The 143,303-nt window shown below is 43.2% G+C and overlaps 5 protein-coding genes across 8 annotated transcripts; all 5 read left to right on the forward strand.

Annotated features, from left to right (window-relative positions):
* The first annotated feature begins 11,701 nt into the window (after nucleotides 1-11,701).
* On the forward strand, nucleotides 11,702-31,103 carry LOC129327669 (kyphoscoliosis peptidase-like). The gene is made up of 13 exons (XM_054976422.1): nucleotides 11,702-11,768; nucleotides 12,477-12,533; nucleotides 14,150-14,212; nucleotides 15,762-15,836; nucleotides 16,655-16,696; nucleotides 18,200-18,256; nucleotides 19,775-19,843; nucleotides 22,270-22,352; nucleotides 22,836-22,944; nucleotides 23,669-23,786; nucleotides 24,511-24,699; nucleotides 27,362-27,552; nucleotides 30,124-31,103. The coding sequence occupies exons 1-13, from the start codon at nucleotides 11,702-11,704 to the stop codon at nucleotides 31,026-31,028; spliced, it is 2,025 nt and encodes a 674-aa protein (XP_054832397.1). The 3' UTR covers nucleotides 31,029-31,103.
* Nucleotides 31,104-34,569: 3,466 nt separating this feature from the next.
* Nucleotides 34,570-53,514, forward strand: LOC129328081 (kyphoscoliosis peptidase-like). 3 transcript variants are annotated; one of them, XM_054976829.1, is made up of 12 exons: nucleotides 34,570-34,652; nucleotides 35,538-35,647; nucleotides 36,148-36,192; nucleotides 36,668-36,724; nucleotides 39,178-39,219; nucleotides 39,701-39,757; nucleotides 40,963-41,045; nucleotides 42,706-42,814; nucleotides 43,915-44,032; nucleotides 44,549-44,737; nucleotides 45,952-46,142; nucleotides 52,175-53,514. In XM_054976829.1, the coding sequence occupies exons 2-12, from the start codon at nucleotides 35,557-35,559 to the stop codon at nucleotides 53,077-53,079; spliced, it is 1,887 nt and encodes a 628-aa protein (XP_054832804.1). In that variant the 5' UTR covers nucleotides 34,570-34,652; nucleotides 35,538-35,556; the 3' UTR covers nucleotides 53,080-53,514. The 3 variants fall into 3 exon arrangements, with proteins under 3 accessions (XP_054832804.1, XP_054832803.1, XP_054832805.1); XM_054976828.1 differs by having other exon boundaries at nucleotides 34,577-34,652; nucleotides 35,541-35,647; XM_054976830.1 differs by having other exon boundaries at nucleotides 34,577-34,652; nucleotides 35,541-35,647; nucleotides 36,671-36,724.
* Nucleotides 53,515-55,633: 2,119 nt separating this feature from the next.
* Nucleotides 55,634-71,489, forward strand: LOC129328082 (zinc finger protein 436-like). 2 transcript variants are annotated; one of them, XM_054976832.1, is made up of 9 exons: nucleotides 55,634-55,868; nucleotides 58,994-59,077; nucleotides 61,630-61,863; nucleotides 62,697-62,719; nucleotides 62,843-62,958; nucleotides 63,881-63,913; nucleotides 66,916-67,022; nucleotides 67,451-67,553; nucleotides 69,201-71,489. In XM_054976832.1, exons 1-9 carry the CDS (start codon nucleotides 55,833-55,835, stop codon nucleotides 70,286-70,288), a joined length of 1,824 nt encoding a protein of 607 aa, XP_054832807.1. In that variant the 5' UTR covers nucleotides 55,634-55,832; the 3' UTR covers nucleotides 70,289-71,489. The 2 variants fall into 2 exon arrangements, with proteins under 2 accessions (XP_054832807.1, XP_054832806.1); XM_054976831.1 differs by lacking the exon at nucleotides 55,634-55,868 and having other exon boundaries at nucleotides 58,277-59,077.
* Nucleotides 71,490-87,153: 15,664 nt separating this feature from the next.
* LOC129329173 (zinc finger protein 85-like) lies at nucleotides 87,154-99,112 on the forward strand. Its single transcript, XM_054978617.1, has 4 exons — nucleotides 87,154-87,248; nucleotides 87,376-87,502; nucleotides 93,982-94,203; nucleotides 95,660-99,112. Exons 1-4 carry the CDS (start codon nucleotides 87,225-87,227, stop codon nucleotides 98,479-98,481), a joined length of 3,195 nt encoding a protein of 1,064 aa, XP_054834592.1. The 5' UTR covers nucleotides 87,154-87,224; the 3' UTR covers nucleotides 98,482-99,112.
* A 29,576-nt stretch (nucleotides 99,113-128,688) lies between these two features.
* LOC129327670 (zinc finger protein 84-like) lies at nucleotides 128,689-137,240 on the forward strand. Its single transcript, XM_054976424.1, has 4 exons — nucleotides 128,689-128,694; nucleotides 131,342-131,462; nucleotides 132,684-132,887; nucleotides 133,699-137,240. Exons 1-4 carry the CDS (start codon nucleotides 128,689-128,691, stop codon nucleotides 137,238-137,240), a joined length of 3,873 nt encoding a protein of 1,290 aa, XP_054832399.1.
* The last annotated feature ends 6,063 nt before the right edge of the window (nucleotides 137,241-143,303 follow it).

The following is a 143,303-nucleotide window of genomic DNA, read 5'->3' on the forward strand; positions in this document are numbered from 1 at the left end:
AATTTGTTTGCACAATGTATATTTTCTTTAGAAATTTCAGAGAGCAAAGCCCCCCCCCAAGGTTCTCTTTTCTCCTTCTAATTCTCTGCCCAATATGGAGAAGAGGCATACCAACAGATCTTGCTGCAGGCCACTTTAAGGGAGATGGTACTAGGGCTGCCAACAGGCCTGGCGAAATATGTCCTGTCTTTTTAATTAAGACTTAATGGGATGCTATTTATTAGGCAATGTTATTTATTAGGTGATGATATTTACTTCTTGCCTGAAAAGTTTCACATTCCCATTTCTACCCATTAAGCCTCTATTAAAAGGACAGGACATTTTCCTCCAGCCCAGCTGGCAACTGATCCTGCACATCTCATTTGCATCTCAGCATAACCTTCCAGGAAAACTACTTGCGGAATCAGTAATGGACCCTAGAGAGATAAAGTGTTTACCTGACTTGGGAGGTGGACAGAATCCTTCAGTATGCCTTAGTAATGTTTAATGGCATATACTCACAGTGCATATTATTTGTATAGCAGCCTGTGAGAACTTTTACAGTCATCTCTGGTATCTGCACTTCCTGATAGAGATAATTTTTGCTGAACAGAGCCCCCCCCCAAAAAGCCTTTGAATCCAGACAGGAAGTTCATGGCTCTTGAATTGCCAGCTGCCTGGAAAGAAAAATGTTCTGTCCCTTTAATAGAAACGGGATGTTATTTGCCAGGGAATATTATGTAATTTAAGCCCTAACCTGGACATCATAGGCAAACTTAATCTCATCAGAACTTGGAAGTTAGGAAGGGTTGGCCTTGGTTAGTAATTGGATGAGAGACCTCCAAGGAAGACCCGGGTAGTGAGTCTCTGGTCTTGAAAACTCCAGAGGGGGTCATCATAAGTCAGCTATGACTGGATGGCACTCTACATCACATTATATTGTTTACCTCCATGCCAGCAAAGCTTCACTTGCACATTTTCACCCACAAAACCTCTTTTAAAGGGACAGGACATTTTTTCCAGGCCTATTGGCAATTCACTACGGCTCCACCATTTCGCCTGTATGGCTTCTCTGCTGGTGGAACTGGCATTGGCTGTCCACAGAAGTTTCTAGTTTAGTCTGTCATTAGGGCTTAAAATCTGCAACATTGCTTGGTTTCCTATTTGTTTGTGGGCCCAGTTCAACATGCTGATTTTGACCTTTAAAGCACTATAGAGCTTAGGACCAGGGGATCTGAAGGACCATTTGCTCCCGTATACTCCGCCCAAAACATTACATTCAGCATCACAGGCCTTGCTTCATGTTATCCCACCTTTTGTTTTTTGTTTTCTACCAGGCAATGTATCAGGCATACATCCAACAAGTGAAATGTTCCTCATTATGGCATCTCCATGATGGGAGAAGTTGTCTCTTGTTGATAAAAGCACAGGCCCTTTGATAAGGATAATGAAGGAAATCCTTTAGACCACGCTGCTCCTTCTGTTGGCATTGTTGGTCAAGCATTTCACTGCAGAAACTGGTTTAATTGTCATTCTCTCTCCCTCCAGAAAGCCTGGGAAACTATAGTTCTGTGAGGCGGGCTATGAATGTCCAACAGAAAATTCTCAGCATTCTCACCAAGCTACAGTTCATCATGTGTGTTTTTTTAAAAGAAACTGGTTAAAAAACTTTTGGATGTATAACTTTTGGATGTATACAGGTCTTTAAGGAGACATATCATAACATGTGACATCAAACCCCATAATATCTGTTTTGTTAGTGACTTGTTTTCTCTAAAATCTGGTGGTCGCTTCAGTACCTTTGAGATCAGAAAACAACTGCCCTCTTAATACAGGCTTAATGGAATGTTGCACAGTGGTTAAGTGATTCGACTGTGAATCCGCATTCCACTGGTTCGAATCCCACTACTGCCATGAGCTCAGTAGGTGGCCTTGGGTAAGCCACTCCACTCAGCCCCAGCTCCCCAGCTGTATTGTGGGGATAATAATAACATTACCTTGTTCACCGCTCTGGGTGGGGCACTAATCTGTCTAGAAGAGCAGCATATAAATGGTTATCATCATCATCATCATCATCATCATCATCATCATTTACCTGCATGCCATGAAAAGCTTCTGCTGCCCATTTTCACATATCAAACCTCTGTTAAAAGTTTTTCTCCAGGTTGTTGGCAACTCAATGTGGGGCCTGATGCTCCACTGATAAGAGAACGTTTTGGTTTAATTGCAATTCGAAGAGGGCAGTTTTGATTGAGGAAACAGTGTCAAGATGGAAGGATCGGTCCTCCGCTCACCCCTGCAGCCCTGATCTGTGTCGGGGTCCTGCCGGGCTGCAGATTAATTTTTTTAAAAAATGGGACAATCACATATCTCCCAAATTCTTGTTTAGTTAACCTTCTCAGCCATCTGTTTTCTCTAAGTTCTTTTTTTAAAAAATAAACTTTTAATTAACTTTAAAAACAACATACAATGCGTAAACAGGAAAACAAATTACACAATATTAAAGTCAACTATAATACAAGAAAAAACAGATAGCTTATAATACACTACCAGTTTTCAAATATAATATTAACAAAGGAAAAAGAAAATTTGCTTAGAGAATTGCAATATACCTAAGCAGAGAAGGAGGTTCTTTACAGTTTGTATGAAACCTAACATATTGCTCAGAAACACCATGAGACAAACAATAAATGCTTTGGAGGGTGTATATCATTGGTTAATAAGTAGTCAAAGAAAGGGAGCCATTTTGTCATAGAATCAGTTTCTTTTGGAAAATGCTGAGATATATAAATAGAATCATAAACCTTCTCCTGGATATAATAATCCCAGACTCTGGAAAACCAACTGTCGATAGATGGGATCTTGGGGGACTTCCAGTTAGCTGCCAAAAGGGATTTTCCGGCCATTAGGAGGTCATTAATTAATTCTTTCCTAATGCTTGGGATATCCATGTTGTCCCATTGATTTAGAAAAATTAGCTTAATATCAAAGGGTATTTCATAACCTGTTATTTCTTTTATATTCTTTAAAATCTCTATCCAATAGTTTTTAACTAGGGGACAATTCCACCAGCAATGATCGAAAGAACCTAACAAATTACATCTTTTCCAACAATAAGGTGACTGAGTTTGTGAAAATAATGAGAGTCTCTTTGGTGTTAAATAACATCTGTGGATAATTTTTTAAGCTTGTTTTCTCTAAGTTCAGATGGTAAAAGAGATTGCAAGCCATCTCCAGGAACTGAGAAACGCTAGTATTCTTTTGTTGGGTCCCTGACCAAAGTGAAAAAATATGACATATTTCCAGGCAGCTACACCTCGCTAATGTGCCTGAAGGTATAAAATCTTTTCTTTCTTCCGCCTCCATATATAATATAATTGCCGACATGTGCAGTATTATAGAGACAAAGGTCACTCTACACACATGTAAATATTAAAACTTCCTCGACAAGGAAACGATATACTTACCTGTTCTACAGAGCCTAAAGAAAGGATTATTTCCTGCACCCCTTTCTTTCCTGTAAAGAAAACAGTCAACCTCTGCTCAGAGCTGTGCAAAAGGTAACTAGACTTATTTCAAAAGCAGCATTTGCTAAATGAAAGAAATGTTTGGGATTCATGAAATGTCAACTTTGTAGGAAGGAAGTCCAGGAGAATTAGCAAGCAGAAACTTGTCCAGGGTATATTCTTGGGGAGTGGGGGACAGACGGAGGATAATTCATCATTAGTCTTTACCAAACAATGAAAGCGGAGTCGGCATATCCAGTTTGTTTCTTTATAAGTGAATGGTTTGGAGTGAGATGCATCACAAATAGCGTGAAAATTCGTTGTGAATCCTTGTCCATTAAATAGGACTGAAATGCAAGAGAGGGCACCGGGTTGCTTTTAAACATAAAGAGAGAGACCTGTAGGGTGGCACTATGGTGAGTTGTGTTTCTATTTAAATTATAGTAATGAAGTGTATATTTGCATCTAAGAATGTAAATTACCATATGCAAATTGTGTGCAAATTTGGTTCTCTTTTTTGTGGCCTCTTTCTTGGTCCTTCATTGATGGTCACCCTATGGGAGATGTGTAAATATCCATGGTGTGTGAACATCAGGATGAGTTTGGCATACTTGAGTTGGAGGAAGGCTCCTTAGGCTAGAAGAAGGCTTCAAACTATGCTCAGTGGAGTGGGAGGATAGGGAGTAGAGTTAGAGGATCCGCTTCCTTTGGGATAACTTGGGATAACTTCCCAACTCTATATTCTGAATTACTCATTCAGATGACAGTCCCCACAAAACTTATCATATAAGCAGGTGTGCGTGTGTATAGTGGTAGGACTGCCAGGTGAACTCTTTGCACCAGCGGGAGCAAAAATAGGGGCTGGAACGATGGTGTAAAATGTTGTGATGTCACTTCCTGAAGTGACAGCACAATGCTCTAGGGATTCCCCAATTTCTATGATAAAAATCATAGAGATCTAAGGAATTCTAGAGCATTGTGATGTCACTTCCAGATACAACATGAGGTGATGTCACTATGTTGTGCAATATGGCTTCCTGCCCATTTTGCTCCCACTGGAGTGAAGAGCAGTGGGGGGCTGAGTGGGAGCTGGGTTGGGAGCTTGCCCACTATGGCAAACAACATAATAAGCTGTATGGACTGGGGGACTTGATCCCATGACCTTTATTAGGCACAGTTGTGAATTAAAACACTAGATATTCGACACTGACTGTAGCCCCTTTCACACATTACAACCGTGTCTAGCAATGGAAGCATATGTTACCCATGGTGCTCCTGATAGAAGTGATTGCCAGTTTGTGTGATTAGTGCAACATAAGGATTTTGCATTTACCAAAGCTTTACACGCATGGAAAATCAGCATGTTGTCTTATTCCAATGAAATAGCAGTCACACATATTGGGAGCATCACATGTACCATGTTCTTCTGTTGGTGAACTCCTCATTTTTGTGACTGTAATGTCTGAAAAGGACACCAGCTGAGGACAGCACAGCTTCCCATATTATAACCATCACCCCATGTAAAAGTCCACTCCCTTCTCTCCCTCCTTTTGCCTTAAACTTACGTTTTGGTTTTCTGCTCAGACCACTTTGACCTTCTGCTCTTTGGGTTTCCTTTGGCATAGGTCCAACTTTTCACAAGAACTCAGCTGACAAAACTTGTCACCAGCCATTGCTTATACCGTACTCTCATACCATGCACCTATGCTGCCTCCTCCTTCCCCCTTAGCTGCAAATTCCTCGTCCTTGCCTTTAAAAGTCTTAATGGGTTTTCCTCACACTCTCTCTCTCTCCTTATTTTTAACATACAGCCCATAACTTTCATTTCTCCACTTCCCTCATCACTTCCCCATCTACACATCTCTTCTTTTCTTCCTTTGCCTTGAACCCACTCCTAAAGTTCCGATAGCTCTCTTTTCTTTCATATTCCTTCCTGAAAAATTTTCTTCACCACAACTGAACAAAACCAAAGTGAGTATAGCTGTCTCCATCCGCCCGTCCCTCTTCACCTCCTCCCCTTCTGGCCTTTGCCACTGTTCAAATGTTGGTTATATGCTCCTTTGGTCAGAGACTACTCCCTTTTTCTTTTTTAAGTATGCTACTGTGCAAAGTTTCTTTTACATTATTAGCACTATATGAAAATACTCTTGTGGAATGCAAAGTTGTGGAAAGCTTCTCTAGCCCAAAACACAGAGAAAGGAGAAACCTGTGCCGATGCGGAGAAATTCTATCAGGAGTACAGCAGAAACAGAATAGTTAGGATGGGCAAAGAAGGAAGGCCATTATTCCAAAGGCTACTATGGAAAGAGCAGAGAAGGAATGGATAAGGCATGACCAGGAACCTGGATGATCACTCCCCTCTGGGCTTGGAATTTGCTCACCCTCAATCTCAATCTCCTTGATGATTTCAGGTGTATGTGTGTGTGGGGGAATAGTGTTGATGGTGATGCTCTAGGAATTTCCTTAATTCTATGGTAAATACTATAGAGATTGTTTGAATTCCTAGAGAGTCATGCAGAAGTGATGTCAGAGTCTCCAATCCTCCATCTGGAAATTACATCACATTCTCTGTGATTCTAGGAATTTCTCCTTTCTCTATGGTCTTTACCATAGATACTGGAGCCTCCCTACTGGTCCTTTACTTGGGGGGGTGGTACAGCTATTTGGCCGCTCATGCAAACTGCAGTGGGTGCAGAAGGATGGCTCTTTTTCCATTCCCTGTGCACTGTTAGCAGTGTTGGCCTGCACTAAATGCTGTTGGAACTATATTTTATGGAAATTGATGTTGCTGCTGTTTTATTGTTTTATTGTAATCTTAAAGTCTATTAAAACTGTTTGTAACCCGCCCTAAGCCTGCGTGTTGGGAGGGTGGGCTAGAAGTTTCCTAACAGAAAGAACTCTAGCTACCAGTTGCCCTGGGATGGCTGATGGGAAGAGAAGGACACTGTAATGTGTTAATGTGTTGTATGCCACCTTAGAGATAATTTGATCCAAAGATTGGATATACATGGTTGAGTCCTATAACTAAGGACACAAGTGGGATATAAATGTTTTAAATAAAAAAAAACAAAAAGCCAGTGTTGCCTTTGTGGATCATCAGCAATTAAACATCACTGAACGTGCGATGAAAGACAGTTGTGGTACAGAATGGGGAGCAACATCTGTGTGGCCATCCACACCAACTGTGCCTTGTTAGGGCTTTTTATAATACCAAGCTTGCACCTGCAGTTATTTCTGTGTGCTGGACATGTGATGATTCATTTCTAAACCTATAAGTATATAAGAGAAGAGACCTGACGCATCAGACCAGCGGTCCATCTAGTCCAGCATCCTATTTACTGAGGGCAACTCTCTAACACTGGTAGAGAGTTGCTGCCTCTGAATATGGAGGGTTCCTTCAGTCATCTTGGCTAGTAGCCACAGACTCCATATGACTCTGTCTGATTCCCTTTTAAAGCCATCTATGCTCATGGCCATCACTACAGCCACTGCTGAGCCATTGAATTGCTCATTGAGTAAAGAAGTATTTCCTTTTGTTGGTCCTGAACCTATTTCCTATTGTTTTCTTCTACATACAATCCTCTACATTACAGCACTTGTTACATGTCCACAATTCCATAATGCAAACAGTCAATTGGTTTATTTCTGTCCCTTCTAGCAGAACATCCAGGGGCAGAATGGCCTTTCACGATGGTTTGACCTCCATTCAGCAAATACTGCTGGCAATTGTGTGCTTCCCACTGCTGCCCTTCTATCTCTGCTACCTATGTGAGTAACAGTGCGTTTGATTACAGATAGATATATACCTGCATGCTTCTGAGCAAGTTCCTGAGGCCATATAAAAGATGGTTAGAGCATCTCTCTGTGCTGCAGACAACCCAGTGACAAGTCTGCATAAAGAAGGCTTATCTCTATCACAAATTTAAATTTGGTTTCACAGTCTTCCTCCCTAGGGAGCCCTGGGAATTGTAGTTCTATGACAAAAGATAGGAATGTCTACCAGAATTCTAACCACCTCACCAAACTACAATTCCTAGGATTCTTTGTGGGAAGCTATGACTGTGACACTGGCATAAAACTTATATAGTTGTAGCATAGATATGTCCAGTGTGTGTGTATGGTTGCTTACCTCCAGGTGAGATCTGGAGCTGAGTGGAGGGTGAAATGAATCAATATTTATATGACCAGTTCCAGCATTTCATCTGGGCTCAGGTTCTACAGAGATCATTAGGCAGAGAGCTGCCAACCCATCTCCCCGCCCCCCTCCCTCCCTCAAACGCATGCACAGAAGCAAAAACCATTACTTCTTTCTTCTGCAGTACTACAGTGAAAGTAAAAAAAGAGAGAAGGAAATGCAATTCAGATGGGTCTTGTTAAGGGAGCGGAAGGAGAGAATGAAACAGCTCTGTGTATGGGGTTGTAATAGTTTTATATCTCTTTACCCAAATAGTCTGGTAATGCTATAGAGTTTCTGAACTGGTTGCTGGCTGTTCTGGTTAAATGGCTAAGTGTGAACAAGCTGAAACTAAATCCTGAAAAGAGGGATGTAATGTTGATTGGGAAATGCTTACATCCTGAAGGACATAGTAATTCTCTAGAGATACCAACCTCCAGGTGGAATCTGGTGTTCTCTTGGAATATCAGGTGATCTCCAAACAACAGAGATCAGTTGCCCTGGAGGAAATGGCAACTTCGGAGGCCAGACTCTATGGTATACCACAGAGTCACGGGAGAAATAGAAGTCCCTCAGCAGTCCCTGCTGAGCTCCCTCCCCAAACTCCACCCTTCCAAGGCTCCTCCCCCCAAACTCCCAGAAGTTCCCAAGCCAGAGATGGTAACCCTGTGCTTCCTTCTTTTGATTTGGCTGATCTAGCTAGGTGGATCCATGCAATGGTTACCTCAGTGCTATAACATGTTCTAGTTGACTCTGCCATTAAAGACAGCTTGGAAACTCCAGTTGGTACAAAACACTGCACTCTGGCTACTAGTGGGGGTTAACCAGAATCTGCATCACTTCCACTCTGTAGACACTCCACTGGTTACCCAGTTAGTGGGTTAAATTCAAGGTCCTGGAACGTGCTTAAAGGCCTTAGGCCCACATACCTGCGCGACTGCCTCTCCTGCCACGCGCTGCTATGACAGCTTTACTCGTCTAAGCAAAGCCTTCTAAAGATGCTACCCTGCAAATGGGTAGAATCAGTAACTGCTGTCTTATTGAATTTATTTTCATATTTTGTTATCTTCCTTGGGTCTCAATGAGAAAGGCAGGCAACAACAACAACAACAACAATTTTATCTTTATAGGCTTGGCAAAGAGTGAGGAAAACAAAGCGAAGTCTGATGCTCCTGGTAAGTGAAAACTAAATTTATATTTATTAACATTACATGTTAATGTATCTGAAGAAGGGTGCTCGACTCTTGAAAGTTTATGCCCTGAAAATCTTATTGGTCTCTAAGGTGCCACTGGACTCAAATCCTGAAACTTTCCGTGTTGAGCTCCTTCTCTTTCCACATCTCTCCTCCATTTTATCCTCTCAACAGCCCCATGAGGTAGATTAGGCAGGCTGAGGGCCAAGCTACAAGTGACAAATGACACTTGAATGGCAAGTGTATTTCTCCCTGTTCACTTGCCCTCCACTCGATCCACTTGCCGTTCAAGTGTCATTCATCACTTGTAGCTTGGCCCTGAGAGAGTGTAACTGGACCAAGTCACATGGGAAGCTTCATGGCCTGGATATTCCTGGCTTTTGTCTTGTGCTCTAGCCATTATGCCGTGTTGGCTCCCATACCTTGCCTTTCCCTCTTCCCGTGCTAATGATTCAGAAAGTGTAAATGTAAAAGAGGCATTGCTTTTTCCGACTTGATTTCTCTTTGCTGCTTCTGGTTGTTGAGCAAGGCCTGACATTTGGTGGAATGTTCATGTTGGGTGGCAGTTGGAGTAACAGTTAAGCATTTTGTCTTGAGGGCACAGTGTGTCCATGAAGCGGGTTTTTGAGGCACTTTTTCTTTGAGCATCTTTTAAAATTGAGGCAATCTCTTCAACCTGTCAGCTATAAGTGCTCTTTTAAGTGAATCACCAGACAATGCCATTTCAATGCATCCAGTAATTCTTCATATTCATTGTAGATATATTGGATATCTCTGGACTACTTTTTATGCTTCTGCTTTAGGAACTTGCTGAAGAGGGTGTGTATGTTACATGATTTAGCCTTGTAAGACTGTCACAATCTGTGTTTTAACTCCTTTTATTGGTTGAAGTGTGTGAAGAAAACACAAAGGTCATGCTACATTCGAATCTCCATTTTGAAGCTGGCCCATTTAGCTGAATCCCACAGGAGCTAGTAAGTGAGGGTTTGTAAATAGGGTTGTTAACTGCTGGTATTTTACTAACCTGACCAATAGAACCATTTTCAGTTACGCACCTGTTGTTGGGTATGTAGAGATTTCTTATTCCTCCAGACTCTGCCCATCACCCACTATGTTCCTCTGTGTCTCCACTTCTGATCTTCCAGATCCTTCAGGCAGGCAGACAGACAGCAGGGCTTGCCCCGGCTCAGCTCATTGGCCTTAAACAGATATCTGTACATTTGAAATCAAATGCTGACAGTTTAAAAAATTATTTGAAAGTATTCATAACTTTTTGGTAAAACTGCTTAACATAGTCCAGGTTCAGGCATAGAAAAGTGGATTCAAATAATCATTTTGGCTCTTTCAGAAGGTAAACTAAATGAAAAAAGAAAACAAAGTACTGGAATGTTTGCATGAAAAGGCTAAAGAGAACAGGCTGAAGGGCTGAAGCATTGCACGGGGGAAGTGGAGGAAAGTATGGAAATCTCACCCCCTCAGAAAAAAAATCTCCCACTTGAGGATTCTCATTTCTTGTCTTCCCCCCTTTCTCCTTTCCTCTTTAGCTGATGATCTCAACATTCAATCCCTTCTGGCACATTTTCAGTGCTCATTTGAATTGGGTTAAGGTTCTTTTTCTTTTGCTGTATTTACATTTTTGAAGTTTTATTTTTCTGTACTCTTGGGGTCCCCTGAGTACATAGGGGCCCATACATTCTCTGATGGGTTGCTCTGCTGTGTAGCGTTTGTTATTCTCACATGGCTGGTCAGTTTACTATTCAGTACAGTGATCTGAATGTATCATTATCATTGTCATTATTCGTGTTGTTGTTATTAGCAAGAAAAGTATACATATTGCCTAATTTAAGAAAAGATCCTGAGGTAAAGCTTATGCTTGAAATATTTATAAATACATTTGGATGATATAGCGAAACCACCAAAAGATAAGTTTTGTCAAGATCTCAGAAACAGAGACGAAAAAGGAAATGGTAAAGGAGTTATTTTTTCATTAACTATTTCACCAGCAAAACTGCACACAGCAATCTTCTGCACAGTAGATGCAACGGCAATGAACATGAAATTATTTCAGGAAAGTATTTCACTAGCAATCTAGTGAAAGTATAAACTTTCTGCACAGGGCTTTTTTTCTGGGAAAAGAGGTGGTGGAACTCAGTGGTGAAACTCAGCACAATGATGTCACTTTGGGTCAGGTGGAACAAGGGGGGGAGTTTTTTAAAGTTTAAATCGCCCTCAGCGAAAATGGTCACATGGCCGGTGGCCCCGCCTCCTGATGTCCGGATAGAGGGGAGTTTAGATTACCCTTCGCGCCGCTCCAGCAGTGCAGAGGGCAATCTAAACTCCCCTCTGTCTGGAGATCAGGGGGCGGAGCCACTGACCATGTGACCATTTGCAAGAGGTGCCGGAACTCCGTTCCATCGCATTCCAGCTGAAAAAAAGCCCTGTTTCTGCATATAAAATCTTATACTTTAAGAACTCAGAAAATATGACATCACAATAAACATTCTACCTCAAGGGATGTTCCTTGGGCTACGATCACCAGACAGGAAACAAAGAATTGTACAGGAAGACCTTATGAGGAAAATGACAGGCATCTAAACCACATATGGCTGATCCAAACACTGATGGACTAGGACCTTCACATGCATGGGTAGGGATCATAAAAGCTCATGTGCTCGTCACACGCCTCCAATGTTATTTGTACAGTGAATGTGCAGATAATTCAGGCAATCCGAGAAAGAGTTTGGCTCTGGGGCTCCTGAGATGTTCTCAGATAACTTATATGGAATTATTAGAACTCATTAAGTGGACTTAGCTCCATGCGTCAAATAGGAACTCAGTAATGGTGGCTCATGTTTCCAACAGCTCAAGCTGAAGAAGGAAATGTACAAGCAACAGTCAGACAACCCCGGTCCACAGGTGAGCAATTTGTTTTCTCATTTGTAGAATGTTCAAATTCAATGCAGGCTACCTGCATTAATGTATATATGGAAATATATGGAATTACTGTATATGGAATTATTATATATGTAATTATACGGAATTATTATAACTCATTAAGTGGACTCAGCTCCATGCTTCAGATAGGAACTCAGTAATGGTGGCTCTTGTTTCCAGTAGCTCAAGCTGAAGAAGGAAATGTACAAGCAACAGTCAGACAACCCCGGTCTACAGGTGAGCAATTTGTTTTCTCATTTGTAGAATGTTCAGATTCAATGCAGGCTACCTGCATTAATGTATATATGGAATTATATGGAATTACTGTATATGGAATTATTATATATGGAATTATACGGAATTATTATAACTCATTAAGTGGACTCAGCTCCATGCTTCAGATAGGAACTCAGTAATGGTGGCTCTTGTTTCCAGTAGCTCAAGCTGAAGAAGGAAATGTACAAGCAACAGTCAGACAACCCTGGTCCACAGGTGAGCAATTTGTGTCCTGAACTGTAGAATGTTCAGATGCAGTGCAGGCTACCTGCATTAATGTATATATGGAATTATATGGAATTACTGTATATGGAATTATTATATATGGAATTATACGGAATTATTATAACTCATTAAGTGGACTCAGCTCCATGCTTCAGATAGGAACTCAGTAATGGTGGCTCTTGTTTCCAGTAGCTCAAGCTGAAGAAGGAAATGTACAAGCAACAGTCAGACAACCCCGGTCCACAGGTGAGCAATTTGTGTCCTGAACTGTAGAATGTTCAGATGCAGTGCAGGCTACCTCAGTGCAGTAGTCTGTGCTGTTTTCTCCACTTATTCCCTATGATGTAACACTTCTGTATTATGGTTATGTGTATATAATGGCCCAGATTCTTTATATCTTAGCAGAGAGTAGTGCCTCGCCCTCTCTGCAATACCATCTGCTTAAAGATCCTTTGTTACAGGTGGTAGAAGCAATTGGCAAAGTGGGAAAAGCCTCTTTTAAAAAAATGCTTCATACCCCGAGCTGAGTCCCTTAGTGAACAACTATTTTGTTTGTTTGAAAATCAGCTATTCCTTACCACTGAATTTGCAGTGTATTTCCCAGTCATTATGATCCTTCCCCTCAAAACAGCCTTGGAAGTGGAGTTTCAGATGGGTTATAGTGGCATAGAAATCATCCAAGGCCACACAATAAGGCCATGTGGGAGGTGGTGAGGTTTCACCCCAAGTTTTCCAAAGCCAGGTCCTCTGGTGTTCAAAGGACAAAGGTGTTTGAGGGTTGAGAGACATGTTTAAAATCCCACAAGTTGGACACACAGCCACTTCAAGGACATTGGGTCAGATACGTCCCTGGAGTTCTGTGCTGGGAACTCAATTCTACTCAGGACCATGGCATGTGTGGTGATGAGGCGTCAGCCTTTCACCCGTTCTGTTTTCTGGTCTGAAACATTCCTGGGGTCCTGCAATTTGCCCCACTGCGGAAATTTACATGGAACAATCACTACAATGGGTTTCCTCAATAGTATCACTGCTTCTCATGCACTTTGGATCTGCCAAGCAGATATTAGGCATTACTTCCTGATCTGTTAATGTATTTGCAACAATAAATAGCCCTGAAAATATAATACCCAGCTGGCATGAAACCAACCTCTGCTCTAAGGCGAGCAACTGGAAGGCTTAGTTAAGAGCTCTCAGCTTTATTATGAGTAATCTCCATACCTTTAGAGTCCAACAGGCCCATACATGAACGCATGAAGCCGACTATAAACCAAGTCAGGCCCATCAAAGTTGTCTGGGCGCAGCAATCTCAGGTAGGGGTCTTTCACCTGTGACCTAAGCCTTTTAATTGGAGATGCTGGCGATTAAACTTGGAACAGATGCTCTGCTCCCCGAGCCTCAACCCCTTCCCCTGATCTCCCCTAAGAAATTTGGGATAGAACCTTACTTAGGTATTTAGGCCTGGGGCAGTTGAAACCAATTCCTTAGGTTAAGTGAAATGCAGGGTGGCCTGTTCTCATCTTGCTGCTTCTAGTTTTGTAGTCTGATTTTTCCAAGCCCCGTCTTGAGCACAACTTTCGATAACCACTGTTCTCTTCGTCAGATGCATCTGATGAAGAGAACTCTGGTTCTCAAAAGCTTATGCTACAATAAAATTGGTTAGTCTTAAAGGTGCTACTGGACTCTTTACTGTTTTGTGACTACAGATTAACACAGCTAACTCCTTTGCTAAATGAATTAGCCCTTATTCTGTCTCAGGTTGGAGTGAGGGTAGCTGTGATAGCGCATAGGTTCCTCTCAGTCTGCGTAGTTTTAATCCTCTTTGCTGTTGATTCTCTGAAATGCTCTTTTCTTTCTTGAAACAGTTGTGACAAGTGAGACACGCTATTACGGGCATCAGTCTGCCACTGCCTCTGAGCTTGAGCGAGGTATGTGGGACAAACCAGTGACTGCTGATATATAAGAGTCTCTCTATACAAGACATCTGACATCTGGGGATGCTCAAGTGACTAACTTTCTGTGTGGTCTTCTATTCAAGTGTACTCTGTCTCCCTAGCGGTGCACATGTATCCACAATGGGAGAACAAGTGTAAGATCTTTCACTTGATCCTTTCACCCAGTTTGGGATAAAGCAAGGGTCTTCATTCCAGTCTGTCCCTCCCCTCATTCTGTATGGTTGCTGGTGGATATTTGTGCTACATGTTCTTTGGATCAGGTTCCTAAGATTATTGCTTTTGGATTTTGGACTTTATGCTCTAGCCTGACGAGGTAACATCTGTGTTAGAGGACTAGGGTTCCCAGGTGCCTGCCGGTGGTGGGCAAACTCCCAGAGGTTTTCTTCTGGAAGTGCAAGCGCTAAAGATGGACATACACAATGGACATGAGGAGTCAGGTTCCCTTCCCCCGCCCCTGCTGGGAAGGTATAGGAACCTGGCAACCCTACAGAGGACCAAAGTCTGTCTAGTACTTTAGGATAGTTATTTAGCTTTGTTATTTTCCTTTGCTGCTTGCATGCTTCTTAATAAATTCTATTGAGTATACTTCTGTGGCATTATATGGGGTTCGTGATTCAACCTGAGTACATGGAGTTGGTGAGTCAACCTGAGTTCAGTACTTTGCCCTATTTGCCACAGCTTCTGAAATAATTCATTTGTGGAACTCCGTCTGTAAAGTGGTCTGTTTTGCAGAACTTACTTCTGGTTGTTTAATACCCAATATGGCTTGAGATTTGTCTCTCAGGTGAAAACCATTACCCTGGGAAATGAAAATTCACTCTCCAGTTTGGAGCATTTTGCTCTTGATCTCCCACTCAGAAACACATGAGATGAATTTCATGTTAAGAGCATTTGATTGGTCCCGCAAACTTTCCTGGGAATGATAGTCTTACCCCCCCCACCTCCAAGCAACTGGAGGAAACTCAAGCAAAGTGGATTTTCTTCCAAAGAACAGCTGCTCAACTGGAGAGATTCTCTTTCAAAGATATTCTCTCAAAGACTGAAGAGATTGATACTCGTTCAAAAATCCAATCAGCTGGTTTTCCTTAAGGAGCTCAGAGGTGGGGTGGGGTGTGTGTGTAACAGGACCCTGCCGGGAGAAGAAGAATGGGAGGGACTGGGTTTCTTTCTCACTCGCAAAACACCTCTGCTTTTTTCCTGCCTCTTGTTACATCATTCCCCATCCCCACCCCAATCCCAAACTGATTTTTGAAAGAGAGTGTATGAGAAATTCCCTCCAGTTGCAATTCTCCCCAGCTGAGAATGATGTTGAGCACTGAGCAGCTGTTTTTTTAAATACAGTTTCCAGGGATCCTTGCAGGATCCAACACTTGCCCATGCGTCTTGTGTGTTTTGACTCTCAGGGCAGCTTGTGAATACAACCAAGGCAGATATTTTCTACCTTTTTGTCATGTCTATACTATTTTGATGGTTCATTTTCTCCATCTCTCAGTTCTGCTTACTTTTTTTTTGTCCTTTTCAGGAAATTGCATCACTTTAGAAATACACCCTAGACAAACCACATCCCAGATAGGAAAAGAATCATCCTTCAACAAAGGTGGGTTCCTGTTCCTTTTTTTTGTTTTTTAAATCTTTGGGCCAGGATGTTTTCCTTATATTAAGAGATGCTGAATTCCTATATTGGTATTGTATATGTTTTGGGTGTAATTCACAAGAGTAGTGTTTTTCCACCTCCATGATTTTGCATGTCTGGTCGGTGTACATGAAAACCTGGACTTCAGTAGTTCATTAACTCCCTGCTTAGAAAGTAGCTGTGCTTTCAGTGGCCAGACTCTTCCTGAAAACGATGAGAAAGAAAGAAAAAGAGGCTCTCATGGGCAAAGGACATTTTCCCTCCTTTCCTCCTCCTACTTGATTCTCTGTCCATGCTTCTAGTTATGAAGACACGTTTCCTGATATAGCCTTCGTGAGATATATCACTGGCTGAGCCACAAACTTAATTAGATGTGTAGACTTGATCCAGAGGCACATTCTAGCTATGCTGCATTGTTTTTAATACATTTATTTATTTAGATATTTATACCCTGCTTTTCTCCTCAGTGGGACTCCAAAGCAGCTTACAACATCGTTTTCCTACCCTCCATTTTATCCTTCCTACAGTGCTGACTGGCCCGAGATCACCCAGCAAGCTTCATGACAGAGTAGGGATTTGACCCTGGTGGGTGTTCCAGGTCCTAGTCTGACATTCATTTGGATACACACCCAGTTGTGTTAATCTTTAAAGTGACACTGGACTCCTATTTTGTTTTATAGCAACCCTGTATTATTTCAGTTTGTGTCTTTGAGCTTAGAGATGCATGCAGATTTTTCAGGTATCTTTTCACCAATTATTTTTCTTTTCTGGGGCTGATGCAGGAATCCGGGTATTTCACAACCTCAGAGGGCACGATAATGAAGGTAAGGCCTATAGAGTTTTACTGCACAAGTGAGCCCAGACCAAGATTAATCATGACTGAAAGTCATGGAGCAATTTTATTTTTTTGAAGCAGTGGAAAAACACAGGAGTCCAGTAGCACCTATGAAACTAACAAAATTAGTGGTGGGGTATGAGCTTTCAGGAGCCACAGCTCACTTTTTCAGATACAGCTAGAATGTGAGTCCATCTGTCCTTATATCTTGGAGAGTGGAGTGATTGCAGAAGCCGAATGATAATAGCTGGTGAATGACAAAGGCAGGCGTGATTGAATAGGGTGGGGTATGCAGAGGGGTAGTGGGTGTGGAGAAATTAGCATTGGTAATGAGACAGAAAGTCTTTGTCTCAGTTCAGTCCAGGTGGATGCATAGGCTTGAGCTTCATTATCAGTTGCAATTTAGCAGTCTCTCTGCAACCGATAACGAAGCTCAAGACAAATTGCAACTGATAATGCAGCTCAAGACTATGCGTCCACCTGGACTGAATTGAGACAAAGGCTTCCTGACTCATTACCAATGCTAATATCTAATCTTAGATATTTATTTATAATTATGTAATGACTAACTTCCTAGCAAAGTGTCTACAATCATTATATCCTGTGCAATATTTATTCCATCCATTGTTTCTTAACCATATCCAGCTTCAGCTCTTTCATGCCTCCAGCCTTTGCTTGTGGGTTTGGGAACTGTGAGGCATCAAAGGAACCAACTGGGTGATTAAAAAAATAATTAGCTCCCAACTTTGTGTTAACTTTCCAGGACCTATACATTAATTTGTGGATATATTTACTCCTTAGGCATGTTTTTGTTAAATCACAATGTACATACTTAGTTCACTTACAGTGCAATCCTAAGCAGAGTTACTCCAGTCTAAGCCCCTTGAAATCAATGTGTTTAAACTGGAGTAATTCTGCCTAGGATTGCACTGATAGTGTACTCTTAGCTCCAGTGTTTGAATAGCCTGCCCTTCTTGTTTGCCTGGATAGCCCTACACTTTAGAGTTAAAGTGATTTAATGTTCATTTCTATCTTCAGCAAGAGAGGATTGGCCTTTGGTTACCCTGAAAGTTGTCAGTTGGCTGCTGAGGAATGGGCCCTTCTAGTGCTTGGAGTGCTGCTGGGAGCATTTGCCTTGGTCCTAGGCTGCAGCAATGCTGACATCTAGTGCAGCATTACCATGGCCAAGGCTGTGAAATCATTTGGGAACCCTTTTCAGTGGGGTGAGCTGTGGTACGTGCAGAAGGTCCCAGATTCAATCTCAAGTTAAAAGGATCAGGTGGTAGGGGTTGTGAAAGACCTTCGTCTGAGACCCTGGATGGTTGCTTCCAGTCAGAGCAGACAATGCTAACTTTGGTAGACCAAAGGACTAGTTTAGTGGAAGGCAGCTTAGTCTGACTTCTGCCTATTTTATCTTGTTTTATTTTTTCTTTGAGTGCTCCCTTCTTTTCTCCTTTCTGCTGATTTCATGTTAACTATAACAATTCTGCAGGATTTCAAGATGAGGGGGACCAAGGACCATCACTACCTCCAAGCCAAGATTTGCATGGTAAATATCAATTCCCCCTTATGGTTCAAAATTCCAGAGGAGAAGCCACGATTGTCTTTTAGAGCAAAACAAAAGAGTTCTATGGAATCATAAACAGTAATGAGTTTATTTTGGCACAAGCTTCTGCAGCATGCTCTGCCTGAACCCGGAGTTGGGTTTATAAACCGATTTGTTTATAAATCAAAGTACTACTTAATGTAGTGTACTTCATAATCATTCTGGTCCTCCCTTTTACAACAACTCTGAAGAATATGATATTTTACACAGGAATGTTAGGGGCATACAGAAAGAAATTGTCAGTGGCCTGAGTAAGGCCACTGCAAGTGAATAGGAAGCAGTTAACTAAAGAGGAAAAAACAAAGAGAAAAGCAGCAAAATGTAACAGGGCAGGAGTTACATAACTTACTTAATTCAGTTCTTGTTTGGTGAGGAGGCTTTAATTACTGCTTTTCTCTTTACAGTCAGTGGTAGCCTGTTACTCATGCAGTTACTATCTTAGCAATTTAAAAAAATTAATGAGAAAGATAGTAATTAACCCATCCCTGAACAAGAACTGATTCGGGAATGCCATGAAAACTACAAGGGAAGCAATTGTGAAGAGGGAAGGAAATTGCAGGGGAAAGCAGGACCTTTGCTATGCGGGACACCTGTAGGGATGGACGTTATGGATTTTTGGAAGCACCATTTGAGTTCTGCTTGTAGCAAGAGGCAAAAAAAGAATGCTCAAAAATGTCCTAGTGCAGAACATCTCTAATGACTATTTTTATCCTTGTTTCAGTACTATGCATTTTTCTTCATTGCAATTGTAGTGTGCGTCCACGTGTGTATGTGTGTGTGTGCTATTTTCCAATTGGTTTTATTTCTTTCTGTAAAAATATATGCATTACATGTTATATGATAGTTGCAAGGTGCTTTGAGTGTTATGGTACAAACATAACATACACATTTAATAAATAATGAACTGTTTCCCTGCATGACTACTGAGAAGTGACCAGTTTTTCTCTGGATCTGGCTGACCCTGTAGGAAAGAAAGAGAAGTCTATATCAGGGGTTCCCAACCCTTTTGAACCTGTGGGCACATTTGGAATTCTGGCACAGTGTGGTAAGCACAGAAAGAATATGGCTTCCACAAAATGGCTGCTGCAGGAGGTGGAGCCAGCTACAAAATGCCTGCTACAGCTTATCTTTATTCACACAGTGAAGATCCTTGTGCTGTGGAAGCAGTTTCTGACAAAGTAATTTTTTAAAAAAAATCTGCATCCATACTCCAATGGCCAGTCAGAAGCTTTGCTTTTCAAACCCCCCACCTGCCCCCACCTAATGTCAAAAAACACTTGGTTGGCACCAGAAAAGGTGTCAGCAGGCACAAAATTATGCCCATGGGCACTATGTTGGGGACCCCTGGTCTACATCATAATTCTATCCATTGCCATATGAATTTTCCCTTTGATCCCAAAACTTTGTGTTCTCCTGTCTTTGTGTCTCTTTCCAAATATGACAATTCTGTGGGATTTCAAGATTATGGGGAAGAAAGATTGTCATTGCCAAATAAACAAGACTTGTATGGTGGACAAGAAGACTTGTCTGGTAAGTAACAAATAACAACAACAACAACCAATTTATATACCACCCTTCAGGACAACTTAATGCCCACTCAGAGTAGTTTACAAAGTATGCCATTATTATCCCCACAACAAAACACCCTGTGAGGAGGGTGGGGCTGAGAGAGCTCCAGAGAACTGTGACTAGCCCAAGGTCACCCAGCTGGCTTCAAGTGAAGGAGTGGGGAATCAAACCCAGCTCTCCAGATTAGAGTCCCGCACTCTAACCACTACACCAAACTGGCTTTCACTCATGAAACTGGTTTTCACTCACTACACCAAACCAAAGTGAGCTTTCACTCACGAAAGCTTATACCCTGGGTACTATTGAACTCAAATTTTATTCTACCATTTCCTTATACATCTGATGACCTGCCTCTGCTTCTGGTTGAGAGACTGTGTTCCCATATATACATCTTCTCGTCTGTTAAGATCTGCTGAGGATGAAACTTGTACGGTACATTTCCATTGCACTGTATCTATATCACTGTTATGCTACAGGTGGATGCCTCAAAATAAACCTCCAGTTTATGTCTCACTGAATAGAATGGATATTGTGACTTACCTGCAACACTTAGTTGTCTTTTTTTAGTGTTCCAAGAAATGAAAGCCTCTACTAGCTTCACTAAATCCCCAGTGTTTATTTTTTAAAAGTAAGTATCTAACCCTTTTCATAGCAAAGATTTAAGGGGTACATTTTATATCTCCGAAAAGGAAAGGGCTAGAGGCTTGCTTTTGAAAAAAGTGGGAGTGGATAGAGATCATTATAATGTTATCGTGCTATAACAATTTAGCAATTATCAATTGTTTAAAAAACTTGAAAAAGACATCCAGTGGCACGGTGGGCACAATAGCAGCCCACAGAGACTGAATCAAGGAAAATGGTGCCAATGCGGACAAGACCTTCAAAAATGTGCTCCTTCTCACAAACAAGTTGTGAAAAATGGTTGTTGTGGGTTTTCCGGGCTGTATTGCCGTGGTCTTGGCATTGTAGTTCCTGACGTTTCGCCGCAGCTGTGGCTGGCATCTTCAGAGGTGTAGCACCAAAAGACAGAGATCTCTCAGTGTCACAGTGTGGGAAAGATGTAGGTCATTTGTATCTACTCAGGAGGGGTGGGGTTGAACTGAGTCATCCTGTAAGAGTTTCCCAGGGTGTGGAATGCTAATGGCAGGAGGCTTCACTGTATCCTGAGGAGGTTCTTTTGCATATGGATTGGTGCTTGATGTGCTAATCTTCTCTGCAGGGCTATTGTCGGGTATAGAGTGTTTTGTTAGCCTGGTGTTTTTCAGAACTGGAAACCATGCTCTGTTCATTCTTAAGATTTCTTCTTTCCTGTTGAAGTTTTGCTTATGCTTGTGAATTTCAATGGCTTCCCTGTGCAGTCTGACAAAGTAGTTGGAAGTGTTGTCCAGTATTTTGGTGTCCTGGAATAAGATACTGTGCCCTGTTTGAGTTAGGCTATGTTCAGCCACTGCTGATTTTTTCAGGTTGTCCAAGTCTGCAGTGTCTTTCATGTTCTTTTATTCTTGTCTGGATGCTACGCTTTGTGGTCCCGATGTAAACTTGTCCACAGCTGCAGGGTATATGGTATACTCCTGCAGAGGTGAGGGGGTCTCTACTGTCTTTTGCTGATTGTAGCATCTGTTGTATTTTTCGGGTGGGTCTGAATACTGCTTGAAGGTTATGCTTTTTCATAAGCTTTCCCATCTGATCAGTAATTCCTTTGATATATGGCAAAAACACTTTTCCTGTAGGAGACTGTTTTTCCTTGGTTGTTTGAGTCATCCTGGCTAACAAAACACTCTATACACAACAATAGCCCTGCAGAGAAGATTAGCACATCAAGCACCAATCGATATGCAAAAGAACCTCCTCAGGATACAGTGAAGCCTCCCACCATTAGCATTCCACACCCTGGGAAACGCTTACAGGATGACTCAGCTCAACCCCACCCCTCCTGAGTAGATATAAATGACCTGCCAACATCTTTTCCACACTGTGACACTGAGAGATCTCTGTCTTTTGGTGCTACACCTCTGAAGAATGCCAGCCACAGCTGCTGGCGAAACGTCAGGAACTACAATGCCAAGACCACGGCAATACAGCCTGGAAAACCCACAACAACCATCGTTCTCCGGCCGTGAAAGCCTTCGACAATACAAGTTGTGAAAAGTTGCTCTGACCATGATCATTTTAAAAAAGAACATATCAAAAGGGTTTGGGAAAGATGTCAAAGCAGGGGGAAAGCCAGAAAGTGGGCAGTTAGGAAACAATGTTGCCTAGATGCTTCAAATAAAACGTATTCCAGTTTCAGTGCCAAACTGAAGCAAACCTCCCCATGGAAGCAACTGACGTGAGCAAACAGCGAGTTTAGCTTTGTTTCTAGAGTTACTTCCTGTGCTTGTTTCCAGCTTATCCATGGGATAAATCCAGTTTGAAATCCATGCCATTAGACTTGCAGCAGTTTAAAAAATTGGATGCCTATGCATCAAAGGTAAGCCTTACTTTATTACATGCTGTATGGTTGTCACAAGGATATTGAAATGTTCCATGTAGCTTTGTTTTTTGATGATGCTTTTCAAGGGTACTTTACTGACAGATGCTATCTTAATCCATCCACATTAAGATATATCAGGGAAGTATCATAAACCAAGAGCCCCTGGTTCTGATGGCTCATAACAAGAAGAGCTTTATTTATTACCGACTAATCGTTCTGGGATGACATCACTTCACTTGCTGCTCTGGATACGCATTCAGGGTCAGGAGAAGGTGCTGTTCACAGATCCCTTGCTATCAGGTTTAGTTTGACCCCAAGAAAAGGTATATTGGTAAATCTGGACTGAGGTGACCAGTCTTTGAAGAGCAAGTTCTTTAATACTGAATAAAAGAGGGTAATCTATTAGGCAGGATGGTGGTAGAAGATAGTGGTGGAAAATCTTTCTTCATATTTTCTCCATATTTGCTCCTTAAAAACCAGGTGAGTGTCACAAGAAGTGTAGAAGACCTAGTGAGAGTACTGCTGCAAGAAACTTACAGTGACCTGGAGAAAATCCGAGCCATTTGGATATGGACTTGCCATCATATAGGTAGATATGGGGATGGACCTATTCCTATTCTTCCACTCTACTGAGCAAAGTTTGAATGCTTCTTGGAAGAAGGTTGGATCCACACCATGGATTCCACCATTTTTGATGATGTCTTCATGAAGATGTCCAACAGCTGAAGCTTTCTCCTATCATATAACTTCCATGCTTGAAAGATGGTGTGCGTATGTGTGCTCCACTTTCTTCTTTTGCCTCTTATGCAGCTGTCAAAACCCATGATCCCTACTAGAAGGGAGGAAAAAACCTTATTATAGACAGAATGAAAACAAATGCCCACAACATCAGTAAAGAAACCTACTGCGATGGTGTCTGTTGCTTCACTGTAGAGCAGAAATGTCTATTTGCAAGAGAATCAGAGTTGGATGCAATGGAGGAAGTTCAAAACACCTCCCTGCCTGAATTCTACTTCTAACTAGTCAGAAGTGACTTGCTAAATTCAAGGAACTGATTGGCTTTGGCACCACAATCCTCAGTGTGAGATTTCTGGCAGAGATCTAGAGTCCTAGGCACACGTAGGGCTTCTTTGACCAACTATGGAAGATATGTTCATAGGCTTCTTCTCCTTCCATAGCCTGTCATGGGAACCCCATTTCCACACCATTGTAGATCAGTGGCTAGTGAATTGGGTTACACTCTGGGAGACCCAGATTCAAAAATCACTTCAGCCATGAAGCTCCTTTCTTTGTAATTGTTTTTATTCCTCCAGAATATGACGTAAAAGGCTATCATGACAAAGCTAACAGATCTTGTGAGCCAACTGATGTCCTTCGGTCAGGAAAGAGTGTTTGTGCTGGATATGCTGGGCTCTTTGAACAAATGTGCAGGTAATTTGCAGTATTCCGCACTGAGCAAACCTAGAAATACCTAGTCAAAACTTCTATTATTATTGTGCTAACTTTGGGTCATTCATATTACTGGGACACATACAGATGTTCTTGTGATTTACTAGTAGACAGTATGGAGTGCTGGGAATCTGCTCTGCTTAACCAAAATGAATGATTACAAATTTCTTATACATATGAATATTTTTTGACCCCCAACTAATACATCCATCCTTGAATCATATGTTACCTCTTTGAAGTTTTTCAAATCCAACAACTGTTCCTCTATATTTCTGATTATATCTGTGAATATCTTTATTCATTATTGCATGAATTATGCATATTAAGAAGATTTGCAAATATTTTCTTATTTTGCAACATTTATTTTGATTCTTGGAGTCAAAGAGACAAGCAGAGAAGAAGGCCCTTCACCGATGCCTGCTTCCAACCAATGGAAAGACTGCTTTTCCCATTGACCTGGTAGTTCTTCTTTCACCAGGCATTGCTTGTACATGTTTCAATCCATTCTTTGCTGCATAAGAACTGGAAATATGACTTTTTTCAAAATGTAAGTGATGATTTTCAGGCTGGCTAATGCTCCTCCCCATACCAATTTCTGCTGTCACATGGTGTAATCTTGACATCCATCCATCCATCCATCCATGTCTAGAGGCAAGGAAGTCCTCATGGCTAGGGTGGTATTTCTGAATACTGTTTTCCTCCTCAGTATTGCAGGGATCCAGTGCAAGAAATTGTCAGGCTACTCCAAAGGTTATGCATATAAACCAGGACACGTCTTTGAGGGGGAGCCTGATCATGCCTGGAATGCTGTTTTCCTCCATGGAAGGTGGCACCTTTTGGACAGCACGTGGGGAAGCGGCATTGTGGATGACTCTTGTACCAAGTTCACTTTCAGGTAAGGCCCAGTGCATCGTGATGCAGCTGAAAGATCTGTCACAGTGTGGGCTGCAATGAGCTACAGTTACCTCCAGCGTTTGCCTCCTTGTTTCTTTATTGAGACCAGAGTTGGTAACTCCGTAAGCAGCAGAGTTGATCTTTGCAAGCAGAAGCAGCAGAAATTCAGCTTCTATTTATCCCCTTTATTTATCTGTAGATGGCTTTTTCATAGCACACAAAGTGGCTTTAAAAACACGATTAAAACCAACACCATCCATAAGAATAAACAGTACCAGAATTCAACCATAAGTTCTCTGCTTTCCACCTTTTTCTAGAAAATGGCATAGATGTCACAGGAGACAGAATTATCTATCTATATGGGGACCCTGGAGACTGGGACATTGCAGGAGAAGGTGGCCTGTGCCTCACACAAGCACATCCTGCTTTGAGCTACTGTGGCTGTTTTCAAGATTGTGCTGTTTGTGGGGGATATTTAGTGCAAGGTTAAATATGGTGGAATGTCACTGACCAGTTTCAGTACAAAGGTCAAGGGGGCTGTAAATTTGTCCTACAGAGATACTTCTATTTTAACAAAAGTAAGACACAGTATCCTAAAAGTTTTTGTGGATTCCCTATTGAAATTAATGGGAGCTGTAGCAGAATACTGGCAAGTGCTTTGTTTCAATGGTGCTTCCACAGGAAAACTTGCCTGTGTGTTATGCCTTTAAAAATATGCTTTCAATGTAATTTGGATTAAAATATATACTGCTACAAAAAGAATTCAGAGAAAAATTTCCATCTGCATCAGAGAATCACTCAAAGAACATTTGTTGTGCCTCTGTCATTTCAACAGTACACTTTTGCCAGTGTTTAGTGGTTAGCAGACTGCTGAACTAGGATTGGTGAGCCCTGGGTTCAAATCCCCACTCAGCCAGGTCAGCACTGGGTGATTTTCGGTCAGGGAGACTCTGCATCAAATTACAAGTTATGATTTTTTAAAATGTGTAGTGCCTGTGTTGCCCTGATCTGACTTTGACTCAGACAGGCATGCAGCAGCCGCAAGAAAACTTGTTCCCCAAGCTTATGGGGCCCCAAATCAGATTTGGACTGCAGGGCAGGGGGAGAACAGGCTTCAGCTTTCTCTCCCATGGCAGAGGGAAGACCCTTCTGTCCTGGTGCCACTGTCCTAATCGGAATCTGGGACTAGTACACCTGGGAAACAAGCTCCCTTGCAGCTCACAGAGGACTGAGTCAGCGTCAAGGCAATCCAGACACAACATGTTAAAAATCGTAACATGTAGTTTGGCCCTCAGCCTAACCATCTTCACAGGGTTTGTCATAAAATGTTAAAAAATGTTATCAAATGGAAAGGGGGAGAACAATGTTGTCCTGAGCTCCTTGGAGGGAGGGTGGGATAAAATGTAATTAATCTCCAAAATTCAATAAACTGTAGCCACATCATAAAACTTAATCGATCGATGGACTGATTGACTGATTGATTGATTTATAGTCCACCTTTCTCATTGAGACTCAAGGTGGATTACATAGTGTAAATCAATACGGTCAATGGGGACATTCAACAAACAATAAATAAACAATATAGTAAGAATTTGAAATAAACAGAAATCTGATACCGAACGGAAGCAAAACGTAAGTAAATTGACATGACCCATTGACACAGAGGAACTATCTAAAAAGATCATAATTACAGCAAAAGACAGTACACGATCGTATAGTCAATGGTCCCTGTCCTTTTACCCAGGCATTTCTGTGAACCATTTATTCACAGCACAGCTCTATTAACCTATGTAAAAAGCCATCCTGAATCATTTTAGTAAGATTCGGGTCCAGTAGCACCTTGGAGACCAACTAGATTTCCAGGGTGTGAGTTTTTGAGAGTCAAAGCTCCCTTTGTCAGAAAAGGGGAGTTTTGACTCTTGAAAACTCACACCCTGGAAATCTAGTTGGTCTCCAAGGTGCTACTGGACCTGAATTTTGCCTTTTCTACTGCAGACCAACATCTGAAACTGAATAATAAGGTTGTGCGCAGTTTGAGGAAAGCCAAGAGAGCAGAAGCTTTCTCGAACTCTTCTAGCAAATTATAAGTTGGGAGCCACCTGGGAGAATGCACCTCATATCTCTCAGATTTATAGTTTCATTCAATTTAGATGATTTCACTATTTGCCACAATTTATTGATCCAGTCTTTTATTTTTGAGTTGTATACTCCTAGGATTGACAACTGTGAATGAAACATGGACCGCTTGCTGATTACAAATTTATGAACAGCCCCAAACTGAAGAATTCCAAAGAATTGGCATGAGGATATTCCTTTACACAATAAGAATTTCATGCTCATCTGCAGATAGTTTTGCCTGCTTATCCCCAGGGCTCATTTCCTAGATGTTGTCATATGATGTAATGTTTCAGGGAAGCATAGCAGGCTGAGTGCTGGACTAAGGCCTGGGAGATCAATTTCAAATCCCCATTCAGCCATGAAGCTCTTTGGGTGGCCTTGGGGGCAGTCGCTGTCCCTTAGTGTAGCCCATCTCACAGCACTGCTGTGGGGGCAAAATAGAGGAGGGGGCACCTGTGAACACTACCTTGAGCTCCTTGGAGGATGAGGGAATAAAAATGAGAGAGATTTTTGCTCTGGTTGAGCTTGCTTTCTCCTTGTTCCAGATATGATGAGTTTTACTTCCTTACCCATCCTGCTCTCTTTATTGCCGATCACTTCCCAGAAGACCATGAGTGGCAGCTTTTGAAACCCAGGCTGACTCTGCAGCAGTTTGAATGCAGTATACGGTGTAGGCCTGCATTTTATTCAGAAGGGCTGATTGCAGCAACCCCAGCCACAACCGTCATTCACACAGGTAAAGACAACCAGAAAAGTTTTGTCACCCGCTCTTTCTTTGTATTAATGCACACATCCACATTGTTGGAGTGTTAGCAGTCATACCCCCTCCCCACACTGAAAAGGCAGTTTATAGATATGAAATATCATATACCCCTTGCCATAAGTTCTAGGCACTGCCTGGCCCAAAGCAGAGAGGATGCCAGCTGGCCTGGAGACTGGAAAGTTACCAAACCATGAGTCATGGGGGGAATGACTCACTGATGGCCCTCCATGCCCCAGAGAGCAGTAGAGATAACAAGGCTTCCTGAGAGAAACTCTCTACCTAATATCATCGATGCCTTCCTCCACCTTTTCTCTCCCACCTACCTAATCAAGGCTATTCAGCACATCTGATAATTCCTGCCCAGTACTTATCAGATCATCAAGCAATATTTTTACCTATAGTCCAGCCCCGACAGTCATATGAGACCTTTGCCAAGTTATTGTCCTATCTCTCGACAAACCATTAAGCCATTGTTTTGGGGCGAAGACATGAGTTTTGCTCCAAGATACATTTTGCTCTATAACTGGGCTGTCCACCCATGTGCTCAGTGTGTGTGTGTTCTGGAACCCATCCATGCATCCTCAAGTTCACTTGAGCCTTCTCCCCATGAAATGTTGGTCATTTTGCTGCTGCTCCCACGAACCCCTCCTTCTTCAGAACTGGTAATTATCACCCTATCCCAAATTACTTTCTCCCATTTCCCCCCCTTATTTTCTTACTTAGCCTTGTATGCGTGCCATCTGAATTTGTGTTATTGGCTTTTTAAAATTTCTCTTTTAATAAGAAACCTTTCCTGTTGAACATCTGCCTGATTTATTTGAGAGTTCTCTAAGGGAACAATCCCTGTATATATAGGTAGAGATTCCTAGTTATCCCTTCTCCCTTGCCTCCTTTAATGCTAATTCTCCCAACTAATTAATGAGACCTCCTATTTGGGTAACACAATGGGCAGTGTCAGGGGATGCTGGTGTCACCCTCCGCCCCAACCAATGGCTGCTCTGGGAGCAGGAAAGAGGTGACATCAATGTCAGAGTCCCACAGATGGTGTGCAGCCTGGCACTCAGTGTGGGAAGAAGAATGGGAGGTGGTAGCTCAGCTCTTAAATCTCTGCCCAATGCTCAGATAGATGGTGGGAGGTGGAGCCTATAGCTAAGCAACATCACAACAAAGTGGCCCTTTAAATCCCTTCCTGGCACCCAGCTGAGCAGCAGCAGGCAAGGTTGGAACTGTCAAGAGGCTGAGAAAGAATAGCCCTTTATACCACAGCACTCAGCTGGATAAATGCCAAGGGAGACACATTGTCAGGGTGGACACCAACTGCCCGTACCCCTGGCTAGACCATGTCCCAGGGCAGAAAAGAGGCATCTGATGAGAACATGGCAAACTTCATTTCCTGCTATTGGAAGGGGTAAAGGTGAAGGGAGAAGAGGAGGAATAGGGTGCCTGACAGCTAGGTTTGGCAGGTGCCTGCTGAGGATGGGGGAACTCCTGCCCTACCCTCTGCTGCCCATGCTTGCTTCTGTGAGTAGCAGGAACAAAATGGTGAGGGAACAATGTTGCTGTCACTTTAATGTCACGTCCAGGTTAAGACTCAGAACATGCCCTGATTGACTATTGTGAAAAACAAGATCCTGGCCTATATGGATTCTTGGTCTGATCCAGCAGGCCTCTTCTTATGGTCTTACCCTTGAACAAAGTGTATATAAAACAATGCAATCAGGTAGCATAAAACAACCAGTGAACAATTCAGTTGGACCTGGATTATAGAATTAGAAACAAATGTGAACAGCAAACTGCCGAAGGCAAGATATACTATAAACAATGCAGAAAGTCAAATTACAAGGGTATACGACAATGAAATGAAATGAAGCTCACTGGGTGATCATGGGCGAGTCACTCTCTCTTGGTCTAACCTACCTCACAAGTTATCATGAGGGCAAAATGGAAAACATGTACAAAGCACGGAGCAACGTGGATGAAGATGGACTACAAACTGTAATTAGATCTGAGTCCAGTAGCATCTTAAAGACAAACTAGATTTACACAGTATGAGAGTCAGAGCTCCCTTTTTCATATAAAATTTAATTTACAATAGTAAAGTCAGTAGATGATGATGATGATGATGATAAATGTTCTGGAGAACAAATAAAAGGTACATCCCTGCTTTTGATAAAGTATATATGAACAGTGAAGGATCTCAACAGAAGTCCCTGCTTCCTCTGTTCATGTAAGCTTTATTCCCCTCTCTCCCATGAATTTGGAGGCTCTGCTTTGTATCTTCAGCCACTCTTAAAGTAGTGCTAAATTGGGCAGCCTGCGGAAAATACTTCTCTCTTCATGATAATTAAGAAGGATTTTCAATATGTGAGGATGTTCAGAGACTACTCAGCTAACACCATTATCTGAAATGATGTATCTGCTCATAAGTGTAAGGGACTGTCCAGCTCCACTTTGAGAGTCCCCACACATTTTATAATTTGCCTTATGCCATCAAGGAAGTCCATTTATGGAATAAGTTTTACAACTATTCTTCTTGTTCCACAGAAAATGGCAAAGCAACCATTTTTGTTGAGACTCACTCTCCAGCACTGTTCCTGTTTAAACTAAATGAGGCAAAAGAGAATTGTTTATTGACACTGCAGAGGAATGGGATGAAGCTGGAAGTGTATCCCCACCAGACAGGAACCCATTGTTTGCAGATCTATGCAAAACACTTCCATGACAAGAAAGAAAACTACAGTCTCGTGTTAGAATACTCACTGAAGTGCAGCGCTGTGGACAAGAGCATCTCTTTGCCCCGGGACCTCATCCAACCAGTGGGACCCAGTTGGCTCACGGAGCAGGCAGGGATCCTGAAGGCCTTGCCTCCTGCTCCAGTTATCCACACAGAAGATGGGCGCTGTGTTGTCACTTTCATTCGGACTAAAGATCTGGATTTCTTTGCCACACTCAAGTCCGATAACAGCAGGTTGCCAGAGAACACAATGAGGCGTCACATCTGGAAAACCTGTCGAGGGAACCAGGCCGAGTTAAAGATTCACCTTCCCCATGCGGGGCACTTTGCTCTTCTCATCTGGGCCAAGAAGGCATCTGATCCAGGTCACCACCAGTGTGCCCTCAGCTACCTCATCTCCTGCCCAAACAAGAGTGTGATGTGGCCGGTTTTCCCACAGAGCTATACAAACTGGGAGGACGATTATGAGTTATTGGCACCTCTTGCGGGTAACCTGCCAGCCAACTGCCAGGTGCAGTTTAAACTCAAGCTGCCAGGCGTATTCAAAGCAAGCGTTGAATGTGGTGGAAAGACTCTCTCCCTGACTCTGAGTGAAACTGGTTTCTGGGAGGGAGCCTGTAACACCTCAGGTGGGACAACGGTGACTGTCAGGATCTCCAAGGATGCCAACAATTCTTTCTGGTCTTTGCTAGAGTATGAAGTAGAGACTCATTAGATCATTAGTGGGACAGGCTCTTCAATCAGGAATTTTCAACATGTGGTTAATGGATTGCCCTAATGTAAAGTGCAATTTCGGATGCTGTGTAAATTCAATAAAGGAATGATCTCAGTCTTTGCTCAGCCGCATTAGTCTAGTGTATGAAGAGGTGGGTGCACCACTGAAAGTTGCTCTGTGCTTGCATGGAGTGTCTACAGACCAGGACCAGGCACTCATGTCTGGCACTGATGCTGATATACTCCACAGGACTGAAAACAGCAACGCAGAGCAAGAATGGAATGGAGAATGTCCACCCTGATCAAATAAAAGAAGTTAACTCACCCTTCTGCCACTGTGCTAAGATTCTTTGAATACCACCTGATGGGAGGCAACAGTGAGAGAGAGGGGAAGGCTCTTGTGTTTGTGCCTGGTGGTGATTGGCTATTGTGGGAGACAAGATGCTGGTCTAGATGGACTCTTGGCCTGATCCATCAGGGCTCTTCTTATGTGCTTACACTTGTACACGTGAAGCTGCCTCACACTGAATCAGACCGTTGGTCTATCTAGATCAGTGTTGTCTACTCTGGCAGGGGTTCTTCAGGGTCGTCAGAGATCTTTCACTTCACCTGCTACCATGAAAAGATGATGTCTTACCACCACCACTGTAATTCTAGATTCTGTAAATTCTCCAAATAGTACAAATAGTACAATTTTATATGCTAATTTGTAAATTACGCATTTTATGCTGTTAAATCAACTACTAGAGTTGCCAGGTCCCCTTACCCTCCTGGCGGGAGGGGGATGACCTGGCACTCACCTTTAGGGAGCTTCCAGTGCCTATGCAATGATGTCACTTCCGGGAGTGAAGTCGTTGCGCAGGCCATGGGAGTGTGCGCCTCCCTTTTCGTGCCAGCCAGTATCTTAAAGAATCGGCCCATTTGGGGGCTGAATTGGCCTAGTGCGCTATCATTTCCCTGTTCCTATATCATTCAGAGCTGCCCTGGCTCTCCCACAGTGTTCTGAGTACTCACATCCTGAATTTCTGCTTTGTATCCTGAGCTCCCTTGTTCTGCTTAGCCTGTCCTGCCCGCTTAGGTATCTCTTCCATAGCTCTTGCCCAAGGATTGTAGATGTCTTAGGCTACGGCGTCCAAGCCACCCCCTCCTGGCATGGTAGTGAGGTGGAAAGATGGCAGCTACCCTCTTTGTCCCCCTTCCCACTGTAGGCCATGGTAAGAATTCACTGCCCTCTCTCCTCACCTGTCAGTGGTGGGGTGAGGCCCAACAGTGAGGAGCTGCAGAGTCCTTCCTCCTCACACTGCCCTGCTCAGCAGAAAGCCACTGCCTGCCTTCTTCCATGGTAATTCCATGGTCAGGTGAGGTAAGGAGAAGCAATGAGAACAAGGAAGGGGGCCGGGCCAGCTCCACCCCCACCCCAATGGAGGGAGGGACCAGACACCCCAGCTACCCACTGAGGCCAGGCTGTCTCCTGGGGCAAACCTCAAAGCTTTGAGCAGTGGGCTACCAGGCTAGTTGATGCCCTCCTCCTCTGGTTCTTTAAGTGATTCCCTAGGGCCACCAAATGGATGGGCCACCCCTGCTTCTACATTCTTTTCCTCTGGAGTCTTGTCTGGATCTTTTCCTTGGATTTTTTCTCCCGTTCAAGTCCCACAAAGGCTATCGGTTGCACAAAAGTTTGGCCTTTCCCTCAAATAAACCTCCATTCAAAACAGGTAATAGAATACTCTGCTTTCCCCCCTATCCTTCCCCTCTCCCCCTCCCAAACTTTACTGTTTACTGTTTACCTGCTCTCACATTTGCGGAAAGCCAGTACAGTTTTTAATGTTACCATAGCATTGATCCAGGTGGCCTGGTTGGCCGTGTCAAGGTAAGACATCTTGCAGGCTAGAAACCACTTTTTGTGGCTGCCTTAGTTTGTTTTTCTAGTAGCAGTGCTGGATCCAGTATAACCCCTAGGCTGTTGTTAACCAAGTCTGCAAGGGTCAGACAAACACCATCAAAAGTAGATTGTGCAAGATTCTAGGTAGAATAGTGCCAATCAGAACTGTGAACAAGGTCAGTATTATCATTATCCCCCTCCAATACTGCAGTGGAATTGAAGCTGAGAGGAGTGGCTTACCCAGACCCACCTACTGATCTCATGGCAATTATGGGATTTGAATAGGGTTGCCATCTCCAAGTTGGGAAATTCCTGGAGATCTGGGGGGTAAAACCTGGAGAAACCTGGAGAAAGTGGGGTTTGGGTAGGGAAAGGACCTTGGCATGGCATAATTCCATAGAATCCACCCCCAAAAGTTGCCATGTTCTCCAGGTGAACTGATCTCTGTGGCCTGGAGACCCGATATAATTCCAGGAGATCTCCAGCCACTACCTGGAGGCTGGGAACCCTAGATTTGAACCAGCAGAGTACTGATTTGTAGCCTAGCCACTTAACCACTATGTTACAGTAGCTTTCTTTTTTGGCAGCCTTGCCTGACAGGACCAGACTCTGGACCTTATCCTTTTCACTAGCCTGTTGAAAGGCCCAAGAGGAGGCCAAGGCTAAGGAGTTTGGTATATCTAGGTTACAAATTATGCTTTCTGAGGCCTGCCTTTGCTGACATCCCCACCAACAGAAAATTTCCTGCTGAAAGGAGAAAGCGAAAGTGAAGTGAAAGTACACCTCAGAAATCCCGGCTGAAGGAAGCAGAAATAAAATGGGCTCCCTTTTATTTGGGATGGGTTGGCTCCAAGGCTTCTGCTGTTCTTCTCACCCTCCTTCTTCCTTTTGTGGCCCGTTTCCCGCTGGAGAAGTCATACTGTGGTTCAGACGGGGCTGCTGGGTAGGGTTGCTGGGTCCCTCTCCCCTCCCACCCGGAGGGTAGGGAACCTGGCACTTATCTTCTGTTGGGCACGCAGTCATTCTTCACACGCGGATGCCCCAAGGGGCTGATGCAGTGATGTCACTTCCAGAAATGATGTCACTGTGCTGGCTGTGCGAGCACTCCCGTGCTCTGCACAGGGCTGATTCAGCCTGTTTGAGGCCCAAATTGGCCCCAAACGAAGTGCAGGATTGCTCTTGTGGCTGGTACAACGATGTCACTTCCGGAAGTGATGTTGCCACAACCCCAGGGAGCGCGTGCATGGCACATATTCCCTGGATATATTCCCTAGTTGTCCCCTAGTTTAGCAAACTCCACCAAATTCTCTGCTCTGCTTTCTCCATACGACTGCAACCGGCCTTCTTTTCACACACACTCACTCTTTCAGCTGAACTGCCCATTCAGAAAACCGTGCATTCTGTTTTGTCAGATTCCCAAGCACTCACATTGATCTTGTTGGCTGACATCACAAGAAGAGAAAACAAGTTCTGTCACATGTGTCTCGGTGATACACCTGCCTGTTTAAACATCTTTTCTTTTTGCAGCCTTCAAAAGTAATACGATTACTTACACATACCTTGTTTTAGAGACAGAAAGTCTCCGTAGGTATGAATACACATCCCATAGCAACAGTAACTGCAGACCTAACAAGGTATCTTGAGAAGAGTTGTAGCTTTCTCCAGAACGGAAGTGAAGGACTTCGGCTCCAAAGAATCTCAAGCAAGCAAGATTCCTTCTCTCCCTTCAAGGGAAATAATCAGGTACCCAAAACACTGCGGCATCTTTTTTTAACAAACAAAGCAGCATTTGCTAACTGAAAAGGTTGCATTCAAGAGGCATGTGGGCATCGGCCACAGTAAGCTTTGTGGGACAGAATCTCAGGAGATTAACAGGCAGGAGCTTCTCCAAGGCATATCTCAGGGGCACTTGCTCAGGAGGTCCCGGAATAGCAATTTGTTGCTAGTCCCTGAATGGTGAGAGCGGAGTAGGTCTCTCCATTGTGTTAGTTTCAAAATGAATTCTCTGTTGAGTGACAGATGGAAAATGGCAAGAAAAGTAGAATATCTGTCTACTATAGGGTTGAACAGGAGAGGATCCAAGGTTACTTTTGCACATCAGGAAAAGCAAATGCACGTTTCAAACATTTTCTTAAATTTTATTATATATGTTATTATATATTTCATAATTTTGTTCACCTTCGTTTCCCTTGGCCTCAATGGAAAGAAAATTTTATCACCACCAAGCTCCATCAGCATCCCTGATTCTTCTGTTCCTTCCTTCTTGGGGGCAGGGTGGGCTTTGGAGGTTGCAGGGCTGTTTTTGCGAGAGGCTGCTGACATTCAGCACCCATGTGTTGCTGTGATCGCGTCCCTGGCATCTCTGCGGGCACTGGGCTGGTGTTGTGGTAGCGCACAGCTGAATGCCTGGCAATGTCGGGTGAGAACCACCAAAGAATAAAGGGTTAACAGAAGCTGGCGGCAGCATGCTGAGCAAGGGAACAGCTGGGAGGAGGAACTAGAACCTGGGCCCAAGGAAACCCATTGACAATCCATTTTCAAAAGTATGTACAGCCTGGAGTATTGCAGAACTCCCAACACATGTACACACGGAAAAACTGCCAACTGGATTACTTCTCTCCCTTCCAGCAGGACATCCGGAATCACAATGGCCTTTCGTGATGGCTTGTCTCACACTCAGCAGATACTTCTGGCAATCTGCTGCTTCCCGCTGCAGCCCTTCTATCTCTGCTACCGATGTGAGTATTAAATGTGCTTGAGCACATGCACCTGTCCTGCATCTATACCAAGTGCAACTTCACTTGGGCCCATGTAATACATGGTTGGCATCCTAGACTGTAGACGGTATAAAATTCATAAACATTTATACAGGAGGTATACCTAGCATGCTGCCTTTTGGTTGGGGAAATCCCTGTTTGGGCAGGAGAGGGACCTCAGCCAGAATGTGGTGTCATAGCTCACCGTCCAAAGCAGCAATTTTGTCTGAGCTCCATGTTGGTGTATGAAGCTTGTTTACACTGGCATGGAGTGTGTATCTGCACTTGCACTGTGCCACTGAAGAAGCCTGATGGAACTGCAGATTGGATCTGCTACATGGGATAGATAATTGAGTTATGAGTGACATGGCTGAGATCTGGGAGGGAAGGGAGATGTGCAAACCCGGAAAAGGAGTCTCATTCAGTGCCAGATCTGCTCTCTCTCTATGGATTTGTAACAGTGTGTGTTGATACCTCTGTAGGCTTTGCAAGGCACAAGGAGGACAAAGAGAAGCCTGACACGCTTGGTAGGTAAAAACAGAAATCCTGGGTTTTTCCTGCTTCCTGCTGTGCATTGGTGGCTCTTTGTAAACTCACTGATAGCAGAGGAATCACTTTCCCTCTTCCATCGCTGGGCTTTCATTGCCATTCCTGATTGCCTGATCCGGATTGTCATTCCTGATTTGACTAAGGGTTCTTGAGGGCTTTTGGAATTAATGTTTGGTATAACAAGGACAAGCAAAAGAAAATGGACTGGAGCGAGGGCTTACAAGTTTTTTTTAACCTCGTCTGACCACTAAAACCATTTTTTGTCAGGAGGTCAATATTGTGGCCTGAAAAGCCAGCAATTTTCAGGACCTTCCAGGCCCTGTCTTGCCTCTGTCTGTAAATGCAGGTGATTTGAAGAGTCCAGGGAAGATAAATATTGAGCTGGTTCTCCCACTTATCAAGTGGGTTTGGCCAAATGTTTATCAACTCAGTAATGGAGGCTCATGTTCTCAGCAGCTCATGTGGAAGAAGGGAAGGCAAAGAAAACAGACAGACAACCCAGATTCAAAGGTAAGACAATTTGTTTCCTGAACTCTAAAATTTCCAGTCTGAACAAAGAAGACAATTTTCAGCAGTTGTTCACCACAGAACAAGGCCATGTTATGATGAGGCCGTGGGGGAGATGGCGAGCTCTCAACTGAGTCTCTGTAAGGCTAAAACTCTAAGGCTAAAAGCAAGAGAGGACCCTCACAGAAATTTTGTAGAAGTGCAGCCTTCAAGATCAACAGCTAGAAGTACCCTTGCCCAGTCCTGTCAGTCGCTTCACCAGTTGTGGAGCTAATAATCCAAATGTGCATCCCAGTAATGTTGCCAACCTCCAGGTGGTGTCTGGAAATCTCCCAGAATTACAATTGACCTCCACAGAGATTAGTTTCCCTGTAGAAAATGGCTGCTTCACAGTGTGGACTCTAATTTATTTATTTATTTGATTTTTATTCTGCTTCTCTTCCATTAAGATCTTGAAGCAGTTCACAACATTACAACAGTTAAAAACCAATACAAAATATTCAACCAATTCAATATATTCAATAAAATCACAATAAAACAAAGGCCGTCATCACACGGGCTTTTATTTAGTGCTAAAATGGCGCTATTTCCTGGCACCCACCTTATTCCAACACTGTAGCTATTTTCTCTCTTCTGCTTTGTGCTTGATAGTCGCAATATTTTGTGTCTCAGTGTGAATGCCTCACATCGATGTATTTCGCCTCGCAATGTCCTATGCCCTCCCTTCAATCCCAGAATCCATTTCTTCCTGTGACTCCCCTTTTTTTATTTTATTATGTCCTTATAACGCCATAACGACATAACACAATGCAAACTTTCTGCTGAAGTAAAAATGACTCAATCGCCATGGCAGAGTCTTCAGCGATGGGGATCACGCCAGGGAGTTTTCTGCGGGCAAAGGGCTATTTATATAATTTCACAGTTGGAAAAACAAAAGGGTCGTAATGTTTTGCTCTAACAGAATGTTTATATGCTGTTATTCCATTATAGCGGAATTAAAAGCCAGAATAATTTTTAAAAGGGGGGGAGGAGCTGCTTCTGCGCGGTTAGAGAGAACAGAACAGAGTGCTTCGGTGTGGACAGCTGGTGGCGCAAAGAGCCGTTAGGTGACCCAAAGAAACGTTACTGTGTCGATAACAGGTAGGACGCTATATGCTGTAAATTTAACGGAAGAGATGCCCGTGTGACGACGGCCAAAAGCTTAATACAAATAATTAAAAACCATTCTAGTCTCAACTGCAGCCTATAATACCCTCCGAATAACATAAAATAGCTGGCATATAAAATGCACAGCAATTTGCTCTGCCTCACAGTAGAATATTATATACCAAAATCACACTGGGATAGATCTGCCTTGCAGTGTTTCCGAAACATCAACTGGTCCCGCTTAGCATGAGTCCCTTCCAACAGTGCATTCCAAAGGAAGGGCTCCACAATCGTAAAGGCCATGGTGGAAGTAAGTCGTGCTACCACAGGAACAGAAACCACCAGCAAGCCCTGCAAAGTTGAACGAAGCAGGCTGGGGCGGGGGTGGTGGTGGTGGTGGTGGTTAATAATGGGAGAGGCAGACCCGAAAGTATGAGGGTCCCAAACTGTGAAGAGCTTTAAAGGTGAGGACTGACACCTTGAATTGGATCTAGAGGCTAATTGGTAACAATGCAGCTGCTTCAAAATCAGTGTTATATGAGCTGACCACGGTGACTTGATCAGCAACTAATCAGCTGCTTTCTGTACCATGTGAAGTCTCCGGAACGTCTTCAAGGGTATCCCTACGAAGAGCAAATTGCAGTATTCTAAACGAGATGACCGTCACATGGATTAGTGTGACAAGGTCAGATTGAGATAGATATGAGGAGAGTTGTTGGGCCTGGTGAAGACGGAAAAATGCTGTTCTAGCCACCATTGACACCTATTTGTTCACGGAAAGCTTAGAATCAAGCCAAACTCTCTATGGCACTATATCCCACTCACTAACCACCCTCCCCTCTCATCTTCGTGCTGTATCCATTATGGGATTTTTCCCCCTGCTTGCTCAGTCACCTCCCAAACCAAGGGATGTCTGAACATACGTTAGGAGAAAAGGGAGAGAATTTGTATCTCAGCTGCTGGAGAGAAGTTGTATGCTGTTTGTCTCAGTTTTCCAGTCCTCTCAAAACAAGGCCTCAAAACTTTGTACAAAACATAGTAGAAAAGTGGGGGGTTCTCTAATATTCCAGGGTGCAACATTCCAAAACAGGAAATAAACTTTCAGGCATGTGATCAGCACAGGAAAATGTCCCAACTACGGAACCAAAGAAGAAAAAAGCATGGTATAATTGCAAAAGCCCAGCAGATGGAAATTAGAATCCATTGATATCCTACCAATTTTATATAATCCCTGTTTGTATTTTATGAACCTAAGAATACATGCATGTGTATGCAGTTGCACTTGACCAGTTTTCCTGGTGTTTTTCCAGATGTTCGGGTCTTTCCCAGCCTGACAGTGCAAGATAATGAAGGTCAGTAGGCCCTCCATGTGGCAGTAGATGTGGGTAAGGGAGAGCAGTTGTAGAGATTAATATGATAGGTGAGTGCTGGCAAACATTTCTGAGTTGTGCAGTGCAGTGCAGTGCCTGAAGTCCATGGGTGCTTGCTTGGGAGTGTGCATTGTTCTCTAATATTGCCTTATTTTACCTAAAGCAGTAATTGTGACTGCAGTTTGAAGTCAAAGTGCAGCTTCTTAAAGGGTCTTCCTCTGACAGGTTTTCTATGCCAAAGCCTCCTCCTCTAATTTGCTTTTTGCCCCTTGAAGAGGTACTTTTTTCTACTACAGGTAGAAAAACAGCCTGAGTGGCACTTTTAAATGAAAAAAACTGTGCAAGGAGGACTGTTTAAGAAATCCCTTATGCCCAGCACCACCCTTTAGTTTTAGATTGTAGAGATTCTTATTCTGATTTTTTTGGTTTTGCTGGTTTCATTGCATCTGTGTTGATTCTGCAGGCTTTCAAGTTGATGGGAAACAAGGACCACGGCTGCCTGAGGAACAAAATTTGTATGGTAACGTTTGCACTTGGCATCACTGCTATGCCACCAGTATTGCCCTCAAAACGATCCTCCGTTTTAAGTCCCAAGGAATCGAATGGACATTATGCTCTTTGACTGTCCAGGAAGAGAGGGATTTCATAGCACTTTAAGGAAAACATTCAGGACAGGAGGTAACGATGCCAGATCTCATGGATTTCATTGTGAAGAAATCTTCCCCAATAAAGCCACAACAGTTACTTCCACACTGAGGATAGTTTAGGTGGGTAGCCATGTTGGTCTGCAGTAGAACAGCAGGATTTGAGTCCAGTGGCAACCTAGACACCAGAAGTATAAGCTTAACTCTCCTACTGAATCCCCAGCTTTCACTTTTATGAAAATAAGTCCCTAGCCTCTTTTGTTGTGGTGCTATATGGAGAAAGGCATATCTCCAGAATGTAAAGGGATAGAGACTATTTTTTTTAAACAGAAGCTGGGGATTCAGAAGACCTAACAGAGAATAATTATAACTCTAAAACAATATATATATTACTGTTGTGTTTTTTTTTAAAAAAACATCCTCAAAAGCCCTCCAGTGGTGGTGGGATAGGAGAAATAGCTGCCATGGGGGACTGGGGCACAGAAAATGGCATCAATGTGGGTATGGCTGAGAAAGATCTGGACTTTGACATCCATGGGGCAGCCACCCTGGCTTGGCTATGATCTTTATTAAAAGATCCTTGTAAAGCAAGTGTAAGTAAGATTGCAGGAAAATGGGGGGAAAGCTAGAAGGTGCACAAACGTACCACAAGGCTGTATGAAAGTGGGGGGAAATGCTTCCCATCAAGCAGCAAAACCAGACCAAATACCCAGTGTGGAAGCTGCAAACACTGCCGTGGGAAGCTCAGTTTCAGCTATACTCCCACCCGCAAATCGTATACTTTGACTGATCCGAGCGATGGAATAGTCTATAGAAACACTTTGCTGGCTCAGAGCAGAAATTCACCTAGTCCAGCAGAACTAGCTTTTTAACCCTTTATAGTTATAGTGACACTGACAGCAGTGTAGTGAGATAGTGGTACAGTCCCCAGCTTTTCTGGTCCTTTTGATTCTCTGGTATCTCTTACTCAGATATTTTCAGTAGCAGTATGCGGCCTCCTTTTTTCTTCTTAAATACTTGTCCCCATCAGGAAAATCCTAAGTGCTGGTTTCTAAAATGACTGTTCCATATCTATTTCCAGCTTATCCATGGGATAAATCTGCTCTGAAATCAATGTCAATAGACCTGAGACAGTTTGAGAGCTTGGAGGCCTATGCAGCAAAGGCAAGTCTACAATGTGGCTATTCTGAATGGAAATATTTGCTGATACTTTTCAACGTGGCTCTACCAATAGGTGGAAAGTGGAAACTTTTGTCCACATCACCATAGAACCATTATGAGTGGAAAGACCTTGGGTTGTGTATCCAGTGACTCTCTTCTGTTAAGCTGGAGCTAATGACTCCCTTCCACTTAGGGTTGCCAACAGACCAGGAGAAAAATGCCCTGTCCTTTCTATAAAAGCTTGGGCTGCACTACTGCAGCTTACCCCTCTGCGCCACAGCTGCAGTACTGCAGCCCAAGCTCTGCTCACGACCTGAGTCTGATCCTGGTGGAAGCCGGGTTCAGGTAGCTGGCTCAGGGTTGACTCAACCTTCCATCCTTCCGAGGCCAGTAAAATGAGCACCCAGTTTTCCTGCGGGTAAAGTGTAGATGACTGGGGAAGGCAATGGCAAACCATCCCCCCATGGGTCAGTAATGACTCAGTGCTTGCACAGGGGATCACCTCTACCTTAATAGGATGTTATTTACCAGGTGATTTTATTTACCTCCATGCCATGAAAAGCATCAGCTGCCTATTTATACAAATTTAGGCTGTATTAAAGGGGCAGGACATTTTTCTCAAGGCAGTTGGTAACCCTACTCAGTCTTCCTCTGTCAAAGGAAGTCATTTTCTATTATTGGGAGACTTAGGGCCAAACTACAAGTGATGAATGACACTTGAACGGCAAGTGTATTCTTCCCTGTTCACTTACCCTCCACTTGCTTTCCACTCGATCCACTTGCTGTTCAAGTGTCATTTGTCACTTGTAGCTTGGCCCTTCGTGGAAGGGACTTTCTGGACCCAACTTAGCGAAAAAGAGTTACTGGATTCAGTCCAGCAGTTCCATTTGCACAGAACTAACATCTCAGAAAGCCTTATTCCACGCTCGTTATTCTGGAAGATCACTTCAGTTTCTCCTCTACAGCCAAAAGTTGCAGACCCCTGATTTAGGGTATCTATATCCTTGCCTTTTTACTTCTCCTTTTTGGAAGCTGCCTTGGGTACTTGACTTAGGCTGCAAGTTTAGGTATATTTGCTGGAGAGTAAATCTCATTGAACAGAAAAGGGCACAGGATTGGGATTGGACAGGAAGTGAGTAGCCCTTCCCCATATCCAGGGCTCATTTTGAGGGGGACCACGCAGAAACGCAGTTCCGGTAGTCTCCAAAAAGGTCACGTCAGGTGGCCCTGCCCACCTGATTTTTGGCCATTTTGGGCCTGTTTCGGCCTGGATCGGGGCCCAAAATGGCCAAGATCAGGCGCAAAATAGCCAGGATTGGTCCCAAAATGGCCAGGATCAGGCCTCTGATGGGTGGTGGATCACTCTCCCACTCAGCAGCGGCCCAATCTTGACCATTTTGGGCCCCTTTTCGGCCATTTTCAGCCCCCTTTTGCCATTTTGGGCCCAATTTCAGCCCTGAATGGCCAGGATTGGGTCCAAAACAGCCAGGATAGGTGATGTCAGGGGGCAGGGCATATGCAAATCAGTTATGCTAATGATCCACCTCTGGTGATGTCAAGGGTTGTGCTAATGAGTTATGCTAATGAGTTCCTGCAGCTCTTTTTCTACGAAATGACCCCTGCCCATATCACCTTCTGAATCTGTGTACTCCATGCAAACCAGGTGAATGTCCAGAACAGTGTGGAAAACCTGGTGACTGCGTTGCTCCAAGAAGCCCACAATGTCCTGGAGAAAGTCCGAGCCATTTGGATATGGATTTGCCATCATATAGGTATGTAGAGTTGCCCCCTTTTTGTGATGGGGACTCCATGCCTGTGGCAACTGCATGCTAACCAGGCATTCAACCATGAACATTGTCCAGTTATGGCTTTGCCATGCTGAGGAATTTCTCCTGTTGGCTTGCCATACAACAGCAAAGCTTGAGGAAACTTTCCAGAGAAAAAAAGCCCTTCAGACAGGCTGAAAACAAAACTTCCACAACATCAACAGGAAGGTTGGTAGTGGAGGCTGCTGCTTCTCCATAGAGAAGGAATGAAGTGCTGGACTCAAAGACAGTCTGAAAGTACTTCACCACTTGAATGATGCTATATCAGCAGTTTATTTGAACTCCTGTTAGTGTTTTTTAAAATAAAGCCAGATAATTGATTGGCTAGAGAGCCCCGTGGCACATAGTGGTAAGTTGCAGTATTGCAGCCCGAGCTCTGCTCACGACCTGAGTTCGATCCTGGTGGAAGCTGGGTTCATGTACCCAGCTCAAAGCTGACTCAGCCTTCCATCCTTCTGAGGTCGGTAAAATGAGTACCCAGTTTCCTGGGGGTAAAGTGTAGATGACTGGGGAAGGAAATGGCAAACCACCCCCATAACAAAAAGTCTGCCAAGGAAACGTCATGATGTGACGTCTCCCCATGGGTCAGTAATGACTCAGTGCTTGCACAGGGGACTACCTTTACCTTTACCCTAATTGATTGGCATCCCAATCCTCAGCACTAAATACATGGTAAGCATTGATTTAAAAAATCATCTGATGATCAGATAACAAACTGCAAAAAGCAGGAGTAATTTTATCCAGGTGAAATTTTGAGGATGTTTAATGGAATAAATAGTTTTTCTGTTAAATCATACCAATACTTTTACATGCCTTCAAAATCAGTGCTTTAATCAGGTGGCATATGAAAATGCCTTCCAATAAAATGCTCAGCATGGAACACCCTGTCTTAATTCCCCCTTTTTCCCCTTCCCACATGCTTAATGAATTGACTTATCACTGAGATTAATTCATAAATGTTTACAACCCTGCTACAGCACATCTTCTTGTTGCGGACTTCAGATTTCTGGGTGAAATGTCGTAATTGTTGTTAATTATCCCTTCAGAATATGATGTGGAAGGCTTGCATGACACAGCCAAGCGATTTTGTCAGCCAGCAGATGTTTTTCGATATAGAAAGAGTGTTTGTGCCGGATACGCTGCACTCTTTGAAGAAATGTGCAGGTAACCTGTAGTGTGGATGACTGAATAGTCTTAATAATTCTCAACTCCAGATCAAATACCAGCTATCTTCTTTGGTTAGTCTGTACTAAACATTTGGTGTGGAGGTAACCCAAATCCTGTGGCAAAGAAGCAAAACCGAATAACCTGTATTAATTAGACAAATTAAACACATGTTCAGTTATTTTATTTGGAATTATTGTCGCTCTGAAGGCAAGTAGATAACAACGTACAGCACTGAATTCTGTGGTTTTCAGGTTAATTTGTCTCCCAGCACCAGTTTCTGCACTGTGGGGTGTAATCTTGACATTTAGCCTTGTCAAGATACAAATAAATAGGATGTTCAACTCGACTACAGTCCAGGGGAAAGCTGCTTTGCACGCAGAAGATTCCAGGTTCATCCTCCAGCATCTCCAGTTCAAAAGATCAGATAGTAAATAATTTGTCTGGAAGTCTGACTCAGTAATATAAAAAAATTTCATGTGCTCATGTGTTTCTTAATACTGTTCTTCCCTTCAGTATTGCAGGGATCCAGTGCAAGACACTCTCAGGCTACAGCAAAGGGGGAAGATATAAACCAGGACACGTCTTTGAGGGGGAGTCTGATCATGCCTGGAACGCTGTTTTCCTCCATGGAAGGTGGCACCTTTTGGACTGCACGTGGGGAAGTGGGACTGTTGATCACTCTTGTAACAAGTTCACTTTCAGGTACGAATCTTGAATAATCAGTCATGCAATGAAGGCAGAGTTTCTTTCCACTATTAGTTTGCTGGCACCACAGCTGTCCCCACTCTGGTGGCCTTAGGACCACTTGCCTGGGCTTATGACCTCATAGCAACAGGAGTGACCTTGAAAGCAGAAGTAGCAGGAATTAGTGTGGGCTTAGGAGGCAGGGAGGAATAGGTAAACTCTGATCATCATTCATTTGTCTCCATAGAGTGACTGAGATTAGGAACGCTTATGCTAACAGAATGGGCTGGATCATCACTCTGTATAGGCTTCATGGGCAACACTGGTGCATAACTGGAGATCCTGGAGGTTGGGAACTGTATGAGAAGGTTGCCTGTGCATCACACAACTGCAAAGCATACTTTACATGTGTCCTGCACTGAGCCATTGCAGCTCTTTTTGAGAGTCTCTCTACATGAGACATTTGACACGTGAATAACACCTGTCAGGAGAAGCGAATGTTAGCCAGGAAAGGTAGTCTGAAAAGACAAGAGCCAGCGACACGACAAATGCCTTGCTTTACAGTGGAGCTGTGTGAAGGGGCTGTGAAATGCCAGAGGGAAACTTCAGCCCATTATAACCTCTCCAGGTCCAAGTCTGGCTCTGGAAGGCAGCTCTAGCCCATTTCCATTCCTCGCTGCCCTCTGGTTGTGATCTTACAGTTTTAGACTGAAAAGGTGAAATTGAGAGAGCCTTCTGGGAGGCAAAGATGAAATTAACAAACCCTCTGAGGAGCAATCTCCACAGGCTCTGTCTTTTTAAAGTACCCTTCCTGGCTAACACTGTTTCCCCCCACCTTTGACAAACACATGCTAAGGCATCTCATGCAGAGAGACTCTGAGAACTGAGTTGTTTGTAGAGTATATTCAGGGAAGGTATATATGGTGGAATGTCACTGGCCAACAGCTGTGCAAATGTCAAGTCTGCTTCATATAAGAAGACTCTAAATTTATCCTTCAGAAACACTGCATATTTTGAGAAAAACCCTCTGCAAAGACCCACACAAGTATCTGTTACTGTTCCTCTCCCACTCCTGTCCATTTTAGTGGAGTTGTAGCAGGAAAACTTGCTGGAGGATTTTGTCCACACTCATCTGCAGATAGCTTTGCCTGCTTATCTGGTGCTCACTTCAGAGACATTATGACACACTGCAAGATTTCAGTCTGGTTGAGCTTGCTTCCTCTGTGTTCCAGATATGATGAGTTTTACTTCCTGACCCATCCCGCTCTGTTTATTGCCGGTCACTTTCCAGAAGACCATGAGTGGCAGCTTCTGAAACCCAGGCTGACTCGGCAGCAGTTTGAGCACAATGTATATTGTAGATCTGAATTTTACTCTGAGGGGATGGTTGCGGCATCTCCCCAAACAGGAGTCATTCGAACAGGTAACATCAACAAAAAGTTCTGATATCGCTTTTAAAAAAAAAGCTTAACATTATTAATAATAAGCTCATGTTTTTAAAGAGGAAGCTGAGACTTCTTTAGGTGGCTCAGACAAATAGAAAATGGAATCTATTTTTGCACTTTTGGGGGAGCAGCATATAAGCATAGTTGCTTATATGCATCCTTCCAAATATTACACCAATAGTTCTTTATGATACTGGGATAAGAAGGGTAACTGAGGGTTAAGGTAGACATGCAGGTTTTTAAAGAGTTGGGTTAGACTCAACTTGGGTTCCCTGCAACCAAACAAAAGTTTTGTGGAATGGCTGTTAAAAAATAAAGGAAAAGCTCAAACAAGCCTCAGAATGCATCCGTGGGGGGGGGGCCTCCTCCCTCCCCCCTCATGCTGTGAGAGAGGTGTGTGCATGTGCAGCAATAAAAAGAGGGGGCTTCCCTCCTGTGCTATTTTGACATGGGGAAATGGCTTGAATGGGGAGGAGCCCCTTCTCTGCCAGTGGAGGCATTTTGAAGCTGTTTAGGCTATTTTTAACAGCCATTCCCCAAAGCTGCTGTGTATCTGCAGGGAACTCAAGTTGGGAACTCGAGTTCCCCAGACCTAACTCTTTAAAAACTTGCACATCTAAGTTGACCGTGACTGGCACTTGGTCCCCTAATAGCATGCAGTAGGAGAAGTTAGTAACCCCAGAATTGAAGATTTCTGATAGTTGTTTTGCATCTTCAGATCTGTCAGGCAAGAAAATATGGGTGCAATGGGCTTACATAAGTGGTGTTGATGGCAGAAACAATAAAGTTTGTAGTGAGCAGCCAGTTGTGAACTGCAACCCCATGTAGGCAGACTGTTGTACTGAAGAACTGGAGAACTTTAAAATATATATATAAATCTATTGTAATAATATATTAGTTCCTAGCTCTATTTTTTAAGAAGTCTTTAGCCCTTTTGGTTGCAGAGTTATAAAGCACAATGTGCTGTCAATACCTTTCCCCTTATAGCTCCACAACCAAAAGGGATGTGTGGTGTGTGTTATGTGCCGTCAAGTTGCCTCCGACCTAAGGCGACCGTATGAAGGAAAGTCCTCCAAAATGTCCTTTCATTAACAGACTTGCTCAGATCCTGCAAAATGGAGGACATGGCTTCTTTTATTAAGCCATCTCGTTTTAGGTCTTCTTCTTTTCCTACTGCCTTCCACTTTTCTTAGCATTATTGACTTTTCTGGCGAATCTTGTCTTCTCATGATGTGACCAAAGTAAGATGACAAAACTGAGGCTATCTTACTTTGGTCACATCATGAGAAGCTTCTAGGGAGAATTCAGGCTTGATTTGATCTAGAACCCACTTATTTGTCTTTTTTGGCTGTCCATGGCATCCGCAAAACTCTCCTCCAGCACCACATTTCAAATGAACCTGTTTTCTTCCTGTCAGCTTTCTTCACTGTCCAACTTTCACATCCATACATCACAATGGGGAATACCATAGTTTGGATTATCTTGATCTTGGTTCCCAGAGAGACATCTTTATCTTTAAGGTGTTGCCAAGTAGGCCCCCTCCCCTGCTTTAAAGCCTGCCATGAACTGTGCTAAAGTTTCCTGCGTTGCTGTTTCACTGCTGCACAAAGATTGCTTTGCACGTGTGTGCTCTGATACACGTGTCAGTTTCCTGCCTGCGTGTCAATTACCCTGCTGCTGTAATAGACTGTGTAGTTTACTGACTCCATGTTTGGATAACTGCACAAAGGACTCTTTCTGGGCAGCCCTGCCCTGACCTGTATCTGGACTTCCCAGTGTGCGTTTGGACTGTGTTCCCCGTGCCTGCTTTGCCATCTGCCACGGACCGTGCCTGTTCCCTGCTTTGGACTGTGTTTTAAAGTGTTGTTCCCGCTGCCTCCATGGAAGCCTGCCTCATATGGGCCCAAGCCGCTGCTAGCAGCCGGGCGCCTGCCGGGGAGACCTCCAGCGAGCCTGGCTAGGCGCTCCCTGGTCAGTTCCCGCCTGGAGCCTCCCGCAAGCCGGTCGCCGAGCTTGCCCTCGCTACCGGGCAGCCTGCTATCCAGCCCCAGCTATGCCCAGCCGGCATCCATGTTCTTAGGCAGCCAGAAGACCCTGGGAAGAAGACTGCTTTGGGAAGCCATTTCGGCGAAGCGGGCACACCACGTCCGCAGCAAGAGTACCTCGCCCCGCTCTGCATATCTTAGGAGCCGCCCCGGAGAAGAACTAAGTGCTGACCATCCCAAGCACTTAAAGAATGCATCTCAAAGAAACCTCCGCATTCCAAAGCTGATGACATCAGGACAAGCCCTGTCCGCTGGAACATCCTTTCAGCCCACTTGGATTTCCCCCTCCCTCTTTTGTCCCCTCTTCCTGAGGTGTCACTTATCACAATCTGATTACCAAAGTGGCCCATCCAAGCCATTCAGTAGCCCATTAGACCCTTTGTTTTAATCTGTGAGAACCACCAAGTACAGCACCAGCCCCAGGGTACGTTTTGGGGTATTTAAGCTGGTCTCCCAGACCACTTGGTGCTTAGGCCATTCCTATCCAGACTTCCTTGCTGTCCATCTGTGGTCCCAGTGCTGGCATTGGGCCACCTCGCTGTTGGGTCTCTGCTTCGCTTCAGGATAAGTGAGTATTCCCCCTATCATCGTTGGGAACCAGCTAATGCGAATGTCTCTATATTTCCTACTCTGTATTTCCTAGACCTTGTATGTTCTTTGTATGATTGTGCAAGCTAGGCTTACGCTACACTCAATACACGTGTTTGGACCTTACTCCTTGTCTGCCTCTTTTTCACTAGAGCGTCTGGGATCGGGACCTCCGTAAACATAGGTTATGATCCTCGCTTAATATTAATAGTTACAGACTGCTATAGCTAATTCCCCATTATAATAAAGAGCAGTTCTGGTAACAAAGGATCTTCTCTAGCTCCGTCACAGCTGCTCTACCAAGTCTCAATCTTCTGATTTCTTCATTGCGGGCTCCTTGTTGGTTGATGATTGAGCCAAGGAATGGAAAATCTTGAACAACTTCAATTTCCTTATTGTCAACTTTAAAATTGTGTAATTCCTTAGTAGTCATTACTTTTGTCTTCTTGATGTTCATGTTTTGGCGCTTTCTCCTTTAATCTTCATCAGTAGTTTTTCAAGTTTTCGCTATTTTCTGTTAGTAATGTGGGGGTCATCTGCATATCTCAAATTGTTAATGTTCCTTCCACCAATTTTCACTCCACCTTCTTCAGGATCTAATCCAGCTTTCCTTATGATATACTCTGCATAGAGGTTGAACAGGTAGGGAGATAATATGCATACTTGTTTGACACACTTGCAAAGTGGAAACAAAAGGGATAGAGACTTACTTTTTAAAAATGAAAGCTGGGAACGAGTACATTGTTGCAATAGATGGTTGTAATCTTATAGTGGAAATGGTTGCCACAGAACTGAGTTAGAAAAAATGGCATTGAAGTGGTAGGGACCATTCAGTGTTGAAAGGCACTTTATTTATATTTTTGTAGTCCACCTTTCCACTGAGGGTTAAGGTGGATTACCTAATGTAAGTCAGTACAATCAACAGGATGAGGAGACATTTATAGGACTAGGATTGCAGAAATCTGAAATGAAGCATTCATCAAGAGTCCCCAACCTTTTTGAGCCTGTGGGGCACCTTTGAAATTCTGACACAGGGTAATGGGAACAACCACAAAATGGCTGCCACAAGAGGTAGAGCCGACGACATGATGGCTGTTGCAGGAGGTGGAGCCCATCATAGAATATCAGGTAAAGAGGTTATTTTTAACTCTGATAGTAACACTTCAACATTTCAGGCACAAACTGCTTAACAGGATGCCTTTTAAAATGAACATATTGGTTGAAAGTATTTTCCTGCTTACCTTCAGTCATGCAGTGAAGATCGTTATGCTGTGGTGGCAGCTGCTGTCAAAAGCAATTTTTTGAATCTGTGTAGCCAATCAGAAGCCCTCTGGGGAAAAGCCCCGCCTGGCCCTGCCCACTTTCTTAAAACAGTTGTCCAGCACCAGAAATGTGTCAGCAGGCACCCCAGCACCATGAGAGTCCTAGCATAAATATAATGTTAAACAATGCAAGAAAAGTATTATGTAAGCAGAAATACAAAAGAAAGATAACATACAGCAACAAATAACACATAGTAGTAATATACTTCACAGATCTGTTCTCTTTATTGAAATGTCTGCTTGAATCATTCTATTATAATGCAGCCCTATTCCTTTATAAAAATGCTATATCGAACAGTTCCATTTTACATTGTTTGTGAAAAGCCGAAAGAATGGAAGTCTTCCTGACCTCTTCGGAGAGGCCATTCCATAAGGTGGGAGCTACAACACAGAGTATGAATGTGTGAGCAGCTGTTGATTTTGCCAACTGCAGGGTGATATCTGCAGGAGGCCCTGTTCAGATGAGTGAAGCTGCTGTGGAGGAACATAGGGACAGAGGCAGTCTTGCAGATACGATGGGCCTAGGCCATGAAGGGCTTTGTATGTGACAGCCAGTACCAAAACTGAACCCAGTAACTGATGGGTATCCAATGGAGTGACTGCAGAATGGGAGTAATATACATGTTCTGCCTAGATCCTGTCAGTAACCAAGCTGCAGTGTCTTGTGCTAACTGGAGTCTCACAGTTGACTTTGAGTGGCGACATATGTAAAGTGCATTACAGTAGTCTAGTCTTGATGTTACCATGACTTGGATCCAGGTGGCCAGACTGGCTGTGTCAAAGTAGGGGGCCATTTTCCTAGCTAAACTAAGTTGGAAGAAAGTGGAGGCGAGGTTTGGTTCCATTAATTTGCTTCTCCAGAAGCAATGCTGCTTCCAGTATAACCCCTCAGATCTTGACTGAGTCAAGACTGTATTAAATCTGAGGCTTTTCCACACACTCATTTTATTCCTGATTTTCTGAGCAGTTGATCCCCAAGAATTGGAATCCATTTGGGTACAGTTCTTCTGCACATCTGCCCTCCCTCTGCATTTTTACAGTTGTGGAGTTGGTTTATTTTGCTGTGCACCTGCCTTAAATAATCAGGGTTTTCAAGTGAGGATTCTGTTGCCATTGTCGGCATCATTGATGATGTCACAGCACACACACCCTTTTAAAAAATCTTATGCGTACTTATATCAATAGATCGACAGATCAATATAAGGGCTGAATTTTTTTAAAAGACTGAAAATGAACACATGGGGAAAACTTTGCATGGGAAAACCTAAAAGGGGAGCAGCTCGACTACCCATACTTAAGCTCCCCCCGACCCCGCATCCAAACCAGAATGCTTTGCCCAGGATGACCCAGGCAGAGGCTGGCACCAGTGGGCGAAACCAACCCCTGCTGGGATAGAGCCCAGAGCAGGAATAGCTATGTCATTTTCAAACCATGCTGCTTTTTCTGGTGCCGAAAGTGGCACTATGCAAATTAAGTAGGATTTTCAATATGTGAGGATGTTCAGAGACTACTCAGCTAACATCATTGTCTGAAAAGATGTATCCAGGGCCGGCGCGCCCATAGAGGCCAGGCAGGCAGTGGCCTCAGGCACAAGGGCCCTGGAGAGGCGCCGGAGGGGGTGTCGGGAGCGGAGGCACGCGCTGCGGAGCTGGTGTGGCTGGCCTGCAGCTGCTGCAGCCAGCCAGCCCCTTACCGCTGCCGCTGGCGCCTCACGCCCCCGGCTGGGTGCAGCAGCCAAGAGCCATTGCCAGGGCAGCGTGCGGAGCGCGGAGCAGCCTCCGCCCGCCACCCCAGCCATCCACCGTCGAATGCCCTGGCTTGCACTGCGCGATGACATCATCGTGCAGTATGTGGTGCATGCGTGCTGCGTGTGCGCGGGGGGGATTGCCACAGGCGCCAGAGACCCTGGCGCCGGCAGTGGATGTATCTGCTCATGAGTGTAAGAGACTGTCCAGCTCCACTTTGAGAGCCTCCACACATTTTATAATTTGCCTTATGCCATCAAGGAAGTCCATTTATGGAATAAGTTTTACAACTATTCTTCTTGTTCCACAGAAAATGGCAAAGCAACCATTTTTGTTGAGACTCACTCTCCAGCACTGTTCCTGTTTAAACTAAATGAGGCAAAAGAGAATTGTTTATTGACACTCCAGAAGAATGGGATGAAGCTAGAAGTGTATCCCCAGCAGACAGGAACCCATTGTTTGCAGATCTATGCAAAACACTTCCATGACAAGAAAGAAAACTACAGTCTCGTGTTAGAATACTCACTGAAGTGCAGCGCTGTGGACAAGAGCATCTCTTTGCCCCGGGACCTCATCCAACCAGTGGGACCCAGTTGGCTCACGGAGCAGGCAGGGATCCTGAAGGCCTTGCCTCCTGCTCCAGTTATCCACACAGAAGATGGGCGCTGTGTTGTCACTTTCATTCGGACTAAAGATCTGGATTTCTTTGCCACACTCAAGTCCGATAACAGCAGGTTGCCAGAGAACACAATGAGGCGTCACATCTGGAAAACCTGTCGAGGGAACCAGGCCGAGTTAAAGATTCACCTTCCCCATGCGGGGAAATTTGCTCTTCTCATCTGGGCCAAGAAGGCATCTGATCCAGGTAACCACCAGTGTGCCCTCAGCTACCTCCTCTCCTGCCCAAACAAGAGTGTGACGTGGCCGGTTTTCCCACAGAGCTATACAAACTGGGAGGACGACTATGAGTTATTGGCACCTCTTGCGGGTATCCTGCCAGCCAACTGCCAGGTGCAGTTTAAACTGAAGCTGCCAGGCATATTCAAAGCAAGCGTTGAATGTGGTGGAAAGACTCTCCCCCTGACTCTGAGTGGAGCTGGTTTCTGGGAGGGAGCCTGTAACACCTCAGGTGGGACAACGGTGACTGTCAGGATCTCCAAGGAAGCTGACAATTGTTTGTGGTCTTTGCTAGAGTACAAAGTGAAGACTCGTTAGGAAGGATCATAGATAAGCCATTAATGGGACAGACTCTTCAGTCAAGATTTTCAACCTGTGCATTATGGACCACCAATCCAGCCTTCAGATGCTCTGTTAGTAAAAGCATTATAGTAAAATCATTACGCACACACCCCAGTTCCCATCATTCCATCATAGTGTGACCAAAAGACACAAATCCGTGTTGCCACACAGATTGATGGTGGCTTGATTTTCAACAGCTAGGATTATTCGGAGCAGGAAACAGGCTGTACCCACACTTAACAGTCTTACTTTATCCTGTACCAGTGAGTGACTTTTCTGAGGATGCCCAAAGGGCAGTTTGGAACTCCACTGCTTAAGCCCCAAACCTGCTTTCCATTCTGACACTTATCACTCAGCCTGCACTGAAGGTTTGGGTAGGGACTGTAGTGTGTCCTTTGCAGGGTACAAACCTTTCTTCACAAATGCCACACCAGTCATAAGAATGGAGATTTGCTAATAATATTATTACAGTATTTGGAGAATGCTGTCCTGACTCTGTGGGCACAATGGATGATACAGCCGTTGGCTGAGAGCTCACAGGTACTGCATGAGCTCTGTCAGCATAATGGGGTCTCCCAATGATTAAGGGGGCATTCAAGAAAAAAACCAGGTGCAAGGTGCAAGAATTTGTTCAGGTTATTGAGATTGTCAATGCATTTTGCTTTGAGGCTTCGTTGGGGATCTGTTATGAAACACCATAAAAACATAATTTATCAATTTAAAACAACTACTTTGTAAAATTGGAAACATTAAAATATAATATATAAGTACCTATCCAAGCATGTTACAAGTTTATCTTAAAAATTCCTTCACAACATCCAAAACTACAACTGTTTGTTATTTCCAATTGGAAAAACCACAAAAATATATACATAGATGATTCAAGATAAAGTGCTAGGAGACAACATGGTAACATATTTTCTATACAGGTTTCAAATATCACCTTGAGCTATGGAATAGATAAGATAGAACTGCCTGTATCTCAATGGCAAACCTCCTCTGTTAGACTCTTGCCATGAAAACCCCACCAGTGGTCACCATAAGTCAACTCTGACTTGAGGGCTTTCTCCACGATCTGATGTGTATGATGCAATATATCTTCAGATCATAAAAGGCCAGTGATTTTAAGAAAGGAGCTTAGTCACCATGGCCAGACATTTAAAGGAGATCCAGACTCTCAATTAACTCATGGGGGACCAGAGACCTAAGTCTAAGTATCCATTCACCTTCCTTTCTCCTTAGGAAGTTGTCATTCTCGCCTGGTACTTTTTGTATAGCCCAAAAAATAATGTGTTGCTGAATGTTTGTATTTTTAAGATAATCTTGTAACATGCTTGGATAGGTCTGTAAGACCCCTTCCAACTCTATGATTCTATTATATCATTTGATGATATACCCATCACACTATTTATGAGCACACAGGAATTAATGAAGAGAACTAATAGTCAAGTGAAAAGTCTCCCACTGAACTTGCTGGGTAGCCTGGGTGGCCAGCCCCAGCTATGTCTCAGCCCAAATAACTTCCACCAAACTATTATTACCATACAGCTGTATCTTTTACAAAATACAATCTACAGAATAGTCCTTCCACAATACGCATAATCCTGAAGAATACCTCTGTCCCCATTGGCCACTGTGAACTGATTGGTCTTTAAACCCCATCCAAATTCAGAAGGAAGGATCCCTACGGCCATTCTCAACAAATAACAATCCAATCCAGGCAGGTGCATCACAATGCCATTCAGCAGACTGTGTTTCCCTCCGACCATTTAGATAAACATTGCGTGCCAGTGGCTAGCTGAGTGTACAACACGGTTCATTTGGAAATATCATTTGGAACTGTTCAGTTTAAAACAGCTGAAGTAGCAACAATGGCGTGCAGAGCAATATTTCTGCCCAGTAACCAACCTTCAAAAATCCCTCCTCTCCCATCACTACTGGAACATAAAATTCTGATGTGACCGTTGATTCCTGAAGGGGGTGGAGGCAACTTAGTCTGGTGTCTCAGCTCTGACCATTCTGCCTGGAGTGATTCCTCCAGGAGTTTAGACTCTTGACCAAGTCTGAGCTCCGGATGGCGTTGCTCTCAGCTTCACTGACACACTCAGACCCCCTCACTGCCTTAAGGTGTGTGCCCAGGAAGGGGAGCTGAGCAAGTTTGTTAAGGATAGAAAGTTTTGGAGATCTTTCATTCATAGGGTCGCCATAGGTCCGGAGGCGACTTGATGGCACATAACCCACACACACACACTAGCAAACGAAAAGCGCCCTGGCACTCCTCTAGGGAGTAACTAATGCAATTCAAGCTTTCAAATCTGGACGCACAGAGCAACTGCAGTTTCAGACTCGAGACCGCCCACCGGCTCGCTGTCTCCGATCCCTCCCCGCTTTCCTTCGCACCCGCCAGTCGTGTCCCGCTCCAGCAACCGGGCCTTGTGTCGATGGTGGCTCCTCCTTTTCGGCAGTCGCTCCAACTTCTTCCGGTTTCCATCTCTATTTCCAACCCGGAATGCAATATTGGCGCCGGGAACGGGAGTGCGTGAGACTGGAAGTTCAAGCGCTCAGACCCTCTTTGTGGCCTGCCTGTCCGGGGATCGGGGCCCTCTAGCAGCTGAGGATTTCCCCTTTGCTTAGAGCAGCGCCCGCCCGCCTGCCCGCCGGCGTGAGAAGCTGCCATGTCTCCGGGAGCTCGTTTGCTCTGAGCGCTTTTGTGCACGTCCGCAGCCACAATGGCCGGAGCCGGGATCCTGGCTGGGGAGCTCAGAGTGGGTTGATGCCTGGGGAGTTTGGGAGCGAGGGAGACGGGGCGAGGGCGAACAGCGGGGCGCAGATCTCAGCCCAGCACGCTGGGAGGGTGTGCCGGGCACTGATCGGGGATGCAGCTGAGCCTCGGGCTCTTCAGCGCCACGGCTTATTTAGAAGACCCATTCTAGCCCTTTCGTCTTTCTTTCGGAGCTCACTCTTCCTTCTGCCCGCCCCGTCTCAACCACGTGCTTTCTGAGCGAGGATGGGGGCACCGCCTGCCTAGTGGTGGGTGATTAGCCCGCTGCTGAGAACTAGGATCTCGCGCGTTAACGTTCCTCTGGAAGTGGAAAAAGAACATAACAGCGGGTACCTGGCACCCTTCTTGAAACTACACACAGGGAAACATAATGCGAGTACGGTAGCACCTTAAAGACTTAACACAATTTTCAGGGTATAAACTTTCTCGAGTTAAAGGAGTCCAAAAGGTTTTGGGGATTGGGGAATAGGTCTTCCAGATGAAAGGGTGTGTTGCTTAACTAAACTCATTTTGTCATACCCAGGGAAGCATGGTGCCACAGTGGTAGCTATCTATGTCTTCTCCAAGCAGTAGCTTGGTCTGGGTGGTACAGTGTGACAGTGTGACCCATGAGAAAGCAGCATGGATCTGCTGCAATGGGGTGTTCAACCCACCCTGTTCCCCCTCCCTTGAATCCCTCCCCCGTTTATATCCCCCGCTTTGTTATGGAATTCAAGGCGGTTTATTGAAGGTTCTCAGGAGATCTCCCATCCAGGTGCTGACCAGATCCTGCCTTGCTTAGGTACAGCAGGACTGCTGGCACTTGCGCCCTGCGTGTCATTCATGGCCTGTCTTTGCCACTTCCTTGCAAGAGGTAGCACAGGTTGCAGTGCCAGATCTCAGCCAACAGGATATAGAAAGCTTCATCTGCTTTGGGGTTTCTCCCAACCCCTTCCAGGGCCTTGTTCTTCCCAGTTTGCGAATCTTGGTCTTAATCCCACGTTCATGGGAAGCAGCTCTAGTTACTGAGGAGAAAGGCTTTCTTCACATGATCAGAGGCACCTCTATGACTACTGTACATGTTTCTTGCCATTCATGAAGAAGCTAAAGTGGGAAGGGGGGGCAGGTCTCTGGGCTGGGGGTAGTGAATTTAAACCTGGTACGGTGATGAATTTTGAAGGCAAGGAGTTTGGGTGTGTGTGTGTGCAAAAATCATGATTGTAGGATTGGGGGGTGGGAGAGTTCATGATCCATGTATTTACCATATATATAGGAGATAATTCACAGGCATCTTTAGTAATCTCTACAATAACCCTGGAAAATCCGTGTCATTTCTGTATTTCAGACTGCAGGATGTGCTGTTTGATGAAATAGTTGCTGCTTAAGGCTGAAATTATCCAGGAGATAAGATTTAATTCTCTGACTATCTGTTCCCTTTCAGGGAGTAGCTACTGCCCTGGTCTCTTGTATGTAATCGTTAATGCAGCCTTGGATCCATAGAGTTGTGTATTGGAAGCTAACAAAATCTCATGCTCTTTCCGGCCGTGAGTGTTGTAGGAGGCAGTTATGGGGGAACCTGTAAATGATGATCTAAGAAGGGTGTAGGCAGAAGGGAGGCCTAGTTTAAAGTCAGATGTTCAAAGATTGGCTCTTGATTTGTGGGGCTCACTTTGCGCAGTGGTAACGTGGATGGTTCTGTCTTAAGCAGAGATTCACAGTTCAAAGCCCACCAACTTCAAGGGACTTAGAAGGGTGTGACTCCAGTTAGGATTGCACTGTGCATGCATCAGTTTGAAGGATGATTGTCTGACTGGGGCCCTGCAGAAAGCTGAGGCTGTTTGCAGGAGCTGTCTCGGGAGAGCTGGATAGAGTCACCACATTGCTCATGATTTGGATATCCTCGAAAGTCTTCCTAAGGCTTGCCTTAAATGTAGCTGCTTTGCCTGGGTAGCAGCCCAGTTTAAACCAGATACGGGGCAAATACAAACTCCCCTGGCTTTTAGCCACAGTCAGCAGCTTGCTTAAACCGTGCCTGTGCCTCAGCTAATGCAAATACTGGAGCCCGTCTCCTGACAGGGTGGCCCCCTGGGAACATGTTCAAACTGTCTTGAAACACTAGCCTCGGCTTCCTGTTGGAAGAGACTGTCTACAGTGCATAATTCAAGGGAGCAGAGCCATGGTAAAGCTCCTAGCGGTTTAGGACCTTCATCTGTCAAAGAATGTCTCTCCTGGAATAACTTTCCCATTAAGGTCTTGAATCAAGATTCTGTTTCAGCTTCTGTCTTTGCTGTATCTGGTGAGTGCTGGAAGGGTAAAGCAAGACCTTTTAAGGCATGGCCCCACTTTAACGGCATTCTCTTCCCAAACAGAAGTCAATCACTGCAAGTTTAGAGAAAGCAGTGGAAGATCTACCCCCATAGCAGCTGTTATGCTAGAAGATCTGGGAGTGGTTCTTCATGGTGGCTGCCGGAGTCCTCCTGACCAAGGAGAGCTGGCTGGAGTGTCCTTTCCCCATGCATCACCCTCCCTACTGCTTTGCTGATTGCAAAGAAGCGACAACAGATGCATGGTTACGGCTCCATTGTAGATCACATGCTTGGCATGGAGAAGGCCCTATTTCTGTTTGCTGCTTTTCAATCCTTGGCATTTTCAGTTCAGAGTAGAAGAGCTTGGAAAGAACTTTGGTTGCCTTTCCCTGTCCAGGGAGAGCTGCTGCTAGACCCACTAGGCAATACAGAGCAAGATGGTCTGGCTCAGTCTAAGGTAGCTTCATATGTTCCTGAGAAGGAGTGGTTGCTTCTCAGTGATGCTCAGCTGATGAAGTGCAAAGCTGACCTTTTCACAGAGCTGAAACCAGAAGTGAAAATACAATAACACATTGAGCTACCTTAATCAGACCATTGAGCCATCGTAGTCAGTATAATCTACTCAGAATGATATCATCTTCCCAAGGTCTCAGGCGGGGTCTTTCACATTATCTACAGCCTAATCCTTTTAACTGGAGGTGCTGGGGATTGAACCAGGGACCTTCTGTATGACAAGCAAATGCTCTGCCATTGAGCCACAGCCCCTCCATAACTATGGATGCAGCCAACCTACACTATTGGGTCTTTCTGCTGTCTTCCTCAGGTAGAGCTGCAAGAGCGCCTGGCCTGTCTAAGGAAACAGAGAGAAGACGCGAAAGCTGATGAGAAGAAAATCAAGGAACTGTTGGTAAGAGCTGGCTCTTTGCTTGCTTTTTTATCCCCTCATTGTTAAAGAAGATTTATATAGAAAGTAACTACAAGTTTTGCACCTGGTACATGTTCCCTTCTAATTGCCTTCAAAGTGAAGGGGAAAATGACGAATTATCTCCAAAAGGGAGGTTCGTAGCCAAGGCCAAGTGTCCAAGGACGACTGATAGGAGGCCTCTGGAAATTGTACAAGATGAAGACTGCTCAACTGCCAAGTTCTTCTCTCAGTCAATTAAGATTAAAGCCTATTAAATGTCTATATTATACAGATCTGTGTATTAATACATTCTCTCTTATTTTAATTCTAGTGTGACGCAGTTCATGAGCAGTATCATTAAAGTAAAGAAGAATACTGTTCTTAGATTCCCTAAAAGTGCTAGGACCAGGTGCTAATCTAAAAACTTCATTCCTCAATGCAATAACCTGACACTGTGGTTAGACAAACAGACATTAAGAGTGAAAAGCAAGATTCTTAAAGAGAAAAGCACTTTACATTAACAGAAAGGAATGTTCAGGCTTGGTTTGCAACTGAGCACAAGATGGAGGGCTTGTGGTACACCACTAACTCCTCGATATACAGTGCTCTTCCACAAGGGGCCACTTTAAAAACCTCTCCCCCAGGTATCAGTAGCAAAGACTTCTTCCTTTCACCAGAGAGGAGGGAGGATGTGGACCGGCTTGCCAGAGAAGAGTTATGCCCAAAGAACAATTCCTTTCCTTGTTCTCTGAACTCTTCATTAGTCCTACAAAAAGGGAAATTCAGGACATGTAGACCCTTCAGGAATGGCTCAGGGCTTTGTCAGGTACAGCATTCTGTTTTCATAATGGCCAGTCAGAGGCCTCTGGGAGGCTCCTAAGCAAAACATGTGGGCTGTAGGCTATCCCTGTTCTTTAACTCCATAATCTGGTATAATCCCTCTGTGCATGTAAGTTTTGTTCAGCTACGATGGCTAATAATGACTCCATGCATATCTTCCTTAGTCTTATTTTTCTAGTTCACAGAGAACTTAGATCCAGAGGAGTTAGCCATGTTAGTCTGTAGTAGCAAAATAGTAAAGAGTCCAGTAGCACCTTTAAGACTAACCAACTTTATTGTAGCATAAGCTTTCGAGAGCCACCGCTCTCTTCGTCAGATGCATGGCATCTGACGAAGAGAGCGGTGGCTCTCGAAAGCTTATGCTACAATAAAGTTGGTAAGTCTTAGTTGCTACTGAACTCTTTACAGAGAACTTAAATACCCTTTAGAATAACCAAGTACATTTTTTCTTACTATTTTAAGTCAAATGAACCTCCTTGAAGGGGGGATTGCAAACAGTGAAGTGTCTTATTTTTTAAGCTAGTGGCTGTCCCCATATCTTATGTTAATGAATTCCCTTAGAAATATGCACATGGTATGCATTTGCCTCGTGGTTCTGCTATCTTTTGCATACCATAGGAGCACTCTACCATTTCAGCATATAGTATGACTTATGGCCAGCCCATAGAGTTTTCATGGCAAGGGATGTTCAGAGGTGGTTTGCCATTTTTTGGCTATGCATAGGGATCCTGGACTTCCTTGCTGGCCTCCCATCCAAGTACTAATCAGAGCTGACCCTGCTTAGCTTCTGAAATCTGACGAGATCAGGCCAGCTTGCATCTCAGAAAGCATATTACTCTTTAATGATGGTAATGGAGGATCCAAGGGAGGCGGGAATGTTTGTAAAATATATGCATATTGTATAACATGTTGACACTCCCCCACCCCCCGCCATCCCATGCTCTCTAGCCCTTTTTACACATTACAGTGAACACACATACAACTGGCATGTATGTGTGTACATCTGTTTGCGAGGAAAAGTCCTATGAGTGTTCACTTTATTAATGAAACCTGGGACCAGTACCTGGATAAATGTGGCATTTCAATCACATGTTTGGTTGTTGAAATGTCACATGAGAATTGCTCAATATATGTATAAAGAACAGTCAAGGGTGCACTGTACACAGATTGTATGTATGTTCACTAGAACTTGTGAACAGAACAAGGATCACCACAATCTGAGGGGATGCCTCCAAGGCACAATGAAGACTTGGACTGAGCTTGCACATACCTCTGTCAGTTGTTGGCAATGCTTTCCTTCTGTCCTCCCCGCACCCGCCTTATTTATTTAATCAGTCAATCAATCAGCAAATTAATATACGTATACCTTGATTGGATTCAAGGTGGCTCACAACACAGAGACTCTACAATGTGCCGTTAAGTCATAACTGACTTATGGTGACCCCTAGTGGGGGTTTCAAGGCAAGAGACTAACAGAGGTGGTTTGTCATTGTCTGTCTCAGCAATCCTGGTCTTCATTGGAGGTCCCCCATCCAATTACTAACCAAGGCCAACCCTGATGTGAGCTAGCTTGCCGGAGCTATCTAGGTGAGGGCATAATGTCTGTATAATGTCAAAAATGAAACCAGGCACTGTTACAATCAAAACACAGCCTCCCCCCCCACACACAAATGCATGTAATGGTATGCCTCAGGAAGAGCTTCCTTTGCTTACAGAAGCGTATAGATGCTGAGAAACAGAAGATCATCCGAGAGTGGAAGGAGCTACGAGATTATATGGAGGAGCAGGAGCAGCTCCTGCTGGACTGGCTGGCAGAGCTGGACCGGAGCCTTGTGCAGAAGAGGGAAGGAAACATCGCCAGGCTCTCCAGAGAGATTTTCCTGCTTGACGATCTCCTCAGTGGACGGGGAGGGGAGAAGGAACAGCTGTTGCCAAATGGGTCAATGCAGGTGAGATTGCTAGATTGAAAATAGACATTGTCTTGACTTCTCTGCTCTGCATGTGGAAGCACTCTGTAGCACTCTGTGGCTGTATTCAGATGTCCATCATGGCTGTTTGGTCCAAGCTCAGAAGTCCTTGGGCTTGCTCTTTCCTTCCTACCAGAACCCCAAACAACCCTCTTAAAGCAGTAGTCTTTTGCCTTGGACACCACAGCATGAAACATGAGTAAGTAATGTGGTACCTGGAGCTCAGATGTTTCCCCAAAAGTTTGGAACAAGGGAGATACAGGCTGAGAAAACGAGGAGGAAGCGGAGGGCCCATTCTGGCATGACAGCTAACAGAGAGTGAACACTGAGGGGGTCACTAGGCTGAGCCATCACTGTGTCCATTGGCCGGGTAGCTCATGCCAATCACCAAGGTACCACAGTCAGGCCATCTGTACACAAGGTAGAGGGTTTGTATCATTGGTAGGACACCCTCCACAGGCATGGAAAAGGAGAGAGAGAAAGAGAAATTCTCCAAAATGGCTGGATGAGAACTAAGGATGCTCCAAGAAACACAGCATGTCGAAAGCATTTAGAGGTCAGTTGAAATGGAGAGGACACTGGCCTGATGAAGTTTCTGAGCATATATAGAATCTGAGAGGGGGAGATGTGGACGTGTGTGGATTTCCAAATCCTTCCCTCCCATGATTCCATGTGGGTTGCCTCTTTGTGTTACCTAATGCCTACCTGGAGGTATATGAGCACCAGATATGATTCTAGACACTGTCTAGACTTCTTCAAGAGCCAGGGCTCCCATGAAATGGACTTAATCGCTACTTCTCTGTTTTCTCCATTAGGGCTTCAGAAGCACTGAGAACAGGTGAGTCTTTTGGCTCTGAGGATTCCCTTTATGTTGTGATTTTTCAATCAAGAAGTACCCTGATGAAAAATTTGTTCTTTGGGGGTTTGGGAATGAGCCTCAACTTTCTCTTTCTGTCTCCAGTAAGGAGGAGGACACATCCCTGAAATCGGAGCTCAGCTTTGAGGAGCTGGAAGAGAGGCTTGATGGTTTTTCTCAAAAAAAGGACACCCTGCAGGACCTTATTCTTGAATTTAAAGGTGAGCTAGAGCACTGGTCCTCAACACAGCATGTGTGCACGACATGCTGCTCACTGATGTGTTTCCTGGCACCCACTGGCTTCTTCCCCAAAGCCACTCCTTGCTTTCTTCTACCTCACTGGAGGTGCTTCAGAAGACCCCTGGAGGTTCTCTGATAGCGTAATTGCTTTCATTGCACATGTTAGCTTACCTTTATTAGACATATTGATGGAGGATAGGCCTAGTACTGGCTTTTGGCCATGGTAGCTCTATGGATTCGCCCAGTTCTGAGGCTTTGAATAGCAGGTGCTGGGGATAAACAACCGGGGATGGCCTTGTGAACTTCTCTTAGACATCTTGGTGCTCAAAGCACTTCACATACATTCTCAGTGATCCTCTTTAAGGTAGACCAGGGTTATTACCTTCCTGTTGAAGAGAAAGGAATGCTGCTGAGTGGTAGTGACTTGCTAAAAGTACCCAGTAAGCCCTTTGCTGAGCTGAACTGGGGACTTTCCAGCTTCCTGCTATCAACTAAGAGCAGTGAAGAGCAATAGCTAGGCTTTTGGTGAGACCCAGCTTCAAACCCCATTCAGCTATGAAGCTCACTGTGTGACCTTGGGCCAGGTCACTCTTTCCCAGTCTACCCCCCAGGGTCGAAATAAGGATAACCGTGGAAGAGGAAGCCTAAATACCCTGCTCCTGAACCCCTTGGAGGGAGGGAGGGATAAAAATGTAATAGAGCAATTAACGCCTCACTGCACCATCTATGTCACCTTGGGAAGTCTCAGTTGTCCTCTCTGTAAACTGGGGCTAATAATGGTCAGCTTCATGGGAGGCTTTAAAATATTGCGGCCTGGCCAAGTTGAGGTACGTGTGAGTGAAACACCCCAAGGAATGCTTAAATTTGAAACCCCGCTAACTTTCCTTATCTTTTCCCCTCCAGAGACTTTACGGCTTCAGCTGGAGGCTGATGCAGGTATGTCTCCGTTTGTATGAGCAGTGTGGCTTTGGTGGACTTAGAAGGTGTAGCTCTGCTTGGGAGTGCACTGAGAGGGCTTAGCAATATAAAGGAGAAGTCTTGCGGGCGTGAGGACAACAGTGGTGGACCAGTAAAGGGTTGGCCCGTTGTTTTGCCTGTCCCACACGGCAGCAAGGGAATGAAGCGTTTCTTCCAAACCCAAACAGTTATTTCTTTATTACCATGATGGTGTGCTATACAACAAAGAAAATAAAATCAAAAGCTACAACCTACAAGAAATGATGTATTGCACAAGAAAGAACCACTTTATACAATGCAAGTTGTGCTGGTCTTTGGGCAGAATGCTTTGCATCAATTATGTGCAATGAGTACAGCTGTCTCCTACAAGAGAGGGCTCTTCCTACAGGAAGGGGGGGGGACTTGTCCCCCCCCAAATCAAAAAGATGCAAAAACTCAAATATCTAGCTCCAAGTGATTAAAACAAAATACTAGGCTTTATGGAAAGTACATTAGTGGTTTTGAATGCAGGTTTTAAAACGAGTTCTTAGCACCAAACTCAGATATTTTTATTTTGGAGCATGGAGTATTATATGATTGGTGTTTCATTGAAAGAGCATCCAAGCCTTCTCTTTGAGTAAATCAGTTAGTAGGAAGAAAGGACAGATGGTTATCACCCTTGGGTTGCATCCAGCTATTGACTATTGCAAGAGTCTCAAAAAAATCTCAGCACATCAAATTTTCATGCAGATGAATAGGAAGGTTCTTTACAGACTGGTTGCAAGCCAGGATTCTACTCACTGCTTTCCATGAGCTGTAGTTGCATACTGCTACTGACCCTCCATAGGCATGGGTATCTTCAGCTGCACCAAGAAATACATCTAGCAAAATTAGTGGGGCTTGATCAGTGTAGTCATAGAGGTATATTCAGATGACCCTCCACATTTACATTCGCTGCTTATGTGCAGAGTGAGCACATTTCCCCTACTTTTGTTAAAGCAACGGCGTATTTCATTTAGCACAGTTCTTGTGCAACTCCAAAAAGGCTCCCACTCTTCTAAGTCCATGAACTCTGTTTAGGATTGCTCTCACAAGACAAGTGAATCCCCAGGCGTGTCTTGAAAGGATTTGTGGAGAAATAAGTTCTCTAACAAGGAGAACAGATACTGTTTGTAATAATTTCAGAATATGTGTCATTGCTATCTTTGTTTTGTTTTATGCATAGAGTTTCTGTAAGGGGATAGCAGGAGGTTTACAAAGTATTACAATGTATTTTAGGTTGCAGAATTTATTTATTTAAAACATTTTATTAGCCACCTTTCCACCTTGCAGGAATTTAAGGCAGCTTACAATAGAAATAAAATAATAGCCACAACATGAATAAAACAGTTTAAAAACACAGTTTAGTACTCCTGATAAACATAAAAAGTTAATTAGAAAGCAAATGTAAATGCCTTCAGATGCCTCCCTAAGATTGGCAGCAAGGGGGCCAGGCAGACTTCCCTCAGGATGCTGTTCTGTACTTGTGGGACTGCCACTGAAAGGTCCTCTCTGGTGTACCCATCAGGTGAGCTTCTTAAGCTGATGGGACAGTCAGGAGGGCCTCTCTCTGTGATCTTAATTCCCAGGAAGGAACATATGGGAGAAGATGGTCCTTCAGATACCCCGGTCCCAAGCCAAGCTGGGCTTTAAAGGCCAAAACCAACACCTTGAATTGTGCTTGGGAGCGTATTGGCAGCCAGTGTAATTGCTGTAATAGCAGGGCCATGTGCTCTCGATAGCTGACCCCATCCAACAGTCTAGCCACAGCATTCTGCATTAGCAGCAGTTTTCAAACGCTCTTCATGGGTAGACCCCAGTAAAGTGCATTGCAGTAGTCCAGTCTAGATGTAATTGTGGCTAGAACTGACTGAGCCAGAGATGGCCACAGCTGACATACCAGCTGAATCTGGCAATAGCACTCCGGACCCCAGTAGCCACCTGACTTTCTAAGGTGACTGTAGTGTCGAGCAACTCTCCCAATCATGTCTACAACAAGAGAGATCTCAAGTTTCTGGTCTGCCTTTCTACTAACCCAAAGAACCTCTGTCTTGTCACGATTCAGTTTCAGCTTGTTCACCCTCATCCAGCCCCTTACTGACTCCAAGCACCACTTCAAAGTGAGCGACTGTTGCTAAGAGGAAGTTAAAAGATCAGTAAAGCAGAGCTTTCAAGCTCAGAATAGGGGGCTCCTAAAGTCCAGAATTCCAGAACCAATCAGAACAAGGGTCAGCAGTTGATTGGATGGAACCTTCCTGAGCAAGTATATAAGGGACAGCTGAGCAAGGCTGGGAGGAGAGAGGCAGCAGGAAAGCAGCTGGAAGGTAGAAGAAGCTTCAGAAAGAAGTAGTGAAGAATCCAAGGCCTTCGAAGAACTGGATGACAAAGAGACTGAAGGCAAGGAAGATTAACCATTGAAGAGAAGTCAGGAGAAAAAGCATGGATAGCCCAGGAAGAAGCTGGATGATCTGGGGCGGCATCTGTCCGAAGAGATGGGAAGAATGCCTCAGCAGGACCAGAGGGGAGACTACGAAGCAGTCCGAGGCAGTTCTCCACCACTATCAACGGGAAGCTGCCAGGCCAATCAGGACATTTTCCATCACTAAGCCTATGAAGTTCACACTGGGACAAAAGAGTAGGGAAACTTGCCCTTTTTAAAAATAGTGAGAGTGACTATTTCAGCCTCATCTTGACAACAGTCCTTTACTGAGGACAGAACAGCATATACATTTGATTTACAATTGTCTTTTTCTTCTTACGTAAGACTTATGTCTGTTTCCAGGGACCCTAATAACAACTGTGAGAGGTTTGCAAACCTTTGGGATTTTACCAGCTTGTCACAGGGCTCATACCAGAGGGACAGCGAAGGAGGGGTGGTGGTTGAAGCAATGCACAAGTAAGCATAAACACGTGCAATGGAAAAGCCTCTGACATGTCCTCTCTTTTGTTTTCTACCTTGACAGGCTTCAGTATAACATCCTTGTCTCATTCTAGAGGGTCCTCTCTTCATGAAGAACGGCCAACAAGTGTTTTGGAAGAAGGAGCTTTTCCTGCAGCAGAGAGAACTCAGGTCTGTAGCTGTGCATCCTGAAAAACAATGCAGTAATATTCAGGAGCAGACACCAAAATGTTGTACAGGTTGCTGAAGTTCCCTACCTACCCCATGACTGCTGAGAGCTCTGCAAAGCCCCTCTCTCTTTTGGGGAGAGGCCACCCATTTCCACACTCCTGGTAGTACTGAAGGCTAGAAAGTTGCTTTAAAAAATAAAATTAGAAATGGAAAGCAAAGATTCACAGGATGCCACGTGGCCCTGGAACTGTGGTCTGAAATTTTTCCAGATGTTGATTTGTTGGCGCCAGATTTCAAGCTTTGTATGGGATACATGAGCACATGTTATGAACACAGTCAGAAGCTTCCCAGTTCTGTATGAGAAGGTTGGATCTTTGGGAAACCACGGCAGCCTGATTTTTTTTAAAAAAAACTCTTGGCTTTTACAGGCTCCAGTGGTCTTGGATCAAGCAGCTGAATGCATTGGTATGGAGCCTTGGGCTTCCAAGGTACCTGCAGAACCACAGATCAGCCTAAGGAACCAAAAGGAAGGTGAGCTGCTTAATAATTCCTACCACCCCAGATGCTAGCTGTGACCTGCCCAGTATGTAAGTATGAAGCTGCCTTACGTAGAATCAGATCACTTAACATCATTTGTACCGGTTGGCAACAGCTCTCCAAGGTTTTTAGCACTGTCACAACCTAGAGCCCCTCACTCCTGTTCCTGAATGCTGAAACACGGCCGTTTCAGGTCCCCTAGGAGTACCAGGAAGGCTCTGGTCTGTGTTTTGTGAGGCTTTTCAGCCTCGGGCCCGTTCTGTGTGCATGTACACCTTGAGCATGTAACTCTGGACACAGGCAGGTAAAATATGTTATTGGTATTTATTAAAGAAAGAATATAGGAGCATATGCAAAGCAAGAAATGCTCTTTGCAGACATTTAAGCAAGGCACAAAAATAACACTTGCTATTCTAAATACAATCTAACTAAAATACTGCAGGCTAACTATCTAGCAATTCTCTGACTTGGTTCCAAGGCTAGTTGTTCTTACCAAGACATTAGCAAAGAGTCCATCCACGCCATCCAACTGTAGGCATCCTGATAGAGTGGCATGGTGGAGCTGAGAGGCTCCTCTTCTCACATAGTGGTAGACAATAATGGCTGAAAGGTAAAGATACTGAATTTTGCCTAGCGACAATGAGACTTCTTGAGGCCTAAGGTGGTCAGCCCACCAAACCAAGGAACCTATCAGGGCTCAGCAACTTAATTGGCATTACAGCATGAGAAACTATGGGGAGTAAGGCTTGCAGAGGACTTCAGCTACCAGGCTCCAAGCTTCTCAAGGACATTTCCCAAGGGAACAAAGCAACCCACAGGTGTATCCAATTAGCAGGCCAAGAGATTTTTTTCTCCACAAGAGGCCTGCACAGACAAGGGCCTGAACCAAAGTAACAAACTTGTACCTTCAGGAGCCTGTTTAAGCATTGTCCTTATGAGCGCTCTTTCCCAGTACTGAAGATCCTTTCAAGTGGAGATGCCCAGAAATGAAACACTGGCAGGCAAAGCATAGGCATTTATCACTCTGTTAAGGCAGCTAGGTCCATCCTAAAATGGAACTCCCTCCTCAGAGAGATTCAGGAAACTTGGGCTAGGCTTTGTAGGCGGTCACAGTTAAGACTCTGTTTTATTTCATTTTAGTTTTAGAGGGTTTTTTTCTCTTCAGACATGCTTGAAGGTTGGTTGGAACTGCTGTTACTTGTAGAGGTTTTTAGTTATTACTGTAAACTGTAGTGCTTTATGGCTGCTTTTTATGGTATAGTTTTACTTGGGTTTTATCAATTATGTGCTTAACTACCTCAGGATTCTTTTGAGCTATGCAGTAATGATAGTTACAGATTTCTTAATCTTAGAACATTTCCATCATGTTAGCAAATACTCTGCTTGGAGCTAGTGGCACCTCCAACATTTATTATTCCTATTCTGATGCTGGCCTGTGAGATCTCTGTTCCTTTCTCTGCTCTGACAGAAAACTTAACTGGCTGACCTTGAGCCAGTCACACTGTCTCGTCCTGATTTATCTCACAGGATAAAACGGAGAAAGGGAGAATCAGGGATGCTGCTTAGATGAAGAATGTGATAAAACTGTGGTAGATCAAGGTACCAGTAAATGTTTTATTTTCTCCTTTTTTAAAATCCAAGTTGGAGAGGGCACAGAGCTTGAAGCTGCAATAGAAGCATCACCACAAGAAAACCCTCAGCAAGGAGAAATGCACATGACTGCACTGGACAAATGTTGTGGGGCCCTTTCACAGAATCCTGAAAAGGCGGAATCATTCAGTGTTGAGTGCAGGTCAAGAAATAATTCTGTGGAAATTCAGGGCAGTAAAAACCACCAAGAACCCAAAGTATTGTCTAATGTGCGTACAGGAAAGAAACACAACAAGTGTCCCACCTGTGGGAAAAGCTTCCGCCGGGTTTCGACCCTTATTACCCACCAGCGCATCCATACCGGAGAAAGGCCTTATGAATGCCACCAATGTGGGAAAAGATTTAACCAGAGCTCTAACCTTTTTCGGCATTTGAAAATCCACACGGGTGAGAAACCCCATGTTTGCCCTGAGTGTGGGAAACGGTTCAGTTTTGCCTCAGATGTTGCTAAACACCAGAAAAGTCACATAGCAGGAAAATCTCTGAAGTGTTCTGTATGCAACAGAGGTTTTAGAGACTGCTTAACCCTGGTCAAACACCAGCGGACTCACGGAAGTACGAAACCCTACAAGTGTCCTGACTGCGGCAAAAGCTTCAGATTCAATTGCTTCCTCATGGCACATCGGAGGAAGCACACAGGGGAGAAACCGCACAAATGTGCCGAGTGTGGTAAAAACTTCAGTTCTCACTCAGCTCTTTTTACTCATCGCAGAGTCCATTCAGATGAGAAACCCTATAAATGTCCTGACTGTGGGAAGAGCTTTGGTCAGAATTCAACCCTGAAGACGCACTGGAGAATTCATACAAATGAGAAACCCTATAAATGCCCAGACTGTGGGAAAGGCTTCACTCAGCGTTCCACTCTAATTAAACATCAGATAATCCACACAGGTGAGAAACCCTACCTGTGCACTGAATGTGGCAAGAGCTTCAATCGGAGCTCAGCCCTTCTAGCTCATAAAAGAATCCATACAGGAGAGAAGCCTTTTGAGTGCCCCGATTGTGGGAAAAGCTTTACTCAGAATGGACATCTTAATAGACACCGGAGAGTCCACACCAAAGACACAGGAAGCAGGTAAAGAACTCTGCCTAGACTAGATATGGAAACCAGTGCTTATTAATGGAACCAGAGTCTAAGATGCCTGGCCAAATGGCTAATCTACTGGCTGTTCATGCATTCATGGGGCCATTTTGAACAAATAAAATGCTCTCGTTGGAGCTGGGGACTGTTCTGTCTTGGATGTAAGGAAATTGTGCATGGGCGACTGCAATGGGAGACAGAAAAGAAAGCCCCCCCTCCCCAGTCCAACCATTCTGTGATAGGAACGCTCACCTAGCTGTCTGGGTCTCTGGTAATTTTCATGGGAACATGTTTCATCTAATTTTCCCTCCTGGTTTTTGTCAATGTGTCTGCTGTTTGTTCGGTTTTGCCACATGCTTCCAGTCTCGTATGTTCCACGCGTGCCTTTGTCATGTCTTTGTACGACAGTTTGTGGACTTACATCTAAGGCAGTAGTCCAGGTGCAATTCACTGACATATGTGAACTTTCTGACTCAGGGACAACTGACACTGAAGCGGAGTCTGTTCAGGGTCCTTTGTTCACATGTATTAAATCTCACGCGGGAGAAAATCTCTAAGTGATGTTTAGAGTCAGTCTTTGTCCTTTATATCCCTGAAAATTCTGCTACGTGAGTCATGTGTTCCCCTTCCTTGTTCTCCTTGTTTGTATAGAATATAGCAGTTTGTCTAAAAGAACTGGAGCACAATATGACATCTGCTGGCAGAAGAAAAGCATTAGAACACATCATTAAAACACTCGAAGGCAGTGATGGGGAGATTGCCATACACTGATTTCTGCCAGTGTAGCAGCTTTTTCTACTTCAGGCAATAAGACAAATGTCGAACCAACTCCAAAACACTGATAGGGAGACCAGCTCCTGAGGAGCCACATTTTATAAATCCTACCTTAGCCTTGTAGCCTATCTTTACTTTTTTACCATATTCCTTGATCATGCCAAGACAAGGCTAGCATCAGGAATTTTTTCTCATGTGTTCAGACAGGGCAAGGGGGAAAGTTTATGAGGCAAGCCACTTACTTCACTGCTTTACACCTGGTCTGATAACTCCCTGAATTCATTTTGCACTATCATGGAGAAGCAGCCAAACATTCAAGGCTTTGTCATACTGGAAAACTCATAAATGTCTGACTTGATGGAGCTCCCAGTGCAGGACTGGAAGTTCTGTGTTTCCTTTACAGCGCAATAAAGACTTGTGCCGTTGGTAGTTTGTTAACCAATTCTTTATGTATGTTTTCAACAATGCAGTCCAAAGATGGTCTATTAAGAAGCAAATCCCACTGAGTTCAATAGGTCTTACTCCTAGACAGGGCTTTTTTTCTGGGAAAAGAGGTGGTGGAACTCAGTGGGTTGCCCTCGGAGAAAATCATCACATGGCTGGTGGCCCTGCCCCTTGATCTCCAGACAGAGGGGAGTGTAGATTGCTGCTGAGCGGCGCGGAGGGCAATCTAAACTCCCCTCTGTCTGGAGATCAGGGGGCGGGGCCACCGGCCATGTGACCATTTTCAAGAGGTTCCGGAACTCCGTTCCACTGCATTCCTGCTGAAAAAAAGCCCTGCTCCTAGATAAGTGCATGGAATTGTGGCATGACATACAAACACGGATATGTTATGTTGGACCAATCATCAGTTTTTCCATCTGTAAAATGGGGACGACCTAGAACCTATGAAAAGCAAGCCAGTTTTCTCTGGTTTGTTCAACACATGATGGCAGAATATCTGGACAAGAGATCAAAACTATTGACAAAATTTTGTTCCACGGGGAGCACTTGGGAGCGTAATCTGAATTCAGTATTGAGGATCTAACGAAACTAGATGTGAAACACCATTTGTGTAGTGGATTAGTCATGTCATAAGAGAGTTCCTTATGGTTATTTATGTCCGTATCCCCCTTTCAAAGAGTTCAGAATGGGATAGTGGAGGTTGCTAAGCAGTCTCCCAGGAAGTAGCCTGGTCCAGACTGGCTTATTTCTAAATATCAAACTATATCCAGCTACTTAAACCATTATCTGGTGAACCAATTTACTGCTGCAGCAATCTCCCATTCCCAGTCTGTCATGCAAGAGAGGCAATGTCTGGAGTTGAGTGAAATTTTTTTTCCATTTTGTGTATGGATGTTGTTATATAGCAAAAATTCTTTACACATGCCTAAAGTATTTGAGCCTCTCACTTTGGCTAATGTTTTTTTCTTGGCTTGCAAAAGTTTCCACAGAACTAAGTTAAGGTTGTCCTAAGGTGATCCTAACACTAAATTCCATTGATGTGGAATAACGGGTATCTTCTTTTAATTCTGCCTTTCCTTCAGGGTGCTTAGAATGTGTACATGGTTCTTCTACTCTTTTGTCCTCACAACAGATTAGGCTGAGGAGGGTGGCTGGCCAGAAGTCACCTAGTGAAAGTGAGATTTGAATACAGGTTTCAGTCCAACATTCCAGTCACCACACCACACTGCCTCACACGTGTGACATACCCCATAACTCGATCAGATTGCCAAGAATCCTGAATAATTCAGGAATGGCATGTAATTTGAAGGCCTCAAGGTCATTGTGCATCTCTGATAACATCAATCCAATACAAGGTACCAGATCAGGCCATCCCTGCCTCTACCTAAATCATTCAGAAGGCAGGATGGACCTGGGCCGTTTCCAGACAGCTTACTGGCCCCCGGAACGTCGCGCCACGTTGCGGGGAAAATGCGAAATATCGCGTTTTCTCGCGCGAGTTTTGCGCAACGTCATGCGACGTCGCGCAAAACTCGCGCGAGAAAACGCGATATTTCGCATTTTCCCCGCAATGTGGCGCGACGTTCCGGGGGCTGGTAAGCCGTCTGGAAACAGCCCTGATCTACTCCAGGAATCACACAGGCTTCTAAGATTTAGCACCTACCTGAGAATGCTATTGGGAGCATGGTGAAGCATAGGGGCCTCTAGGAAGACCCAGCTCCTGTCTGCCTCCTTCTAGACAGATGCAAACTGTGGACCTTTGAAATGTGTCCCAAACCTCCAAATCTAGCATAGAAATACATCCCTGTGAAGTGGAGTTCACTGGCATTTGCAGTTTGGGATTACAGGAGTTCTGCTATGTAGCCAAGACAGACCACTGAATAAGAAGGAATGTTGTCCCAAAGAAATGTCCCACCTGACATTTCCCCATTGAAAACACAACCATGGTTATGACACCTCTGCTCTCATCACAAGTATTACTGATTCAGTTCTGTACTACACATTGTTGCAGACTACTCCCATGTGCTGTGTTCCACTTAAACCACAATAGCCTCCACTGTTTCTAAAGACGAAATGTTTTTATTGTAGGTTAAAGAAAAACTGAACCATAATTGACTCACAATCTGTTACTGACAATACTTGAAAATAAGTTTTGCTGGCATGTGAAACAGCAAGCTGTGTGTTACATGACTCCTTACTTTTCATGTGTGTGTGATGCTAAAGCTCATGTATGAGCAGAGGTGAAAGTAACTTAAATATCTCCCTGGTACTTTACCTTGGGAGAGAGGGCTTGAAGCTGAAAATGGGAAGTACCACTTTGCCCACTTTCTTGCTAGTACACTGTAAAAGCCTGTATCTTCTTACTTCACCCCTGTGAATTACAGACAACAAGGTGGATAATTACTTGCCCGAAGCTTCATTTCTAGAGATCTTGGGAAGACAGGTGAATCATAAAAAATGACAATTGCAGTAACTCCCACTAATTTTCTTTAAGCATAGCATTGTCAAAACGCAAATATATCAGCAATTTATAGCTTCCAGAAAATAGGACCTCTTTCTGGTAAGCAGGGATGTTTGGAGTACATGAACGCCGCTGCAGAAGAATCTGTACCAAAATATTGCCGATTAGGGATGTTACATCCTGTTGTATATCCTGCAATCTGCCTTGAGTTCTCATGAGAATGGCAGACTAGAAAAATAATAAATCTACATTTATTATTTATTTCATTTATAGTCCACCTTTCTCTCTCAGACTCAAGGGGGATTACACAGTATGAGATTAGTACAATCAGTATCAAGTACATTTCAATACAGTATCATGGACATTTCCATAAACAATGCCATAGGTAAATAGATACAAGTTTAAAAGACATAGAAAGAATCCAATATAGAGTAGAAAAAATACAGAAGCAAAACATAATCAATTCTAGGACTAACATTAGACAACATGAAGCACTGGTGGTACATGGGAGTACATATTTAAAGCAGCAGATAAGGCAAAAATAGTGATGAAGTCTATGATCCCTAACTCATTAGTGAAGCATCTGAGACCCCATCCTTACAATACAGCCCTCCTATTTGAATAAAAAAGACTTTTTGAATAGTTCGGTTTTGCATCGTTTATGAAAAGCCAGGAGGGGGGGGGGCTCTTCTGACTTCCTCAGGCAGGTCATTCCATAGGATAGGGGCCACCACAGAGCAAGTCCGTGTACGGGCTGCTGCTGACTTCACCCATGTGCAGCCTGGCACCTGCAGGAGACCCCGGTCAGATGAGCGAAGCTGCCGTGGAGGAACATAGGGAGGCAGTCCCGTAGGTATGCTGGACCAAAGCCATGAAGAACTTTGTAATATCTAATACCTTGATTTTTACTTAATGGAGTGATAAACATCTAGAAGCTACAGCTGGTCTGTAGATGTTTCCTTAGCAAGAAAAAGTAGACCAAAAGAAATTGTTTGAGCTCATTGGGGTCTTCTAGTAGCCAAACTGATCCAGAGCAAAATTCATAAAACCCATGTAATTCCTTTGATCAAAGCCAGCCAAAACAACACGACACCCATGTGCAAGCTTCCCAGAACTCTTCATCAGGCTGTGTTTTCTTTTAAAGCGGGGTGGGGGGTGGATGTTGCAGAGCATGATCTTGAGGCCTTTTGTAAGCATCCAGTGCACAAGGTTGAGCAGGCTTGCAAAGATGAAATGACACTTCGTAGGACAAGTGTCAGGTTTTCATTTTTGTCGTTTATACACATTTCTGGAAAGCAGCAGCAATAAAAAGGAAGCATCTGGTTGGAAGTATTTTTTAAAAGTAGTTGATCGTATGTCTTCCTAATACCGAAGGGCACGCAACAGTCCTTTAAAAGGCTAAAAGCAGTGGGAAAATGTGTGGTCATTATATTAACAATAGCAAATACTAAGTTTGGTGAATGCACCAGGTGAAAAATCAATGGAAACCAAACTGGCTATTATGAGCTAGTGTTCCTTCCCAGGTTCTTTTTCTCTCCTGTTGAAGAATTCTTCTCTCGTTGGCTAAATTCAGGTATTTCCAAAATGGACATAGGTTGCAAGCAGATTGAAGATTTATGTGTTATTTATAGTCCATCTTTCTCACTGGACTCAGGGTGGATTACAGAATATAAATCAATACAATGCAAATCTGATAAGCAATTATTATTGGTTAATAAAAATAATAAAATTGAATTCATTTCTGACTGCTGGAAGCCTTGTGAATAGACCACTGTCTGATTTGCATCTACAGCCAAGTTTAATTTCTGTATTTTTGAACATGAACTACCTTCTCTTTTTTGCCTATTAAAGTGTTTAATGTACTTCATAGAAAATAAACGAGAGATTTTCTGGCATGTTAAAGACTAAACATGTTTTTATTCTGCTTAAGTTTTATGGAGTACAGCCCATGAACGCTTATGCTAGAATAAAACCCCATCAGTCCTGTTTATTTTCCATGTAACTTCTTTACCAGCTTGTATCTAACGATGGGAGCTTGACTATGGAAAGCTCATACCCTGGAAATCTTGCCAGTCTTTAAGGTACGATTGGACTTGAATCTTCCTCTTCTACTGCAGACCAACACGGCTACCCATCTAAAATGGCTTTACCAGTTGGAATTGGTTGAAGGGTTGGTACTTCCGGTTTGGGATTCATGGAGGTCTAACGCAGCTCCATTTGTGGAGCTGACCGGATTGCCGTTTTAACCGGCCGGAGGGGTGAAAATAACCCGCGGCCGACTGCTCTCAGGCGGGGAGCAGGCAAAGAACGCTCAAGACCCTAGGGTGAGTTAGATCTCGGACGAGGGGGGGCTCTACACAAGGAGTCTCCCCCCCGATCCTTGAGGTCCCACCTTGCGACGGGTCGGCTATAATCTCTGCGGCAATTTTGGGGCCAATTCGGCTGGCATAAGACCTACATACCCAAGCTTCGATCGGGGAGGGAAGTCGAGAGGAGAATTTAAGATCGAAACAGCGATTACAACCCGAGAAAGCTGGAGAGAAGGTAAAGATCGCTATCTCTTGAAACGGGACAGATTGACAAAAACAGAGAGGAAAGAAAGTAGACTTTTAAACTGCAACAGACTAGCGAAAAGGAGGTGAAGACTCGGCAGGAGTTGTATTTTAAAAGAGACTAAGTTTAAAGAAGTTATTACAAAAATCGGACTATTGTTTTGAATACCTGTGGTTTTGGAGCTGTGGGAAAAAGACACCATCGCGAGACCTGTTGTGGGAAGACGGGAGACAGGAAGTGCGTAACAACAATAGAGTGGCTGGAGGGAAGCGGCCCTTGCCAAAGGACAGGAAGTGGGGAATCGCTATCTTTGAAAGTGGAAGGGTCGTGGCTTCAGCGGAAGAGGAAGTAGGCCATCTTGGACTATAATAACATAGAGAAACCATAGAGAAAAGACGCCCGACATTTTGGATATAAAAAATTAATTTTGGCAAAGATTGGGACATTTAAAAAAAAAAAGGAAAACGTTTAATTATACGCCACGGAGCTGAGGAAGAGAGCAGATTCGTGGGAGCGAGCTAAAGCAAGCCCCACGATGTCGAAAAAAGAGTGGCAATCGGCAATAGAAAACTTGGACAAAAAACTTATAGACATGATGAAAGAACTTAAGGACACGAAATTGGAGCTTATTAAAGAGGTCAAGGAAGTTACACAGACAGTAAAGTCGGAGCTGTCAGAAGTGAAAAAAGGTGTGGAAACGATTAGCAGTGAATTACAAGGAACGCAGCAGAGAGTTAAAACAGTAGAAGACGCGATGGAGAATTTAATAGACACGCAACAAACAGAGATGAGGCTGGTGAAGGGGAGGATGTCAGTTGCAGAAACTAAACACATGGAGAAGCAGCTTCGTTTTCGTGGTCTGCCAGAAGTGGAAGGGAAGTCAGCGCAAGAACAGATGACTGAGGTGTTGGCTGATTACCTGGGGAAGGAGGAGGAGGAAATTGTGGCTATCCTAGATGTGGCGTATCGTGTGAACTCGAGAATTGCAACCCAGAGGAAACTACCAAGGGATGTGATTGTGCAGTTTACAACTAGAAATATGAAAGAGAGGATTGTGACCAAACAATTTCAAGATCCATTGGAGATTGATGGCAAAACGATTATTATAATGAAGGAACTGCCCAGATCAGTGTTATTGGACAGGAAAAAATATAGAGTGCTAATTCAGACTTTGAAGGACATGAATATCAGATACAGATGGGAGTTACCGGAAGGAGTGTCCTTTGAGTTTGGAGGGGCAAAAAAACGCATCAGATCTGAGCGGGAGATGGAGAGATTTATCAAGGACAATGAAAAAGACTTACCAACAAAACCATGAATATGGAGTGTAAAGTATTATCTTGGAATGTAAATGGACTAAACTCACCGAATAAGAGAAAAAATATTTTTCATTGGCTACTAAAACAAAAATGTGATATTGTTTGTTTGCAGGAGACCCACATTAGAAAACAGGATGTAAAATATTTAAAATCTGGAAAATTGGGCAAAGAATTTGTAGCGGCTTCCAACAAGAAAAAAAGAGGAGTGGTGTTGTATATAAAAGAGGAGCTGCAGCCAAAATTTGTTATGAGAGATGTGGAAGCTAGATTTGTAGCAGTGGAATGTAATTGGAATTTAAAGAGAGTGTTGGTAGTCGGACTTTATGCACCTAACGGTGCAAAGGAAAGCTTCTTTGAGGACTTAAGGAAGCACCTAGACGATCTTGTATATGACCAGATAATTCTTGCTGGAGATTTCAATGGAGTGACAGATTTGGAATTAGACAAAAAGACTACAAAAGCACAAAAGAAAAGAGGACTATTGCCAAAGCTTTTTTTTGAGTTGATTCAACAAGAAACTCTCGAAGACGTATGGAGGAGAGAATATCCTAAAACCAAACAGTTTACTTTTTATTCTGCAAGGCATCTTACATTATCAAGAATTGATATGATCTGGGCCTCAAAGGACTTAGCGCTATGGACTAAGGAGGTAGAAATAATGCCGATGGTAGGCTCAGATCACAACCCAATTATGTGGAAATTTGGAAAAAGGAGAAAAAGGAAAGCCTGGAGAATAAATGAGGACCTGTTACAGGAAAGTGAGAATATGGAAACACTGAGAAGAGAGACTAAGTTTTTTATACAATACAACGTGAATAAAGAAGTACCAACCAGTAAAGTTTGGGACGCGTACAAGGCGGTTGTAAGGGGCATACTAATGGACTTAAATAGTAGAGCAAGGAAAAAGAAAGAGGAGAAAAGACAAGAGATTGAGGAGAAAATAAAGGCCAAAGAAGTACAGTTAAAAAAGAGACCAGGGAAAAAGAAAATACATCAGGAAATCAAAATTCTTCAAGAACAGTTAACAGCAATGAGTAACAAAGAATTGGAGTGGAACCTTAAAAGACTGAATCAAAAAGCTTTTGAGGGTGCTAATAAACCTGGGAAATATTTGGCATGGCAATTAAAGAAGAAAAGGGAAAAGAAAATAATAAATAAAATTTGTGAAGAAAACAAAACGTATTTGGAGCAGACTACCATTAGCAGAGCCTTTTATAAATTTTACGCTAAGCTGTATAATAAAAAAGAAGTAAACAAAGAATCAATAGCATCATATTTGGAGAAAACCAAACTTCCAGAGATCTCGGAAGCTTGGAGAAATAAGTTGAACAGTGAAGTAACTGATGAGGAAATAAATATGGCAATACAATCCGCAAATTTAGGAAAGGCGCCAGGGCCAGATGGACTTACGGCTAAATTTTATAAGACAATGGCCAATGAACTGGCACCATTCCTAAAAGAGGTGATGAACGGAGTTTTTAGGGATCAAAGAATTCCAGACACTTGGAGCGAAGCGAATATATCATTGATCCCAAAAGAGGGCCAAGATCTGACTAGCGTGAAAAATTATAGGCCTATATCACTACTCAATAATGACTATAAAATTTTTGCGAAGATATTGGCGGAGAGACTGAAGGGGTGGCTCTCGGAAGTCATAGAGGAGGAACAAGCAGGCTTTTTGCCAGACAGACAAATAAGAGACAACTTAAGGACAGTGATTAATGCTATTGAATACTACGACAAGCGTTGTGATAAAGAGGTTGGTTTCTTCTTTGTAGACGCTGAAAAAGCGTTTGACAATTTAAACTGGGACTTTATGTTTGCCACTATGGAAAAGCTACAACTGGGAGAAAGATTCGTCAGAGCAATCAAGGAAATCTATAGAGACCAGACTGCAGCAATTGTAGTGAATGATGAATTGACCAAAAAATTGATGATTAGTAAAGGAACAAGACAAGGTTGCCCGTTATCTCCATTGTTGTTCATTTTAGTATTGGAGATTCTGATGATACAAATTCGACAAGATGAGGAAATACGAGGAATAAAAATAAAGGACTATTTATATAAGGTCAGAGCATTTGCAGACGACATAATGTTAATTGTAGAAGACCCACTGGAGAACATGCCAAAAGTGATAGACAAGATCAAGGAGTTTGGAGATTTGGCAGGTTTCTTCATTAACAAAAAGAAGTCAAAGATATTATGCAAAAACATGACTAAGCAGAAACAACAATTGTTAATGGAAACAACGGATTGTGAAGTAACTAGTAAGGTGAAATACTTGGGAGTTGAGCTGACTGCAAAAAATATAGATTTGTTCAAGAATAATTATGAAAAATTATGGACTCAGATAGAGAGAGACTTGATCAAATGGAATAGATTGAACCTGTCATGGTTGGGCAGGATTGCAGCAGTTAAGATGAATGTGTTACCAAGAGTAATGTTTTTGTTACAGACAATACCAATCATCAGAGACTCTAAACAATTTGAAAAATGGCAGAGGAAAATATCAGATTTTGTTTGGGCAGGCAAGAAGCCTCGAGTGAAAGTAAAAGTTTTACAAGATGCAAAGGAGAGAGGCGGAATGCAACTGCCCAATCTGAGACTTTACCATGATGCAATCTGCCTAGTTTGGCTAAAAGAGTGGATGACATTAAAGAATAAGAAACTATTAGCCCTAGAGGGATATAAAAAAATTTTTGGATGGCACGCATACCTATGGCATGACAAAGTAAAGGTCAACTCGATGTTCCTGCATCATTTTGTAAGGAGAAGTCTATTTACAATCTGGAAGAAGTATAGAAATTACCTACAAGAAGGAACCCCCTTGTGGGTGGTTCCATATGAGGTGATAGATCCGAGAGCTGTGGATAATGAACAACAATGTTTAACGTACAAAGAAATAACTAAGATTGAAGTATCTAAACTTAGAATAAAGACGCAAGAGGAACTATCACCTAACTATGATTGGTTTCAGTATAGACAGATTAGAGACTTATACAACTCAGACTTTGCAAAAGGGGGCATACGAACAGAGAACTCGGAACTAGAGCAGACCCTTCTTAAAGAAGACAAGAAAAGAATATCCAAGGTATACCAAGTATTGCTGAAATGGTATACTGAGGATGAGATAGTTAAAACACAGATGGTGAAATGGGCTATAAATTTCAATAAAGAAATAACAATGGAGGCATGGGAATACTTGTGGAAAACTACAATGAAGACAACGATATGTATTAATATTAAAGAGAACATTTTCAAAATGATCTATCGTTGGTACATGACACCAAAGAAGATTGCGCTAGGGAATTTGAATACTTCTAATAAATGCTGGAAATGTAAGAAACATGAGGGCTCCCTCTATCATATGTGGTGGTCGTGTGAGGTAGCTAGGCAGTTCTGGGGGGAAATAATAAGAGAAATGAGTGAAATTTTACAGTTTCAAATAAATAAGAACCCAGAACTCCTGCTGCTAAACTTGGGAATGGAGGGAATTCCAGCCCATCATAGGACGTTGATCTTTTATATGACTGCAGCAGCTAGACTTTTGTATGCGCAGAAATGGAAAGTACAAGAAGTGCCAACTATTGAAGATTGGATTTATAAATTGCTGTATATGGCTGAAATGGACAAGATGACAAGAAAACTGAGAGATCTGGACTCAGGGCAGTTTAACACAGACTGGGAGAAGCTGAAACAATATCTGGAGAAGAAATGGGAGGTGGGAGGAAAACTGTGGCAGTTTGAGAACTACTGAAGTATAATAAAAGTATAAAAGAGAGGGGTGACTTTACCGGGGGAGGAAGAGAAATGTGAATTTATAAGCAGTTAGATTAATTGATTGAGATATATATAGATATGTATAGGTTAACGGATAGAGAATAATTAATGATAAGGTTTAAACATGAGGATTGAGTAACTAACAATATTTTCTTTCTTTGACAAGATTTATATGCACCAAACTGAATGTATAGAAGAGTTAAATTGATTGAGTATCTGAGGAGTTATATAGAATTACCATAAAAAGTTGAAATGAGTAATATATAGAGAATAAATCAAATTGTTTGATTTAAATGTGGGAAATTTTTATGGTTTATGATATATAGGTTTATATAGAATTATTCAAAACTGGAAAATGGGATAAATTGTTTATCTAAAGACGTATAGTTTGGGTGTATAATAATTAAAGGAGTTAATGATGTACTGCTTAATATAATGGAGAATGTATATCTGTTTTAGACAGAGGAATTTAATAGAAGTAAGGGAAAAGGGACAGAGGGTGGGAAAGCTGTTGGAAGTCAACAAAAGGGGGGGAAAGGGAGGGGGTTAGAAACGAAAAATTAGGGGAAAATTGATTGTAATGTAAAAATAAAAATGTTCTAACCCAATAAAAAATTTTTCAAAAAAAAAAAGGAATTGGTTGAAGGGTTAAACAACAACAAGAACAAAACATATTATCTTTTCCAGGCAGCTCCTGCTGTGAATCCTCCTTTGTTATGGATACAGGACTACTCTGTGCTCATTTCCATTTCTAGCCAGGCGGTGATGGGGATTTAGGGGCGCTCCTAGAGTCTGTGACAGTGACAGTGTCTGGCAGACAGATCAACTGGGAAAATGCTCCCTGAGGATAGGAAGTTTGAAATCTAGTGTTTGAAAAGAAAGCAAGAATGGCTTTGCCAGATCAACCCATCTGTTTCTGCTTCCATTATTTAAAAAAAAACACAAACTCCCTGGCCTTGAAAAAGTTGAACACATGAAGTTGCTTCATACCCTAGGCTCAGACCATTGATCCACTTAGCTCAGTACAGTCGAAACTGTACTGAGCTAAACTTTCTTGCAGTCTAAACTGTACTGGCTTATTTCTAAATATTACACTCTATCCAGCTCCTTAAACCATTATCTGGTGAACCAACTTACTGCAGCAACAATCTTCCATTCCCCATTTGTCATGCAAGAGATGCAATATCTCAAGGTGAGTGAAAGTCTGAAGTGAGCTGTGATTCACGAAAGTTCATACCCTACCACAAATTTTGTTAAGTCTTATATACAATCTAAACTGTGCTTCTCCAAAGTCTTTTTAAAAATACTTCCAACCAGATGCTTCCTTTTCGTTGCTGCTTCTTTCCAGAAATGTGTATAAATGACAAAAATAAAAACCTGACACACTTGTCCTACTAAGTGTCATCTTTGCAAGCCTGCTCAGCCTTGTGCACTGGATGCTTACAAAAGGCCTCAGGATCATGCTCTGCAATATCCTCCCTCCCTTTAAAAGAAAACATAGCCTGATGAAGAGTTCTGGGACGCTTGCACACTGGTGTTGTGTTGTTTTGACTGGCTTTGATAAAAGGAATTACATGGGTTTTATGAATTTTGCTCTGGATCAGTTTGGCTACTAGAAGACTCCAATGAGCTCAAACAATTTCTCTCAGTCTACTTTTTCTTGCCAACACTTGGCCTGGGCCTCTTCCCGCTGCTCCCCACAGCCTCACTTTCAGGCACAAGAACCTCAGCAGAGAAAGAAGGCAAGCAGGGAGTTGCAATGCCAATGGGATCCTCTGTGTACTCTTTCCTTTGGGCGGAGGGTTTCCTTTTCTGCAATAGTCCACCTAAATTCTGCCCAGAGGCTGAAAGCAATGGTAGCCTGGCAGCTGGGCTGGACATGCATGAGGATGGCAATGCATATCGGCCTCCAACCAGCACGTGGCTCTGTTGCCACTTCAGGTACCCTCAGCCCCCTTCTCTGTAGAGGCAGCGACAGGGAGAGGGATAGAATGCTTTCCATTCTTCAGAGATACTGCAACGCCATTCATGCAACCAACAGCCTCCCGTGCCCACCTCACAATCAGGGATGCCAAATGCCTGGAGAAAAAGTGCCGTGCCCCGTTAATACAGGCTTAATAGGATGTTATTTACCAGGTGATATTATTTATTTCCATGCCATGAAAAGATTCAGCTGGGATGGGGGGGAAAGATGTTTCAGGCTTTTATGCCAAGACCTTTTTGTTTGCCCCTTTCTGGAGATTCCTGCAGTTTACAATGAAGGCATTGGAGTGGGGAGTAGAATTGGTATCAGGCATCCTTGGTCTTCTGGAAAGAAGAAGACGAAAGCCTCCATTGTGAATACAAATACCAGCAGTTATTGCTAGTTGCATTTATTTAGATACTTACACCAGGCTTTCCTCCAAAGCTGCTTGCAGCAGAGTTCTCACCTCCATTTTATCCTCACAACAACCCTGTGAAGTAGGTTAGGCTAAGACAGCAACTGGCCCAAGATAACCCTATGAGCTTGTACGGCACAGTGGGAATTCGAATCCGGGTCTCCCAGATTTTAATAGGTTTACCAAACTTCTGGTGGGCCTGGAGTTCTCCAGGAATCACAACCAACAGACATCAGTTCTGCTGGAGAAAATGGCAGCTTCGGAGGGTGGCTTCTATGACATCACATCCCCATTGTGTTTCCACCCTCAAATCTCCATGAATTTCCCAAGCTGGAGTTGGCCACTGCAACATGCTGGCTGTCAAATACTTCGGTCTGACCAAATGCAACTCCTGTCCAGGATAAAACACTCTCTCTCAAATGACTGCCAATTCTCCCTCGCTATCCTCTGCACACAGCCCATCTAGACGGCAGTGCCTCTTTCTATTGCTTCAAATTGCTCCTCAAAAAAGCACATTTTCCTATGAAGCCTATTGTTTGACACCCTCATTTTCATCCCCAAACGAAACCAAGTTTGTGCAAGTGCAACTCATGCTCTTGTCCTCCCTTTTTGGCCTTTCTTCTCCTGCCCCTGCCCTCCCCTCACTGTTGAAATTTGGATTGTAACCTCAGTGTAGAGAGACCTGTTGCCCTTTCCACTTTTTTGCTTATGTTATTCTAAAAAAAAAGTCCCGTAATCCTGCCAACTCATCTCTGTGAGTATTGTTTACAGGGGGATTTTTGTGATCAGTATAAATTTGCAATTTGATGTTTAATGTTCGGGGGTCTTGAGGGCTATTTCACATACCTACATTTCTATGTGGGTGAGCCATCCACGTATGAGGCTGGACTTCAGCTTCGTCACCCATATAAGAATTTATGTACAGCCTGCTTGTGGATCATAGGGAAGCATAATTACAGCCAGTGTGGTATAGTGGTTAGAGTAACCTAGGATATGGGAGATCCAGGTTCAAATCCCTACTCTGACACGGAAGCTTGCTGGGTGACCTTGGGCCTTTTAGCGACATTTAGGTGACATACCCTTTTAGCCTTACCTACTTCACAGGTTTGTTTTGAGGACAGAATGAACAAATGTAGAATGTTGTAAGCCAGTTCAGGTCCCCGTTGAGGAGAAAGGCTGGTATAGATGAAGTACATAAATAAATGGCAAAGACAGGATTTTCAGGGTGGAGGTCCAAACTGTGCGAGAGTGGTTTGATGTAGTGGTTAAGAGCAGTAGGATTCTAATCTGGAGAACCGGGTTTGATTCCCCACTCCTCCCTTGAAGCCAGCTGGGTGACCTTGGGTCAGTCGCACCTCTTCTAGAGCTCTCTCAGCTCCACCCAACTCACAGGATGATTGTCCTGAGGCTAATAACACGCTCTGCAAACCACTCTGAGTGGGCGTTAAGTTGTCCTTAAGGGCGGGATATAAATCCAATGTTATTATTTTCACAGCAGTAGGTTTGTGGCTCTGGCGTTGCAGAATGGAGTTTTGTCTGTGGGAACGTCCAGGGAAAACAGCCCTCCCCCGGGCTTTATGCAGAGCCCGCGGTCTCAAGGCACACTGTGCCTGGCTGTCACACGCTCCATGCGGTTTCCCACACGGAAGTGCCTTTTGCACAGGAACTCCGTGTTAGGCGAAGCAGCCTTAGGCAAGCAAAGAGCGGGACGAGAGGCTGTCTCATTATCTCTTGCCGCCAGAGGTCTCCGGTTACCTCCGGCGGAGGGGCTGCGCTGGCTTTCTCTTTCCTCCCCACCCGTGTGTTGGGGGCTGAGCTTTTAAGTTCAGATGCTGTTGACTCCATTGTGATCCGCGATCCAGCTCCTCCCCCTCCCTGGATTTTTCTTCCTCTTCTTTTTTCTTTTTTTTTTTTTGCGGGGGTGGGGGGGATCTGTTTTCTTTGTGCTAACCTTTCCTTGTGGGAGTTTTGCTGCAGAAGTTAATTGCTAGGGACTGATCCTGGCGAGAACTAGGGCTCCAAGGCCATTCATTCCTCAATCGGAGATCCAGGTAATGGATGGACGGGGTGGAGGCAGGAGGAATGGGGGCTGGGAATGGACAGGAAAGGGGGCTTCCCACCATATCGAGAAACGGAAGGAGAGAGAAAAAGCCATTCGAGTGGGACCTGGGGGAAATAGCCACCAACGGGTAGGAGGAAGGCTAGTGTAAATAAAAAGGCGTTTTGCAAAGTGGGCAGGAGACGAGCAAGGGACGCCCCAATGCTTGTGCAGCCCAGAGCATTGCAACTTTTTCTACGAGCAGTCGTTGATTTCTAACAACGAGAGGTATGCTGTGAGCGTGGTGTGTGTGTGTGTGTTCAAGCATTGTGTGGTTCATAGGATGAGAGACATCTGCGGCGCTTGAGCCTATATGAAAAATAATGCTCCTTAAAGCCTCCATGTGTGGGGGCTACGCTCGGGTTCTTTATATGGAAAAGCATTATGATTTGCAGCTCCGGATTTAAGTAAATCTCGATGGAGACCTGGGCCCCCGTTTCTGCCATGTATAGGGCGGACTGAGCCGAGTTGGTTGCAGAATGGAGGTGGGAGGCGCTTTGTACATGCTCAGCCGCACTCTTCTGGTGTTCGAGGCAGAGGCCTATTTCAAATGTAAAAGCCTTGCCCGAGATCCAGAAGAGATTACTTTGTGTATGGGGGGGGGGGTGTTGCACAATTTGCTCCATAGTTTATTGGGAGGTGGTGGTTGCCACTATTCTTATTTAATTCTACACCATCGACATACATAGAATTTTAAATAGTCATGTAATCAAAACACGGCCCTGCTGCAAGCAGTTTACTCTAAAATTCAGAGTGTGACGGAAGCAATAAATGGAGGGGTGCAGGCACACACTTTGTTTCAGTTCGGGGAGCTGGACTAAGGATTTAAGCCAAGGACTTTAAGGAAGGGGGAGGGTAGAAGAGGAATTTGAAGGGCGGGGCGCCATAGGAGAGGGGATCTCTCTGAGGAAATGGCTTCCTTAGACAGTTCAAGTGTAGATCCATTCCTCAGAAAAGGGATTAAGCAGGTCTGGGTGTTATTCTCAGGATGATTTTTCCAACAGGGCCGAGACCAGAGCTTTTGTGTCTATGTTTGATTCTTTTTTTAAAAAAAGCAAAACCCATTCTAAAATTTTTGCTCTGCTTCTTCTCACTTTCCAGATACAATCCATGTGAGATCAGTCCCAATGGCCCAAACCGAATCTGCTCAGGTAAATCAGTTGATCCCTTCCCTTCCCCAGGTGTTGAAAGGCTGGGGGAAGGGAAATTCTTGCATTCAATGGCCATGCCTCAGGCATTTGTGAATGAACTTGCTGGGATTTGTTTCCCTTGTTTCAGGTACTGGAAGCCTACCGGGAGGTGATTGCTGCCTCCGCTAAGGGGCAGCAGGATCTCCTGGCCCCAGATCAAGGGAGCCTATACCGAGATGTCATGCAGGAGAGCTACAAGACAATCCTCTCCATGGGTGAGAAGCCAGGAGACCATTCTTTAAAGGGTTCTGGATATGACATACAAATGAAATCATTCCAAATGTAATGCAGTTTATTGTCAAAGGCTTTCACAGGTGGAGAACGATGGTTGTGGATTTTCCGGGCTGTATAGCCATGGTCTTGGCATTGTAGTTCCTGATGTTTCGCCAGCAGCTGTGACTGGCATCTTCAGAGGTGTAGCACGTCAGGAACTACAATGCCAATACCACGGCTATACAGCCCCGAAAATCCACAACCGTCGTAATGCAGTTTGACTTGATTATCTGTGAGGATTTCTCAAGAAACTATGGTTATAAACTTGGACGGGCAGCTAGTCATGTTGCATCAAGGAACAGCGCAGACTCTTGTGACACCTTAAAGATAAGCCTGTTAATCTTTAAGGGGCCACGGGGCTCTTTTTTGCTTTTCAAAGGAGATCTGGAGGCTGTCTTATTGAGAGAAGCAGAGTTTTGTCTTCACAAGGGGCATGTCTATATTGGAGTTGCTGACAACTCTGGAGAAAAATGTCCGTTTAATAGAGGATTAATGTGTGGAAATGGGCTGCTGAAGCTTACCATCACCTGGTAAATTTAGTCCTATTCAAGGGACTTTTTTCTCCTGGTGGTTGGCAACTCAAATCTACACTCTAGGCTAAAACTGTTTTAAGGCCCATAGCCTGTCTCCATGGGAGCTTAGGAATATTGTGCTTATATTTGTGATGTGAACTTGCTCTAAAGTTTGCAGTGAGTGTCTGCTGGAGCTGGCTTCTGTGGAACACAAACTGAATGTAGTTAAGAACTGATTGTGTCTTGTCTTTACAACCTCTTTTTAAGATAAGCTTGTATTTGCCTTTAAAAATAAGAGAGGAACTAAGTGAGATAAGAGACTTATCCCAGATTGCTCCGTGAGTTTATAGCAAAGAAAGGCTTTTGCGTGTTCAGTATTGTTCACATTGGTTATTTCAGGTTTATATGAACCAGGATACAATATTTTGGAAAAAGAAAAACTTACTGATAAAATATAAAATGCTGCATAGTCAAAGAATCTCCCACCTCTTTAAAATGCAGCAGTCAGCTAGTCAGATGGTTTGGCTTGCCAACTTTTCAACTGGTCCCTGTATCTGTTCTTAATTTATTTGCTTTACAAAATTTATATCCCACCTTTCTGCCCTCATAAGGGCCACCAAGGCAGCTAAGAAATCAAAACATACATCTTATAATCACATTTTCAAACCAACAGTGACATAATGAAAATAATTGAAACCAGAGTTAAAATATGTACAAAAACATAAAAATGACAATTAAAACATTGGGCAGGATTGAGTGATCGCTTAAGGGAATGCCAAACGAAACAAACCAGTCTTTACTGACTGGTGGAGGATGGCAACAGAAGAGGACAGATGAGTCTCCTTGGGGAGAGAGTTGCAGAGTTCTGGTGCTAAAACTAAGAACCCTAATGTGCAAATAGTAGCCTCTGATAATGTTGATCCCTGTGCAATAAAAGCTAGATCGTTTCTGCTCATCACATTGAAGGCACAAGGTCTGATTCTGCTGGTCAGTTGGCAGTCCTACACATTGGGTAGATATATTGGTGATTAGCAACATAACTATGAATATTCAGAGACAGTATATGTCTGATTCCTGAACTAGGCTTGGCTGTTGTTGTTATGTCTTGTGTTAGGCATTTGAGCAGTCAAAAAAAGATTTTGTTAATTGACCACTCAAATATTGTCAAAATACCAGGCAGTGTTTTTAAAGTGTTAATAATAATAATAACAACAACAAGATTAGATTTATATACTGCCCTTCAAGATGACTTAACATCCACTCAGAGCGGTTTACAAAGTATGTTGTTATTATCTCCACAGCAAAACACCCTGTGAGGTGGGTGGGGCTGAGGGAGCTAGAAGCTGTGACTGACCCAAGGGCACCCAGCTGGCTTCAAGTGGAGGAGTGAGGAATCAAACCCAGTTCTCCAGATTAGAGTCCCACGCTCCTAACCACTGCATCAAACTGGCTAATAATAGAAATGCTGCAATAGGCAACAGCAAATCTGATATTTATGTTACTTACAAAGCATATTTGTTATTGTGACAATGTTAGTTGAGGATAAATTCCAGAGGGGGAGCCATGTTAGTTTGCTACTACCAAAATAACAAAAGAATTTTATCCTGCCTTACAAATAAATAAATTTATTATGGCATAAGCTTTTTGTTAGTCTTCAAGGTGCCACAAAACTCTAATGTTAGCTCAAGGCTCTTATACATGAGAACAACTCACTGAACAGCTCCTCTGGCTTGTATCTTGGAATACAGTCTAAAGATCCCATAATTTTTTTCTAATGTTAAAAAAATGCTACTAGGTTTTGCCTTGACTGCTGTAGGACTAGGAGGTATGCAACTGTGCCCTTGTTAAAAAAGCTTACCACAATAAAAATGTAATTAAAACAGGAATAAAGGAAGGTAACATCTACTTTAAAAAGGCAGTTGCATTAAGTAAACAGCAGGCCATTTTCCCCAACATTATCAAGCCCCTCACAAGACCTTTACAGGGCAATTGCCAGATTGTATGCTGGGGGTATTCCCTCCCTCCTGTTGTAAACAAGATGGAGTCCCAGGGAAGTGACCTTCACTGCTGCTTCCTGTTCTGAGCTGCCTGCAATTACAGCAAGTGTCCAGTAGGAGGAGCTTTACACAGCTGTAGGCCTAACGACCAGCAGCCCTGTCCTTACTAACAAATGATACCATAGTGAAATGAAAAGGGTAACTTGCCACCTACACAGCAGCATTCTTGGCATCGTGGAATCTTTGACAGCAGTCAAATAACGGGCAGTCATTGATAATATTTGAGTGGTTGGTTGGTTGGTTGACTGCCATGCCAGCCTTAGTCATGCCATGCTTATGGGCTGCCTATGAACATCTGGTTTCAACAATAGCTGGAGATAGGATGGAGTGACTCTTTGCTCCTGCAAGGGCATGTTTGCTCCATTAAGGCTGCTTTCTGCATTACAGCAGAGTCGTGGATACTGTTTAATATTTATTTATTTTATTACATTTCTAGACCGCCCTCCCCATCAGACAGGCTCAGGGCGGTGTAACAACATCTAATTTTTACATAAAGTTTAAAACCATAAAAACATTATAAAAACATTAAAACACTATTCCATATACAATTAAAATTTCTCAATTGGCAGATATAAATATTAAAATACAGCATTTTAGACGCGGGGCTTGGCTCTTGCATCATGCCCTGCGTCACACTTATGAGCTCCTGCATGGGTAGTGGATGGTCTTCAGTGGTATGGCTGGCAAGAGGACAGCCTAGCCCCCACCAAATGCCTGGTGGAGCATCTCCGTCTTGCAGGCCCAGCAGAAAGATAAATCCTGCCGGGCCTTAGTTTCCTCAGACAGTTCCACCAGGTCGGGGCCAGGACCGAAAAGGCCCTGGCTCTGATAGAGGCCAGGCAGACCTCCCTGGGGCCAGGGACCATCAGCAAGTGCTTATTAGCTGACCGAAGCGACCTCCGGGGAACATATGGGGAGAGGCGGTCCTGAAGGTATGCTGGGCCCAGTCCACATAGGGCTTTATAGGTTGGCACCAGAACCTTGAACCGGACCTGGTACTCAACCGGTAACCAGTGCAGCTGATGGAGGATGGGTGTTATATGTGCCATGATTGGAGCTCTGGCAACCACCCGTGCAGCTGCATTCTGAACCAGCTGCAGTTTCCAGATCAAGCCCAAGGGAAGCCCTGCGTAGAGCGAGTTACAGTAGTCTAATCTGGAGGTGACTATTGCCTGGATCACTGTCGTAAGGTCATGGGCCGATAAGTAAGGGACAAGTTGTCGAGCCTGTCTTAGTTCCATGAAGGAGGAGGAGCTCCTTAAAGCTGCCTTGTGCACCAGTGCCACGCCTTGCCAGCCACTACTGGCAGTGGCTGGGAGACATTGAGCATACCACTTCTGACCCAGATGGATAGCAATAGCATTCAGTCTACTGCCAAAATGTATGACGTGGTTGCATTAATGGCTTTATGAAGTTTCCAGTGTCAGGATGTTTAATAAGTACAGACCCTTGTTTTATACTTGATAGGCAAATAATAACACTAAGAGGGAATTCTAAGGGTTCCGTGGTGTCTGTCTGTGTAGTTTTTAATGTTTGTTTTTTCAGTGGCGTTTTGGTTCACTGCTTTGTGGACTGTCCAGTTGGAAGCCAGGAGATAAATGTTTTGGTAAATAAAGTCCTGCGTACTGTGAAAGCACTATATAAGTCAGCAATTCCTCTTAAGGGCCTCCTGTACTATTCTATAATAATAACATTATCTCTGCAAGTCTTCTGTTGCTCAGAAAAGGCAGACAATTTTCCGTGCACCCCCTCTTCCTTGCAGCTCCATCACAGACTAGAGAACACGTGCCAGCTAATAATCAGATTTCTATCTCCCTCTGCCCCCAAGGAGCTCAGGATTTCATGCAAGCTTTTACCCATCCTCACAACATGCCTGTGAGGTAGGTTAGGAGCAGAGAGTATGTTTCGACTGGGGTCTGTGATCACTCAGAGAGTTTATGGCCGAGTGGGATTTGAATGCAGGTCTCCTCAGTTCTAGCCCAGCACTCTGACCACAACCCCACACTGGCTGTGTGCTAGCTGAGGGCTTTGTTGCTCAGGCAAAGATGTTGCTTGTAGTTTGGAAAAATCACTAGTTATGCCACCCTTGTGACAGGAAGCCAGAGGTGTATACCTTTCAGAATGAAGAGGGGGGTTATGGTGTGCGCATTGCCCTGCCGTCTTCTGTAGTAGGGAAATATCCCTACTTGAGACACTGAAGAGCCAAGACCAATTGTCAGACTAAGCTTAAAGCGGCTTTCGTGTGTTCAAAAACTGTAGTGCAGTCTTTGCCCCCAATACTCATTTGATCTGTGACACAGACCGTGTGTGACCAAGGTTGCCAGTAGGCCTGGAGAAAAATCACCTGTCTCTTTAATAGGTCACACAGGTGCTTGATTACTTAATTTCAAGTCTTCTGGTGAGATTCAAGGCAGATTACATTTTTTTTAAAATGCAAGAAAATAGTTCCATACATACAACAGAGCAGTAAAACTGGGTCACAGAATCAGAGAACAATGCCATACAATGAGATAGTGCACAAAATAAAAAATGCACTAAGAACTGCCTGCAAATTTCCCACAGGCATTAAAATGATAACCCTAGTTCCTTTGGAATAGTGCTGTTCTGAATAATTCCATTTTGCTACAGTCCTGTTTCTTCCTAAAAATACCTTCCTAGTCAGTTCTGTTTTGCACATTCTGTGGAATGTGGGAGTCTTCCAGACCTCCTCAGGCAGGACACAACAGATAATGCTTGGATGCAGGCAGGTGTTGATCTTGCCCCTTTGCAGCGTGGCAATATCAGAGGCTTAAAATGTGGAAATAGGTAGTTGAAGCTTTTCATGGCACAGAGGTAAATAACTGCGCCTGGTAAATAACATCCCATTAAAGGTGCAGGGTATTTTTTCCTCCAGGTTGTTGACAACCCTGGATGCTCCCAGGCCAGTTTATTAGCTGTGAACTTCATCTAAGTGAACCTAATGGAGCAAGTTAATTGTAATGAACTTGGTCCTTTGCTTTCAGTGAGACTTTAGGACCAAATGGTGGGGCAGGAATTAATAGCTTTGTATGGTGTATCTATCAGGGAAGAAGCTGGGAGGTGAAAAGTGAGTACTCCCTCCTTGCCTGCAGCCTTACTCAAATCAAGAGCCTCTCTGGTTGTTTTTTTTAAAGTCAGAAGATCTGATCATAGATCCCCAGTGTAACATTGGTAACATAAGAGTTTGGCCCATAGCAGCAAGTAACTTTGGCTGTGTTGGTAGCATAATATTAAGAATAGCAATAAAGCCTGTTGTGAGAAAAAATACAATGGACTCTAGAAAGAGGAGGGCAGGTGGGCAGGCATTGCTTTATCCTCCATCACTGATCCCAGCTGGGTGAAGGTGTCAGGCCGGGCATTTCCACCTGCTCCGCTCCTGATCCCAGCTGTGTGAAGGTGGAGGGCAGGCATTGCTGCATGCTCCATGCCTGATTCCGGTCTGGGTTTCCCGCCGTGGCGCGCTCTCTAGAGGTCTGGCTGCCTCATCTGGACTTCCCTCTACAGCAGTGCCCTCTGGAGGCACACCAGAGTAGGAAGTGAGTTGTCTTGCATATGCTTAGTCTTTTATATAGTAGGATGATTTAGATTTGGTATGCGTCTTATAAAAATGAAAGATGATTTTGTAACCACTCAAAAGATGGGCATTAGTTTGCTCTAGGTTGCTTCTTGTTCCAGCAGGCCTGGATAAAAAGGTCCTGTTGATTGAAAGCTGGAAAGAAAGCACTGATTATCCAGACCAACAGGTTTCGTATTTTGTTTTATTTTAGTTTAGTTATTTTATTACACAGAGGAATGGATCGATAACTCATTCACGTTTTCCCCCTTCTCTTTTAGCCCCTCCTCTTCAACTCCAAGCAGGATTTCCAATTCAAAAATCTGAACTCCTGGCCTGTCTTGAGCAAGGGCAACAGGATTGGGCCCCAGAACAGAGTTCCAATGAAGACACTGAGGAGGAGCCAGTTAAAGTACAGCTGTCCACGTGGCCAGACCCGGGGACATGGTGGAATTCCTACCGGAGCCCCGTGAGCGTGCCCAGTTCAGATTCATCTGCCTCAGGTCAGGACTGGCATCCTTGTAGGAGCATCACTCATTGCTTTCTGCACAATGGTGTCTTCAGGGCCAGATGGAACATTTTTCTAGGTCATGAGGGGTGTGTGCATGTGTCGGGGAGGAGTGATGTGCTGTTAATTTGGGGAGTTGCTGACAGGTCTGGAGAACAATATCCTGTGACTTTAATAAGGCTTAATGTGTGCAACTGGGTAGCTAGGAGCTTTTCATGGGATGGAGATAAAGGGCATACCATTAAGTTGCTATTATACTGGCAGGACATTTTTTCTCTGGGTAGTTGGCAACCCTAGCTGACACACACAGTGCATCTGCATGGTCGTTATTTTCCCAAGGTTTAACAGGGATCCAGCAGCACTTTAGAGATTAACAGAAATTATGCCACCATTTGATTCATAATTTAGAGCTCACTTCCTCAGATACATATGGAGTGTCTGTTGAAAACTGGAATAGAATGTAAGGTGGGGGTGGGGAGGAGTTCCAAGAAGAGGCAGGAACCAATCAGGGCATTACTCAGTGGCTGAGAACTGCTCTCAACTATTGATAGACAGATAGGCTTAATGTAAAATCTGCTAATGAAAAATAAGAGTATGAGATATGGTAAGCTGACTCAGTAAGATGGTACAGGCACCTGTCATTACCCTGGGCCTAGTGGCTCCGGGGAAGCCTGCACTAAAGTGACTGCAGGGCCTACATTTCCCAGGTTCCCTTTGGCCCCTGTGATTGGGTAAGAGGGGATTCTGAGTGGAAAATTGCACCAATAGGAAAGTATGGAAATGGTGCCTGAAAGAAGGGATAAAAAGTATTCACTCCTAGGGAGCAGAGCTGAGGAGAGGTTGCTGTAGACAGAGGGACCCCTTATCCAGAAGGGGTGAGACAGTTGGAAGCCAGTTGCCAGGAGACAGTTAAGAACAGTCTAGATAAATGCATTGAGGTGTGTTAGTTTTTTTATTCACCAATCTTTACTATTCTCTTTATTTTACAAAGTTTGAACACCAGTTATTAAGAAACCTTTTAAATAAAGTTCTTTATTATTCTGCCTGAGTCCACACACCTCAGTTGGTCATATTATAAATCAAACCTACTGGGAAAGAGTAAACGGAAGGGGTCGGTTGGGTGCTCTGGGCCCGTCTGAGGAAGCCTGTACCAGAGTGGTGACAGCCTATAGAGAGCTTCCCTGGGCCTCAGCCAGCAGCTGTGACAATACCATGCAAAAGTACAACTGAATACATTATCACCTGTAAAGGGTGGGTCATGCTGAGACATAAGCACCTATGGTAAGTGAAGGTGGGGGAGGGGACTGTTGTGTGAGGTGGCCAGTGCAGAGATTGTGTGCAGTCCATTTTCTTAGATGGATATTTTTGTGTCTGAGTCCTTTATTGAGGTCTCCTGCACCCTTTTCCAGCTTGCTTAGGGGATTGATTTCCTTCTGTCCTTATCCCAGCAGATAATGAATCATCAAGTGAGAAAGAGGAGGAAAGGAACGTTAAGCCAGAATGGGTCAGGGTAACAAAGCCCCGGGCGCCTTTGCTGGGTAAATGTGAGGTGAAGCAAGAAGGATGTGAGCAACTGGGACATCCAAAGAGCAGTATGAAGATGCCATTTTGTTGGACCAATGAAAAAGACAGAGGCCTTGTTAAGAGCAGAAAGAGGAAGCCAGGAACAGACCCAGGGAAGAACCACTATGTGTGCCCTCAATGTGGAAACAGCTTTAACAGGAAATCATCCCTTAAGAGGCACGTAACAACAATCCATGATGGAGCAAACCCCTATGAATGGCCCCCCCGTAAGAAAAGTTCCCTTGAAAAACCAAATCGTAGGGCACGCGCAAGATCTTCCCATTCAGGAAGAGAACCTTATGAATGCCCTGAGTGTGGAGAAAGCTTCACGACAAATGCCTCTTTCACCAAGCATCGGAGGACTCACACCAATGAAACAGCAAACGAATGTCCTGAGTGTGGAAAAAGCTATGTGGAAGAACGATATCTCATCAAACACCTGATGACAGCCCACTCAGGAGCCCATCTTTCCAAATGCCTTGACTGTGGAAAAGGTTTTCTAAGAGAGGACGATCTCAGTATGCATCAGACAATGATCCACGGGGTAGAAAGTTCCCATCAAAGTCTGGACCGTGAGAAATGCTATCAGGAGAAATTTTCCCATATCAAGCAAAGTCCATCCCATGCCACTCAGGAGGGAAGTGACATAGGAGAATATGTCCTCAAGTGCCCTGACTGTGGAATGTGTTTCAAGGCTGAAAGATGTTTTCTGAATCATCAGAGAATGCACATGGAGCAAAAGTGTCAACAGCTTGACAAAAGGGACATCTTGAAGGGACGAGCACCCTTTGCTAGAAATCAAGAAACCCACATAGAAATAAAATGCAATGCAGAGTCTACCAAAATGGAAGAAACTCTCCATACGTGTACTGACTGCGGGAAGATTTTCAGAGACAGTCGGTGTTTTGCTAATCATCGGAGCATGCACATAAAAGAAGAACCATCTGAAAATGCTGATGGTCAGGAAGCGGTTGAGGAAAGAGCCATTGACCAACAAGAAAACCACCTGAAAGAAAAACCCTATAAATGCTGTACCTGCGGGAAAACCTATGCAACTCAGTATAATCTCAACAGACATCAGCACGTCCATACAGACAACAAACCCTATAAATGTACTGTCTGTGGGAAGACTTTCACCTACAGATACACTCTAGTTCACCATGAAGCAACCCACCCAGAAGGAAAAGTCTGTCAGCATAAATGTTCTTACTGTGGGAAAGGGTTCACCACCAAAACGTCCCTCTCGAGGCACCTGCAACTGCACCAGATGGGCAGACCATACCAATGTGACATCTGTGGGAAAGCTTTCGCCTACAGGTATTCTCTCACTCATCATCAGGAAATTCATGTGCAAGGACAGGCCCAGAAATGTCTTTTCTGCTGGAAAGTCTTCAGGACCAGTAATTCCCTCAGCCGACACAAGCGTATCCATATGGAGACAAGATCCTACCAGTGCTCCGTCTGTGGGAAAGCCTTTGGAACAAAATATTCCTTCTGCAGACATCAGGACATGCATTTGAATAGAAGTCTGAGTCATTCATCCAGCAGTGGGAAAGGTCTAGTTGATGGTTCAGCCCTAGCAAAAGAACAGACTAGCGATACAGATGAAAACTCCAATAACTGGTCAGGCAATTCAACTCTCTCTGAGCACTCTGTGAAAGAAACCCCCGCTGAACGTTCCGAGGGTGCGGGTGGCACTCCACTTGTTAAATGCCGGAATGCCCATGTTGAAGAAAATTCTGCCAAAGGGTTAGACTCTGAGGGAACCTGCAGAGAGAACCCTGTGCCTCTTCAAGATCAAGCTACCCATGCTCATAAAAGTGTCAGTAACTGGTCTGATAATTTGATCTGCTCTGGGCATCAGGGAGTCCACATGAAAGAACCCCCTGCTGATTTCTCTGAGATGGTGGACAGTGACATTCTCAGTAAGCCCCAAAGTACCCCCTTAAAAGAAAATTCCATTCGAGGTTTAGATGGTGGTGAAACCTTGTGGGATCATTCAGTGGACGTTAAGGGTCAAGATAGCTATGGAGAAGAAGATGCCAGTGAAGGGACTTATGATTTAGGCTACCGCAAGCAACAGGGAGCCTGTATGGAAGGCAGCCTCCCAGAACCTGAGATGCAGGGAGCCTTAACCCCTACTAAACATCAGAGCATAGGAGTAAATTCCATTCCAAGATTAGACAATGAGGAACCCCTCAAGGGCAGCTTGACTCACTCCCACCTTCGAGGTGTCAGAAAGGGCCAAAAACAGCATACGTGTTCTAACTGTGGGAAATCTTGCAGAGATAAATATTCCCTCACTAGGCATGAGAAAACCCACATATCAGAGAGGCCCTATCAGTGCCAAAAATGTGGGAAAAGATTCCGTGAAACCAAAAACCTTACCAAGCATCAGATAACCCATACAGACCTCCGGCCCTTTCCATGCAACAAATGTGGGAAACATTTCAAGACCAAGTCAACTCTTGATAAACACCAGAAGGTTCATGATAAACCTTTTTGCTGCTCTTATTGTGGTAAAAGGGTCTCCACCAGCACAATTCTTAAGAACCATCTGAGAACCCACACTGGAGAAAAACCATTTAAATGTACTGAGTGCGGCAAAGATTACAGAACAAAGTCATCCCTCAACAAACACAGAGAGGGACACTTAAAAAAGGACTCATCAGAGGTCCCCAAAGAGGATCAGCCAAATCAGATTTTTTAAGTCTTGTTTTCCCATGATGTAATGGGACATCCCCTAATTGACTATATGAGGTGCTTCAAGACCCAGCCTAAAATGTGTCACTTACATATTCCAGAGGGTTAGCCAGGTTAGCATTTTGCAGCAAAAATGAGCAGACATTTTGAGGCACCTTAAAGAGTTAACAAAAATTTATGCCAGCATAAGTTTGTGTGGACTAGAGTCCACTTCTTCAGGTGCTATGAATGGCGTAATGAATGCATATTCAGAGAGACCCAGGTTAGGTTCTTCGTAAAAGCAAAGGTGACCAACTACCTCACAAACAGAAACTTTACCTATTCAGCCTCAAAGCACCCATTGTCTTAACTCAGGAAATGGATGTTATTGCAGCTGGTGAAAGAGTATTTCAGATTATATGAACCTGTTAATTTAGCTCAGGGCAGCAAGCATGGTTCACCCTCCTCCTTAACCTCACAACAGCCCATTAGGGAAGGGTAGGCTAGGAGAGTGACTAAGTCAGATATTCCAGTGAGCCATCTGGCTGCAATGAAATTGGAATCCAGGTCATTTCTGTGCTGAACTAAATGAGACTGCGTTCTTGGGGATATGCTGCCATTTTAAGGCTGTGTGTTCCCACTGGGCATTTCCTTTTAAACACCACTGTAGGGGCCTGATTCTGATTGAGATCATTAAATTAAATTAAAACCTCATACAAAATAAAAGCAAAAATACGACAATAGTGGCAGGTCTACTATAAACCTCTATAAAAGATTTCTAAATGTCTAAAAATGCAATTGTCGTATATATGCCGTCTGTTCAAATATTGATAAAGTTGTAAGGTTCTCAGAGTCAGTTGAATTATGGAAGGTGGGCATTTGTCTCTCCAGTTCTGTTATATAAGTCGGTTAGGCACAGTAACGGCATAGTGTGTCCATTTTTGTTGGCTACTAGTTAGGCTCCAGGAGAAAGGCAGAAAGTTTAAAAGTACATAACCATCCTAAAAAAAACATGAGTATTTCAATTCAAAATTGATATGAATTATAATTTCCTCCCCCAAAGACTGAACAGTTGGATGCACCCAAAGCATGTGTTTGAGATGCATCCAGTAAGTGAAAATGCCAGTAATTAGACACTATGCTTACTCCTTTACTAAAAAGGTGCTGTTGTGTCCAGTATACCTAAACATATATTTTTTGCTGAATAAGTCGCAACTTAAGGTCCATTGAAGCCAAAGAGACACAGTTTTAAGGCCATATTCCATTGCTTTAGTGAAAATGAGAGCTCTTTATTCATTCCTAAGAATCTGCATTTCATATTTTTAACCAACATCAGATATTTATAAACAAATATTGTAGATTTTGTTTTCTGCATGAATTCAATGACTGTATGCAGAAGTGGGGGTGTCTCTGAAATAGTGCTGCAGGACCACATTTAGATACCAACAGATGTTGCAGTTGTAAATATTGCCATTCAACAAATGTTGACAAGAGTTCCTTCCAACTTTCAGGTCTGGATTGGTCCATAATGTTAATTTAGCATGTGAAAATGGGTCACATTGATATTTTTATGGCATTATTCAATAGTTCTCGAACTGCAGAAATGCAGAAGGAGCAGGATCCATTGTAACATAAGTAGACCTTAATGACCTCTATTTAAAGAGGGGAACCAGGTAAGAAGCCTCCAAAAGAGCCCAAAGTGGATAATCCAACTGAGAGATGCAATCCCAATAATTAGTACAAGTTAATAAATATGCCTAATGATATAAGCTAAGATCAGGAAAGCCAAATCCTCCTTTATTAAACAAAAGGTGCATCCTCTTGAAAGAAATCTTGAGAAAATGATGTACACTATATAAATTTCAGAAACAAAAACATTAATTTTATTAATATATCTACAAGGCATAAATAATAGTTTTAAATTCTAAAGAGTTATGTACAAAGCCATGAATAGCATTATTTTGTCTAGTGGCACAAGCCAGAAGTTCCAAACGTAGATCAGAAATAAGAGGAGAAAGAGGACAGCCTTGTCTAGTATAGCAGGGTTGTAACAATCTTTTGAAGTCTGTTAGCAAGAATGGCAGTTAATATCTTAGCATCAGCATTCAATGGGTCAAAAAATTGTACATTGAGAATAGTTGTGATCATGACACAGGAGGAGAAAGAGCTCCTGCCTTCCCCTCTCATCATTTTTCCTACCTGAAATGGCACGCAGGGGTGGGGGACGACGACAGTATTTGCTGGCATCTCCCTGCACTTTGGGATGGAAAACGTGGGGAGGGGCAGGAGCCCCTCTTCCTCCCTCTGTGGTCCCGACCAGAATCACCCCCCCCCCACTGTTAAAATGAGTTCCCTGGTGGGAATTTACTGCTTCAGAATAGCAGTGCATCCCAGGGGAAGACACAGGGACACAGTCTCATCTAGTTTGGCCTTCAGTGCTTATCTCTAACCACTATACATTTCTTTCAGTAGAGTACTGAATCACACTGGGGAGACATGGGTACTGGATAGCAAAAGAGAAAAATGATGAGAATAGTGAAAGGACCAGGCTGCCTAGCCAAGAAGGGAAGGGGTCATCTCATAATTCCACTCAAGCACCATCTCTTTAGGGAGAAAATTAAGTATTGGAACCTACTGTTAAACCTGACAGGGTCTCGTCTGATGTGGAAGTGGTCTGAATTCTAATTCGCAATTTGTTTTTGGAATATGTGTATGCTGTCTTGAGCCAGGAAATCAGGTATTGACTAAAAGTGCTCAGAAAGGGTGTCAGTCAGTCCAAGAATATAACAGAAACCAGTACCCATTTTAAAAATCTTAGAAAAAGGATATAGTTAAAAGTATTCCAAGTCCTATTTTACTTCTTCGTAAAGAAAACTCCTTTTTCCCTCAGGTAACTTAATATAGATACCAAATGTTAAAAGAGACCTGCTCATGCGACCAGAGAGCATTTTCTTTGCCTTTCAAAATACATGGGGAATTAAAATGGGTTGTTTCTGCCTTAGCTACATTTATTTAATGAGGACTCTCTACCCATCCCCGTGCTGGTGGTGCCCTCCTACTTGTCTCCCCCTTCCCGTTAACTCTATCTCAGATTCTTGTCCAGGACTCATTTTAAGGTTTGGCAAGCCCATCGCAAAATGCTGTCTATGTCCTCTCCCCCAAAGGAGGTCCTAGATGTGCCAATGCCTCAACTGAGTAAGCAACAGGTTAATGCTCCTTGGCCTCATTGCCATGTGCTGCTGCTTGCCTACTTGTATGGGGCGCTGGTGGGTCTACCTGTGGCCAACAGTGAGCCTCCAGCAGTTGTCTAATGCAAGTCCTGTTCTTAGCACATTTTAAATAGAAGCCTCAGAGGCCTTCTCTATTTCTAGCAACTGTTTTATAGGCCCCAAGACAGGAGGACCATCTCCCCCCACCCCCCGTCCACCCGAACCAACAGGAAAAAATACCTGAGGTAACAATGGATGTAAATATTGAGGCAAGGTACAAGATTAAAAACTGAAATAGCTTATTACATGCCAAGATTAATGTGCAGGCTTTTAAAAAAGAATTGCCACAAAACAGCCGTATCTAGCATGAATCAAATGGGGCGTTTCCTTGAAGGCCTTTTGTGGCATTTCCACTGTGACTTTTTTTAGAGTAAGTTCTTACCAGTAAATGATTGTGTTGGGATTATTTACAGGTTTTGTTCTTCATAAAACAGTTGTCAGCAGCTATTCTTGGGGGGTGGGGGAGGTTGGTCTCTCTAGTTAAGCCTAGCAAAATATCATTATTAGAAAAAAGGGAGAGGCTTGGCTTTACAGATCAGTTGGAACAGACACCTAGAAAAACCTGGACACAGCAACAGACATTATTAAAAGGATGGAATTATCGGGAGAGAGATTCACCTGAATTTTCCTGAGCAGATTAAAAATGTATCTTTAATATTTATGGCTTTATGTGTGCAATAGACTTGAACAAAGCTTCACATACACCACAATTCTAACCATAGTTAATTGGAAATGTCCTTTTATTCTGTGTAAATGTGCAGAAGGTTGGACCTGTAGCCACACCAATGAGGAATTGTCTGTTTGTGTCTAGATATTTACAAAAAGGAAAAGGCATATTGACTTTTGGGTTGGAACTTTAGAAATGCCCTCATTTCAGAATTTGCCTCTTTACATATGTGTATTTTTGTGTATGTAATATTATTCAGAACTAATCACCCTTTTTGGCATACCCCTCTCTCCTTCAGTGTGACCGACCCATGTTTTCTTTCTCTTTTGTCTGAGACAGACACAAGTGTTGGGAGCATACTTTTTAAAAAGTGGATGGGGCAGTAAAGCCACTTCCAGACATTACCATTTTAGATCATGGGTCTAAATAGGTTAAATATTCTGCTATATTTAACAAAAAAAAATCCTTGCCACCAGAAAACATGATGTGACAGCGAAGAGTTCTAGTCTTTCCTTGACATTTCAGTTTTCTGTGTGTATGAATGTTTTGTTCTAGGGATAGGCAGTTTTCTGACACATAAGGTGATCTAACTGAGAAGGAGCTTTGCCATCTCATCTCCTTGTAAGAAGTAAGCCTGAGAGAAAGTCACAGTGACTACAAAGGCTTATTCATGCAGCTTTCTCATTGGCGGCTATGCTACAGTTTTTGAAGGCAAGTTCCATTCAGAGGACAGATGGACAATTCTACTTCCACTGTCTAGCCTGGTTCCATCTTGTCCTGGAGAATCTTGAAGAGCTCTCAGGAGAAATGCTTCCTGACTCTACAGATGATTGGAAGAAATGATCCACCCAGCTTCCCAGGCTGTTTTCTTCATTCCCTGTGCAGGGTTTTCCATCCAGCAAGATTCTGAGGGGTTGTAGCCCCACAGGCAATTCTTCACAAGAATTCTCCTTAGTTATTTATTGTCAAAACAGGGCTTACTTGCAGCCTTCCTCACTGCCACATTGCCAGAAAAAGTTTCAAAGAAATAAATGGGAAACTAATGATGTCTTCATAACTAACAATCATCTTTAACTGTTGCCAAGCTCAACTGTTCGTGTGTATTTTAGTGTCTTAACAGTTAGTGTAAAAAAAATGTTGAATAAAAACTTGTTTTTATGTTCAGAAGCTTTTACCTACTTATAATGAACATCTTTCTTAAATAAAACCAATACTTCCTGCAAAAAAAAAAAAGATTTGTGGGTGAGTGTGCTATCTGAAAGTCATGTGGTACAGAAAATGAACTGCAAATACCTTGAACAAAATGACTGCTAAATTTCATTGATTCTTTAAGAGATTGTTGCTGTTACCCTTGAGTGAACTGGGAAAAATAGTTACTTTTAGCTGTTTTCTTACAATCTAATCAGACATAATGCTTAGAATTTTGTGAGTGGAACTATGAAGCATTGTTTTTCGTTCATCACTCTTATCCATGAGGTCCTAATCCATCTCAGGACTCAACAGAGGAGAGGTCATTCATTTAGTCTTCTATTTATTTACTTCATTTATACCTCCATTCTCTCCTGGGGGCCTGTGATGGGCAGGGTTGGGGAGTATAATGTGCTCCAAATGTAAAGCTAAATATAGATATTAAGAAGGCTGGATAACTTGCTGAAGTCAATTCATGAACCTATGGATGGCAGCCCACATTTTCAAGTTCTCCCTCTCTTATGCAGAATCATTTTAACAACACAATGAATTTGTCTCTTCTGTTAAAATGGTCAAAACAGCTTATTTTGGTTGACAAAGAGTTGTGAAAGGTTGCAGTTTCCTTAAGCATTGTTATATTGTCACACCACAGAATGGACTGGATTCAGGTCCAGTAGCACCTGGAAGACCAACAATTTCCAGAGTGTGAACTTTTGAGAGTCAAACCCTCCCCCCTTTAGATACATTTATTAGTGGGTATAGGGTTTTTATCCAGCCAGAAGATGGGAGGGGTATTTAAAGTGTAAGAATTGACAGGATGTCTCTCTGATCAGGAAAAGATTGCTTAAACTCTGATCCTATTGGCATAGATTTCCACTATGCCAATAGGAATACTGGAAATGTGGTCCTCAACATCTCTGGTCGCCTCATGCCCCAGGTACTGAAGTTAGGGTTACCTGTAACTCAGGATTCTGAAGTCTTCAGGAGGACAAAAGGAAATATTTATTTGATGAGTGATTGGAATTAGTTGTTGGAGGATGTAGTAACGGTCACAGGCATAAATGGGATTAGACAGATTCATGGAGGTTTGATCTATCAGTGGCTACTAGCCATGGTGACAAGGAAACTTCCACATTCAGAGGCAGTAAACTTTTGAATATCAGTACCAGGAGGAAACATCAGAGGAAGGCCTTGGCTATGCCCTTTTGTTGGCCCTCCAAAGCAAATGGTTGGCCACTGTGAAACAGCATGCTAGACTATATGGCCACTGGTCTGATCCAGCAGGCTATACTTATGTAATGAGTTTACATACACCCCAGGTCAGGTGTATTCCCTGATCAGGGATATGCCATTATACCTGGACGGCAGAACTGGAAGGTATCTGTCACAGGGCCCAAAGTGGCTCACATTGTTCTCCTTTAATAAATCAAACCTCTCTTTTTTATCCTCACAATATCCCTATAAGGTAAGTTAGGCTGAGAGTGTGTGACTGGCCCAAGGTTGCCCAGCAAGCTTCCGTGGCAAAGTAGGGATTTGAACCTGGGTCTCCCAGATCTTATTCCTACAATCTAACCATTACAGAAGTACACAGGGTTAATCCTGAAGAAATCCACCCTTTTTAAATCATGGATGGCCAATTGTGGGTTACATCTCCTGCCTCCCCAACTTTCCTCAGCCTCTCTAGTTAATGTTGCCAATAGGTGTAGAGGAAAATATCCTGTTCCTTTTACTAGAGGCTTAGACTGTTTACCAATTGATGCTCTTAACTTCCGTACATGAAAAGCTTCACTTGCCCATTTCCACATATTAAGCCTCTGCTCATGTATTTGTGTGTTAGTTTTTTAAGATGAGGTTTTTAATTTATATGTTTTAATTTGAACAAGACAAGGTTGCCCGTTATCTCCATTGTTGTTCATTTTAGTATTGGAGATTCTGATGATACAAATTCGACAAGATGAGGAAATACGAGGAATAAAAATAAAGGACTATTCATATAAGGTCAGAGCATTTGCAGACGACATAATGTTAATTGTAGAAGACCCACTGGAGAACATGCCAAAAGTGATAGACAAGATCAAGGAGTTTGGAGATTTGGCAGGTTTCTTCATTAACAAAAAGAAGTCAAAGATATTATGCAAAAACATGACTAAGCAGAAACAACAATTGTTAATGGAAACAACGGATTGTGAAGTAACTAGTAAGGTGAAATACTTGGGAGTTGAGCTGACTGCAAAAAATATAGATTTGTTCAAGAATAATTATGAAAAATTATGGACTCAGATAGAGAGAGACTTGATCAAATGGAATAGATTGAACCTGTCATGGTTGGGCAGGATTGCAGCAGTTAAGATGAATGTGTTACCAAGAGTAATGTTTTTGTTACAGACAATACCAATCATCAGAGACTCTAAACAATTTGAAAAATGGCAGAGGAAAATATCAGATTTTGTTTGGGCAGGCAAGAAGCCTCGAGTGAAAGTAAAAGTTTTACAAGATGCAAAGGAGAGAGGCGGAATGCAACTGCCCAATCTGAGACTTTACCATGATGCAATCTGCCTAGTTTGGCTAAAAGAGTGGATGACATTAAAGAATAAGAAACTATTAGCCCTAGAGGGATATAAAAAAATTTTTGGATGGCACGCATACCTATGGCATGACAAAGTAAAGGTCAACTCGATGTTCCTGCATCATTTTGTAAGGAGAAGTCTATTTACAATCTGGAAGAAGTATAGAACTTACCTACAAGAAGGAACCCCCTTGTGGGTGGTTCCATATGAGGTGATAGATCCGAGAGCTGTGGATAATGAACAATAATGTTTAACGTACAAAGAAATAACTAAGATTGAAGTATCTAAACTTAGAATAAAGACGCAAGAGGAACTATCACCTAACTATGATTGGTTTCAGTATAGACAGATTAGAGACTTATACAACTCAGACTTTGCAAAAGGGGGCATACGAACAGAGAACTCGGAACTAGAGCAGACCCTTCTTAAAGAAGACAAGAAAAGAATATCCAAGGTATACCAAGTATTGCTGAAATGGTATACTGAGGATGAGATAGTTAAAACACAGATGGTGAAATGGGCTATAAATTTCAATAAAGAAATAACAATGGAGGCATGGGAATACTTGTGGAAAACTACAATGAAGACAACGACATGTATCAATATTAAAGAGAACATTTTCAAAATGATCTATCGTTGGTACATGACACCAAAGAAGATTGCGCTAGGGAATTTGAATACTTCTAATAAATGCTGGAAATGTAAGAAACATGAGGGCTCCCTCTATCATATGTGGTGGTCGTGTGAGGTAGCTAGGCAGTTCTGGGGGGAAATAATAAGAGAAATGAGTGAAATTTTACAGTTTCAAATAAATAAGAACCCAGAACTCCTGCTGCTAAACTTGGGAATGGAGGGAATTCCAGCCCATCATAGGACGTTGATTTTTTATATGACTGCAGCAGCTAGACTTTTGTATGCGCAGAAATGGAAAGTACAAGAAGTACCAACTATTGAAGATTGGATCTACAAATTGCTGTATATGGCTGAAATGGACAAGATGACAAGAAAACTGAGAGATCTGGACTCAGGGCAGTTCAACACAGACTGGGAGAAGCTGAAACAATACCTGGAGAAGAAATGGGAGGTGGGAGGAAAACTGTGGCAGTTTGAGAACTACTGAAATATAATAAAAGTATAAAAGAGAGGGGTGACTTTACCGGGGGAGGAAGAGAAATGTGAATTTATAAGCAGTTAGATTAATTGATTGAGATATATATAGATATGTATAGGTCAACTGATAGAGAATAATTAATGATAAGGTTTAAACATGAGGATTGACTAACTAACAATATTTTCTTTCTTTGACAAGATTTATATGCACCAAACTGAATGTATAGAAGAGTTAAATTGATTGAGTATCTGAGGAGTTATATAGAATTACCATAAAAAGTTGAAATGAGTAATATATAGAGAATAAATCAAATTGTTTGATTTAAATGTGGGAAATTTTTATGGTTTATATATTTTTATAGGTTTATATAGAATTATTCAAAACTGGAAAATGGGATAAATTGTTTATCTAAAGACGTATAGTTTGGGTGTATAATAATTAAAGGAGTTAATGATGCACTGCTTAATATAATGGAGAATGTATATCTGTTTTAGACAGAGGAATTTAATAGAAGTAAGGGAAAAGGGACAGAGGGTGGGAAAGCTGTTGGAAGTCAACAAAAGGGGGGGAAAGGGAGGGGGTTAGAAACGAAAAATTAGGGGAAAATTGATTGTAATGTAAAAATAAAAATGTTCTAACCCAATAAAAAATTTTTCAAAAAAAAAAAAAATTTATATGTTTTAATTTGTTAACTACCTTGGTGGCCCTATGAGGGCAGAAAGGTGGGATAAAAATCTCAAATAAATATTAAAGGAACGGGATTTTTTTCTTCAGGTAGTTGCCAACCCCACCCCCTGCCCCCTCCCCTATTCCATGAGGGGAAGCCCCAGAAGCTTGTATGATACGGACAAGGGGTGGCTCAACCTCTGGCTCAAGTGTGACATGGTGAACATCCTAAATGTCATCTGTTATTGCTCTTCAGCTGAGGCCTCTGGCTTAGGGTTGTTCCTAACCTGGAGAAAAAATGCCTTGTCCTTTAAAACAGGATTAATATGTGGAAATTAAAATAGGCAGTTGAAACTAAATTGAGGTAAAAAAAACTCTGGTAGAGTTGAGCAACTGCCTGACTTCTGCAGGGAAATGGCTAAAAGCAAACAAATTGAAACTGAACCCAGATAAGACAGAAGTGATTTTGGATGGGAAGATGGGGATCTGGAAGGATAGTGTGTTTCCCACTTCTGAGGACCTTCAGGTAGCCTTTGCTGACTTGGTTAAGAGCCTGGAGATTTTACTATACCCATAATTGCTGCTGCAGAAGCAAGTTAATGCAGCTGCAAAAATGCTTTCTTCCAGCTTGGTCTAGCCCACAATATGACCCCACCACGCCTTGACACAGCCAATCTGGCCACCTGGATCCATGCCATGGTAACATCAAGACTAGACTACTGTTGTGCAGTTTACATAGGTCTCCCCTCAAACTCAGCTCAGTGACCCCAATTGGTACAGACCATTGTAGCTCTGTTATTGGGAACTAGGCAGACGATGAATATTACTCCCATTCTGCAGTCACTTCATTGGCTGTCCATCACTTACTGGGCTTAATTCAAAGTATTGCCTGTCACATACAAACACCTTCAAGGCCTTGGTTCAACGTATCTGCATGGCCAACTCTCTCCCTGAGCTTTACCACAAGAGCTTTGCTCATCTGAGCAGGGCTTTCCCTCATATGGGCAAAATCAACAGCTCCCTGTACACATGCTTTATCTGTGGTAGCCCCCACCTTATGGCATGCCTAATGAAGTTAGGAAGGCTCCCACTTCTCCTGACTTTCCACAAACTATGTAAAACTGTCATTATTCAGGAGAACTTTTGTACACAAGAAGGAGGGCTATACTGTAATGAAATGGGTCAGAAAGATACTTTGGTAAAGGGTTAGGCAGTTTGGACTGTACTACTGAGTGCTGTCGCTGTAATTATAGCTCCACTGTGTAATTTAAGCATCATTTGACGTGTCATGTTTAAAAGCTTATGCTTTGGTTCAGCTCTGTTTCCGATTTCTGCTTGTTTTCAGATTTCTGCGATCCAAACCTTATTGCTTTTTTATTGGATGCATTCTTTATTGGATAGATGATCCCACTGTTATCATATTTGACTTACACTGTGCAATCCCCGTTGAGTCTTAGTGAGAAAGAAAAGGAATTTGCCACTGAGTTGCAACCGACTCACGGCAACCCCTTCCATGGGGCGTTCCAGGCATAAAATGAGCAGGTTTGCCATTGCCTTCCTCTGCATAGAAACCCTTGTTATCCTTGTTGGTCTCCCATCCAGGTAGCCGAACTTGCCTAGCTCCCAAGCCTTGATGAGCTTAAGCCAACTTGGGGTAATCAGGCTGCTCTCAGTGAGAAAAGTGGACTATAAATAATGTAAATAAATGATAGGCAAGACTTTTTCCCCTACAGGTTGTTGACAACTTCCTGTCTCTGCTGTTGAACTATGAGTGGACCACAATTGTGCAGGAACACAGCCTTTCAACTGACCAAGCGTTTGCTAGCAGTTGAGGGAGTGGGGTGGTTTGAAAGGGGATGGGGAAAACAGAATCCAGAGAAGAAGGAGGGGTCTGGCTGAGAAGTGTCCAAGAGCAATGTTGTGTGTCAGGATGGAACACCCACATACACACCAATCAGTCACATTTTATTGCCTTAACATAGGCCTCCTTGGGGATCCTTCTGCATTACAAATAAATCAGAGTCTTCTCATACTGCTTGTAGCATGTCTGGCTTCCCACAAGCGTGTGTGTGTATCAAAGAATCCATTGACATAGTACTGTGGGTTGTGGAGATTATGCTTCAGCGGAAGCCACCCCATGGCACTCTTTCCAGGATGACTGAGTCAGTGTTTTCTGCTGCATGGGGCAGCACAGAATGTGAAATCAGCCCTTGCAACTCATGCTCCGACTATTTGCTCAATGTCTACCGGGATTCTAAGAACGGATGTGTTTTCGCCCCAAAGGAAGGCATTTAAGGCCTAGAATAGCCCAAACGGTGCTTCTAATTGCCCCACCTCTTTTAGTGGACTAGCAGGCTTTTAAATTGTACAGAATTCTGTGTAGGTTGCTGGGCTTCAGTGAATCTCTAAAATCTCAGTGAGATGGCTTGAAATCCTTCATCCTTCCTTTGGAGCTGTTTTAGATGGGGAACACGGGGTGAAGAGGCTGCAATCTTACATTATGGTCCCAATCTGCATTCCCAGTAAATGACTTCTAAAAAATCCTGGGACTTCTGATAATGGAACTCTCAGAATGTGTTGTTTGGTTAGAAAGACAACCTGTAGAGAGAAAGAGGAGCAGGGAAGGGAGAAAGGAATATGAAGGATGATGAAAGCGTAGAAAGGTGGGAGTGTAAATGAGGCAAAAAGGGAACAAAGAGAACTAATGAATTTAGGAAGGGATAAAGAACTAGTGAGGAAAGAGTCAGGAAGCAGAGCAGCAGTGAAGCAAGCTGGTGCCAGGAAACACATTGGCAGGTGCTATGTTGAGGAATGCAGTTCTGAGGTGCTCCTTGCAAAGAATGGCAAAGTTAAATGCATGGCTGAAACTGTGCCAATTAAATTCTCCTTTAACCTTTTAATCTCCAGTTCCTTGACTTTGTTTTTACCTTTCCTAATAAATAAAACATCTTAGATCTACTCAGAGCCAAGCTACAAGTGACACCTGACACAGGTTGGACACTTGTCAGCTTCCCTCAAGTTTTGATGGGAAATGTAGGCCTCCTGGTCTTGCAGTTGTAATGGAGAGCCAAGCTGTAAAACCAGGATGCCTACATTTCCCATCAAAACTTGAGGTAAGCTGACAAGTGTCCAACCTGTGTAAGGTGTCATTTGTAGCTTGGCTCTCAGCTTATCGGATTTCTCCCTTGTTCCCCTCTGCCCAACAGTCCTTTCTGAATATCTTGAGCAATATTACCCTATCTTCCTATCAACAGAGGAAAAAGCTACCATGAACCCACAGCTGTTGACTGGTATTGCTATTACTCCACACAGGTCCCATAATCCAGGAATCCATGTTCTAGCAGTCAAAAAGGACTTCTGGGAAAGATCTGTGAACTTTGTGCCCATGAGTCACTGTATCCAACCCTATGAAGTCCCAGTTCCTGTTGCAGCTATGGAGAAGACATCACCCACACAATTAACGTTTAAATCTATTTTTTGCATATTGAGCCATAAGAAGCTGGATCAGACTAAAGGTGCATCTAGTCTAGCATTCCATTTCCAACAGGAGGCCAGGCAGGGTACAAAGGTTTCTCATTTCCATTCACAGTATCCAATAGTCAGATATAGACTGCCTCTATACATGGAGCTTTCATTTGTAAAAACTTATGGGATGCCACAATTAATCTAAATGGAAAAATGTAAATGCTTACAGAGGGGCATGTCCCCAAAAGGTATTTTGCTGTTACTTGTCATAGGCTGGAACTCTTTGTCTATGCAGACAATTGTTAACTTACATTTGAGCTATTTAGGAAAAGCCATTAGAAGCAAGTTGGAAATGAATAGGAAAGAGGCTTTGCATTTGAATTTGTTTTTCATTGCTTGAGAATCTGCTCTCTTGTCCTTAATGAGGCCACTGAATGGGACTGGAGCTGAATTAAACTGCCCTGGAGACAAATGGGAGGAGAAGAAAGATGAGCAGGGAGGACTAAATAAGATCTAGGAAGTTGTTAAAGGGAAGGACAAGATCATACTTCCCATCATGGGAAAGCCTATAGCTCAGCCCATGTGGGCATGCTTTGCATTCAGAAGGTCCAAAATTTTGTCCCTGGCACCTCCAGTTAAGAGATCTGAGGGCTGGGAAAAGCCTTTCTCTACCTCTACCTATGACCTTGGAGGACCTGTCCACACAGTAGACTATCATTTGCATCAAATTCACCATGTAGCATCCTAATTCCTTTGCATAATAGAAAGGCAAGAGTTAATGCTAAACAAGCTCAGGCCATCAGCTTGCGCTCCCCTCTCTGAGCACATCTTGGCTGAGTGCTGCTATTGATGTGGGCTAGAGAAGCCCACATCAAGAGAAGCAGCAGCACCAGGCAAAGAAGCAGCCTGGGAGAGACTCCTGTGCTACAGTGAAAGCAAACCTACTGCCCACTCCTGATGTTGATTCCATCTGGCCCCAGTGTTGCCAACTCTGGCTTAGGAAATTTCTGGAAATTTTTGGGCAATGCTGGGAAGGGAGCTTAGTAGGGATGTGATACCATAAAGTCCACCAGGTCTCCCTAGCAACTGGTGGGGGATTGAGAGGGTATTTGTGTGTGTGCAGAAGATATAGTACTTACCTTGGTAAACCTTGCACATGTGCCAAGTGAGCTGCAATGACATCATTTCCAGAAGTGACATTGCCACTTGGAGGGGGTGCAGAGGCATGCATGCATTTTATGATGGGCTGATTTTTAAGGAATCAGCCTTGATGTGAAGCATGCACACTCCCGCCACCATGCAACAACATCACTTCTGGAAGTGATGTCATTACATGGTGCATTTGCCCAGGCTGCCTGCCAGTGGCGGGCAATTGCCAGGCAGTTTGCCAGGAGTTTTTCCGCCACCACTGGGCACATGGCAACCCTAAAGTCCACCCTCCAAAGCAGCCATTTCCTCCAAGGGAACTGATCTCTGCAGTCTGGACAGTGGTTGTAATTCCAGGGGAACTCCAGGTCCACCCATGAGTTCAGTAGTCCTAACTGGTCCTCAAGGACAGGATTGGAACATGTAGGCCCCCCCAATTAGAGCTGCCAACAACATGAAGAAAATGTGTTATCCCTTTAAAAGAGGTTTAATGTGTGGGAATAGGTAGTGATGCTTTTCATGGCATGGAGATAAATAACATCCCTTTTAATTCTCCGTTAAAGGGACAGGATATTTTTTTTCTCCAGGCAGTTGGCAATCTATGTTCTGATGAGATTGGAAGGAACTCTTAGAACTCACCCAAAGTCACCCAAGTTTTTCCTGTCATAAAAAGAATGAATGAATGAGTGAATGAATGAATGAATGAATAAAGAAAGAAAGAAAGAAAGAAAGAAAGAAAGAAAGAAAGAAAGAAAGAAAGAAAGAAAGAAAGAAAGAAAGAAAGAAAGAAAGAAAGAAAGAAAGACTTGCTCTATTCCCCTTCACTATTAAAACAATTCCTCTGGCAAAATAGCCAGAAAGAAGAAAATCTGGTCAGACTTGTGGAACACTGGCTAGTTGGCAACCATGGGAACAAAGCTCTACGCACACAGAAAGGGATACCAGCTACCTGGAAAACAAGTCCTGTTTTTTAAACAGAGGCTTAATAGAATATTACAACTCAAGAGATATTATTTACCATGCAATGAAAACTTAATCTGCCTATTTCCACATACTGAGCCTCTGTAGGGACAGCACACTTTTCCCCAGACCAGTTGGTAGCCCTACCTTGTCACATAGCCTTGGGCCACAGTAGTTTTATCCTCTAGCAGTAACAGAGATCAACTACAAAGGCATTCAAAGGAAGTCTTAAAATGGCTGTCCTCAAGGGCTATGCCTTTGACTCCTCAGACTTTCCCCCTTTAATTCTGTGGAAACATGCGGGAAAGCAGCCCTTAATGGAAAATTCCTTGCCTGGTTCAAAACACCCATTGAATATGAACAGTGATATGACCTTTTAATGGCATAATTCTGTAGCCTTTTTACTGCCATCTGCTGGGACAATATCAGCTCAAAATGAAAACAGTAACTAAACATCAGCAGAGGAGACACAAGCAGGGACAATTGTGGTCTCACTTTCAGAATAAACTCATAGTTTTGCCCATAATTTCCCACTATCCTTTTTTTCAATGTCAGGTTTTAGAATCCCAGTTCCAGAGCACTGGAATGAATGAATGAAATAATTTTGTGTCGATGGGAGCCTCGTGCCCAGGATAAATTACAGGATGCCTTCTTGCTCCTCCTCCCTTCCCCCATTCCTGTTGTGGCGTAAGCTGTTTTATTAATGTAGTTATTCTTCACTTTATTCTATCACTGAATATGCTAGGAGACCTCTCTCTTAGCTGGAAGGGACTGAACAAATGGAACTTCTGTATATCAATCATATTGGTATCCACAGCTGCCGATTTCCACAGATTAAGCCTCTGTTAAAGGGACAGGACTTTTTTTTTCCAGGCCTGCAGGCAAGCCTGGTATCCTGCCCTCCCTCCAGGGAGCTCAGGCCAGCATTCACACTTCTTCCCCTCCTACAATCAATCCTCACAATTCTGCTGTGAGGTAGATTAGGTTGATTGATAGTGCCTGGACCAGGGTAACTGACTGAGCTTAATGATTGAAGGCTAATATGGGGTAGTGGTTACAGTGATAAACCAACACCAAACCACGACCCACATTCAAGGCTGCTTCTATACAAATGTGGGTCAGAAGCATCGTGTGGAACTCCTTGGTTCCTCATTCTATATTAGGCAAGCCACACTGAAGAGCTCTGGAGAAAATACTCATTTTCGCTGCACCCCTTCATGATGACATAAGCAGCAAAGCGTCACAGTTGCTTGAAGAGAAATACTTCTTAGACAGCAAAATGCTACACATGTGGTGACTGTGATCTAAGTTCAGATGTACTATTCAGATGCATATTCTCATTCTATGCAACAGAACACATGCAGGAAAAACGTCTCCAATGCATACATGGTTTGTGGAAAATTTTCAGTTTGAGTTCAAACTCACAAAAACATAAGGGACTGCAACCCACAAGGGGTAGAACTCCTCTAAATTTCAGAGGCTAGGGGTCAAGATTCTTGATCTGGTTGTTCATAAAAGATTACATCTTTAGGAGCAACCTATGAATATTTAGTTCAGTTCAGCCTGGTCAAAGAGAAAGCATATCTGTGCTGTGACTTGAGTGAAGAGTTCCACTGTAAGCTCAAAGAGATATGGACAAAAGCTTTCAGCCTGAGCTCAAAGACTCCTAGGCAGGAACCTGCTTGAGAGAAATCCTTCCTTTGTCCTCCACAGCGAAAGGGCTTAAAACTCAAGGTGCATTAGAAACACTACCTGAACCCTTCTCCTATGAGTGATTGATGCAACAGCCAGAATATTAGCTCACATCTATCCAGGCACAAAAGCATCCACATAGGAAAGCATGACTCTGATGAGGCAGCATAAAAATGTCCTAAATAAATAAACATACCCTATCAATGACCTGTGAGTAGGGAAAATATTCCCAAAATCTTGAGTTTTTTTCAGCATCAGAAAATTTATTTAATGCTGCAGGCTACATTATTGCAACCATTTCTAGGTAGAGTCCAGTAGCACCTTTAAGACTAACCAACTTTATTGTAGCATAAGCTTTCGAGAATCACAGTTCTCTTCGTCAGATGCAAGTTTCGAGAACTGTGATTCTCGAAAGCTTATGCTACAATAAAGTTGGTTAGTCTTAAAGGTGCTACTGGACTCTTTTTGATTTAGCTACTACAGACTAACACGGCTAACTCCTCTGCATTATTTCTAGGTAGGATGGTCAGTTCTGGAATGGAAAATACCTGCTGATTTGGGGAATGGAGCCTGTGGAAGGCAGGGTTTGAGGAAGGGCTGAAGCTTAGGTTATAATGCTATAGAGTCCACACTCCAAGTCCAAAGCAGCTATTTTCTCCCAGGGAACTGATCTGGGTTGTCTGAAGATCAGTTGTAATTCTGTAATTCTCCATACCCCACCTGGTGGTTGGCAATCCTAACTGTCAACAACCTAGAGGGGAAAAAAATGTCCTTCTCCTTTAAATGAGGGATTTTTTTTTACTACAAGCACTTTCACACACATTGAATATTGCACTTTCAATCAATATACTTTGCAACTGGATTTTAATGTCTGAAATGGCAAAATCTACTTGCAAATGATTGCTAAAGTGGATTGAAAGCACATTATTTAGCTTGTGTGGTGTTATTTACCTCCATGCTATGTAAAGCTTTAGTTGCTCATTTTGACCATTAAGCCTCTATTAAAGGGACAGGATATTTTTCTCCAGGCTTCAACTGCTGTTAGATCAAGAGGTCCATTTTACAAAATGTCAGCACCTGAAATATCAGAGGTGACATTAAAAATGATAATTTTTAATAAGAACATTTAATATCTATACTCTATGGTTCCAGTGGCTAGACGTTTTTAAGTTGGATACCACAGATTGCAGATTTAGTACACTTATCCTGTCCTTTCTCCAAGGAGTACATGGCAGTATACTTTATTCTCTTTTCCTCCATTTTTATCCTCATAACAACTGTGGGAGGTTCTTTAGGCTGAGACACAGTAAAGTGTCCCAAGGTCATCTAGTGAGCTTGTCCTAGTCTCATGCTAACTAGCACATCACACTGATCCTAGTCTCATGTTAACTAGTACATCACACTGGCAACCTTGCATAGAGATATCACTTTTTTCAATTTAGCAGAGTTGTGCTTTATAAACAGTTCAACAGGTAAGGTTTCTAATCAATGCATTGCTGTGCAATAACACTTCACCTGTTGAATTTGCCTTACCATGCGATTATCTCTGCCAGAGGATCCCAAGGAGGCTGTGGGAACTGTGAACAGAACTGTGAAGGCTAACAAGTGGAAACTTAATCCTGACAAGATGGAGATACTACTGGTGGAGTGAAGGTCTGACTCAGGAAATGGATCTTCTCCTGTTCTAGATGGGGCTGCACTCCCCCAAAGAAGCAGGTTTATAGCTTGGGCGTGCTCCTTTTCCCCTGGCCTCTAGTTGGATAAATGGGTGGTAGTGGTTGCCAGGAGTGCCTTTTACTAGCTTCAGTCCTTCCTGGGCAGGAAAGATCTTCTCACTGTAGTACATGCCTTGGTAATATCTAGATTGGACTACTGCAATATACTATATGCAGGGCTGCCCTTGAAGAGTGTCCAGAAGCTTTAGTTGGTACAGAATGCTGTGGCCAGAATGCTGACTAGAGTGGGTCATAGGGACCGTATTATTCTAGTCTTGTTTCATCTGCATTGGCTCCCAGTTTGTTGCTTAGCCTGGCTCAAGGTGCTGGCATTGACCTTTAAAATGCTGTATGGCTTGAGGATACATTAAGGACCGCCTTCTCCTATACAGACCTCCAGTCATCTTTAGAAGCCTTGATTTGGGTATCCCCATCATCTGAGACTAGATGGATAGCAACCTGAGAAAGTGTTCTCAGTTAAGGCACTAAAACTTTGGAACTCTCTCCCCAGGGAGATTTGCCTGTCCACTTCTATTACTGTCTTCTACAAGCAGGTGAAGACTTTTTTTTGTCTTGTCTGGCATACCTCCAATAACTGTTATTGCCGCCTCCTGCTTTTTGTGTTGTGTGTGTGTTTATTGAATTGTTTTTATACTATTTTAAATATTGTTTTAAATTTAAATTGTTTTAAACTGCTTTTTAAAAAGCATTTTAATGTTCACTGCCTTGAGGACCTTAGAGAGGTGGCATGCAAACGTTTTAAATACATTAAAATAATCAGGGCTGATCTTGCTTGGTTTCTGAGATCTGTTGAGATTAGGCTAGCCTGAGACATCCGGATCATGACAACACTATCACCTGGGTATTTTTGTTGTTCTGAAGGTGAAATACTGTATTTATTATCATAATGCCCTCCTTCTCCTCCAAGACTTTCATGCTGGTGTACGTGGCTCCCTTGACCCTATTTTATCCTCACAACAGCTCTGTGAAAACGAATCTTTGCAATTGCGAATAAGGAAATAGGAACCCTAAATAAGGAACTGGGAACCAACTTCAGCTTCATTCTGTGAGACGTAGTGACTGGCCAAAGATAAGTGGCTGATTGTGGAACTGAACCTGGGTCCTTCCAAGGTTCCAAGAATGTAGAAACCAAGGTTCTACATTGTGTCTCAATTAAATTGTTTAAGAAATGATATAACTAGTGTGAAAATTGTCCTGATTTGGGCTGAGTTTTTTTGGCTGAGAGCAATATCCAAAGCTGTTTGCTCATTCAGGGCACCACTTTTTCACACTAGGGCTCCTTGGTTTTTAACAGCTGACTGGAACAAAGAAGTTTTAAAGCTCTGTCTCCACACTATGAACAATTTCCCCAGCTGTTTCTACTGCAGTGAAAGGCTCAAAACCTCAGGAGGAAACAAAAGTGTTAACTCCATGCACATCTCAGAATAAAGGCTTTTGGAATAACTCTTTTGGAATAACTCTTTTGAATAAAGATGACTTGTACAGATGTTATTCTGTTTCTATCTTTTGTTTTAAAAATGAAATAAATATATAATACAACTCCTTGTTCAAACTTAGAATTTAACTATAATAGCAACAACCAATTAAAAGATTGCCTCTAGGTACAGGAAACAGGAACAATTAGGGGGATCAAAGAACCTACATTGAAGGACTGCGATTATGCCTGTAATATTTATCTCAATATATTTAGAGTGTGCCTTTCTCACCGAGATTCAAGGCAGATTACACATATATGAATCTTAGTATGTAATTTCCGCAATGATTGCCATCGTCATCATTATTATTAACAACAATAAATAATTAAAAATGGTGCAAGTTTATGAAATATGAAACTCAGCAAATGAAACTTTCCCCAGTATCACTATTTTTCCATGAGCCCATAGCGATGACTGGGGCCTTGGCACAAATTCTCTAAACTCTTAAGTTTCGCACATTGTCTGTATTCCCGGGCCAAGTTGTACAGATAATTTTATCACTTTGTGAGTTTTTTAAAATAATAAAGGTCATGGGCTCCATACAGTTAAGGGAACATAATTTCTGCCTGGCACAGAGTTGTTAAACAGCACAGGAGCCTAGTCAGGAAACAAAGATGGCAACCATAGGCGGCCACCAGAGGGCTCCGGCTGTGAGTAAAGGCGGGAAGGTTGCCATTGGAAGTTTAGCTACGCGTGGGGTCAGCGGCTGGCTCCGTGGAGGAGGACAGTTTTACTTGGAAATCAGTATGAGGCTGGTTTGAACGAGTAAAGTTTCCTTCGAGAAGGGTTAGGTTTTGGCTTGGAAGTGGGGCCCGTCCTCCTTCTGAGTTTGGAGGCTTCAGGTGAGTCGGGAAGGGAAGGACCCTTGATTTCCTGGCCAAGGGGGAACGGGGAGAGACCATTAAGGGAGGCAAAGAGGCCGAAAGGCGGGTCAGTAAGAGGACGGATTAGTCGGGAAGGTCTGTGGATCGCTCCCTGGGCTTTCCCACATCCATCTTCCCAGTTTGGGTGGTTGTCCTTTGGGGTGTGTGTATTGGGTGGGATGGGTGGCTTTGGGGAGATCTGGGGGTGTTTATTTGGGTTCTGTGGCTGTGCTTCTTAAGGGGGAGGTACTGTTTTTAATAAGAAAAGATCTAGTTTGGTTAATTTGTACTATGGTTTGGTTAATTGGTTGTACTATGGTTTGGTTAATTTGTACTGTGTACTAATACTGTATGTACTAGTTTGGTTAATTTGTACTATGGGGGGGGGAGCATTGCTTCCTAGTGCAACATACCTTGAATCTTCAGGATTATGTGTGTTTGGAGAAGGATGTAAATCTGAATAGAACTTTTGTGTTTGGGATCAAATCCCTTTCTGAACCACGTCCTTCTCACTCCTCAACAGGCTGCAGAACACACGTCTCTTGTTTTTGGCTCAGGATCATCCTAAACTCCTGGAGGAAGGGAAATGGCCGTGGTAGAGATGGCTCAAGTAAGGGAGATTTAGGGAGTGTACGGGAGTGTGAAAAGAAGGGTCTTGGGATTTCCAGTTAAACACAAAATGGGAGGGGGGAGCTCTTACATTTTTCCTGCCACTGACTGAACAGTTCAGATGCAGGTGAAAGTCTGAAGTAGGTGCTTGGAATGGACACGTCATTCCATTGATGAAGTGAGCTCATACTCACAAACCCTTACGCTGGAACCAAAATTGTTAATCTTGAAGGTGCTACTGGTTAATGTCACAATGGACGTGCTCAGGATTATAACCATAGCACTTAGAGAAAGTATTCAAAGTGCTTCACAGGGTCTGTTCTTACAACACCCTTGTAAGGTAGGCCACTGTTATTGCCTACCTACGTGGGGTGAAGTTTCAGAGTTTGCTTAAAGCCTGCTACTGTCGTGGTTAAGAGATGTGAGCTGGGATCCTGATAAATATGTGCTTTTCTATTACTTGCTTTCTCTCTTTCCTCATGGGAACCAGCTCTGCTGAAAACAAAAGTGTCTATTTGTGTGATGAGGCCATCTGTGCAGACAAACGAGCGATAAGCATTCATGCCTGGATTAGCTACTGCTCTTCACTGGTTCCACGTGCAAGTTCTGCCCTTGAACAGTATATCAAAAGTGCAGGAAGCTGAGAAGTCAGTCCCTTGCACACCCACTTTGTTATGTTGAAAGCTGCTCATTCACGCCTTGAATTCCTCAAACAAAACTGTCTCTTTGCCTCAAAGGGATTGAGCCTCAGGCTCTATTTCTGCTCTACAGAGCTTCAGATTTGCCCTTGGCTTCATGCTATCATCTTTATCTGATCGTTGCCTTAAGCATTAACCTGGGATTTGGAAACCTTTGCAGAGGCCTCTTGAAGCCCTTTTAAGAGTTCTCCCTAGGTGTGGTGAGAATTTAATCTCACTGCACTTTGTGTTTTTTAATCAGTTTATTTTAATCAGCCCTTTCGGGAATCGGGGTTTCTTTATACTGGGTTTATAAAGACTCGTTTCTTACCAATTGATTACAAGTGTTGCCAACTTATAAACAGGATCATATTTTTATGCTTCTAACAACCATTACAACAGTAATTAACTCCTGATAATGTGAAGTGATCTTCAGTCTGCCAGATCTGAGCAAGGTTGTCAATGACGGGACAATTTGGAAGTTGTTAATTCATATGGTCACCATAAGTTGGCACATAATATATACAGTGTGTACTTCCATACCTTGGAAAGGTTTACATGCTGATTTCTGGTTATTGAATATCTCCAAAGGCACATAAGCAAGGCAGGCTATTTTTTCTGAACATCTGGCAATCCTTCTAATAGCTGTATAAAGTCTATCCTATCATCGTGTTTCTCATAATCAAAGGCCATGCTCTCATAATAAAAGCCCCCCCCCCCACACCAAGTAGACATTGTTTTCAGTTTGGTAGGATTGGCATTGCTTTGTTTATTTTATACTCCGCTTTACTCAAATTTACTCTGTTTAAAACTGCAGTAGTTTACTAATGTTTAAAACTGCAATAGAGGAATTCACAGTGCTTATTAAACTGCATAATTTGAATTGCCTTAATGCAGATGTTTCTGTACAGAACATAGGAAAATCCTTTTGTCTGTCATGAACTGGACCTAACTAATATTAACATTCGAGGGAGGGGAGTCCAATTTGGCCTCAGCATGTTTTTTCCTCCTCCAGCAAAATGTGCTTCTGCCAGTTGCACAGGGGAAAATGGAAGCTGCCTGTTTTCACAAGAATTCATCCACAGATCTGCTTCAGATGCTGCATCTGATTTGCCCCTGCAGTTTTTTGTAAAGTCCGTAAGGCTCCTGAACCTTTGAGAGTTCATGGCATAGATAAAGCTCCCCATTTCCATGCCCATGATGGTATCCTATTCAAAAAAGAGAAACTCCTAAGGGGTATCTGAAGAAGGGAGCTTTGACTTCTTGAAAGCTTGCACACTAAATATCTTGTTGGTAACTAAGGTGCTGGTGGACTCAAATCTTGCTGTTCCAAGTGGTAGTTAGTGTTGGTTAAACAGTTACACCCTTCTGATTCCATCAAAGTAAATAGACTTACAGTGAAATCCTAAGGAGAGTTACTCCAGTCCAAACCCATTGATTTTAATGGGCTTAGACTGGAGTTACTCTCCTTTGGATTTCGCTATTAAAAGAGTATAACTGTGCTTAAGATTATACTATTTGTGACGGAACATTCTGTCTAGGTTACCCAGAGTGTAAGTTACAAATTGGCCCAAAGTCTCCAAGCTTGATATGCTGATTTTTGTTTACAGGAGAACTTCTCTTTTTTTCAGCCTCAGAGTTGCTGCTCCCTCCCTTTTTCAAATAGACAACTCCAAGTTTCAGAATCAGCCCCCCCCTTGCCCCCCCCCCGTGGCCCAATCAATAGGGTCAGCTATTTTCAGCACGGAGATTGCAGAGTTGGAAATTTTTTTTACCCTGTCTCTCTCATGCAACAATTCAATCCACATTGGCTGATTCAGCACACATTGTATAATGAATTTCCTCTTTATAGATCATTTGGAACGGATTTTTTCGTGTGCGGAACAAAAAATCCACCTCAAACGACTGATAAAGTGTATTGAAAGTGCATTATCGAACGTGTGCAGAATCAGCCAAAGTCTCTGTCCATAAAGGAGGAGAAGACATTTCCTCCAGAGATTGAATTACCTGGGCAGTTTCCTATTGCTGCAAGCGAGCCTTGTTTTTCTTAGCCTTGGGGTGTTCTAGCATGGTTAGAACTTGAGGTGCCCTTTAAAATACACTCTTTACACTGAAGTGTTTTTCTGTACATCACTTTTGAAAATGAGACTTGGGATCTTCAGACCTTTGACTCTCGAAAGCTCATCCCCTGGAAATCTAGTTGGTCTTTAAAGTGCTGCAGGACCCAAATCTTGCTCATTTTATACAGCACAAGTTAATTGGGATCTCTTCAAAGACGTAAAAACGTCCATGGTTTATTTTAGTCATTACAGTTTAATGCGTTCCCTTAATTTCTGAAGGAAAAAACCACCCACACTCAATTGATATGGTTGTGAGCATCTTTTAATCTTATTTTTACTGCTACATATAGAATTGATGTTTAATTGGGTTTTACATTTTACAAAACCAGAAAGGTAGGTGTTCAGCTCATCAAGCATGTATATGTTCTTTGTTTTCTTGCTTTTTATTTCTGATCATGGATATTTGTTATTCTGTATTTTGGAGCTGGAATTCAGCAGGCATTTTAAAAGATTAATATAAAAATGCCTTCCTAGTTGAAAACTCCAAAGTTAGAATTACATCAAAAATCTTTCAGTTACTCTTAAGAGCAGTCCTGTTGTACCATACCAAATGCTTGTCTACTCCAGCAATGACCAGGCAGATAACTCTGGAAAACCTATGGAGCATGGAATACCAATCCTCTTCAGTTTGTCTGGATTGTTAGGTGATATTCAGAGGTATCCTGCCTCTGAACATGGAGGTTCTATTTAGCCCCAGCAGCCTTTAATGAACCTTCCTGTATTTGAAGCAGAAAATGTGTATTTTAGAAAGAGGAAAATGTACAAATAAATAGTTAAATTATATGTACAAAGTGGTCAGTTAGCTGTGTTGGTCCAAAGCAAAATCCAAAAACAGAGGCCGCATAATAATGTTTATTAGGACCCACCAAAGTGACACTAAACAGTGTGAAAAGCATTAGTGTTCTCTAGGACTCCTCCTTAGATTGGATTTTTTAGGTGGGGTGGGTGAGATGGGATGTTTCAGGCCATGATCTTAAAATCTTGTCTTAGCAGCATTCTTGTGTAAAACAAGGGACAGGTATGTAGGTTTGAAATGGGGCTAGTGCCAGAGTGAATGCTTGACCTTCTAGGAAGCAGCGGCAAAACAATGGTCTTTTCAGTGGGATGAATCCAGCTGGATGAAGAGATCTGGGAGCTTGAAAACTCGCACACTCTTTTGTCTCATTTTGATTTGTCCTCTAATAAAAAGTATTGGGTGGCTTCTGTTTTTGGATTATTTGTACAAAGTTCTCTTTGTGGCATGAGGCTGGTTCAATATGAACCTTAAAAAGGCGACAGACGGTCTCTCTCTTTTCAGTTGCCATATATTGTAGAATGACTTTCTTAAGGCCACATAGTAGGTTTGTGGCGGAAATTTGAACTAGTTGGCTTCCCCTGCTACTGAACCAACTTGCATATGATACCATATTGTCAAATATCCCAGAATTATCCCCTTGCCAGTATGTCATGCTTGCAGTCAAGGTGATGAAAGGACAAAGGGATATCTTTTCCCTCCATGTTCAGAGGCAGTGACTCTCTGAATACTGGTGCTGAGGGCAACTATGGCAGAAGCTCTGGACCCTGTGACCTCCATGTAGGCCTTCTGGAAGCATCCAGTTAGCCCCTGTGTGAAATAGGATGCCGATTAGAGAGACCATTAGTCTGATCCAGCATGGCTGATTGTATGAGACACCAGGAGATGCTATTCATGCCTTTAAAAAATGATACAAAGCCATAAAAAGGATGCAACCTCTGCATCTCCTCTTTTGCTGTGCCACCTCTCCTTTTACCCACCTTCCTCACTCATCATGTACTCTAGGAGAACTAGAATCCTGCTTGCTCCAGTAGGCAGGGAAAAAAGGATGAGTGAAGGGATGTTGGAAATCAGGGTGTGTTTCTCTGTTTGTGGTTCTCTCAGTCTAGAGCACTTTTTGCCCTGCTTTCTTCCAAATAGTTCAGAACAATGTGAGTAAGATTCTCCCTTCCCCCATTACTATCTTTACAACGATCTTGTGAGATAAATTAGGCCAGCCCTCCCTCAACCTTTTTGAGCTTGTAGGCTCAAATTCTGGAAAAAAAGAGAACCACCTCTGAAGAGACACACAAGGTACTCAATAATTCTGACCTTTGAGGGGGTTTTGGCCTCTAGTATTGAGTACCTTTTTCAAAAATACTTTATTTTATTAATAAGAATAAAAGCCCAATGAAAAGGACAGAGAGAAAAAGAGGGAGAAAAAAGAAAAGAAAAAGAGAGAGAAGAAAAAAAGAATAAAGACTAGAGAAAGAGAAAGAACAAAAATTTAAAAAACAGAAAAATAATACATATTTTCCATTTTTCTGTACAATATTTTCCATTTTTCTCTACAACACCTATCATATCTTTACAAACAATGTAGTTATCGTTCTGATACCTCCAGAGTGTATCTTTTCATTATTGCCCCCCTTCTATTTATTTTTCCCAAATTTATCTTCTTAGAAATCAAATCTGCAAATCGTCAGTTTGGGGTTTTTTTTTGTCTCACACAGAAAGTCAGTGAAGGGTTTCCACTTAATCATGAAAGCAGACAGTGTTTTATCCCTGTAAATTTAGCCATCTCTGCTAACTCCCATTATTTTCACAATCCAGTCATCCATTGAAGGCAATACTGTATTTTTCCATTTTTGCGCATATAAAAGCCTAGCCGCCATTGTCATGTATAGAAATAGAATACTATGTATATTTTCCAGTTGTTTGTCTATTAGTCCCAACAAAAAGGCTTCTGGTTTAAATTGTATATTAATCTTCAAAATTTTCTATATTATATGAATTTGTGACCAAAATTTTTTTTGCTTCGGGACAAGTCCACCAAAGATGATAAAATGTTCCTTCATGTTGCTCACATTTCCACATTTATTTGACATACGTTTACTCATTTATCAGGAAACATATACCACCGATACATCATTTTGTAAAAAAATTCTTTAAGTATGGAACTCAAATTTGAGCTCCTTTACCCACATATTTTCCCACTGGTCCATTTGTATATCATGCCCCAAAATTTTAGCTCATTTTACCATACTGTCTTTCACGCATTCTTCTTCCATTTCAAATTTCAACAAAACTTTGTACATTTCTTTTTGTGTACCTTTAGAATTCTGACACAATGTGGTGGGTACAACCGCAAAATGTCCACCACAGAAGGCAGAGGCACACACACACAGAAGAAGCTCAAGTGTAGGGGAAAAGAGGGATAATTAAAAATTACACTAGGAAAGGAGGATAAGAGAGAATAAAAAAAAACACTGTGGATGGCTGCTTTTAAAATATTGCTATTTTAATCTGCCTGACCAATCAGATCTTTAGTGGTGAATCGGAACCCCTGCTGCATAAGAGCTCCACCTGGCCCCACCCACTTTCAAAAAAATACTCAAGGATGCCAAGAAAGGGGTTGGCAGGCACCACATTGGAAATTGATGGATTGGGCTGAGAGAGCATGACTGGCTGAAGGTTGTCTAGGAAGTTTTGGGGCTGAATAAAAGCTCCATGGCACAGAGTGGTAAGCTGCAGTACTGCAGTCGAAGCTCTGCTCATGACCTGAATTTGATCCTGGTGGAAGCTGGGTCCAGGTAGCCGGCTCAAGGTTGACTCAACCTTCCATCCTTCCGAGGTCAGTAAAATGAGTACCTAGTTTCCTGGGGGTAAAGTGTAGACGACTGGGGAAGGCAATGGCAAACCACCCCGTAAAAAGTCTGCCAAGAAAACGTCGTGATGCGACATCCCCCCGTGGGTCAGTAATGACTCAGTGCTTGCACAGGGGACTGCCTTTACCTTTACTTTTAGGTATTTGAACCCAGTGTCCTCGATCCTTGTCCAACCACGAAACCACAGCAACTGTTTGGGAACTTTTAAAGGCAGAGGAGGACTTTGGCTGAAGACCTGGCAACAATGAGGAATGGTTGCGGCCTTTATGCTTGGCTTGTGGTATTTTTCACCCAGTGCATGATGCATGTCCAAACTTGCTACCACAAGAGGTAACAATGACCACTGATTTAGATGGCTTAAACTGAGAATTTGACAAATTCATGGAGGAGAGGGCTGGTAACAGTTAATTGCCATGATTGCTGAAGGAAACCTCCACGATCAGAAGCTGTGTACCCCTGATTACCACATCTGGAGAGGAATGTCTTAGGAAAGTTAGAGCCATGAATGAACAAGACAGATCTTCCTACACACTTGAAACATGTCCCAGGGTTGCAGAAAAATATGAAATTGTAAAAAAATCCCAAAATGATAAAAAGGAGCATCTGTAGCTTTAACCAGATGCCCTCAGTAGCTGTTGCTAGGCAACCATAACAATTTTGCCATTATTCCAGGCTTGGTTTCTGTCAGTAAAAGGCAGACAGAGGGGGCAAGGCCCTCTCCAGGGCTGTTTGGGGCTTTGAGGGAGAACTCATTGTGGCCTGGCCCAGAAGCAACCACTGGGTGAATTTATACCACATGACTTACACAGGCCTGGGTGATTGCTATTGTTCAGCAGCAGCCCCCTGCCACAAAAGCCAGTGTGGTGTAGTGGTTAAAGTTTCAGAGTAGGATCTGGGAGATCTAGGTTTGAATCATTATGCGACAGAAGCTTGCTGGGTGACTTTGGTCCAGTCACACGCAGTCAGCCTAACCTGCCTCTCAGGGTTGTTGTGAAGATAATAGGGAGGCAAGGAGAATGGTGTAAGCTGCTTTAGGTCTCCATTGTTGAGAAAGACAGTATATAAATGAAGTAAATTAATACATATAGTTGACAATAGTGGGCAGATAAATGATAAGTTGTTTAGAGGGTTTAAAAGAGAGAAGGATATAGGGAAAGATGAGCATATGGAGGTTGCTAGGAAGAGAGAAAGAGGAATAGTGTATGGAAGGGGATACAGGGAAAAATAAAGTACTCCCACAAGTCCCTGTATGTACTCCACCATGCAACTTGGCCTGGCTCAGCCAACATCACACCACAGAGCCATAAGGGAGAGGCTGCCAGGGGGAGGGAGAGAGATGAAGATGGGGGACGGACAAAAATGAGTGGGAAGGAAAGAAGGAAGCAGGAAAGGTGGGGAGGCTGTGGAAAGGGCCAGGGAAGGGAAAGAGAACATGATGGGGGAGGAGGAAAAGATACGTCCCCCCACAAGTCCTTGCAGGTCCCCCCACTTGTCAGTATGTCTAATTCTCAACATGGCCAAATTAGTGGACACTTATATCCAGAGACTGGAGACATGAACTGACAAGACAGATCTTTCTACCGACCTGAAAATATCCCCAGGTTTGCAGAAAAATCTGAAATCTTAAAAACAAACACACAAACACATATATATGGGGGGTTGCTAGGCAATCACAACAATATTGCCAGTATTTAAGCTGTTATGTTCGTCAGTAAAAGGCAGGGGAGGAAGCAGGGCCCTTTTCAGGGTTGTTTGGCCTTTGAAGGAGGACCCATCTGGACCAGGCCTGGGAGCAACCACCAGGCAACTTGCTACCACATGACTTACATGATTCATTCAGGCTTGACAACTTGCTACTCTTCAACATTGGCTACCCCAAGGAAGTCTGTGTGGTGTAATGCTTTTACTCAACAAATTTGGAGTGCTTTTGCTTGGATCCAGTTGGTGCATCACCTGTGCCCATTCTTGGTTCAGTCCGATTTTGCCACAGTGATCCACGCCCAAGATACATCTGGATAGAGCTACTGGAATGCACGGTTCTTGGGTCTGCCCTTGAAGAGCATTCAGAAACTGCAGCTAGTGCAGAATGCCGCAGCTGGACTGCTAGTTGGGGTCAGTTACGCAATTACACTGGCTACCAGTCTGCTCCCCAAGCACAATTCAAGGTGTTGGGTTTTGGCTTTTAAAGCCCTGCATAGCTTGGGATGGGGGTTTCTGAAGGACTCTCTGCTCTCATATATGTGCCTGCCCAGGAATTAAGATCGCAGGGAGAGGCCCTCTTGACAGACCTGTCAGCTGAAGAAGCTCACCTGGTGGGTATATGAGAGAGGGCCTTTTTGATGGCAGTTACGGAATATCATCCCCATGGAGGTGAGCTTGGCTCCCTCACTGCTGATCTTCAAGAGGCTGGAAAACAACAAATATGACCGTCACCAACTAACTAATACAACTCAAAAGAATAGCATACGCCAGTGAGCGAGCCGTAAGTGAGATAGAAGCATTATTTGAATCATCTTGTAACTGCTCTGAAGAAGGGGATACCGGAAACAGGACCTCTTGCTGGCTGACCCGTTCAGTTACAATTTAGAATATGTTGATTCTGTTCAAAGTGTGTTGTAATACTGCTTGGAGCAACATGTATGTGCCTTGTATATACTGAAACCTGTACCCATTTATGCGGAGGCTTTTTTCAGCCCTATTTGAAGTGATTGTGTTTCTGCAAAAAACATTGGGGTTTGGCTTGAAAACCTTTTCCCTTCCCCATGTTAATTTCTTTTGAAATACGACACATGCCCTAATACGGCTGTTCTATTTGAATTGGTTGGACTATATTTACGATTCAATGTTGTATGAGTAAATTTTGTAATTTTGCATATAAGAGTATTGAATATTCTTTTGAGTTGTATTAGTTAGTTGGTGACGGTCATATTTGTTGTTTTCCAGTCTTATACTGTCACCCTCTCTTTTCGTGATTGTGATCTTCAAGAGGCAGCTGAAGACATTTTTACTTAGGACTGCTTTTAATTAATTTTGTGTTTATGTTAATTGGCATTTGTTTTTATTCATTTTGTTATTGCTGTTTTATGCATATTGTAAGCTTGCAGTTCCTGCACGGTAGAAAGGTGGCTAATAAATATTTTAAATAAATAGTGGTTAGAGTTTCAGACTAGGATCTGGGTGAGTCTTCACTCTGCCATGGAAAAACCACTGACTGATCTTGGGCCGGTCTCATTCAGCCTAACCTACCTCATAGAGTTTTTATGATAATAAAATGGAATAGAGGGGAATGATGTAAATTGTTTTGGATCCCCACAATGGAGAAAGAAAATAATACATTTAGCAGAAAGGGGGCAGATTAAAGGTTGGTTGGTAAGTGGAAGGGAAGAAAGGAAGCATGGAAAGTTTGTTTATGTTATTTATAGTCTGTCTTTCTCACTGAGACTTAAGGCGAATTACAGTGTAATTCAACGTGATAAACAGCTGGGGCATTCCATAAACAACAGAATAGGTTATAGATTGCAGAAATTTGAAAAAAGTAGAAATCTGATACAGAGCTGAAACAACGTAGAAATAAAACTTAAGGAATTGTTTGAGGATATGGGGGCTGTTAGGAGTAGGAGAAAAAGAGTGAATAGTGTGTGTGTGTGTGGGGGGGGGGGATACTGGGGAAAATGAGGCGCCCCTTAGAAGCCCTTGTGGATTTACCACTCACAAAGCGGTTGGCACCACACAGCTGAGCCTGGTGGCCAGCATCATGAAAAGCCACCCCTGCCTGGCCCTGCACACAGCTCAGTTATCAGGAGCTAGGCAGGGCATGCATACTACTCCCATTTTGCAGTCCCTCCATTGACTTCCTACCATGAACTTTGCATTCAAAGCCATCTCTCCCGATGCTTTACCACAACAGCTTCACTCATCTGAACGGGACTTTCTGCAGATATTGTTCTGCAGTTGGGGGAAACCAGCAGTTGATCTTTGAGGGAGGACTAATAGGGGCTGACCCCATCAGCAACAAATGGGTGACTTAATACCATGCAGTATGTGTTATTCACCGAGGCCTAGCTGCTTGCCTCTGCTCAACAGCAGCCACCCCAGTTTAGCGGTTTGGGTTTCAAACTAGTATCTGGGAGACCCAGGTCCAGATCCCCACTCTGTTGTGGAAATTCACAAGGTGACCTTGGGCCACATGCTCAGCCTAGTCTACCTCACAGGGTTGTTCTGATGATAAAATGGAGGAGGGGAGAATGCTATAAGCTGGTTTGGGCCAACATTATGGAGAAAGGAAATGAAGTAAGTAAATATAAGTCGGGGGCAGATAAAAGGTGAGTGGGTGGGTAGGAAAAAAGGAAGGAAGCAGGGAAAGCTGAGGATATGGAGGTAGCCAGGAAGAATGAAGGATGAAATAGTGTGGGAAGGGGGATATAGGGAGAAATGAGGTGCCCCCTCAAGCCTTTGCAGGTTCCCCACTGCGCAGCTAGGCCAGGCCTGTGCAACTATGCCATAGTTTTCCCAGGCAGAGTGTGTGTGTGTATGCGTGCAGATAAAGGTGGGCTAGCTGGTCGGAGAAAGGAGAGGAGGAAGCAAGAAAGGGGGAGAGGCTATGGGGGTTAACCAGGGAAGGAAAAGAGGAAATAATGGAAGAGGGTTAAATGAGATGTCGCTGGCAAGTCCTTGGGAGTTCCCTGCCTGCAATGCAGATTTGAAGGTTTTCCTAATTCTCAAAAACCTTCCGGAAGAGAATTGCCTTAAGTTGTTGAAGCAAGAAAACATGCAAAGGTATCATTGTGTAAAATTAATTGCATACATTCTTTAAAACACTAGGAACTTGGTTGACTTTCCGCAAAACAGAGAACTTTTAAAAGGTGCAGTAGACACTCGATCCCGAGCAGTGTCTATATATATTGTGAGTGAGGTTTATTCTTAAAGAAACATCTGGCCTTCCGCCCCATAAATGAGTGAGTTGATTTTGTGGCTAAAGCTGTAAATTTCAAGCAAATATTTTTGGTGGTTGTTCCAGGTGCCCGAAGCCTTTGTGGAGGTGACTGTGCGTTCCAATGAAGGGCAGTGTTCCCTTGTGGGTCGCCGTCAGAGAGTCTTGTACAAGAACGTCATGCAGGAGAACAGTGTGGCTTCACTGGGTAAGGATTCCCTAGCAAAAAGCCCACGATTGCTGTAACCAGCCTGCAGAGACCAGATGCCAGTAGCCCCTGGAAGTCCTCAAAAGGTGGGAAAGCATCCCTGTCCCCAGCAGCAGAGAGAGACGAGCACCATTAGGCATGCGCATCAATGTGCTCTCTTTCTGCATAAGTATACGCTTGGTTCAGTACAATAACAATACAACTTGAGACCAAAGGAGAAAAAGACCTACAAGCCACTCATACCAGGGATTACATTTATATTAAAGAGACACATTTCCTTTCCTCTGAGTATATTAGTCATGTAACATGCTCTCTAATATCTTAATTTAACCTCTTTTCCTTTTTTTATTTTTGTTGGAAGAGCACCTTGACAGCACTCTGATTGTTACGTTTCTTCTGTCCCCCGAAAGGAAACCAGAGCGTTACATTTCAAGATACACGGTCATCCTAGTGCAGTTGTGTTTATGAGTGCATTGATGTGTTTGTATTTACTGATGTTTCTTTGAACTTGGAAAGAATATAAAACACACGTACTCAGTATAACACCAAATGCCATTCAACTGGCTCTCCTCCCTTTCTCTTCCTCCTCCCTGACCCTTCCTGGCCTTTGCAGCAGCAGCAACATCAGCAGTTTCAGAAGACCTGAAGCTGGTTAGCCCCCTTGCAGTCCCAGCCAGGATGGGCCTAAGAACCTGATCCAGTCTCTGCCTTTCATTTGTTCCACTCACTGCTGGTTGCTTCCCCCCTCCCCGCTCACGTTTATATCATTTATACCCTACTTTCCTCCCCGATAGGGACTCAGAGTGGCTCTCCCCCCTTCATTTTATCTTCATAACAACCCAAGGAGGTAGGTTATACGCCGTGTGTGCGACTAGCCCAAGGTCACCCAGCAAGCTCCCGTGGCAGAGTGGGGGTTTGAACTTGGATCTGACACTCTAACCATAACACCACACTTTTAAGGCACGGTTACTGAAATGTCTTAGATACGCAAAGCTCCTACGTGTTTGGTCGAAACTATTTATTAAGCCTCCTGTTTTTTAACTTCAGTATAATGCAGAAGCTATGATCTCGTGCTGTTCTAAACTCCATGGCATGATCAAGGCCATACCAGATTTCAGGATGCTGTGTTCCCTAAGCACCTGTGAAGTTTGCGTTGTTACAGAGGGATATGCATATTGGCTTGTATAAAGTGAGTGACTTGATCATTTTATTCCATTTCAGGAGGGCTTCCTGTTCGCTCAGCGGAGCTGCTCACCCGCTTGGAACGCGGGGAAGAGGCCTGGGTCCCAGATCTCCAGAGCTCTGATGAGAGTGCCGACGAGGGACCTGTTAAACCAACCCTGAAACGGCTACCAAAGGGAGGGATGTGGTGGGGTAGATACAGAAGCCCTGTTACATACCCAAGTTCAGACTCCTCCAACTCAGGTTAGGACAGTTAGTGAAAAGCTTGTGTTTAAAAGTCTTATTTGAACCTACTGCCTACCATAGTACAAAATTCTACCATTCTAGAGTGTGGTTAAATGTGCAACCACCGAGACTTCTCTGTGCAGTAGAATTTCAAAGGCTCTAATCTAATCATGGCATGTCCTGGTTCTTTAGCATCAGGAACAAGCCCAGCCCATCAGCTTGTGCTTCTCTCTAAGCTCAGTGGCCGTTTATTTATTTCAAATGACATTTTGCCTTGCCTTTTTGCGTATGGACACAAGGCAACTCAACAACAAATTAAAATCAGGCAAGAAGCCAGTTGCCCTGAACAGATGAACAACAAACCAACCCATCTTTACGAACTCATTCATTTGCAGAAAAATGTGTCTTAAAAAGTTCAGCCTTGCATATTTTCTGGGACTGCAGAAAATGTGTTTGGTGAGGCTAATCCATAATGAAGGGGTAACCAACAGAGAAAGCCTGCAGATGGGCAGAGGCTGACCTAGCCTGCCTGTGCCGGCAGAGGTGCAATTGCACAGTGTGGTCGTGGCTGAACTGAGGTTTGGAACGGGAAGCTCCCTGCTTCATATTTTGAATTCATCATTATTAAATAAATGCTAAGGAGCAATAGTTGTCATTGCGTGTCAGACGGGAGAATGAACTGAATTCTGCACCCTTGGACTTGTGTAGCCATACTGGAGTTATGCATCCCTTTGCCTGCCTCTCCACAGAGTTCTTTTCTGTTCTTCCCCAGCTCTTGATAGTAATCTGCTTTTGTATATTTCTCCCCTCCCTCTCTTTTTTCCTGGAGATGGTGAATTAGAGAGTGAAGCGGAAGAAGAAAAACATCAGCGTGGAGGCCAGAGGCTAATAATTCTTCACCGAAATCTGTTGGTCAGTTCTAGGGGGAATGGCCTCCAGAACCCCAAGGTGAGAGACACCAGTAAAAATGGGCCCCAGTTGAAGAAACACAGTGAGGGAGCCACCACAGAAAGGCCTACCCTGGGGGACCGTCGGAGCACCTGCCCTGACTGCGGCCAGACCTTCAAGTCCAAATTATCTCTTTCGAATCACCAGAGGAAGCACACCAGAGAGAGACCCTATAAATGCTCTCGCTGTGGAGAAAAGTTCGTGGCCAAAAAAGTTCTTGCTGCTCATCAGATGAGTCATGCAGAAGAAAAGGGTTATAAGCATCCCAGCAGTATGAAAATCACTATGAAGCTTCAAACAGTCCTTCCAGAAAACAGACCCTATAAATGTACTCAGTGTGAGAAGAGTTTTAAGGTGAAGGATCACCTTGTACAACATGAAAAGATTCACAGCAAAGAGAGGCCCCATAAATGTCCCAGCTGTGGGAAAGGCTTCGTTCGAAAGGAACATCTTACCAGACACCAGGAAATCCACAGAAGACAGGAAAACAATACATTTCCTAAAACTGTAAAACTAGCAAGGACGAACCTGGACGAACCTGTTGCTCCTAAAAAGAAGCCTTCTGTAGTCCTTGAGAAAACAGTCGCATTGAACACCAGACACCAGAAGTTCTCCATAAATCGTTTCAAATGCCGATTTTGTGGAAGGTGTTTACGGGCCAAAACTTTGCTTGTTGACCATGAGAGAAGTCATAGGGAAAAGAGGCGCTATAAATGCTCCCACTGTAATAAAAGCTTTTATCATAAGAACAATTTTCAGCGACACAAGAACATCCACTTGAGAAGGCAGCCAGATTGTAAACCTTCCAAGAGGATGAAACAGCTTAGTGCAAAGAGTTGCCCTTCTGATTCTGGAAATTTCCACACTTCAGAAGATCCTTCTAAAACCTCTATTGACAGGAAAATCATCACTCGCAGCTTTAACCGTGCACAGCACCTCAAACTCCTGACCAAGAAAAAGGTCTTTAAATGTCAGTATTGTGGGAAATGTGTGAGCACAAGTAGTTCTCTTGTCAATCATGAGAGAATCCACAGAGGAAAGAAACCATACAAATGCCAGGATTGTGAGGAGAGTTTTCATCAAAAACACCACCTTGATAGACACCTGGTAACTCACACACGTCGGAAACCCTCGAAGCATAGCAAGAACCTGAGAGGATTGAATGTGAAGAGTTCCCCTCCTGTCCGTGGAAAAATCAACACTGGGCTGAAACCTTACAAGGGCTTGATCAATGAACATATTGTCACTCGCAACTCACATTTCACCAGGCAACTAAAAATCCACACCGAGGACAAACTCTATAAATGTCAGTTTTGTGGGAAAGTCAAGCGAACCAAGAATTCACTTCTCAGTCATGAGAGAAACCACAAAGGAGCAAAGCCGTACATCTGTCTGGAGTGTGGGAAAAGATTCTCTCAAAAGAACTATCTTGGATGCCACCAGAGGAGCCACATGAGAAAAAAGCCTGATGAATGCTTGGACAAAAATTTGACCGCGGAAAATGCCTCCCTCAGTTGTGGGAGTCCTCAGGAAACAAATTTGCCATACTTATGCCTGAAATGTGGGAAGAGTTTTGATGAGAAGTATTACCTCAGCAGACATGAAAGGATCCACACTGGGACAAAGCCCTTCAAATGTGCCACATGTGGGAAAGGTTTCATTCAGAACTGGCATCTGAAGAGACATGAGCAAACCCATCTGAAAGAAAGAGACCACAAACAGCCTGCTGAATCTGAGGAAAACCAGTTATTTTCCACAACCAATAATGGAATATCCTCTGAAAAGAAGGATCCGAGGGATCCACCTGTAAATGTCAATGAGCAGACGACATCAGGAATAGGAGAAAGAAATGCTACGCCAGATCTGAAGGTGGCCGAAACAGAACTACTGGCAGTGCTTGAAGGATGCGAGGTGGGCCTTTCTAATGGTATTGAGCAAGGAGACATGACCATTGAAGCGGAAATAAATCATCAGGCATTGTCTAGAAAAAACAAAAGGAAACAGCAGAATCAGAGGGAGGCAGAAGGCTCTATTAACCAGTTACTGAAAAGAAGGAGCGAGCGAGCGAGAAATAAGCATAATAAACCAAGTAAAAATGATCTCAGCCAGCGGGTTCGGCAAACAAAGCGTTCTAAAAAGAATAGCCTCCAGCACCTAAAGAAGGAGAAGGTCCATGCTGGTTGGCCATTGGGATTGCAGGCAAACGCAGTAAGAAAATCTAAAAGAGAGACACAACTGGTTGGTAAGCGGTCCAGATCTTGCTTCTGTCAGCAAGAGGAACCAGAAATGACACCAGGAAGCAAATACAAAAACTCCCAGACCTGCAGGAAGGAAATCAGTCATCAAAAGGAGCAACAGGCAAACGTTTCCTCAGATATGTCTAAAAGAACCCTAAAAAGTTGTAAGCCAAGAAAAGCCTTCCTCGGCCAGCAATACCAGAAAATGTTTTCGGGAGAATCCAAAATGGAGGCCGCTGAAAGTCCTGTGGGAGGGGCCTCTGCATGTGCAGAGCAACAAACAGAACAGCAGAAAGTGCGGAGGAAGAAAGTGCGTGGTAACTCTCAGAACTGCGTAGAAGAATCGGAGGCAGTTGACAACAGAAAGCGCCAAGCATTACGAAGGCTTCCCAAAAGCAACCCTGAGAAGAGCTGCCAACGAATGCAAGCAATAAATGAGCTTAAAAGTACTGCTCTTCAGGGTTTGGGAACGGCTTCTGCCAACTGGCAGCCGGAAGCACAACTAACATCCTTAAAAACTGTGGAAAAACTTCCTCCACAGAGTTGCAAGAAGGCTCAAACCTCTGACGACCAGCAAGAAAAAACAATGGAGAAAGAACCTGAAACCAGTGCTTCTGAGAAAGAAATTGCTGTTCGTCATCGTAGACCAGAAAAACGGCAGTTTAAGCATGTATGCAAAAAATGTAACAAGTCCTTTAGGAGTAAAGCCAACCTTGTGATACACGGGAAGAACCACACTGGCCACAGACCCTTCCAGTGCACTCAGTGTGAGAAAAGCTTCTATGCTTTACCAACCCTGAACATTCACATGCGAATCCACACTGGAGAAAAGCCGTACCAATGTTCCGAGTGCTCCTTTCGCTGTAATGTGAGCTCTAACCTTAGCAGGCACAAGAAAACCCACACGCGAGTGAGGCCCCACGCCTGCCATCTCTGTGAGAAACGCTTCTGGTTCAGCCACAGCCTCTTCATTCACCTGAAAGACCATTTGGAGGAGGAGCCCTACAAGTGTTCTGATTGTGGCCGAGTTTTCACGCAGGAGAACTTCCTCAAGCTGCACAGAAGATTCAAGCACAGCTCAGAAGTGGTCGAAGGGCCAGAGGAGGAGCAACGCCTCCATTCCCCTGGAGATTTCAGCTTGTGTGAGGATTCCCAGGGTGCATGCTCAGAGCAGCAAAGCAAATGAATGGAAGCAGCAGGAATGCTGTATTGAATTATACCACATATGCTGAAGGTGAAGATAGCTCATTTGGGCCTTCTGCCTCACTTGGCTTCGTCCATACGAGCTGAGTGTCTTGGGTGATCTGTACCGATCAGAGTGGGCCTCCCCTGATATTGCATCCCCTCACCTGGTTCCTGCTGCAGCTGGGACAGACCTGTGTGAATGGCTTCCTTGGGCCAATGGATGCTGTTGGGACTTCATGTGCTTCTCACATGCAGGTCTTGTTTCTTCACTACTGACTGCATCTTACGGATGTTTTTGTGGGCCTGACTGGAAAATCCAGTAACTCTCATCCTTATCCATGTATAGATTTTGCTGAATACTTGTAGATAACTTCATCCCATTCACTTTGATCAGCTTAAGTCTAAACACTCCAACTTGGCAGTTCAGGTTGTTGGCAGAGTTCAAATAGAGCAGAGAAGTTGGCTACATCTTGTAGAAGAGTAAATAAGGCAGGAGAGAGAAGCAGCAGGATATTGCCCTGTTTAGCCCAATAGGAGACAGGACAAGGAAATGACCCCCAGGAAACAAGAGAGGTGCTGCTCTCACTGTCTAAACTAAGTGACGCTTGCTGCCCCCTGCATAGACGGCTCTCCCTCCCTTCTTGCTGCTGCAGTACACCAGACACTGCCATTTCCAACACAGGTCTCATTGCTGATTGGCTCATACAGGGAAATTACATGATGCAACCTTCCTTGGCCTACACCACTTGTAAGGTCAGAGGTTGGAAACCCAATGTTTGGATGTCCCTCTGCCCCTATGTAAAACACTGCGTGGAGCCATCCATTTCTTTGTCCATATACTGTCAAAGTGTTTAAAATAATTCCTAGTGCCAGCCGTTCTTCTGAGAAAGGCTTGTTTCAGCACTGAGGTTTTCTTTTAAAACCCCTTTCCCCCTAAATATATATATATATATATTTCTAAAGAATCATATTTTTCTGAAGTATTTTGTCAACAACCATGTTACAAATAAAACCAATTCATTTAACTTTGTCAACTAGCTTGATTTGATCTGAATTTTGTTTTAATGTTCTTGAATCATTGCTTTCTGTGCAAATCTCTACTAAAGGTTATCCCCACCCCATCATTCTAAGGGATTTTTACCCTGTTTGTGTTTTTTTAAAATTACACAATGAGCCATCAACCAATGTCTTTTTTTAGACAATAGGGATGTGTGTGTGTGTGTGCCATTTTTAAAATTCATTTTGTTTTTGTGTAGAACCAGTGTGATCTTTTGGGGGTGGGGCTAGTATTCCCAATTTGTTGGTTTCTTTTATGCCATTTTATACCCAAATGGTACCAAAATAATAAAGATTACATTTCGAAAGTGTGCAAAAAATAGATAAAACAATAAAGATCTAACTAGTCTTAACGCTATACATACCTGACAGATTCTTCACCAATCTAAGCCATGATGGTACCTTGCAGGTGTAACATGACATTCTTAGTTAGCAACGAGTTTGAGTCCAAAGCAACAAAGCAAGCTGTAATCCAAACGGGCCTCAAACGGAACCCACTGAACAAAGGCATGGGCTTAAAGGCCTTAAGCTAGGAGCTAAGACCAGGAGCCATGGCTAAAAGCAGATGCTAAGAGCAAAATCCATAACTGACTTTTCCAATTCATACTCAGTGACCTAGCAGGCAGGGACATCTCGTTGACCAGTCAGTGCCCCTCAATGACCCATGAGACTGGCACTCAGCAATTGGTATCAGTCCACGTAGAACAGCAATGAGCAGTGTTGAAGACAATATTAACAGCACATATGCTGCTCTCAACATGCTATCATTTAGCCACAATTCATACAGATTTTGGCCAAAGTAACCCTTTTGATCCAACAGGCTGGTTTCTTTATGTGGGATGTAAAGATGTTCCCAGCATGCTCAGTACCACTTATCCCCCATGTGGCTCCCCCTGCTGTGTTTCCTGGTGCCTGCTTGCTTCTTGAGTGTTGGCTTGTAAAACCGCACGGAACAGGAAAGAACAGGCAACTTTGGATTGTTCCTTATCAGCTGACTGACTAGTGAAGACCAGAACTCAGCCCAAACAGGTGCAGCCCAGCCCTATAGTGGTGGAGAGAGAAAACAACCCAAATCGTATCTCTGCATCAAAGCAGGGAGCTGACCTTGTTCCACCCCTCTGGCTGCCCTGGAGGTAAATTTCTTCCTGACCCCAAAGTGGTGTTCCACATTACTCTGGGCATATAAGAAAGGGTCATGAGAGCCAGGCTCCAGCTCATCCCTTCATGCACTCCCTCTCCTGATATGTGTACATTCATATTAAGTCAGAGAATCCTCATAGTGTTCAGGTGACCATCTAGCCTCTTCTTAAATACCTCCAAGGAAGGGAGAGCACACCACCTCCCAAGGAAGCCTGTTCCACTGAGGAACCAATCTGTCAGACAGTTCTTCCTATTGTTTATCTGAAAACTCTCTCAATTTTAACCCATTATTTCTGGTCCAACTCTCTGGGGCAATAGAAAACAACTCTGCTCCATCCTGTATGTAACAGCCCTTCAGATACTTGAAGAGAGCTATATCTCATCTCAGTCACCTCCTATCCAGGCTAAACATGCCCAGTTCCTTCAACCTTTCCTCATAAGACTTGATCTCCGGCCTCCTCACCATCTCTGTTGGCCTCCTTTGGACATGTTCCAGCTTTACCAACATCCTCCTTCAACTGTGGTGCCCAAACCTGAACACAGCACTCCAGGTGAGTTTTAACCAGAGGAGTAAAGTGATACCATCACGTCACATTTGACTGGGTGATAGAACAATGGCAATCCTAAAATGTTACCTGTCATAAACAGGAATATGCTATAAATTAAATCTATTCAATGTCTGATGAACTGTGTTGGTCTAGACAGATTAAGCAAGGTACACACACTCCATTTGGATCACTGTTGAATTGTTTGGCACAGCGGAAGCTGCCAGGAGATTTGGATCTTCCCTTTGGAATGGTGAAAGGTCTAGCTTCTCTCCTGACCTGCCAACATTTCCTGTTTCCTAACTAAAACCAACAAAACAAAAACAAAAGGAAAACTTTCTGTATGTGTGCTTGTTTGTTGTGCTTCCCATAGTGTTCCACTCAGAGCGGTGAACAAAGTCTGTTGTTATTATCCCCACAATACAGCTGGGGAGCTGGGACTGAGAAGAGTGGCTTACTCAAGGCCACCTACTTATGGCAGCAGTGGGAGTCTGAGGCAGGAAAATGGTACTCTAGAATTTTGAACCTAAAGTGTTCTCGATTGTGCTGTTTTATGGACAGCCAGTTGGTGGTGAATGGCCATGTAAAAAACAAAACATGAGAGAGAAGCCCCAAACCACTTTGGGGGGTGTGGGAGGAAGAGAATGAAGTGGCCCCTGAAGTGACCTCATTCCTCCTGATTTGGACGCCCAAGTATTTCTTCCATTTGAATTGACTAAATTCTGCCTGAAAATGGGGGGGGGGGGGACCACCTTCCAAAACAAGAGGAAATACGTTGTGTATTTAATACAAAAACGTTACATTGATTTATCTGCATCATACAAAGGCAATTGTGGATACTGGTAAAGTGTTCATGAAATAAGGAACCAAGAAAAGCTGATCTTCAAAGCATAGTATAGACTTTTATAACTAAGAATTGGTTCACTTTAAAGACTAATGAATGTATTGCGGCTTAAGCTTTTGGTGTGCTGCCTGTTCATTCACCCAGGAGAAAATACATGAAGTTTTCAACTACCTTTACTCCAAGCTTACAGATTGTACTCCAAAGGGCAGCCAATCTGTCAGCCATTTTGACCTAGATTTTAATTGTAACTATTCATCTGTGAAAGTAAAAAATTTAAGAAATGAGCAGCTAATTACAAACAGCTTTTATAAAGCATATCTTTATAAATTATAACAATATGGTATCTCATAAACAGCAGGACTTCTATCAGTTTCACCAATAACTTATAGTCCTATTTGTATCCCACTCTTCCTTCTAGGAACAACAATTCTGTGAGGTGGAATAAGGTGAAAAAGTGGTAGATCAAGATGGATGTTTGTCTATAGAAAAGAGCAAGAGTCCAGTAGCACCTATAAGACTGACAAAATTAGTGGTAGGGTGTGAGCTTTCGTGAGCCACAGCTTACTTCTTCAAATAAAGTGAAAAAGTGACACTGACACAAGATCACAGTGAGCTTCATTGAGGGGAGATTTGAACCCAGTCTCTCAAGACCCAGTCCAGACCTCTACATACTTCAGTGAACTGACTTCCCAGAAAGTAAAATGTCATTGAATTTGTCTATATAGTAAAAAAAAAGTTGCTGTAGTGCTGGTAATCTTAACTCTGTATTCAAGATTGTAGGTAGCTGTGCTGCTGGCTCACAGAAAAATTCCAAAACCAACCATCATGTAATCCCTTTTTAGTAGGACCAACCAAAGGACCATGAAACAGAGTAAACACTTGAGTTCCCAAGAATTCATGATCACAGTAGATGTTAAGGAGAAAAGGCAGGGAAGGAGAAGAAAAAATGTTTGAGGGCATTAAGATGGAATGCAAGATACAGTGCAGATGAATTAAGTTCATGGTTCTGGGCACCAATCAGATTTTATAATGCACTAAAAACTACTGGGATGGAGAAGGCAAAGATGGCCATAATCCTTTTGAGAATGTTAGTCACCTGTCTTTGCAGCACGGATCTGAACATGCAGATCGCTCCTATTCACTGTTCTGACTGACTAGTGAGGACACAATAGTGTAGTGGTTAGAATGTTGAACTAGGCTCTGGGAGACTCCGGTTCAAATCCCTAATCTGCCATGGAACCTTGCTAGGTGACCTTGGGCCAGTCACATTCCCTCAGTCAAATCTTCCTCACAAGGTTGTTGTGAGGATAAAGCAGAGGAGAGGAAAACGATGACCGCTACTTTGGGTCCCCACTGTGGGAAAGATGAGGTAAATAAATAAATCAGCGCATTTCTGTTTCTACTGCAGAGGTGTTTCTTGCTTGGGTATAGTAGCATCCCATACTCTCTAATATTTCAGAGATCAAAATAGGAACAACCTTATGTACTTGTAAGTAAGATCCCCGTTCTCAAACCAAGGACCATTATCATGTCACACGACGTTGCCAACTGACTTGGTGAATGTGAGGACAGCTTGGCCTGTTCCAACACTTTCAGCAATAACTTGCTCTGACAGAGTCAGCAGGTAAGATCTTTTCAAGACACAGAGATGAAATATATCCCTCGCTTACTGCTTCAAATAAAGCTGCTAAATTGACTGGCTAAAAAAAAAAAAATGCTGTCCTCCTGCTGCCTTCTTTATTCCTGCTTTTGCTTCTTCTGCATTGATTTTAAAAGAAATGGAGTATTTATATAACTGTCCTATAATGTTAACTTGCAGGTCTTTAAGATGCGACTAGACCTGAATTCTGCTTTTTTACTACAGACCCACACAGCTTCCCACCTGAAACTATAATGTTATTGACATTTCCAAATGAACCAGAATACGCCTACTTACAGTTGCTTTGGATATTTCAAAAACATTGGGGCTGAAGCCTCTTGTAAATCACTCAAATCAGATCAGTAAAAAGCATTCCTGAACTTTCCCTGAGGTGTAGTATACAGCAACAGTTATTTAATGCCCCCCCCTCAAAATTCAGGAGGTCCCTAGTAAGTAGTGGCGTTTGGAGCATATTTTCCACCTGCCTGTAATTCTTGTTTTGATATCAAAGTAATTCAGTGCCCTCAGGACCTTCTGGGTGCAAAAGAGCAGCCTTTCAAACGAACTAATTGCCCTTGCTTTGGATTTAGCTAGAAGAAGGAAAACTAATTGTCTCTCCTTGTGGTCTGACTGTGTTCCTGCGATTTCTTTTCAGCCTCCCCCTTTTGTTATTCAAGAATTTCCTACAAGTTGTATAAGATTTCTAATGACTCTCCTTATGTTTCCTAGAGTCTGCAGATCTGGGCTCTTCACAGTGTCTCCATTCACAGTAATTCTCATCATTCATGAGCGAATTGAGCACAGGTGGTAGACAGATTCAACCTGAACCTGGTTTCCAAC

Source organism: Eublepharis macularius, chromosome 4 (genome assembly GCF_028583425.1).
Source record: "Eublepharis macularius isolate TG4126 chromosome 4, MPM_Emac_v1.0, whole genome shotgun sequence".
Taxonomy (NCBI): domain Eukaryota; kingdom Metazoa; phylum Chordata; class Lepidosauria; order Squamata; family Eublepharidae; genus Eublepharis; species Eublepharis macularius.

Coding starts and splice junctions, on each gene's coding strand:
- LOC129328081 (XM_054976829.1), top strand. CDS start 35,557: ATGGCCTTTCGTGATGGCTTGTCTCACACTCAGCAGATACTTCTGGCA. Junction 36,725..39,177: donor CAGACAACCCAGATTCAAAG/GTAAGACAATTT, acceptor GTGTTTTTCCAG/ATGTTCGGGTCTTTCCCAGC. Junction 44,738..45,951: donor TGTAACAAGTTCACTTTCAG/GTACGAATCTTG, acceptor TCTGTGTTCCAG/ATATGATGAGTTTTACTTCC.
- LOC129327670 (XM_054976424.1), top strand. Junction 131,463..132,683: donor GAACAGTGTGGCTTCACTGG/GTAAGGATTCCC, acceptor ATTCCATTTCAG/GAGGGCTTCCTGTTCGCTCA. Junction 132,888..133,698: donor TTCAGACTCCTCCAACTCAG/GTTAGGACAGTT, acceptor TTTTTCCTGGAG/ATGGTGAATTAGAGAGTGAA.
- LOC129327669 (XM_054976422.1), top strand. CDS start 11,702: ATGTTTCCAACAGCTCAAGCTGAAGAAGGAAATGTACAAGCAACAGTC. Junction 19,844..22,269: donor TGGACAAGAAGACTTGTCTG/GTAAGTAACAAA, acceptor GCTTGTTTCCAG/CTTATCCATGGGATAAATCC. Junction 22,353..22,835: donor TGGATGCCTATGCATCAAAG/GTAAGCCTTACT, acceptor CTTAAAAACCAG/GTGAGTGTCACAAGAAGTGT.
- LOC129329173 (XM_054978617.1), top strand. CDS start 87,225: ATGGCCCAAACCGAATCTGCTCAG. Junction 87,249..87,375: donor CCCAAACCGAATCTGCTCAG/GTAAATCAGTTG, acceptor CCCTTGTTTCAG/GTACTGGAAGCCTACCGGGA. Junction 87,503..93,981: donor CAAGACAATCCTCTCCATGG/GTGAGAAGCCAG, acceptor CTTCTCTTTTAG/CCCCTCCTCTTCAACTCCAA.
- LOC129328082 (XM_054976831.1), top strand. CDS start 58,949: ATGCAGCCAACCTACACTATTGGGTCTTTCTGCTGTCTTCCTCAGGTA. Junction 62,959..63,880: donor CCTTATTCTTGAATTTAAAG/GTGAGCTAGAGC, acceptor TTTCCCCTCCAG/AGACTTTACGGCTTCAGCTG. Junction 63,914..66,915: donor TCAGCTGGAGGCTGATGCAG/GTATGTCTCCGT, acceptor CTACCTTGACAG/GCTTCAGTATAACATCCTTG.